Genomic DNA, 118071 nt, shown 5'->3' with positions numbered 1-118071 from the left:
TTTATTAATATTAATTTATAAATTATATAAAAATTATATATTTTTTACTTAATATTAATTATAATCTACTTATTATAAAACTTTAAAACTTTAAATTATTTATCTTTAAGTAAATCTTATTAGGGGAAATAATTTTTATATTATTTAAATTTATAAGTTTCAAGTTATTAAAGTTTAAAAGTTATAATTTTCGTATATTTTCGCTTATTTTCGCTTATTTTCTCGAAATTTAAGAATTAAATATCTAATAGCTTAATACTTTATTATTATTATTATTATATAATATTAATAGATTAGTTTATAAACTAGCTAAATATTAATATATATTAATCTTAAAAAAATAAAATTAATAAAATTAAGATAAGTAGGTATAAGGTACATAATAGCAGGGTAATATATAAGTAGTCAAGGTAAGTAAGCTACGGAGTAATACTTGCAAATATAACTAATTCCAAGAATTGATTCTAATAAGAGACTAATTAATGCCCCTTCCAAAGCTAGGAGCGTCTCCCTATATATTCCCTAGTACTTAGCCAAATATATAAAGCCCTTTACTTAATTAGGAAATCCCATATAATCTATATAATTCCGATTACAAGCTATACCCAAAATAGGAAACTAGATCTATAATATCTAATACCTATCTATATACCATTATATATACCTATTATATTAATCCCCCTTCTAGGCCCTTATTCTCAAGAGGCCTGGGAAAACTACAAATAGCTTTATAAATATCCTCCTAAAACTTTCCTGGCTACTAGCTTTCCCTAAAAACTTCCCATAATTGCCCTATTATTATATCAGATAATAGAGTTAAGGATATAGTTTACTAACTCTTCCTAGCTAGTTCGTAAATTGCCTCTAGTAATTCCCCCTTATAAAGGTAATATAAATATAGTATATACTATTGGATATAAAGCTTATCTAATCTCTTAATTAGTTCATAAATCCTAACTTAGCCTCTATTCGCAAATAAATTATTACTCTATAGGCCCAAGAGCTTAGAAAAGTTAATCCAATCTTCTAGTTTATTTATAAATCTCTTCTTTAGAATTTTCTGGGTATTCCTGGTATAGAGCCGGTTCCGAATTTGTAATTACTATTCGGAGAAAGGGTATTATAAAAAGGCCTCCTTTTTTCTACTAACTAATCTTCCTTTTCCTTAATTATAATACTATACCCAGCTCCTCCTTATTCCTTGCCTTCCTTCTTTAAGCCTTCTTTAAGCTTCTTTAAGCTCCTTTAAGTCTTATTTAAGCTTTATTTAAGTCCCCTTCTAATTCCCTCTTCTATTTCTTTATTTATTAAGATAAATACTTCTTTTAGTACTTATTAGCCTATTACTACCTATTTAGCTAATACTTCTATATCTTTAATTTGCCCTTATTATCTTTAATATTCCAAGAATATTACCAAGTTTCCCGACCTTACTTATATTAAGAGTAATAATTACTTAGTATATAATTACTACTACTTTAAGAACAAGAAATATAATCTTATAAATTATAAATTCCTTCTTTTATTCTTTATTCTAATATTATCTAAGGTTCCTCAAGTATATATAATATAATTAAACCGCCTTCTTTAAGCTATTAATATATATAAGTATCTTCCCTATCCTTTACCTAAAAAGAAGAAGGCTATTACTACTCTTCTTCTATACTAAACTATATATACTTCTTATATTAAAGCTATTATTTGAGGCTAATGAATTCCCCTAATAATCCAAGAAATAGATTAAGTAATTCTTACTAGCTTAGTATAAGTATAAAGTACTCTTAATAGTATAGTTAATATTCTTTAGTATTAAGTAAGCTTACTTCTTCCTTATTTCTTACTAATAGCTAATAGCTTTATAGGCTAATTTACTACTTATTTCTCAAAAGGATCCTAATAAGAATAATAATAAGGATAATAGAAAGTAATTATAAGAATAGGGTATTTATAGGATATAGAAATTAGAGTTTTTAATAATTTTTATATAGTTTTTCCAAGAATAAATATATGGTTTTTTAATAGTTTCCTAATAAAAGCATTTATCTTTTATACCTCTATTTAGCTAATAGTATTATAATATTACTCTTTTCTAAGTATTCTTATAATTCTTAAGCTATATTCTCTAGATTACTTAGTAGTTCCTATATATTATTTACTAGTAAGTAGCCTTTCTAATAAATAAGATACTTTCTTTCTTTTCTGTCCTTCTTATAGGCTATAATAAATTCTATCTCGAATTCCTCTTTGTCCTTAATCTCGACCGGCTCTAGTTCTATTATAGTACCAGCTTATAGGTACTATAGTTCTAAGAGAGAAATATAAAAAATATTATAGATCTAATATAATAATAGTAATTCCAAGTAATATACCTGTCTATATATTCCTATAACTTCCAGAACTTTAAAGAAACTAAGATATCTATTTACTAGCTTTATACTAGATTATAGCTATTAAATATTCTTTATATAAAGTATGACTTTATTATATATCTTAAACTTCTTATTAATATATTTCTTATTATAGTATTTTTTCTATATATTTATTACTTCTTATTATTATTTCTCTAGTATTTCCTATTCTATTTAAATCCTTTATATTCTTTCCTATACTACCAGTACTTCTTCTTCTGGAATATTATCCTTAATATATAGTTTAATACTAGAATGGAATTCGTATAAGATATAGAATAAGGATATTTCTATTATTAAATATATAAAATTATTATATATAAATTCTATAAGAATAAGCTTTACTACCTAGTTATCTTACTAGTAGCTAGTATAGTACCTTAAGTATTATTCTAGAGTTTAGTTCAGATTCTCTATTTATCTATTAGTTTATAGATAGAATACTATACTTAGTTATTATTAAACCTTTAAGTAGAAATATAGACTTAACTAGAACTTGCTTATAAAAACAGATCCTCTATTAGAAGTTATACCTATAGGCATACCAAAGTCTTTAATAATATAGTATATAAATAGCTCTACTAGCTCAGGAGCCGAGACCTTCTTAGTAATCAGAATATATTATATTATTTTTATATATCTATTAATAATAATAAGTATAGAATTATATACTTTATTATAAAACCTAAAAGGAAATAGTCCTATAATAAAGTCCATAGTAATTTCTTGCTATAGCTTAGAGAGAAGGGAAAACGAACTAAGTATATTATATAGCAAATATCTCTTTACCTTAGTCTATTAATATATAAGATAAGTTCTAATATAGTCTTTTATATTCTTTCTTATACTTTACTAGAAGTACTTTCTCTAGAGAATCTCTAGTATTTTACTAGTACCAAAATACCCACTTATAGGATTATTATAGTTAGCTTATAGTAATTCTTTTTTAAGAGCTAGCTTATTTAATATATAAATAGTACCCTAATATCTTAATAACCCAGATATATCAAGTTCCCAAGTCTTAATAGCTCTAGTAAAGGTCCCCTTTAAAAACTATTTATATTACCGGTATTATACTAATAGATCAAGCCTTTAGTATTATAATAGTAGTTTAAATAATATCTCTCTGCTTTTCTCATATACTATTTTGGACCTAGCTACTTATATAGCTAGAATCCGTAGTATATACTATTTATAATTAGCTATACTAATAATAGGCTCAAGTAATAGTATTTCCGGTACTATTCTATTACTAAAATAAACTTCTTTTTCGGAATTCCTTAATATCTTACTAATTGAGAAGTACTTACTTCCTCTTTCCTAGGCCTTATATTATAGTATTATAGGAATAGTATAATATCCTATTACTACTACCTATAGGGTTCTCTATTCTATATTTTATAGCTTATTATAAAGTATAAGTAATAAAGTATTTTTATCTATATCTACTATAAAGTCTGGCCTCTTTAATAGCCTATTAGCGGGATTACTATACCCTAGCTAGTATTCTAAGATAAAGTCAAAGGCAGCCAGCTTCTCTACCTATCTTATTTATTAACTATTTAGTTTTCTTTTAGTTATAAAGTATTTTAAGTTATTATAATCTATCTTAATAATAATAGTATACCGGATATATACTAGGTAATACTACTAAGTACGGAATACCAGAATAATAGCCAAGAGTTTAGAATTATATATCTTATACCTATTCTTAATTATAATTATCTTTTTTAAATAGAAAGTAATAGGGTACTACCTGGCTTCCGCTCTCTTACTAAAGAGCTAGGAAATCATACTTATAACTATAAATCCTAAAATATCTATTTCTATATAAATCTTTAAGGCTAGGTTAAAATAATAAAGGATTAGTACTATTATAAATATAATTTATAGCTCCTTAAAAGCCTTATCTGCCTTATCTATCTAGCTAAACTAATATAGTAGTTTTCTGCTAGTTTTTAGCAAATTAGTTAATTCTTTTACTATCCTAAAGTATTTATAGATAAACCTCTGGTAAAAGTTAGTAAAACCCAGGAATACTTAGACTTTTCGGATATTATTCTTTAGGGCCGGCTATTTCCTAATAGCTATAATCCGGCTAGCTTCTATTTCTATATTATCTAGGCTAATTATAAATTCCAGGAACTTTATTTTCTCTATATTAAACTTGCATTTTACTAAGTTTATAAAGAGCTAGTATTACTATAACTACTCGAGTATATATCGGACTACTATTATATACTATTCTGAATTCTCTAAATAAATTAAAATATTATTCAGATAGACTATATAAATAATATCTATAAGGCCTACTAATATATAGTTAATATATGCCTGGAATATTACCAGAGTATTAGATAGTCTAAAAGACATAATATAGTACTTAAAATATTTATAGTATATTCGGAATACCGTTTTTTACTTATTACCCTCCTGTATTTATAACTAATAGTAAGTATCTTTTAAATCTAGCTTTATATATATCTTTATTCTATAAAGCCTATCTATTATCTTACTAATAAGTAGTAATAGTATTCGGTTCTTAATAGTAATCCTATTTAGACCCCGGTAGTTAATATATAGATATAGGCTGCTTCCTTTCTTTGAAATAAATATAATTAGAGTACTAGCTAGGCTAGTAAAATAACGGATCCACTTCTTCTCTAAGCTAGTATTAAGATATTCCCGAAGGATTTCAAGCTCTCTCTCTAATAAAGTATATATAGGACTATATAGTAGTTAGGATCCTGGTTCCAGATCTATATAATACTCTATTATATAATAATCAGGTAGTATACCTATAGCCTCTATAGAAAATATTCGGAGAAGGTCCTAATACTTCCTGGGAAATATAGCTATCCCGTTTATAGTAATAGTAATAACCCTTTAGCTATCTATTATAGGATAAATAATTAATAGAAAAACATATACCTTATACTTTACTACTTTAGTAAACTTCCTGGTATTCAGAACTTTAATCTTCTATAATTAAATCTAATATCTCTATATTACTTCCCTAAAAGAAATTAAGGAATTAATCTAGTAAAGCTATAGGAATCCAAGTATTATATTAATATAGTTCAGATTAAAATCATATAATATAAAGTATATATTAGCCTTCCTTTAGTTCCCTAGTATATTCTCGGTAGTAACCCCAAGAATATAATCTCTATATAAATAAATCCTCCTTTCCTCTAGTAAGAATAAGGAAGTTACCCTTAATATTAATGGAATACCTATATCTAAGGCTAATCTCCTCTTTATATAATTAGCCTTTATACCCGAATTAACTAATACTCTAATTCTTTACCTACCTTTCCTTATCTTAATAGTAACCTTAATTACTATTCTCGTTTCAGGAGCCTTGCCCTCTATAGTATAAATAAGTATAACTACTATAAGATATACCCGTTTCCTGGCTTTTTTAGTTCTAGGTACTTATATATCTTATAGCCAGACTTATTATAATTATAGCAAGTCGGTTTTCCCCGATTTGGGCAAGTAATAGTATAGTAACCCTTCTTCTAGTAAGTAAAGCAAGTTATATCCGGTCTTATAAATCCTAATACAGGTACTATATTAGATCCCGTTACTATACTTTTACTACCCCGGTTATATAAACCTCGTAATAGGGATATACTTCTCTTCCGTTTCCCTTTATTATTCCCTCTCTCCTTTCTCTAATTTCCTTTCTTTTATTAATCCGTCGGCTTATTATTATATTCCTATTAAGCAAACTAGTTTAAGTTATTCTCGACTCTTATAGCCGCAGAAATAAGCTTCTCTCTTTCTTATAAAGTATTCCCTTAGTAATTAATCTTATTCCGAATCTCCTATCTCAAGCTACTAAATAAGTTATCCCGCTCTCGTAGCAAATCTATATATCCCAAGTTATCTAATAGGCTATCCAAGTAAAATATAAAGCTTTAGATACTCTAATCTAGCTACTATTTTGCATCCTTGAACTTGGCAAGGGCATTATTACTATAGTTCTCCAAATCCAAGATAGAATCCTTTATAAACTCGATAAAGGTCTCCTAATCCGTAGTATTAATACCTACTAATTACTTCCTATACTTCTAGATATTCCTGGCTATATCCTTAAAGCAGGAAGCATAATACGTAACCTTTACTATATCTATAGCCCAGGTAATCCCGCTATCTTTATACTATTTCAGCTCCGTCTAGTAAAAGAAGTCCTGGGCTTCCTTAATACTCTTCCCCTTATAGGTTAGTAATTCTCGGGTTTTTAGAGCCCTGCAAACCAAACGTACCGCCAGTAGCATAACAGGTTCTATAATAGGTATCCAAATATTCTCAAGATAGCAAATCTGAGCTTCCAAATCCTCCAGATCCTCCCTCTATTATATCTCTGCTTCTAACTCAGTAATGCAACGACGAGCCGCCGCCAGCTTCTCCGTTATTATTATCCTGCCAGCTAGTTCTGGGAATATCTGAGTTCTACTCCCTTCTCCTAATTAGACGGTAGCTAAAGTGGCTGACTAGGTACTCCCCTGGATACCCGACTGGGTCGCCCTAGCAATAGCAGAGGCGCTTCTTCTAGTTAATACTCCAGCCATTAGTGGTTTTATCTATCGACGGCTTAACTACCTCGCAACGAACTGCTTCCCGAAGATTAGATCGATTAGAATATAAGGTACGTAATAGCAGGGTAATATACAAGTAGTCAAGATAAGTAAGCTACAGAGTAACGCTTGCAAGTATAACTAATTCCAAGAATTAATTCCAATAAAAGACCAATTAATGCCCCTTCCAAAGCTAGGAGCGTCTCCCTATATATTCCCTAGTACTTAGCCAGGCATGCGAAGCCCTTTACTTAATTAGGAAATCCCATGCGATCCATACGATTCCGATTGCAAGCTGTACCCAAAATAGGAAACTAGATCCACGATATCTAATACCTGTCCATACGCCATCACGTGTGCCTATTACAGTAGGAGTTTTAAAGAAAGCTTTTAAATTTTTAAAAAACTTTTAAAAGCTATATAATTATATAATAATCTAAAAATAAATCTTAATTGTCCTTTTTTAAAATTAAAAATATTTAAAATTAGTTAAGGATTAGTAAAGTTATAAAGAAGAGAGTTAGTTGTCTCAAAATATCGTGTGACAATGACTAATCTGACCTGATTGTACCTTTCTGTTAAATATCATCTACGGAACTCTCTCCATCCTCTCAATATAGTCGACTCTCCACATTCCCAGCACGTTCCAACCCAAACTGGAGCAGTGAAAACCAGGACAAACAATGGAGCGATATCAAAACGTAAGGATTTTCCACTGTGGATGCGGCCATAACACCCAGAGACTGACCCAGCAAGGTTATCACGACCCGGGGCTGGTGTCTTCAAGAGAAAACAGCTCTGTTAGGTGTGTAATGTACGTTTAAAGAGGGAAGAAGAAGGAGCGGGGAGCTCGAGAACTAAGATACAGGGTGTTGTGAGGGGGAAAATTCGCTTGAGCCTCAGGCACACGTTTCGCTTAATTATGGCGCTAAGGAGTATTTAGCCTCGCTCCCAAGCTTCTACGAGCTTCACGCTTCTCTTCTAGAATTAATCAGAGTTCTAGAGATCTCCTTCGTATTACGTGACGTGTGTTTTACCCGGTAATTCGTTAACCTGGTACTTGGTTCACTTCTGCCTATTTCTTCTGTGGATCTTCAGTGTCGCGCGAAGCTAAGTCACGTGCGACACAACAAAGGTAAATTGCACTTGCGATGGAAATTCCAAATTCCATGAATTCCAGCATCAGGGTGGGGATACGGCTCTGCTCCCTTCGCACTGAATGTGAAGCCTTATTTAATTTTCGGAAAGTGTCGTGCATGTCTCCGAGTTGCAGAAAATCGAAACCCAAATATGAACGAGCCAACTTGGCACGTCAATCCCAGCGACGATGCAGGAGTTGGAACCCCGGAGTGTATTCGACAACAGACACTGCTACACAGGCTTTCTATTGGAGGTTGAAGATTGAAGAGTAGGAACGTCTGACAATCTTGCCTCTTGCCAAGGAACGAGAAGAGAAGGAGCACGATTCAAGGAGGTGGGAGAGGAGAATGCCATGACGCTGATTGGGCTGCTTAATGTGGTACCATCCACAAGCATCATGGGCAAAGATTCTGGACCTTACGGATGATTCTTAAAGCGTTGCTGCAAACTCCGCAGAGACTACTATCAAAGATTGCAAAATGTGTGTGTTGGATATGTGGAGAGAGGCTGGGTAGATATATGCTTGGCGAGAGGAATATAGATACGAGGACTATGCCTTTCGGGCAAAGCGGCATCATATTTGGTTTCTTTTACAAAGAATGTGTTGGGAAGGCACTCGTGAGCTACCGAGCTTATCCGAGTTGGTTCGACTTGCGCTCTGTCAATTTTGTGTTGAAGAGTTCGGCCAATGATTCCAAATAGAGGTGGGATGAGAGGAAGAAAAGGTGGTTTAAGGGTGGATGGGTACGTTGACTTCAAGACTTGTCTCGACGGTTCGGAATTCTTTGAGCTCTATGGGAAGGAGAATCGGTGGGGAAATGAAGTTCGAGGGCGAGGGGCAGTTGTTGTGGGAGGAGGTTAGTCGTTGAATCTGTGAGCTAGAGTTAGACTCGTCAATTAGAATGATAACCATTCTTGTTGGAATGCAGCTGGGCAGGTGCTTACTTTCTGTATGATGACCTGATTTCATAATCAAAGCTTTACATGCTATGCTGTTTCCCATTAGCAATGAACATATTTAGGAGAAACTTGACTCATTCGACCGCGCCAGCAAGGCGAGGTTCAGCACATGTCATGAAAGAGAAACGTCAGAAATTCAATGGTTCAATTCAGTTGAATTCGTCTCCCTAAGCAATCCTCTAAACGCCCGCCATATGCTCCTGAACTCCGTAGGTTGTCGAGGGTGTTGCTTGCAGAAGAGAGGCTGCTCAATTTTCTGGTATTGATGGTAATGGAAAATGTATGTCCACGTCCATGCCACGCTCCTCCAGGATCGGTCCCCAGACACGTCTCTGTACCTCCGGCTTCTCTACGAAAGCGCGCGGCATTGAAATCCGTCCGACTCGCTAAGCGAGGACAGGCGCGATTTTAATGCTGCATTACAAAAATTCTCATAATTCCGCCTTATATTCTATTATTATAAAACTTTCGCCCAAGTTAGATCTGCTTCTTTTTTATTATGTAAAGCACTTTTGAGGAGTTTCGGGCGTTCTATTGAGATTTGGTGTGATTTTCTAAATGTAACGATTTTGGTGTTCCTTGCATTTTGGCAGATGGACGGTTTTTAACGCCGCGCGCTTTCGTAGGTATCATCTGGCAAGTCTCATCTGCTCCAACCGGTAATTCCAAACCAGCCTCTGTTGACAGAATTAGCACTCGTAAAAATAAAAAAAGGTTCGAAGAAAATATACTCACACAAAGATTCCTTAACAAGACGGCAATGGTAACTTTTCCGATCGCGGGAACGTAGAAAGCGGCGTGATCTTTGACCGTCGCAGCATCGAAGTTCTTCTCGCTCGAAATATTGATGCATGTTGCGCCGTCCTTAATCAAGTCTGAGTCGATTTTGTAATCACCAGGTACACCACTGATGACTACGCTGCTGATTGGCAAGCAGTCCCGAACAGTCCAGCCCGGCTTCTCGAGAACTTCATGCTTATGGTTCTTGATACCCTTGCCTCGAGTAAACAACTGAACCCCATCAATGTCAACCGAGTAGACCTTTGCACCATCATTCGCGAGGAGGGCAGCCAATGGTCGACCAACGACTTCTGAGCGGTTGATAACTGTAATCGTTCGACCATAGAGGCGATTGCCGTAAGGAAGGGATGAGTGGTAGATTCTGAGGTGCTCGAGGACTTTAACTACAGCGAGTGAAGTACACGGAAGGATTGACTTTCGCTCGTTGTGCGGAGGATCAAGGAACCGGATGTTTTGGTACATGTTGAACGTGTACTTGTGAGTAAGACCCTCGACGTCCTTGTCCAAAGAGACTAGTTGTTGGATGTATTGATCTTGACGGGATGCTTTGGGGAAGATTGGATAGTAAACAATAATGCCATGGACAGACTTGTCGACGTTCGCAGCGAGGATTGCTTCTTCAATCTTTTCCTTTGTAACCTGACGGAGCTCAAATTCGAAACCGCTGTTGAAAATAATTAGCAACTTGAATAAGAGGGAGGCTCCCTCCATGAAGCATGCTTGAAACGCTAATAATGCGGTCTAAACTTACTTCTCAACACAAGTCTTCGCGCAGAAATCCGCGTAAACCTTCGCAGCGGGGTCGTCATTGGCAAGGAATCCAACCAACTTAAAGACGGGATTGTGGAAGTTAACGCCATATGGTCCGCCAAGTCTGGTATCACTCATCTCCAAAAGGGTGTGTTGGATCTCTGCCAGCAAGCCTTTGGCAACAGTTCCAGCCAATACCACCTTGCACGTTTGAGCCGCCTTTAGCAACTCAGTCGCGTTCTTGGGATCGATCTTGTTCTTGATGGCAATCTTGTCTTTGGTGTCAATCTGATCCTTGGACTCCATCTTTGGCAACTCGATCGCGTTCCTGGGGTCAACCTTGACTTTGGTGTCAATCTCGTCCTTGAAATCCATCTCGTCCTTGGAGACAGTCGCACATGGAGCTACCGAAAGGCAATTACTGTCTTGAAGAGGTGCAGGTCTGAAGAGAGTGGCAAAGCGAAGCTGTCTTGCAATAACAGATCGCGTTTTTGTTCATGCAAGGGGAAGGTTAAATTCCGAGAGGAAAATTCTGTTATCGCGATAAGATGGAGGGGTTCTTTTGAGGGGTCCCTTGCAGCACTCGCCGCTTTTGATCTATTGGTGTGCAAAGAGCCTGGACGGACACTTCACTAAAGCGGCGAGCAGCAATGCTTCCGACTCGACCTTCAGTGCTCAACCACATCTATGGCCGCAAAAGAAAATTGATGCACTAACTAAACTGGGTCTCTCAAGAGCTCCTGCCTTTAGTTCTTTTATTCTCATTACATGATCTCATTAACGGTAATCCATTCAGTGTTTGTTACCCTTTGTCCTAGCCGAAGTTTCCCCAACCATCGGGCGGTGAAGTTTACGGGTCCGTGCACAACGATTCTGCCAAAAAACCTCAAATAGGTCTTTGTCAACATAGTCTCTCTCCATTCTCTGCACATCTTCCCCTCCGACCCGATCACCACTGCACAACACCCCTGTGCACACTCTTCTTTGAAATTCTCCATTATCATTGCAGCCCTGGATCAGGTCTATGCTAGGAGGGAGCTACTACTACATCTGTTGCATGCCGCTTTGATTTCAAGAGAACCAGTGTCACTTTTCACAGTTGCGACGGCTTTTGCTCGGGATAGAGATAGCTGCTTTGCACAGCGAGACGGATTCGTCTAGTTACTGGGACATTTGCTTTATTAGTTGTGTGACGGCACCGTCTCGCTCTTACAGCAGTAAGATCACCCTTATTTGCAACGATTGCCTTTTCTGGTACCACACTTGCTTGCTTCACGAGTTGCTTCTCTTTAGAAGGTATGTTATAGTCAAGTATGCTTCTTGTTCTCCTTTGGTGGTTGCACCTAGGTTCTAATTGAGACTGTAAATGGTCTGTCTCTGCTTTTGGGAGCTTGGCGGTGACCGTTCGCTTTTCTCGTGGTGCAGGAGCGTCTCGGCCGATCCCTTCCCCTTTCTAACCGAGGCGATACCGACTCTATTCTTTGGCAGACCTGCTACTTCCACTTGGTTCATACCAATTATCTGCCGGATTTCTGACTCATCCCTTCTTTTCATATTTTGCACGCCATTTGGTTTTGTACCCACTCGACCAAACCTTTGACTAACTACTCCCAGGAACGATATACCCTCTTTGGTCCCGCCACCATTACAAGCCTACATTATGACCGATCACATATTCAAAGATTGGATGGATACTCCAACCGATAGTGGAGGACCTACCACCGAAGAGGCAGCCATAATTGCAGATTATGTTTCGTGTAGGAACACTATCGGACAGGGTATACATAGAAATGTTGGCTAATAAAATTATAGCCTTGGATCTTGGTGTTTACAAGTTGCCAAACCTTTTAATTGATATGGGCCACTATCTCAATCAGGATTCGGATCTCATTACTGTTGCACGAGGTATGTTGAAGTGACAACGGTCAACATATTTGCACTAACCACTTCTGCTAGCTCTCTCAATATTTCCACATATTCTCGAACGCATGGGGACTGAGTTCTCACGGCAAGAAAGTAAGACCCAACCCTGATATCAAATTTCATTCATTCCTTTCAGTGCCATCTCGCTAACCCGTGGTAGCGCACTCCCTGGTTGAGTATTTCTGCGCTCGATTGGAGAACAAGGACGACGTTCTGAACTATCGGGCCGGAATATACGAGGTAGCATTTTCCCTAAACATCCTCATCAAATGGAAGTGCTTCATCCCCAGCGATGCAGGAATCGTTGCAATGGCGGTGTTCGGACTTGCAAATAGGAGTACGTTCAAGGACCAAAAGCCTACCACGCGCGTCAAGCTCTATGAGGTTATCGATTTCTTGTTCAAGAAATACCAGGCACCTCTGATTAGGGACGTCAAAGTCACACCTCTGATTTTAGGGCTTGTTTCCATGGCGGAACTTGAGAAGAATCCATCCTGCTTGGGCATTCTTTTCCCGCTCTATACGCATATCGGCAGGAACTGGCGTGGTTACCCCCTCGGTGATTCGGATTATGATGCCATATGGGAGTCTTTTATTCGATATTTCCCAGTGACCCTTGGTGGCGCTCCGCAAGATCCATCTGTTCCATCAAAGGAACTGATTAAAGAGCTTCTTCTACAATGCGTCCTATCTAGTCACCATTACGCAAAAGGAGCTGTCCCAAGATTTATCGACATGTTGGACACGAACACAGACCTTTCAGCGAATCTCAAGGTAAGAATTCATGTCACCTAAATCCCGTAGCTAGTTCTAACGTTCATCAGATTGAAGTGTTGTCAACACTCGCCGCCTGTGTTGATTCATATCCAGTCCCCACCATCGCCGAGTGGTCATCCAAGATTTGGGACGCTCTGAAATTTGAGATTTGGAATGGTGAAAACGAGGATTTTATCCAAGGTGCCCTAGAAGTGCTGCGTGCAACAGCAGCATCACTTGGGAGAAGTCAAGACACTTGGTCAACTCAAACCCCCATGACGGAATTTGTTGTAGCTGCGGCTACCGAGTGCAAGAGCCGGTTTCGCGATTCCAAGAAGCTGTATCTGGTCTCAAGTGGTCGAATTCTGCATGCAGTTGCCTCAGGTTCATTGTACGCATTCCATCTGGTGGCCAAGACAGTCTTGCCCGCAATGCATGTTATGCGGCAGGATTTGAAGTTGCCATCCGAAAAGAAGATGCTGTTGACAGTTTACAATTACATCTTAGATGCACGTCTTGCGCAGCCGCAAGATGACCCGCAACGCGACCTTTTAGTCAGAAGTTTCGAAGGATTCCGAGATGGTATTGTTGAGGTGTACTTTGACGCGGTCTCGAATATCCAGCAGGAGTCGTCGTCCTCGGACCTACCATTTGGTGTACCTGCTGTTGAGGGTCTTGTACTTCTTTCCCAAATTCCATCTTATCTCTCTGCCGTCGAACAGGGCATGATCGTCCAAGAACTCAACACTATCTTATTCAGCCCTCCCCAGGACAACGACATTCGCAATGCCGTATTGTTGTCTTTGCAGAAGATATCGGCAATGGAGCCCGAGACTTTTCACGAGATCACCTTGACCAACTTCATCGAGAAGCTACCGGACACGTTGTCTCACAATGGAGTGGAGCTTAAGGCTAATCTTGAAATCATCGCTGGGCATTTACAAGATCTGGTTGAAATCGCTTGCTCCCGACCATGTCAGAGACAGTTACATAATGGGACCCCGATCAACACGGCAAGCAGCTACTGGCACCGCAATTTCGATGCAATGGAGAACAAGCTTTTGGAAAAGTTAGACGTCGTTCTTCAGGAGAAAGGTCAGCAGGAATATGCGAATATGATTCTAGCAGCAATCTGTGGCGGTCTTCAAGTCTTCGACACGAATCTGAATTCGATACGTATCAAATCTTCAGAGCCCAGTCCTCTCGATCCCAAAATCGGCCCATACTCATACATTGTTAAAGCTCTGTTTCAAAAAGTCGTCCAGCAGAAGCGTAGTACTAGCGCTACCTACATTGGCATTAAGGAGTCGTTTGATGAGAAATTTGTTCAAATGGTTGGCCGTACAGCTATGTGGGCACTCCGTTCAAACCTTACCACAGCGGCGAACAGCATGCCCTTGAATTGGAATGCCCTCCATCCCGATCAGCCAAGTGTAATTTGGACATTGTTCACACATGGACTGAAAGATGAGTCTCTCAATGACTCCCAACAGAATCTACAGAAGGGGCCAGCGGACAAATGTCTGGCAAATGTGTTGTCGATGTATCTACTTGCAGGCCATCGACTGAGCGAGCCTTTGACAGTAAGTCTTTGTCGTCTTCAACGCGTGTATTTTGACGAATTATACTAGGATGCACCATTGCGAATAGAACCTGCAAAGGTTGCCTCTTCGATGATCCGCAACGCAATTAGTTCAGAGAGCAGAAGCTCCCGATTTGGCCGCATGTGCATGCTCTGGTTCCTTCAACTTCTTGTCAGCAAGTACAGAGCCGCAAGCCAGCCATATGCCGCCAGCAGCTTTGACGCCACTTTGCACCAACCCCTACAGGTCATGACCTTTGAAGTCGACATCTGCAGAACCAAATCTGACCAGGAAATCAAAAACACCTACCAAACTCTCGCCTACTTCACCGCTGCCTCAATCGCCTCGTTCGATCACAGCATGGAGCCTCTGGTCAACATGATGATCAAAGCCCTCTCCGATCCCAAATACGGCCGAAGAGTCGGACAAAGCTTCCGCATCCTGCTCGCCAAATCAGAAGTCATGGACAAGTTGAACTTCTGCAAGATCCGCGCTCTACGATTTCAGAAAGTCATTTCTCTCGTTGTCATCCCCCTCCAAGGCGCCTATGCCTCCCCAATGACAAGTCGTATGGGAAAAGACAACATCGTTATCGCTCTCGCCGGTGTGCTCGCCTACATGGAGCCCGATCTAGTTGCCGATGCCTTCGGTTTCAGCTCCATCATGCTCGAGGGCTGCGACAGCAGCGACGACTTCACAAAGGAGACTTTTATCCACCTGCTGCAGGTGCTGATCCCATTCTGCCCCAAGGACGCCGAGTCTCATCTCGACACCGTGATCCGTCTGATGACCGATCGGACGCACAACACGTACGACTCGCCATCCGATGCTTCTGTCCGATGCCGTGCTAAGGCGTTGGACGTTCTGATGAGACTCACGGAGCATCTTCCGGTCGCTGGACTCCTTCAGAGGAGAGCGAGGCTCATGCCGGAGCTGGATTTGGCCCTGGATGATTGCTCGAGGGATGTGAGGGTCAAGGCGCAGGTGGCGAAGATGAAGTGGTTGCGGTTGGGGACGGTGGTTTGAGTTATTCAAACCTCATTTCCTGTAAGTTTTATCCATTTCTGTCACTGCTCGATTGCTAATATTCTTTAGTGCAACAATGTATGGGACCGTCTGGTGTGTTTAAGGCATAGCGAGGCGTTGGGATGGATACCCTAGATAGATGAATAAATGATTTCTTGAGATGGCTATGCCATTTTGTGCGATGTTGAAAAGTAGTGCAAGTGAGAATGTTCCTTTCATCTGAGCTAGGGACATTCGATTTGAGAGGAATACAATGTTCCAAATTGTGTGGTCCATGAACATTGGAATTGCGAGATTTCCGGGTTGGATTCCGCAAGGGTATATCGATAGATTCGAGTCCTGTGTAGCGGCAAAGCAGATTTGAAAGTGCCAGCTTTTTGAGGACAATCAAAAGGTAGAGTGTCCTATTGTGTAGGATATTGTACCCTCATCACTTGAACAGTTTGTAAATCGCAAATATGACAATCAAAGACTCTTGGTGTTGAATGCCTAAACTCCAGGCAATGCGACCCGTTACTTTTCCCACCCTCCCTTGCAATCAAGATACACCCGCCTGCCTCCCCTATCCATTTTACGCCTTCTTTCCCCTTTTCTTCCTCCCACCAGGCGTAGCAGCCGGACTCGCGGCCACATCATCCAAACTAACCCCCGAGCTCTCTGCCAATAGACTCGCCCATTTCTCATCCATACTCTGTGTCTCCCCATCCTCGACCTTCGCAACCTTTTTCTTGCCCTCGACCACCTTCGTCGGGTCTGCCTCGCCCACAACCTTCACCCCACTCGCCAACATCTGCTGAAACGGCAAGGCGACGAAATGCCCCGCCTTATCAAACCACGCATTAAACGGCTTCTTAATGCTGACCGTCTCCCTCTTGCCTCCCTTCCTCACGGTCGTAACACTCAGATTATAAATCGGCGTGTATTTCTCCGTCTTCGACGAAACCTCGATTCGTTCACCTGCTTTATTGGTCCCGATGTATACAGAGCCTCTCTCGACGCCCCAGATCCAGTAGGTGAGGATGCCGTTTAGGAGGGCGTATAAAGCGACCGCGATGGTGGTGTAGTGCTTTGTGCTCTCGAAGCCGAGCTTGTAGTCCCAGTAGAAGGTCGCGGCACAGATGACGAAGGCGGAGTAGCCAAGTGCCAAGCGAGTATCAGAGAGGGTGTGAGATTGTGTGAATTTGAGGGAGTTGAGGTACGCGGGGATGGCGTCGTCGGAGGTGTTTTTTAGGTCTGTGAAGAATGCAGTCAGTTTCTGGCTTCTGTGGAAAGAGGGGAGTGGGAATTGGAGTAGGAGGATGGGAGAACTTACCAGCCATCGAATGCACTGAGATTTTCTCTGTTGAGACTGCCATGTTTGCGGTTGTTGCGTGAGGAAAGGAAGAGGGTGAGGTGGAGCTTCAAGTCGCGTGGAGAAGGCTGAGGGAACGTGTCTTGAACAGCTCTCGGATCGAGCCGAGCTAGCTAAGCCTCTCCAATGTCAACTTTTTGACGAGACCTCCCTTTGTCGTCGCCATCGACGAGCTTCCATATCACCAGCAACGATGGCGCAAATTCCTGTTCAGACGATCCATAGGGATCCACAGCTCTTGTAAGCGTCCTTTTGATGCAGATGGTAGAGTTGAAGGGTGTGCTGACAAGAACAACAGCTACTGGATCCTGATCCCAATCACGGTTGTTATGGTACATTCGAGATCTGCCACCTTTCAGCAGCAGATAATTAACCCTTTCTAGATACTAACAGGAATCCTCCGCCACTACGCAACAGTCCTCATGGCCACAACCCCGAAAAAGCAAGAGCTCCCCGCAATCCGCGAACAGCGCTCCCTCCTCCGCGGCATCAATCTGCGCACAAACGCAAATGCCATCTCCCCGGTTTCCTTCCAAGCACGGAAAGACTACCTCGTAAACGCATACGAGAAAGGCGATTTTCTCAAAGAGCCGGATAAGAAGGGCCAAGCGGCACCGAACCCGATGACGGATCCGGCCGCTATGGAGGGCATGATGGGTATGATGAAGGGGAATATGGCGATGATGATCCCGCAGACTTTAATCATGGGGTGGATTAATGCGTTCTTTAGTGGTTTTGTGATGAGTATGTGATGTGGTATATTGGGAGTGAATGATACTGACGATGCATAGTCAAATTGCCGTTCCCGTTGACGATTAAGTTTAAGAGTATGTTGCAGGCAGGTGTTGCGACCAGGGATATGGACCCGCAGTGGATGTCGTCTATCTCGTGGTATGTATTGTGTATATTTGGACTGCAATCGGTGTTCAACTACCTATTGGGAAGTGATAATGGTAGGTTTCATCTGAACTCCTCTGGGTTTCGTCTGAAGTATTAATTCTCTACAGCTGCCAGTCAGATGGCGCAGCAGATGGGTCAGATGGGCCCAGGAGCTGGAGCGCAAATGTTTGGACCGGGTGTAGATCCCGACAAGCAGTTCCAGGCTGAGGCAGAGAATCTGTCTGTGTTGGCTCAGGAGTACACCTTGGTAGGTGTGGAGGAGAGGCTTTTGGAGACGGTGAGAGTGTGATCAGAGAATTCTGCCTGAACCATTGTATAATATGAGCTGGTATAATCCAGGAATTGACAGCAACAACGCTGAGTTGAACGTCCGGATTGCTAGGCAAGGCCGGCAGTGGTCCGGTCCAAGCCTGAAAAGTTGGTGTCGTTGATTCGAAGATGCTGAGCAGCTCCAATAGAATATTCGTGCTGCATTTCGAATCGTCGAGAATCTATTAAAGAGCCTAGAATAATTTCTGTTGATCTCTTTCGCTTGCACTTTTGGCCCGCTGGCTTGAGGCCAGGTTCCACTGCTGAATTTTATCAGAAACATCTGGAAGAATCCTTCCGTAAAGCTTTGATTGTTTAGCTCAAGTGAGCAAAACTGACGATAATATTTCTTTTAACTTAATCGCAACACCTGGAATGATCCATTAATCCAGTTCTTTCTTGTATGAGAAAGAACTAGAACTAAGCTTCTGTAGAATTCTGGAATTCTCTCATAGCTCATTGCTCTTTGTGTGTTGTTTCATCCAATCCTATTTAATCATGAACAGTTGGCACTTCTGTCATCATACCTTTACATTCAAACCGCAACCATGGCAAAACCAAGCAAAAGGGGCTTTGGATCAGCCCGTTCAGCGAAGGCCAAGTCGACTGAAAAGAAATCATCTAAAGTCAAGTCAGGCAAAGCAAAAGCAACTACCACTTCCCAGCCTGCAGATTCCGATTCTACTACTTCACCAAGAAGATCCTCTCCGGATCTTCTGAACTCAATGTCTAAAGCAGGTCAGACGAAGAAGTGTGATGCGAATGCTCGGCCTTCTAAGAGAGCGCGCTTGTTCGAGTAAGTCCTTCCAAAACATAACATTTCTCTTGTGGGATAAGAAACGTGCCAAAGGCCCTCAACATCCCAGATCAAGTTGGACAACTTGGACTATTTCAGGGGCTTTCCCTTTGAATCTTCACTCGATTTGGGCACATTCAGAAGCTACAACCTCCAGTTGGCCATGAGTTTCTAGAGCATTGAAATCGTCTCCCCTCAATGTTCACCTGGACCCCAGACATTGAAAATGAGACCCACTTTTCCGCCCACTAGGAGTTTCTCTCTTTTCACACTGACCGTCAATCTTAGCGCAACGTCTCGAATTATCACCTTGATCGTTGGCGAACAAGAAGTCCCATTCTTCATCCACGAAGGTATTCTGTGTGAAAATTGCCCCGTATTCGTCTCAGCCCGCATGCCGGAATGGATGAGGGATGATAATCCAAAGATTGAGCTGCCTGAGGATGACCACGAACTTATCGAAGTTATGGTGTATTGTAAGCATTCCCAAGGAAATATCTTTCTTTCTCTCCGAAAAATAGCTCATTCTTGCCTCAACTTCTCAAGCAGTTCTTGTCAACGCTTTACTGACTCTTCCGTTCGTTACTAGGGATGTACCGACGCATTCTCTTCTTCCCCTCTTCCTTCGAAAAAGGCCACGTCGATATCACCAGTTCTCTCTCCAGCGCTCCCGGCCTGCTAGCAAGACTCTTCATCCTCGCCGAGAAATATCAAATCACACCACTGCAAAACGACATCATAGACGCCTTCCTCATCTGGATGGACGATTTCTCGCTCCAGCACCGCATCCCTGCCTCCGTGATCCAATACGTCTGGGAGCACACGATTTCCGAGGAGTGTATGCTGAGAGTGTTCTTGGTTGATTATGTGAGGGCTGAGTATACGTATTGGCATTTGAAGACGGCGAGAGATTTGATTGTGGATAAGGGTTTTTGGTATGAGTTGAGTAGGGGAAGTGCGCTGACGGTGGATCTTCTGAGGGAGTGTTTGGATGAGGGCGGTCCCGAGGTGATTGGTGATATGAGGGAGCACCTCGAAGATGACTTGACGCTTGATGTTTGTGTGAATTGGCATACGCATGGGGCTAAGGAAGAACAGTGCAGGGTGTTGAAGAGGTATGTTTTGGATGGTGAGGAAGAGGAGGATGGGTGAAAGGATGGGTGAATGGCTGGGTTGGGGTTTTGATGTCCCTGGGAGATGTGGGACTTTGACGCCTTAATTTATCCCTTGTATTAAAGAAAATGTTCTACAGTAGTGAGGCGAATGTCCCAATCCCAGGTGCGTTGGTCATCAAGGAGAGATTTTCTTGCACTCGTTATACCCCCATTCTGAGGACAATGAATCCCTTGACGCTACTTGAGTATTGGAGTTTTGATTGCGCAGAATTGATGTGGTTATCGGAGCTTGTAACTTCTAGGACGTGTGACGTTCTCATGATATCCATTCTCTCAAGACTCTCTCGTACTTTAAAGTTGGCTAGAGCCTTGAAACTTTTCAAATTCTACATTGCTTTTTGTCTTCCCTACCTCTCATTCATAGTCCGTACTCTTGATCATTGGCTCCCACTTTTTCAGCAGCTCCAGGGTTTCCTCACACTTGGCCTTGACATCATTGTAGCAATCACTTCCCAGCGGAAGCCGGAACGGAATCTCCTTCCCTTCAGCAATACCTTCCTGCCTTACCAGATCTAACACCATTTCTACAAGCTTAATCGGATCGCCTGGCTGCATCTGATCCGCCTCAGCCAGTCCCTTAAGAAGCGTCCTCGAGAAATCCTTGTACTCTAGGATCTCGGTCGACACGGTCTTCATGTTACCGCTCGATAGAAGCTTGGTGCGGAATCGCCCTGGCTCGATCAAGAGAGTTTTGATACCCAAAGGCGAAGTTTCCCGCCAGAGGGATTCCACGATGCCTGTTCGAAAGGTCGCGGTTAGCGAGAGATTTCTGGTGGCAGGAGATAAAGAACGGAGGGCGGTACCTTCAAGTGCGAATTTCGAGCCAACGTAAGCGCTGATTCCTGGGTCTCCCATCCAGCCTGAGAGAGAACCGATGAATACCATGGTCCCGGCTCGGCGCTGCCGGAATTGAGGCAAAAGAGCCTGGGTTACCTTAATGGTTCCAAATATATTTGTTTCAAATTGAGCTAAGAAGTCTTCGTATCTGCCATTGTGTAAGTACTTCGCACCGAAGGAAAGCAATTTGGAGGTCTTACACAGTACGTACGCGAGATCTTCAAAAATGCCTGTTGAAACATAGCCCGCGTTGTTCAGCAACACGTCTACCTTTCCGTAGATAGAGATTGCTTGAGCTACTGTCTCGTTGATGGCTTGTTGGGTGGAAGTGATGTCGAGTTGAAGGATAGAAGCCCCTGCTTCCTTGAGATTCTGAAGCTTAATAATGTCACGCCCAGTGGCTATGACGTGGTCGCCGCGTGCGAGAATGCTGCTGACGAACTGTTCTCCGAATCCGGAGGAGCAGCCGGTGATGAGCCAAGTGAGCTGAGGCATGGCGAGTGAAATTTGGTTTGGATAAAAGGGAAGTTGTTGAATATGTTGTTCAGGTTTCTCAAGTTTGTTTGGAAATCGGTGTACTCAATTATGGACTCTCCTCGACGTTATATATCGAACAGCTGAGTACTCACTGCAAGATTTCGGCATCGGAGATAACTCCATGATATTAGGCATTTAAAATAAAGGCACCGGTATGCTATAAGACCCGCATGTTGCTGCAGATCTTCCGTGAGCACCGGTATCACAGATTTGGGATTGGAACCTCGCCGTGGGGACAGACAAGGGAGAAAACTGGATATCTTGAGGACGGTTCCCGCTCACGTGATTTACTTCCGCAAAACGTCGATCCTTTAAGTCCGATAAACCTGTTTCTCCGATCAGCCACATTGTTGTCTCCGACAAACCAATCGCTGCATCTGCGGGACACCCGAACATCCGGGTTGAATAATTGACAAGGGTTTCTATCTGCCAAACTTAGGTTTTGGTTCCTGTGAGCTGGTTTGGCTTGTAATCCGATTCGCTCAAACCCACTCCCTATTTAAGGCCTGTGTCGCTTGGCAAAACCGACCACTTAGTATCACGGAGTTATTTCTTCTTCTAAGCTCAATTAACAATGCATTAGGAGCTCAGGTTAGGGGTTTAACTTGCCGAAAAGTAGTCTTGACGAAAGTCTGCATGTTTAAATGACGAATAGGAGGAGTGAGGAGAAATGGGTACAGTGGCATCATCACGCAATCAAGTTACGAGATGAGTTCCTTCTCGAGATGGGGATATTTAATTGCAACTCGATCCTTTGGTGATTATGTCGAGATTCGTTTTCTGCATGGAAATGAAAGATCACAGTGGATGCATGTTTTCCACGTATGAGCCCTGAGTAGAGTGTGCCATCTTGCAGAGTTGTTAAAGTTCAATGATAGGAATTTCGTGGTAACAGGTCATCAATACACGAAACTTTCTCATTTCTTGCTCCGCCAAATTACTTGCCATGAGAATTTAGAAGTGCATCCTCCTTGAGCTTAGATACATCCCAGAAACAAAACAGTTATTCAAAGTAACCTGCCAACACCGATAAGATGCTAATATTAACACCGTATTTCTAACATCGCACTCGTTGCAAATCACAATATAGCCTCTTCATTGGTTCTGGAAACACCGCTGGATTCCGTGCCCTGGTTTGCCGTGCTTAGTCTTGCACACAGCCCCAGCAACACCACGGTTTCAGTAGCAGCATAATGGTTCAAGGCATCTAGCAGAATTTGAAGGTGTCTGTCAAAGTTGAATCCGTGCTTCCTTGAAACGCCTTGCATCTTCTCAAGTGGCGTCTCATCTCTCTTGCTGGTAGAAGTTGATGCAGTTGCATCTCCACGTCGATGTTTCTCACTCTGAAACCGCGCCCATTGTTGCTTATTCATGTTTGCTGGCCTTTCTGTACCAGAAAAGTCCGGGTCGTTGATTTCAAGTCCTCGTGAGAGCCCTGTTGTAGAATTTGCGAAAAGGAAGCATGTATGCACAAGTTTGGAGTGTATCTGTTGGGAGATTCATATCATAAGCAGCTTTCCATAACAATCCGCGGTCTAAAAACATACCATGAGGAGCTTACTATTTGTAAGCATGCACTCCTTCAAACAAGTGTCAAGAAAATCCACGTGGTCTCCCATAAGCTCGTCAACGGTGCTGACAACAAGCTTTGAACCACCGTTTTCGTCTTCTTTCCCATTGAGTTTCTCCATGTAAGCCTGCCAATTTGGCTCAATAACCTCTGAAGTACAAAAGTAAAACAGTTGCTGAACAAAATTAAGCATGCGAGCGCGTAACGTAAAGACACTTCTCTTCCAGATCTCGACTTCTCTGCTCGAACTTTGATGAGACCAAGTAGCTGCCCTATTCTGGATCTGCTAGCAAGCTACCAGCTGCTGTTCTTGGTAACGCAATGATAAAAGGTAGCGGAGTAACGCTTGATATCTCCAAATAGTCTTTCTACTAGTGACTAGAGACACTGGAAATGGTACCGAATAATCAAGCTGTAAGGATGTAAATCCAATAGCTACTTTCTCAGTTTCGGTAGATTGAGAAGTTGGGTTTGGAAATGCTTCATCCAGTTCCATGCCAGATATGTTAACTACTCGAGTCAATGATTCTATTAGACTGATTTTGTTCATCTCAACCTTAACGTCTTCTTTGAAAGGATCTCGAGCAGCCACACTTCCTGGTTGGCGAAGAACGAGGTCGAGCAACGATTGGAGTTTGCTGGTATTAACATTATCGACTGGTTTTCGAAGTCCAGCCGTTCCAAGCTCGAGGAAGCAAGAAAAGAAATCGGACCGATCAAGGAAGAAGTAATGCTTTAAGAAGCGTAATCTGGCAGGGAGAGCATAATTCGTAAGTAGTAGCTTTAACAAAGATTCGTTAGCGACTGCATATGCGTTGTAAATATTATCCAGAAATCGAATATCGTCAAAAGAGCGAGGTACGTCTTTGACTGCTCTCACGTCAACCCCGCCACACTGACGAACTACATTCAAGTATTTTCCTGCCAGTAAAACCTTGGATTTTACACTATCGAGTTGCGGAGGGATATTGAAATGCCTAAACCCCAAATTCTCGGATCAGTATTGCCGTTAAAGGATATAATGGGGAGTTGAGACAGCGTCTCATGAGTAATTTGCTCCCACACTAGCTAGGGAGTAAATAGCTCGCAAGACACGCGAGGAAAGAACGCTCCGAGAAATTGAGACCTACCGAAGAGTATAGCGCCTGCCCCAGTATTCGTCTGTGTAATCCTCTTCAAGCCTCTCCCGCCTAATACTTGTTTGCTCTCGGATTAGAAACTCAGCATGATGATCCTTAATACTCCCGTAGTGAAGCCATTCGCTTAACATCGTCATATATGGCCGGCTTGCGTCTCTTAAAAGCGAAGTGAGGAGTGATTTCGCAGTAGGATCCCCAGATATTGTCTCCAGGCGCTTCGTAATCAAGGCCAAAACAGTTCCACCTTTGCAAATCTTTTTTCCCGGTATATTTCACAAGAAGTTCTCAATATCGTCAAAATCTGGGTCCGAGTCTCTGTCCTCTTCTAACAAAGAGTTTCGTCTCAATATCTCATGAGCGAGAGAATGTATCTGGTACATCATATGGCCGGCTGAAATGGTATGGAGGTTCAAGGTATGTAAAGTGAATGCTGAATTCGTAAGGAACTGTGTTTCGAGTTGCACCATCAGAACGAGATAATTGTGTAATAGCTTCCCAATAGCAGCGCAGAGGGCGCGGCTCACGGATCCAAATTCCTCTCTACTTTGAACCTCAACAAATGCTTGTATGGCTCCATAAGAGGTAGCTATCTTCAGCATTGCAATGGTGAGATCTTGCAGAGCAGGATCTAGCCCAGGCAAAATCCTGAAACCGGGGCCAGCTAGGCGCTGTGTCTCCACAGCTGGGTTATAGTGTTTGGCAAACCGAATATACTGCCCTTCATAGCCCATGAGAATGATGAGCAGGTCTTCCAATATAGCTGCCTCTTGAACTTCAATAGAGAGCTCTTTTAGAGGTCTAGGTTGTAATGACTGGGGTGCTTGAGACGCTAAAGGTGGCATAGACATTCGGGATGCAAGAGGGGCAGTCGTATGGCTTGCAACGACGCTGCCGGATTCCATGGTTCTAAGAAAATATTATTAAACATCAGATTTTTGTGAATGAATGGGCTTACGCTGGGGAACATCTGCCTTGGCGGCTTGTGGACGAGGAACCCCTGGATATGCCCTCGTAGCTTCACTCGCCTTTGGCTGCTCTGGTTGTTGCACTGGTAACGGTTCAGGACGTCGTTCAGGACTTCCGGTCCTCGAAGTCATAGTTTCCCTCGTTGTGATCTGAATCCTTTCCGTTCTTCGCTCATCTACACTGGCACCCCGATTCATTCGATGTGAGCTTGAAGCAGTCCTTCGATGTTTGATCGCGGATGCAGAGGGTTTTGGGGAGTGTTGTCGCGATGAGTGGTCGCCTCTCCTTCCGTCTCGCTGCATCGATGGCGTGCTGCTATCATCGCTCGCGGTCTGCCGCTCAGTATGTGACGAAGGTTTGACATTAGATGAAGACGACAGCTTGTCAAATTGGCGCTTCGAGGATTCAATAACTGAGCTTGTATAATTGTTGTTTCGCGCCAACCCTCACTTTGTGGTGGCGCCAAGCCACCGCGCACGTGACACCTTACCGCTGAAGATCCACAGGACAAATAGGCAGAAGTGAACCATGTACCAGGTTGACGGTTTACCGGGTCAAATTCACGTTACGCACGAACACAAGAGATTTCTAGAATTCTGATTAATTCCAGAAGAGAAGCGTGAAGCTCGTAAAAGCTTGGGAGCGAGGCTAAATACTCCTTAGCGCCATAATTAAGCGAAGTGTGTGCCTGAGGCTTAAGCGAATTTTCCCCCTCACAGCGCTCCGCTCACCCTCGCTTCACCTCAACCTCACCCGTCCTCACCCATCCTCACCCATCCTCACCAGCCTCCATTTTGTGTTCTCCACCGCGTCACCTCTGCTCACCTGTCTTGCCTGGGATTTGCTTATCCCTGGTCGCGCGGCTGTCAAAAGCGTCAACTCCTGACGAGAAGGATTCAGAGGAGCTAGAACGGGCTCCAGGGAGTTTGCATTCATCTCGATTCTCAAGCGCCGAAGCCATAGCATCGGAAAATTACTGTAGCTGCTTCAGTTTTTGCTGTGGCTGAACTCTAGTTTCTTCGCCCCTTTTTTAGCTTTTTAGACTGCCCGAATAGAACTTGTCTATTTGTATAGTGTGTCAACCAATTAGACTCTGCAACCGGCTCTAGCGCTCGGCCCCCATTCCGACAGCTTTACAACGTTATACTTGTACGCTTGGTACTTTTGCTTGTTTGCCCATTTCCCTCGGTGGAGAGAAGTCCTTTCCAATTCGTTCTCAACCCAGCAATCACTCTCAAATCCTTCCAAGCTCATCCATCACCAAAGACACCAACCATGAAGACATTAGGCTTGCTCGGTGGCATGAGCTGGGAGTCCACCGTGACTTATTATCAGGAAACCAACCGTCGCGTGCGGCAAGTCAAGGGCGGCCTGCATTCCGCTCATTGTATCGTCTTCTCCTTCGACTTTGCTGAGATCGAGGCACTCCAGCATGCGGGAAAGTGGGATGAGGCCGGCCTGCTTCTGGACGAGGCGGCCGTGAAGCTGAAGCTGGCTGGCGCAGAGGGGATTGTGCTGTGCACCAACACCATGCACTTTGTCTCGCTTAGCATCGAGAGCGCTTCCCAACTCCCTCTCATTCACATCGTCGACCCCACGGCCCAGGCCATTTTGAAAAGGGGGTACAAATGTGTCGGCCTCTTGGGCACGCGTTTTACCATGGAGAAAGACTTCTACAAAACCCGACTCACGGAAGAATTCGGGCTACGCGTCATTGTCCCGGAGGAGGAAGGCCGAGCAACTGTACACGATGTGATATATACCGAGCTCTGCAACGGAATAATCAACGAAACCTCACGAGAAAACTATTGCAAGATTATTGCCGACCTCAAAAAGGCAGGCGCAGATTGTCTTATTCTAGGATGCACTGAGATAGGACTCTTGGTAGATGAGGCCAGGAGTGAGCTGCCAGTGTTTGACACCGCTCATATTCACGCGGTAGCTGCTGCTGACTGGGCAATGGGAATTGATGGTTGAAATGAAAACAAGTCACTTGTCCTGTGCTAATATGGCAAAATTCAGTCACCTCGAGTGCCAGCCGGGAACGACAGGTAGACAATGAATCTGATCTTTACCAAAGCGTGCTACGCTTCATTGGCTAATTAATTCAATCCTCAGCCTATGACTCCTATTAACTGTTTTCCATCATCGAACTGGAAAAGCGGGTCGTTTGAGGGGAGTTGAGGAAAGGTTGAAATGGCATTAAGCAAGGCCCCTTCTATTAAAAAGGGGGCCCAAATCGGCTCCCACAAAGACCTTTAATAAATGTGACAGGGGACCGAGAACGGCCACCATCACGATATCTTGATAGGCTCTGAGATGTAGCTATGCTATAGGCAATAGGATTTGCCAAAGTCTATATATAGATAATATAGAAACTATAACCAATTCTCGAGGGAGCCAGAAGGGGATCCACCTGAGCGTGATCTATCCACTCACCTTCGACTCACCCTTACTCGTTATAATTGATCCTTAATTGCCGGCAAAACAGCTCTGCTCACCTTTCCGAACAGAAAAAGATTTCCTTCATGCCAGGATTGACGTGTGATAACCAGATGTTGTAATGCAGGACCAGAGCTCGACGCGTTTGTTTGGGGATTTGTAAGCAAAGGCCTGATGGGTTTCCCCAGCCCCTCATCCTGTCAAAACTTTCTTTATGTCCTTATAGCGCTAATTATGTGCTATTTAAATATAATTGTTTTATAAATTCTGGATTAGTAATAGCTCTTTAAATTAAAGAAGTTAAAGATTTTCATATTTTATAGCCTAAAAGTAAGCTTAAGAAAGCCCAGAAATTTAGCGAATAAGTACCTAAAACTAGCTATAAGAGCTTTATAAGCCCCTAATTTGTAGGGCCTTATAAGGCTTAAAAACTAATTTTATTTAAAGAGCTATTACTAATCCAAATTTTATTAAAAAATTGTATTTAAATAGCGCATAATTAGCGCCATAAGGAAATAAAACAAGTATTAAATTAAAGAAACAGCCAGAGTTTTGGTATTCCTGTCCGAGCGCCTCTACTTTAGGTTAGTTCGGCCCCCAATCGACACCCCGGGGGGGGTGGGTCGTTTTACATTTTCCCCTTCGCCGAGGTGCTTCTTCTTTCGACGTCGTCTTTAACTCCTGCACTGTGCTTAACGCCTCACTTTTATTTATTTTTAAATAAACTACGTTTAGGTGCGCTACTTCTTTGGCTTTAGCGCACCCGCTCTAAGCATGATGTTTGCCCGAACCGCTGTTTTTTATGATCGACAAGATTGATACTATTGATCGTGGCGTGTTCGCAGATCACCCGGGGAACTTCCTTTTGTAGGGACAGAGATTTTTAGCGACTTTTTGTAAGCTTTTAGAGCCAAGCCTATCTTTCAACATGCTGCTAGTGGGCTTCAGGGTGTGCACGGATTAGTTGTAAGGCTTTTGGTTGCAGCACCTTCCGTAATTGGGTAACAGCTCCGAAGACTTGTCTCCTGAGTCCTGAGATATGTAGCAGGGTTGAGAAAACAGGGAAAGGTTAGGCAACTGCGCTGGCTCAGCCTGGCTGACGTTGGTCTCAGCGTATGCAGGAGTAGTTTCGCCGACGAAGCTAAAGCACGACCGATCAGAACATGGGATCGCAACCATTGAGCGAAGTCTAAAGGATACTTAAGGAAATATTTATTTCACTTACTACGAATTAAGGAGAAGGGGCCGAGTTTCACGAGATTCTCAAAGGACCATTTTCAGCAGCTCCCTAGTAAGCCCCCTGCGTTTCTCGGGCCAAGGGATTGTCCGCCCCTGTTTCATTCGGACCTGGCTCTGCGGTAAAGACTCATATCCATGTCTTGAACGTCACAGAGCTGGGCAGTGCTGCTCCGCCCACATTTCTAATGCAGTGGTGGTCCAAACAATTCTCTAGTCTTCTTCTTCTCATCACTCACGACTTCTCATATACGCTTGTCAGCATTTTCCCCAGGAACAGAACTGCCCAAAAGAAAGCATGTCAAATCCGTCAAACGGGCGATCGCTGCGACTCTTATCCCTTGATGGTGGAGGCGTAAAAGGCCTTGCAAGTCTCCTGATCCTGAAGCGCATCTTTCGCACCCTCCAGAAGGTTGATGGGCGCGACGAGATCCCTCGACCATGCGAATATTTTGATTTGATTGGAGGAACATCAACGGGAGGGTAACTTCTTGTCAAGAAGCGCAATTTTCGAGTCGTTACTGACGTCGAAGTAGTCTCGTAGCTATTATGCTTGGTCGGCTACGGATGACAATAGATGAATGCATCGAAGTATTCCAGCATGTCTCAGAGACCGTATTTGGGAATATCCCCGGCACATTTTCGAGACTAATCGGCGGACTCTCTGGCAAACCATTTTTCAAGGCCGAGAGGTTGGAAAAGGTAGTCAAAGAATTGCTCATATCTCGAGGAGTAGATCCTGATACGTTTTTGAAAGACTCAGAACATGCACGATGCAAAGTGTATGTTATTTTGCAATTCCCTTTTTGGATGCCACTTGTACGACATTTCGCGTTTTCAATCTACATGCTAACGAATGCCCTCGTTCTTTACAGATTTGTCTGCGCCACTCGAGCCCAAACCGTCCAACCTGTCCTGTTTCGCTCTTACACCACGTGGTCCGAAGGAGAAGAGAACTATGCTTGTCATATTTGGGAGGCAGCCAGAGCAACTGCGGCCGCTCCTCTCTTCTTCGAACCGATAAAATTGAAGATATCAGGAGCCACTTTTGTAGACGGCGCCATGAGACTGAATAACCCAATCTCCGCTGTCCTAAACGAAGCTGATGCTCTATTTCCAGATGCGACGTTCAAATCTATTATAAGCATTGGAACTGGTTGGACTGACGTTGCAGGTCTCGCAGTGGAACAGATCACGGCCCACAACGTTCTCAAGACTTGTATCGACATATCTATCAATGCCAATAATGAGGCACAGGCATTTGCGAAAGGAAAACGGGGGAGAGACTTCTTAGAGAATAAGACCTACTTTCGCTTCGACGTTGAGCGTGGACTTGACACAATTGCTCTGGAGGAATGGAAAAAACTTGACGCTATCGATGCCTTGACGGAAGCATATTTGGCTCGACCAGATAAGGGACGAGACCTGAGGGACTGTGCGCAAAGCCTATCCTACAAGGCTTCATCACACATAAGTTAGTCTTGATTCCAGAAACCAACCTGTACAGAGACTCATACATTCCACTGGTGTTCTCATGCTCTTAAAGGGACTTCACGTTACAATTATACCTTTTAAGAGTGAGATCTGTCGCTGAAACTCGACTGATAAGCCAGCAGCGAACTTACAGGAGAAGGGTTCTGATAACAGGTTCCCGTCGTCTTTACCCCACTATTCAAATCCGTATTTCTCCGGTAGAGAATTTGAGCTTGTGAAAATTGACAAAATATTCCAAAATTCGCCAGTTTTGCATCAGAGAGTAGTTCTATTTGGTCTAGGGGGCATTGGGTGAGAGAATCTGATCTTAATATAAAATAAGCGTAGCGCTAACCTTAGGGTTGCTTTCTTCAGGAAAAGTCAACTTGCACACGAATACGGTCAACGGCAATCGACAAAACGCTCTATTTTCTGGGTCCGGGCTAATACAGCAGAAAATCTCGCGCTCGGCTATGCGGCGATTGCCAGGCTTCTGCTTCTGGACTCGCAGCATGCAACACTGGCGGATTGTCTCACCGCCGTCAAAGGACATTTGGAGGATGCGAATACACTTCCTTGGCTTCTGGTTCTCGATGAAGTTGACGATAAGGAAACCTTTTTGGGCGGTCCGAACGGCATTAAACTTGCGGAATATATCCCTAGGGCAAGTCACGGCCGTGTATTAATCACAACAAGAGACTCTCGGGTCGCCGGCCTGGGTGGGGGGCAAGTGGTACCGGCCCAGAACGGTATTCGAATTGGCCCGATGGATTTCGAAGACTCATTCTGCCTATTTCAGAAATGTATGCGTCAAGATCTTATGCTCGATGTTTCAAAGGATCGTTGCTGGAGTTTCCTGAATATGCTCGGAGGGCTTCCACTAGCCATTGTACAAGCCGCCTCGTATATGCGTGAAGAGGAAACTTCTATTGAAGACTTTGTTGCGCTTTACAAAGATATTGAACTTCATGGAGAACTCTTCCAAGAGTCTGCCATAAGCACAGATATGGAGCAAAAGTCTGTGTTATATACGTGGGAACTGTCATACAGGCGGATTGCTGGTCCATTATACCCCGAATCAAAGTCTCATGCGGCAATGCTCCTTGATCTACTTGCTTTTCTTGACGCTGAGGAGTCGCCATTCAGATATCTCAATGAGATAGAATATAGGGTCAAGGATTACGCTGAGCCGATAATGGCCCCTTCGGACTGGGGAATGTTAAAGCCCCACTTCAAACCGCAACAAAGCCCTTCGAGCTTGCTCAAAGGTATTTACAATCGCCAATTCACGCCAAACGATACATTCAGGTCAGCGATAGGGAGACTCTGCAACTATTCCCTCATCGGTTCAAGAGAGTGCTGGGTTCATCCAGTAGTGCACAACTGGATCTATCGCAGGCTTCCTGAACCTGAAAGATGTAAATATATCAACTGGATGACTGGCGAGCTAATGAATCATGTGTCGTTAACGATACCTGATGGCTGGGAGAAATATGTGATGCCTACGGACTCATTCACTATACTTATACAAGAAGACTTGGGCATTCTTCGGCATGCTGATATCGTCTTGAAGTACGCTCTATCGCCTGTGATGAATGGATATATGGAGGCGAATCATGTCATAATTCCGGAGATTGGTGACCTACTTTACCACTTCGGGGTAATCTCTGTCTATTCTGGGAAAGTCAAAGAAGGCGTTGGATACATTCAGCAATCTATCGCCGCAACAGAACGTTCTGACCAGAATGAAGTATCATTGAATGAAAGAAAGCTCTATCTAGCACAAGCTAGGTCTCGTTTGTGCCCGGGGGAGCAGGCAGTTGCAGAGGCAAGGCTTTGCTACGACAAAACTTCGTCTCTGGAAGCTGAATACTGGGTTGCCCAGTGTCTCAGAAACAATGGGCAACTACAGGATGCGTTACCGGTATTGAAGAATATCATCAATAAGTATCCAATATCGTATCCACAACAATTCGAAGAAAACAAAGTTCGATTTATGGCAACCGTCAACGCTGCAGAGATTTTGGTCGATCTTGAGGATGATGAAAGCAAAAAACAAGCAAGGCACCTTATCGACAATCGGATACTACCTTTCCTCGAAAAGACACCCTTCGGCCATGTCCTGAACACAGTTACGTATCCACAAATATTGATATGTCGAATCGAGGCAGCTGCTGATCAAAAAGACCGGAAAGATGCATGTAAGGCGGTCGTAGATTTCGACGCAAGGCTTGGTATAGGCGCCAATCCACTCGAGTGGCTTCCCCATCTAGGATACCTTGAGCAGAAAGAGAAGCGCCAGGAAATCGTGACATGGATGAAGATGTTTACACGCAGGCGTCGCCCGATCCTTGATATTATGATATCACTAGTTAACCATCCAGACAAGTCCGATTTCATGGATAAAGAGATTATTGGTTGGTGCGACATGTATAACTCCCTTGGGACAGCCTATTTCGCACTGGGAAAGTTCCACAAGGCAGAGGAAGCCCACATGAATGCGCTAGGTCTGCATCTATGGCTCCATTCAGAAGGATCCAGATCTCATCTTTTCCGCACAAACGTTACAAACCTCAGAACGGCACTATTTTGTCAGGGAGATGCAAAAATGCGGGAGCTTGAAACGATCCAAACATCATTCTACGACCTTCTCGAAGAGACTGAATATGATCAGGCCTCTTCTGACCACAACCGCCGGGGCGGAAAACCAGATCACGATGCGTTTGGAGAATAATGAGGAGACTGAGCAGTTTAGCACGCTAGGAGGGATTGGCAGTGTGAATACTACTTAAATTAGTGCCAGATATCGAGAAGGTATGCGCCCATTAACATTACAACCCTTCATATTTGTCACTCATTCGACATGCAGATCTAGAAGCACCAAGCACGAGGTGGCTCAATGCTGTCTACGACGGCCAATCACTACCTGGGTCTACCAGCGCAAGGAAATGGACTAGGGGGGCTGTTGCCACTACCTCTAAAGGTTTGATAGACCCTGCAAATTTTTGATATAGAATTATAGATCGGCTCTGGTATCATCACCTGACATACATGTGCTGTGGAATGCGTTGTGATGCTGACATTCGTGCCACATTCGGAATTGGATTGAGGCTGTTGTGGCACCGAATAACGGAAGCAGTTCATGGCGCCCAGGAGAGAAAGGAAGAATACCTCATGCGAAGTCAAATCTGCTATCAAAAACATTGAGTGTATCAACGGCGGTCAAACTGAAAAGACGGACATTAAGACTACATGGTGCTGGGCAAGCTCTGAAATCTGTGTGTATTGTGAAGCTTGATTCATTCCTCTCTAGGCAAGAAGTTGCTATGAGCCTTATAAGCCCCTAATTTATAGGGCATTATAGGGCCTAAAAACTAAAACTTAATTAAATAGTATATAAAATCCCTTAAATTAAAATTCTATTTTAAGGAATCTTTTTATTATAAGCTAAGAAGCACGTGTTTACAATATAAGGGCTTTATTATTTTAGCTTATAGTAATATTGAAGAATCTAGCTTGAGGTTTTTTTATTAAAAAAGAGCTTAGGCAGCCAATTTTAATACTGGCAGACTTCCCAGCTGTCGTGTGCTTCGTCGTCGTCGAGGGGGGTGCTCGCAGCAGAAGACTCTCGACTAGCATGGGAGGCGATGGCATTGCCCGTAGCCTCTTGAAGAACCGAATTGTCGGTTGCTTCATTCTCCTCGGCGGTGCTGGTAGTAGTAGAAGACTCTCTGCTGGCATGGTTGCGGATTGCGTTGCTTGCAGTGACCTGGAGAGCCGAATTGTCTTCTAGCTTTTGGATTTATGCGCGGCATATGCGATACACGGGGGACTATGAAAATATTCAGAAGCTGTAGTGAACATTAAAGGTTGATGCATACCTTTGAAGCACCAACTTGCTCTCACTTTGAGGCAAGCTCCCATCACGACAAGGAGTGACGGCAGGTTTCGAGTAACAGTCGTGCAGCGGTGGTGGGATAGTTGGAGGAAGCACCAGAGCTGTATTGCCCAGAGCTCCCGAGGCCCCAAGAGGGTGGCGGGGAAGAGGGAACGGAGAGCGCGATCTGAGGCGGCCTCTGGTTGGTCAAATCCATGTGCTCCAGGCGTTAGTGTCCACCTGCAGGTCTAGGGCAACAAAGATGGCCGTTAAACTCACGCAGTTTAAAATGGAGCCAGCCAAGTCTAGCGAGGGCAGGCGACGCTGTGAAGTTGATGCCTTCTTTGTTTTAAAAAAGATGACAGCCCATTGGAAGAGAGCTCCTGTGTATTGCCAACCAAGCTCTTCCTTTCCCTCAATCACTCAATGGCGTGAGGAAGTTGGAACGATTAAATGTGTTTGAAGATGTAGAGAGGATCGAACTATGTAGCACACCTAACAAGCCGAGCAATGGTAATACTTCGAATTAAGTTGCTTCTTCCTACTTAACTAGTACTTCACTCTCCCGTAATAACAACTTGATTTATGTAAAACGTTGAAGCCTTCCTCGTTTGTAAGGACTTCATACGGGGCCCTGAATTTCCTCTTTTTGTGCTCGCTCGTACCCCTTTTCAACCGAATTGACTCGAATTCCGGGCCTAACTTTGGTCCATTAGAAAAGGGGGGGCTTTCGTTGGCTCGGCTTGGCCGGCCATCTGATCTCTAGAGAGCATAACTGCAACCTCCCCTGTCCCCCCAGAACACCTGTTCACAGAATGTTTATCCTAATCGCTTTCCTCCTCAACATCTGCGAATGTTTCGTCCAAAATCGAGCAAACTCGACGCACCATGCCTGGGATATGTTTCGGCCTCGATTGTATAAGCCACGCAACATCCATCTTGACTTTAAAAATTGGCCTGCCGTAGTCCACTAGTATCGAATCTTCCGAGATATCGCTAGCCACACCGAGGAGTGCGTAAATTCTATCGTGGGGGACACTAGACTTCGATGCCTTGCAGGTTTCTAGCAGTTCCAGAAGTGTCGGATGTCCTCCTTCCCAGCGAGCTCTTGAGATTCTCATACCTGGGCTCGCTTTTATCCTCTCTAGTACTTCTGGGAGGTACGGTGGAAGGCCAGGATGGTTTGACTTGATTCTGGCGATTCCACTCAAACCTTCATCGAATTTTCCGGGCCCCCGCCAATTGTCCGGGGAATGCCGGTTGTCGGAGGAATGTCGTCCATAATGTATCACAACTTCCCGAGCTGACAAGTATTCTTGGACGATCCATAGCCTAGTCCAGTAGGTACGCCCAAGCAAAAATGCCAAGGCCTCCCATTTCTTCTGAGCTGTCGCCTCCTTGGATACCAGTTTTTTAGCCCTTTCCTCTGACGGGGGAATACAATTTTCCACTAGATCAAAGGCATCCTTAACGTTGCTTTCGTGTTCATTTCGGCCATCGTCGCCCAGCCAAACCCTCACAGTATTGGCTTCGCGGAATATGTCGCCCATCATTGTGACTTGCTGATTTCGCTCACTGATGTTATCCTGATTGATACAAATAGCGTCAATCCAAAATTCTGCTGAGAGCGTCTTTGACGCTCTCAGGGAGTGCAATGCCATCCAAAGGTTTTCTCGTACACGGAAACGTTTCCCTTGAAGGATGATCTCGTGCATGGGACTATCGGTGTCTCCCCACTCATATGATAATGCTTCATATCCAACAGATGGGGCTCCTCTCAGAAGGCTGTCGATACGCAATGTGCATTCAATGGTGGAACGGCCCGGGAGGAGCTTGACGACACGGAACTGCTTTAATGTAGAGCTCAAGGTTGTGTAGATTTCTAGTGCCATGTTCGCCCTCTAACAGAGGTTTCGGATGGGATGCAGTGAGGTGCAAGGCAAGAAATGCAGCCTTCTGCTGAAGTCCGTTTGCTTGATGATGGCTATTTGGCGTCATACAAGTACGCAGTGGCAGGCCTTAATGTTTGTCACACCGCCTTTGGGCAGAACCCATTCACCTGCCACGTCAAAGCCGGCTGTCAGATGAAGTGCGAGAGGTTCAAGGACCATGCCATCATTGAGGACGAAGAGTGAGGCGACTTTGACTCAGATTTTAACATGATCTGATTGCCAGATTCTTCACCAAGGTTTTATGAAAGCTTCCTTTCTCAAGGTAGGTAACATTTGACCATATCAATTGGACATGTCGATACGGTGAGGCTGACTTTTGACACAAAAATATCCTTGCGGATCAAACAACAGCTTGCAAATTATCAATACAGAGAGAGAGAGAAGACATTTGAAGATTGCCACTGGGCGCGAAAAGAGGAGTCGAGTAGACATTCAAATACCTTCCCAAGTGATGGTATTGAACTGGGATCGATTTATCGGTGGAAAATCGATATATTGGAGATTGACAATCTGTAGAATGACTAGTTTTGACTAGATACAGGAGAGTGATTCCATAAAAAACAGAGGGAATGGGTTCCCTAGCTATATTCCTGATTTCCACCCCACCATGTGATTTACCCCGCACTTACTTGGTGGTGGGAACGATTTACCAATCTGATTCCTGAACGCACGTTTAAGGAACGTAATCGAATGGCGATACTAATAAACGATTGGTGTGTTCGTACGTAAGTAATACCCAATAATCGGACGAACTGAATTAGTGGTTGAACCTGGAGTGGAAGGAAAGGATGCTAGCCAAGCTAGCTAGTTCAACAGATGGGCCTGTTCATCCAGGGCCGCAATCCTCTCTATTGTCACTGGTTCATTCCGGACCATGGACTTTACTTAGTCTACTGAAATTTGCCAGGTGGCAGCTTCTACCTTCCCTTTCCATGCACACAGAAAAAAAGATTCATAGAGCATTTTCCTTGGCGAGAGCCAGCCTTAACTCCAAACACCGTGCTGATGCAATCCGTGATATATCTCAAGCCTTCTTTGGCTTCTTGACGGGCTCCTCATCACTCACAACATCCTCTTCATCCTCGTCCTCCTCATCAGCAACATCCCTGCTCCTCTTCAGCCCCTTCATCTTCCTGGTCTGCAACTCCTTCAAATCCTGCTTGCCAAGATGGATCCTTCCAATCTTATCACCCACAATATCCGTCGAGATATTCTTCTTTGGCCTCTCCTGACTGGTCTTTGCCCTCCTGAGTGCCTCCTTCATTGTCTCCTCATCAGCCTCCTTAACCCTACCAACTCTAAAGTCCATCCTCGGGCCCATCTCCTCAACCTCCACCCTTGGCAACTTCTGTCCACTTCTCTTTGTACGAATGAGATAAACCCTCAAATGCACACTCGGCTTGCTCTCCTCTCCATCCACACTATCCCTCGTGCTAATGCTCACAATATACTGCAGCCCCTCAACATCCACCTTATCCGCAGGCTCGCCCTTGAAGAAATCCGTAAAGAAGCTCTTAGCCATTGTATACTCATCACTAACCGGGTTCTCAAACGGCGTTCCTGCGAACAAGAGCATAGGCTTTAATCCGACCGCACACTTCTTGTTCTTAAATTGATTCAACCTCCTGAAGCTCTCGGGATCAAGATACAGCTCTAGCATATCTAACACCTTATACGCAAACGTTCGGACGAGAGTGATGGTATGTGGGCGTTTCTTGCTTGAAGAACCGAAGACCAGGATCGAGGCATCGTTCTTCTCGGAGAAGAACTCGAGAGAGGCAGAGTCTTCGAAGGGGTGGACGGCGTTCTTTTTTGTGAATTTCTTGGCAAGTGGAATGCGCAGTTGGTACAGGTCGGTGAGAGCGTCTTGGACTATTTGGGAGCAGGTTGTGCCGCGGAGGAAGAGGGCGGTTTTGGGGTTTTCGGTGGGCTTTGGGGCCTTTTTGTCGAGGGCGCGTTTGCTGCGTGCATTGCGAGGTTTGCTGGGAAGGTTAGCATCAAGTGTCAATTATATGACAGAAGATATTGCTTACATTTGTCGCAACATCTTGACGTTGTGGTGTGGAATTGAGAAGTGGTATTGATCTTGCTATCGAGAACTTTTTTCGCTATCAGAAAATCGACAATCGATAAAAGTTTTTAAGGCATCAACTCTGGCTGCCTGGTGCCTTCACATGCGAATGCAAGCCTGCTGATCCCTGTCTCCATTACTCTGGGGTAAACTTCTCAATCCCACCTGCCTCGTGCCGAACCCATTCCTCCGAACACACCAACTTCTCCCCACAACAACAACTCACCTTCATTCGGTACAACTTCTTACTGCGAATTCACGATATAAGGACAGATGCAGACACGACGATAGCAACAACTCTTTCCTAGTGCGCCTGCACGTTTAGAATTGCCCGCCGCAAGTTACCGAGGCTCGAATCGGCAGAATGTCAGGAATTGAAGGTCTCAAGGTAGGCAGATTCTACTACCACCAGACCAGCGCAAGGTTGCTGACTGTTAATATGTATAGAAAGTACTTGAGAGTATTATTCTAAATCCGAAATATGCTCCTTTCCTTGCTGTGCTGAAAGCAGCTCGCAATGGCGCTGTCTACGGCGCCAAAGTCAGATTTCCACACGCGCTGGTGTAAGAAGACCTATCACATAAGGGGGGATGTTACTGATGTTGGTAGCATGATATTCTTGTTTCGGTCAGGCACTGTGCAGGAGAAAATGAAGCTCATTTTCCGCGCGACGAGAACACATGCCCATAATCTGGCGAAATATGCATCGATATACAAGGCGACGATGTTACTTCTGAGATACATGGGCTCTGAGCCTGGGAAAGAGGGACCGTACGATACATTCTTTGCGGGACTACTTGGTGGGTATGTGGTGTTTGGACGGAGGTCGAAGAGAGGGCATATTTCGAGTGTGAGCAAGCAGATTGTTATTTTTGGTGAGCAGGATCTGCGCAAGCTCTCCTTTTCTATCTAATGATGTCTAGTGTTCGCACGAGTCGTTCTGTCGTTGGCGGAACTATCGATTCGACCAAGCGCGGGAATTATAAGAAATAACGAACTCTCGAAACGGATAGGCCATGATGCATGGCCTGTGTTTGCCGCAGTGAGCTGGGCGAGTGTTATGTGGCTATTTAGATGGTATCCCGATACACTGCAGAGCGGACTGAGAAGCAGTATGGACTACATTTATGTGCAGAGTGATCATTGGGATGGTTTGAGGAATTTCTTGGTTTACAACAAGTAGGGAGGGACCATGCTTTCCAAGCAAGGGGAGAGCTGCTCGATATTCTATGGAGCCAGGCATGGATGGGACGGATAGACAGGCTGGAGGCCTCTTGCATATCGGTGGGATGGAGGCTGCATTTGTAGACTAGAAGATCTCATGGCACAGGAAATTATAGTATATTCAACGAAACCTTCGAGTTGAGGGGTTCCTTTCTCTCTCTCTCGAATTTCATTGTTGGCGAACCGACCTTCCGGATTGACGAACCGAATTTGAAACTGTTGTCGAATTCCGAGGAATTTTGAGTCGCTCCCTTCCGACTTCAGGATGAAAGTCGATATCCTTATGTAACAATCTATAAAAGAACCCAGTCCTTTGAGTTCGGATTCGGATTCTAAGATCTAAAATCTAGTCGAGTTCTGGGAACTTTTGATTCGCCGGGTCAGATTGAGAAAGGAGGTCGTCATCCTCACGTGACAATATATAAGAGCACCGAGGTTCGTTTTTTAATTTGGATTTTCATTAACTGTTCCTATGTAACAAACCGCTAAAGGGCCAAGTCCTGCGGATTCGTTCCCTTATGTAATAATCAGAAATTGTCGCATATCGAGAGGAATTAGCAGATATCTTGGTATATATCCTGCCCTTTTCATTCATATCAAGTTAGGTTCTTCATCCAAAGACATCAACAAGCCTTCGCAAGTACATGGTAAGTCAAGCCATCATATGTGAGTCCTTTAACTAATGAAAATTGACTTTCACGATGCCTACTTGGCGACCCCAAGAGCTCCAATGGGAGCCACATCCTATGCTGCGACACCGAGTACTGCCTGAGCCACCTCTCAAGGCCTCATTAGAGAAGTTCCTGCCAGAGATTAGGAAGAGGATTTATGATTATGTGCTCTTCACTAGAACAATTGCTCTGCAGTCTCAGTATATCGTTCGGATTATTCGGGGCAGATTGCGCATCACCACTCTCCGTTGTTTCCCATATCTATATGCCGACAAAGAAATCATGGCCGGACTTCTTCCTTGGCTGTTCTCTTAATGCCGACTGGAAATCAACGTCGTCCCTGATCACGACTTCAGTCACATTGTCTAAGGTGCTCTCCCGATCCCTTCATCTCAACATTACAGGTACAAGCAATCAGTACATCCTCCGAAACTACATCAAGAGTGTCAAGATCTGTCTCATACCCGTCGAAACAGGATTCATTGTTCCCAAGCAAAAGAAAAGGACATTCCGACGAGGTTTTCAAAAATTGAGCAAGGAGCTGAAGGGACACAGAGTTCCGAGGGATGTGGAGATCCAGGTTGCGAGCATACTTCTAGCGACTTTCCTCGGGCATAAGTTCGGATTTTCAAAAACATGTAAAGAAGGGGGGACGGTTGTCATGAGGTCCGCTTGTACTCAATGCCTAGGAACGGCCGGATCTTCAACTCGAGAAGTTCCACCATGATGATGGGGTGACCAAGCGATACTACCCTGAAATCAAGGGAACCAACGATGGATAAATGGTAAAAATAAAAAAAAACGTGCTCTGATCTCCGGCAATGCTAACTTAAATACAGAATTCCGACTTTCTTCTTAATATGGGAAAAGTGGCAGGTTGAAGTGTTCAAGTCGGGTTGAGACTTTGTTCCCGATTTTCTCGATAAAGGTGATTGGACGGTGGGACGATACGATGGTGGAAGGAATAAACGAAGTCTGCGATTTGAGAAGACTCCGAAAAGTGGTCCGGCAGGCTTCATTTGTCGACGATTCGAACGGGATCTCTTCAACTCAGTTTCTCCTGCCTCGCGCAAACAAAATTCTTTGATCTTGCAGACTTTTTCTGACTCTGTCGATTGAACTGCCTTTCTCGATTGTATATCATCATTTCTTTCCTTCAAACCTTCAAACATTCTCGGATGCATAGAGCAGGGCATACAGTCATGTGACTTGTTCTTTGAAATAGGGGCTCGCTTATGATCGGGTTCAAGGCAACTAAGGTAACTATCGCGAGGCTTCACCTTCCTTTCTCTTTAACAACCTCTAGAATGTAGGAAGGCGGTTTCGACACTTTCGTCAAGCTAGAGTGCATCCGGAAGCCATGTTTTGGATGCGAAGAGTCTAAAGTTTAGGAAACGCCCAGAGCTTGGTCACTATAGAGGGGTATTTTCCGGAGGAAATATCTGAAATCGGACCTGCGTCACAAGGCGGTTCTATTCCAACCGACCGAGTGGGTGGAGATGGTTGGCTGGGTTTTGTTCTCAACGACCCCCCCCCCCCGAAGAGATTCGGCGGACGTTAGTAGGGGAATTAGGGCCACTCCCGATATATAATTTAGTCAAAGTTTGCTGAGTGACGCAGCCTGTCATATGAAAGTCGACAGTGTGCAAACCCGCCTTCGGTCTCACAGAAGTAGAAGACTCTTACTAAGGTTGTGGTCAGGCAGGGATAAGCAATAGAGGCCGTGGAATACACGACGTAAATGTCCCCAAGACTTAATCACTCAAATAAGAAAATCATTATTTATGATCCTGGTGGATTCGAAGGGGAGAGTCCCAAATCTTTATGAAGGCATTGGAGTTCGTAGGGCCGAAGTAGAAAGAGCAGAAACTCTCAGCGCAGTTGCATTTCTTTAAGACGACTTAACCCCAAAATCAACCACACAAATAATCTCATCAACCTTCGCCCGATCATCCGCAACTTTCCACGCAACACTCACGCTCTTCCCAAACACCACCGCCTTAGCCGGTAGCGTCGCCTTCCAAAACACTCCATCTGAATCCTTCGTCAACGCCAGCGCCTGCCCCGCAACCACAAGCACGACTCCATCCAAATCCTGCCCACTAGCAGGCACAGCACACCAAACCGTAACCCCCACATCCACGCCCCTCCCCTGCGCCGTCGCCCAATACGGTAGCTGCGCTGCCCCAGCTAATATCGGCTCCACCGCCCTCCCCGCCTTCAACGCGTTCCACTCAACCGGAAACGCCGTCCTCAACCCAATAGCCGCGACCCCCGCCGTCGGCGCCGTCTTCGCCGCCCCTTGAAGCGCACTCCCGCCATCGCGCGCCGTGTACGAGATAGTCAGTATCGCATCCGCCACAGCCGCATACGGGAACTGCTGCGTTGGCGAGAGGGACAAGGAATACGTGCCCAAAACCCCCGCGTGCTCGAACGGCAGATACCGCGGATCGTCGCTCCGCAGCTCGAAGACGCCGGCATCGTTGACAGCGCTAGACGTCGCGGCCATTGTCGGTGGCGGGACGACGTTGTAGATAAAGCGCGGGTCGTTGCCGCCTGCCGCCTCTGGATAGCCGGATGCAGTCGCATTCGCAGTCGCAGCGCGGTAGCGGCTCGAGAGCAGGCGGAGGGTGGCGGAGACGGAGGTGTAGGGGCCGACGACGCAGGGGATGGAGAGGGCGATGTTTTTGGTGCGGCGGAAGTAGTGGCCTGGGAAGTCGAGGTCGAAGAGCGTTTCTGGGAGCGAGAACATGCAGGTACCTGCTGTGCGGAGGTTGAGCAGGGCGGTGGGGTCGAGCTGCGCGAGGGAGATGGACTTGGTGAGTTCGAGCTCGCGCATGTGCCGGTCTATGTAGGCGGTACCTAGGCGGTCGAGAGCGAGTTGGAGGTCTCCTCCGGCGAGGAGGCCGCTCCGCAGGTTGTCCCAGTAGCCGTACTGTATGAAGGCTGACGAAGCGGAGAAGTCGCCGAGCTCGAAGGCCATGCAGCGTTCGGCTTTCTTGGCCATGCTGAATGCTAGCTGGAAGGCTTGGTAGTACACGCCTGAGACTCGCCGTACGGCCCAGTCGTACAGTTCTGTGTTGGTGAATTTGTTTTTCAGATAGGCGGCGGCAGATGCTGATTCCGTGGCCGTGGTGTCGTGGGCCACAAGTTCAGCTTGCAGAGTTGCTCCTGTTCCGTTTGCCGCTGCGATTTCGGCGTCGATATGGGCCATATCTCCCTGGGCGAGGGCCATCTGGAACTGCCATTCTGCAGTACGCCGAGTGTAACTGGCCTTTGTTGAATAAAGCCCCGCCTCCGTTGCGAGGATGCTACGAGCAGAAGCAGCAGCAGCCATCAAACTGGAGATGGAACCAGCGACGTTACTCCCGCCAAAGGAAACAGTCGCTGATGGGGATCCGCCAAAGCCTTCCACCCCGACACTGAACGAGGGAACCAAGTTGGCCTCGGCAGCGGCAACGTGGCCCAGCGCCATCACCCCATCGACGACAATCGCGTCCGCGTTCTTGGACAAGCTCAGCTGCTCCTCGGGGTTGATGGGCACGGTGAGCAGCCCAGCGTAGTACGCCTGCCGCTCCTGAGCAACCGCCTTTCCTGCCTGCAGCGCCTTGATCGCAAGTGCGTTCTGTGCAATGGCTGCAAGTTTCACGCCCCGGACGGACGCGAGGACAGTGAGTTCGCTCTGGGCACGGAGACGCGCCAGGCCTTCAGCATCGCGCTTCTCAAGCACGGCCAACAGCTGCTGGCCGAGCTCTACAACATGCTGTACGAGGGCTTGCGCTCGTTCAAGCACGTAGCCGAACCGGTAGTGTGGCAGAGGCGCGTTCAGTCCACCGATAATATCAGATAGGGAAGCGCCAGAGGCAAGGGCTTTGATCAAGGCGCCGGGGTCGATGGGGGGTGATGTCAGGGCGAGTTGGATGAAGTTTCCGTTGATGTCCTGGCTATGGCGGATCTTGTAAAGTCGGTCGGCTACCAGGTCCCAGAGCTGCAACATGTTGTCATTTGGCGGGATGCCGAAGTAGAGAGACGTGAGGGGTGGTGCTGGGGGCTGAGGGAGCTCTTTACCGCCATGGGGAAGGGAGCCAAGATCGGGAATTAGGTTCTCAATTCCGAGCAGGGCGTTGCCCAGAATATCAATGCTGCTACCAAGTTCGTTGTAAGTCCGCACTGGAACTGGGACGGCAGGTTGGACGGTTTGTGGCTTCGATCCTAGCAGTTTATCTGCAACCATATACAGCGTCGACGCCTGGGTGATCGTCTCCCTGGTCAACTGTGCGAACAGGTTATCGCCCCAGCCAAGCAGGTTCTGGACATACTTCATGAAAATACACATTTGGTACGCGACTGGTCGGGTCCGCGCAATAACGTGAGGTGAATAGGGGTTGGTCCTCCAAAGCCGAACTTGGGTCTTCAAGTCGTTGGCGAGCGAGAATCCATTTGGGTCCGCGGCGACAGCTCCCAGTATACTATCGATCCTCTCGCTGATGTAATCCTTGACCTGGGTTCTGAAGAACGGTTGCGTTTGCCAGTATTTCTTCTGGGGTGCAGTGGCTCGGTCTGGTCCTGTGTCTGGGTCTTCCAGATCCGCGCCCTCGGGGTTGAAGATGTAATGATACCAGTCCTGCGCCTTGTCGAACTGCTGGTCGTCGCTCAGGCTTGAGGCGATCTGGAATGGGAGGTGGAAGAATAACTCCCAGTTGTACCCGGCATACGGCCCGCTGAGGGAAAAGTCGAGCTCCTCGCGAGGGTACGGCTGTCTGACAATAGCTGTCGGCTGATATACAGTGTTAAAGTCGAAGTTAGTGACTTGCAGTTGTGTCGTTCGTGCCAGGAGCCCAGGGAGGCCGCTCGAGTACAGCTGTGAGCGAAGAAAGCATACCAGCGGGTGATAAAAGCTAGCCATATCTACCTTCAGTTGACGGAGCTTAGGTCCCCGGATATTTGTCGCATCGACGTAAACGGACAACAGTTCCTTCTTGAGGGTTTTGTATTCATCATCCTCATTGACCAACTTGCGCAGCTCCGTTATATTCTTGTTTATTTTGTTGAAGTACACATCGATATACTTCAGCACCAGCACCACCACTCTGTTGAAGAAATTGAGCGTAGCCGACGCCGTCCTGAAATTCGTGTCGTCTGTGTTGGAGCTCTCGTAGCCAGGCGTAATTACATATTCACGTGTGGACGAGTCGCTCACAAAGTACGGCAGGAATATCCCCTGCGGCACAATAAGTCTGCGATATCCCTCGCTCACCATCATTTCAGTCGTCTTACTCCCCGATGCAGACAAACCCAGCGCATACATTTCCCAAGCCACGAACGCGCGGTCGATAATCGTCGGCTGAGTAGGATACGTGACCACAAATTGTCCATACTCCTTCCCTAGTAATATGTCATACTCGCTCCCGCTGAGAACCGTCATGATCGCCAGGTCAGAAGGGGAATTCGTCGCGAGGTCCTGGCTTTTCACGAACCGTTCCGTCACGTAATCGGTATTTCGGAACGCAGGGAGCGTGTAGAAATAATAAGCCAGTTCTCTCTTTGTCGAAGAAAATGGGACGGGGTAGCCCTTACAGCCAGTCATATTGAAGGCCCCAAACACATTAACGGCGATGCGACCTACTTGCGTAGAGACATTTTCGCACACCATGATCGCCTGTCCTAAATTCCCGCCAAAATCCCAGTAGAACAGGCCGATCGAGTCTTCGAGCGAATCCGAAAAGTCAGTTGCGGGACTGTACGAATTATTTTGTGGCCAATAGACGCCGTCCTCGCCCACCACCCGTGCCGACCATTTGCCCGTGTCGGGGTTCTGCTCGCTGACCGCCAGCTGGACTTTGAGCCGCTGCTCGATCGGATCGGCGCTCTTTTGGCTGCCGTCTGAGTTTGTGAGGTTGTTTGGGTCCGGATATGGTGGTGGTTGGTTTACTTGGTTCGGGTTTTGTTCGTATGTGAAGACGGGCCACATCACTGTTAATCGGTTGCTGCGCAAGAAGCTGAGGAGATGGTTGCCGGTTATCTCCACGCCATCTAGCTTCTCCCATGGGCTCCAGACTGCTTCGAGGACCAGGGTCCGGTGATAGTACACCCTTGGGTTCCCTCCTTTCGTTCTTGCGAAAACATGGAGTGTGCTGGATGGAACGTCGTAGAAGCAACTCATAACCTCAAGTTCGGCGATGCTATCCAAACCACTCAGATACCCAGCGACAGCCAGCTCCGAAGTTGTGGTTGTAATTGGCTGCTTCTTCAACTCTTCTTCAAGTTGGACGTACAGCTCTGATTTATTATCACGCAACTCCGGCTCGATCCATGTTTCGGGATAGAGGAACACTTTCTTGTTTGCCTCCCAGAGACGGTATTGAGACATTTCAGCCCAGTGTGACCAAGTTGGATCGTCGACAAGCGGTGTGGGTTCCAAGCCCATCAACAGGCGCTGAGCAAACTGCTGCACCGACTGGTGTGCTTGAATGATACGAGATGTTAGAGTCTCGGTGCTCATCTCGACGTCTATTAGGAGGATCTCGGACAAGTCTGTAGCAGAAGTTAGGTTCGGCTTGTTGTACGCGAGCAGGTAATCGATAAGGGCATCGCGCTTTTGAAGACGCAACGGGTCCTGAATCGTTTTCAGAACATCGAGCCAGTCCGAGTTCACCAAGTAGCGCAACTTCAAGGCGTTGCGTGCAGCGGCAGTATCATCGAGGCTCGGTGTCTGTGCTTCTGCCAGAAAAATAGCATTCGCAGGTGGCATATTCAACTTCCGAATGATATTTGCCGCGCTGTCGAGTTTCCGCAAGGTATCCGCGCGCTTGAAACTGGGATTCTTGTATCCAAAGCTTGTAACGAGCGCCGATATGATCGTTGGATCGTTTGCCGTGAGGCTGCAGAAGTATGGTACTAGAGGGGTGGGGTCCGGCCCTTGTGGTTCGGTGGCAAGTACAAGGCTCAAAAAGCCGTTCAAAGTGAACGGCGAGTTTTTATCCGCGGAATTCTGCACGTCGGGGAATTCTGCGGCGTTGACAACCGCGATGTAATCTATTAGAGCTAACCACGAGTCCCAGCTGATAGGCGGCCTGGTGCTCAATGTAGGCAACGAGGACAGGGTTGCCCATCCCAAAGAGCCAGCATTCTGTAGTAACCAAGAAAGGTTTGTTGTGGAAAGGCCAAAATTAGGAAGAAGGAAGGATAGTCTGAATATCAGCAGTATGGCCTGAAACTGCTGGGGAAAGTTGGTATCTGTAATGGTTCCTGCAGCTAGCTTTTCATCCAAAAGCGATTGCAGCGAGGGAACTCCTTGGAGCAAAGCTGCCGTGACATCCGTATCGAAATTGAACGCGTCAGAGAGAACACCCTCGAGGGCGGTCTCTCGTTGCAGTTGGGCAAAATATGCGCTCAGCGTATCAGCAACAACCTGCACCAGCATATTTTGCAGACTTGTATCGCCTGGAGAAGCGGCAAACTGAGACTGGGCTGTCGCAATAGTTGCACACGCAACTGTGCCAATAGAAGCAAGTTTGTTGTTAATCAGCGCTTCACCGTCTGATGCATTTAAACCGCTGTCGAGCATTTGTCGGAAGAGAGACAAGTCGGTTTGACTCACTCCTTGGATCTGCGAGATCAAAGATAATGCGGCAGTCTCATTCTCGGTTGCCGTCAACGTGGCATCGTATGGAGATTGGTTAGCTCCCTGGATCGTAAAGTACTGGCCCTGGAGGTTGATGAGGATTTCAATAATCTGCGTGGTGGTGATATCTGCAGAAGAGGGTGGGGTTGTCGGTGGTTGTGTGATAAATTGGATATTTGGGGCTGATAGGTTTTGTGCTTGCAGTTTTGCTACTACTTCGGTGAAGCTCTCGAGGTGACCAAGATCTTGAAGCGGCGTGAGACTGCTCAACTGCGTGAACAGGAAGTAGTCCGATACTGACAGCCCTAGACGGCGGGAAAGCGAAACCACTGCATAGACTTTCGACAGGTTCGCAATAGTTAAGATGGAATTTGCCGGTTGCGTCGCTATCGATTGAATGATATTCGTAGCATCGGAAGATCCGATGCCAAGGCACCGAGCTATGTAATCTACGGAGTCAGAGAGTTTCGGGGGTGCGGCAGGAGGTGTCGTCGAGTCGTTTAGGCCAATAGTTCGAAGTTCAAACAACGGGTCAACTGGGCCATGTGCTGTGGCATTAAGGAATAAACTCGTGTAAGTAGTACCGAATTGTGTCAAGGCATCGCTTGGAGGTAAAATACGTAGCATAGCGAAGAGGTCAATTACGTCCTCGAGGGTGGTTGTAATTTGACTGCTGAGTAGCTTCGCGGCACGGGCAACAGCGGTGACAGTCGATACGCAGTCCGTGTTGAGCTTCATAGCGCCGAGAACTGGGGACGCGATAACTCTATCAAGGCTGCTGATAGTCCATCCGCTTTGAGCGTCCCCGGTCAAGGCCTTCCAAAGTCGAATAAATCTATGCATACGGTCTAGTGCTGGACTATCGAGAGTTTCGATTTCCTTGGCATTCAATGTACAGGTGCTGTCTAAATGCCTGACATACATAGCGCCGACCAATGTGACGGAAGAGTTTGTCGGAGGCATCGCCGGAGGATTCAACCAGCCGGTAGCAGCAAGCAGTGTTTGGAGATCGGTGTACTCGATCCTAGTGGTAGTTATGAACGTCTGGATATTTTTCAGGACCGTCTCGGGATTGGTGGGGTTGCCCGTATTCCAGTATTGGTCCTGATTGTTTTCATCACTGCTTGTTATAAGAGAACCCTCATCAAAGCTGAGGTTGAGTTCTTCGAGTGAAATATTGTAGGCCAGTGCTGGCTGGGCAATTTTCCTCATCAACTCGTCGCGTGGGACACCAAGCTGACTCAGATAGGCACGACACTCTTGGAGGGTTGCATTGAACGGTAGCGAGGGCAGGTATGTGCTTTTCGAGACTCTATCATATGCAACCGCATTTAGGTAGGCAGGGCTAGCGGCAAGGGTGGCAGCATCACCATATGTCTGTCGCAAGACACGAACACTTTGGGTTCCGGGACTCAGCGACACCACAGCTGACTGATCTCTCACTGTCCTATACCCCCCGTTGTAGGTATCAGAGACGAGGGCGTCCTCGGTGAACGGCAAGTTCAAGTCGTCTCTCAGGAATCCAAGAAGAGTAGTTGATATCTTGCCTTTTGTTACCGTCCCAGAGAACGATCCAGGGCTGAGCCCATCCGGCGCTACAAAGTCTTCCAACAACTCGCAAACGAGGTCAATATACGGTAGAGTGACATTTGTGTTGTTGCAGCTAAGATCAAGGTCTGCCAAATCTGGACGGCGCTTGAACAGCACGTCGCGAGCCATTTGCCCGTTGTTTGGACCGCCAACGGAGTCGAGTACACCGCGCCAGCTCAGGAACTCTAGCACATCAACTAGATAAGCTGAAGGGCTGTACACCGTCATGCAGTCTGAACATGCACACACATCGCCAATCTCAAACAAGGTGGCAATATTAGGGAAGTTCTTGGTCAAATCTTCAAGTTTCGCAGGTGGCAATGGTTCTGATATACCTGCGGGGAGCATTGCATTTGCCGCGCTGTGGAGATTCCCAGCCAAAAGCGAGGTGGCGAGGCGGATATTTGCTGCGCGATCGAATGTTTCTGCAGCTTCGGCAGTGGTAAACGAGGAGGAGTTGGATGCTATTTGAAGAAAATGCGCTCGGCTCATGCTAGATATATGTGTGGCTGAATGGACGCCAATGTCAAGGAGTGCCTTTGTCTTGTCGAAGGTTGGCGCAAGTTTGAAGACTCGTTGGACCATTGCGATGCTTCGTGCCTCTCCGCTGTCAGATGCAGGAGTCGACTTCGCAAGCTCTATCTTGCTCGTCTGCATGTCAAACTCGGAGTTTTCTTGTAAGAAACTTGCTATTGCGTGCGCATCTATGGCAAGAGACTCGTGCCCAAGAGTGACAGCTTTGGGCCTGTCTTCCGGCTTCGAATTTTCTCCTGTCGCACTTACTACCGTAGATATACTCTTACGACTGTTATCGATATAACGTCGTAACTTCGACGTGAATGCAGCTGTTGGGAATTCCTTCTCCAATTCCCGTGCTAGATCTTCTGTAGCTGCTGTGGATTCTTCGGGAGACAGTTTTTCATCACCATTCCCCATAGCAGTGCTTGCGACCAAACCTTCCAAACTACTCTGGTCCATTGCCGCAAGATCTCTGCTTGATTTCGAATGGGCAGCTTTTAACTTCTCAGCTACCGCCACGGAAGTCGGCCGCTGTCTTTCCTCCGTTATTGCCTGCGTAGCAGTTGCGGTCTTCGTTGCGATGAAAGCTTCTTGCAAAGTGACCAAAAACCCGCTCCAATCTCCCTCGATATTGTCTCCATTTAGTACTTGACGGACTGCCTCTTCCTTGCCAGATTGCAAGAAATCTGCAATCATGGTCCAGAGATTGTCTTCTGCAGTCGGCCTGGCTATTATCCACTTATCTGAGATTGGTCTCAGCTTCGTCCAGGCGGCTGAAAGATCTATATCGTTCACCTTCGAGGACACAAGGTCCTGGCTAAGTGCATCACTGACAGCCTGGGATATCAGCGAAACATCTAGCAGACCAAATTGATAGAGCAATGAATCAGGTGGTGTCTCTAAAGTGACATCTGCAAGTCCAAGATTGGAGGGATCCTGTGATGCAAGGTGTTGATTTGTGTTGGTTGCCAGCAGAGCGTAGAACACCTCTGCTGAAATGTTTATCTTTTGTTCGGTTGCTACCTGGGCGATACGATACGCCAAAATCGTTTGGCTGAGGTTTGTTGTAGTCAAGATTGCGGGTTTGACCCGAGTAAGGTAACTGATATCCTGAACCTGAGCATCCTCATGAAGTGGGCGGATTCGGTCACCAATACTGGAGTCTAGGGTAATCTTTACACCATCCTTCGGCGTTGTCTGCTTCTCAGCAGGAGGCAGCACCTGGTCGAGAGCCGTGACGACCTGTGTGAATTCGTCTGAGGTTGGGGCTGACGGTGCTTTCTGATCCAGCGTGATGTTGATCAATGCTAGTATAGGCGCGTCGTAAATAACCTCGTCGACGCTTGGCGTGTAGAGGACGGTTTTATGCAGCAAAACTCGAGGGACAAGATTTGGACGTCTTCCGCTGTCACCACGAAGGTAGTTTTCGCAGCAGTACTGCACCGCAAGGAATCCATCAGCCCGCACCCTTGGGCTGGCAATCAATTTCTCTCGATTCAGATCTCTGTCCGATATGGCTACGGACAGTTCAGAGCTGGTGGAGCCATCGGCGTAGTGAACACTGCCGGCCACGAAAAGGATCCTGGGGTGGTTCAAATCAACGTTGGAGCTGACTAACTGGGCATACAAAACTGCTGCAGTCTCTTGATCAACTGTCCCCGATGGTTGGCCAGCGAGGAGATTGTCATGTTCTTCCTGAAACTTCAAGACAGCGATACGTGTGCCCGGTCCGAACGTCGCCATCGCGAGCTCTGACGGTGGTAGATAACCGTCCAGCCCATCTTTTCCGCTCCTTGTTACTGTGCGCAGAAGGAGCAGATAGGAGTGAAGGAGTGTAACTGGAGGACCTACTGATCCTATTTTGAGGATTGCGAAAATTGCCCGTCCCGGCTGTAGATATGATGCCATTGTTGTTTTCCGCACGTGACGCCCGTGCGGCTTCCAGGTTGTGGCGCGAGAAGGGGTTCCCCCAAAACCAATGGAATTATGTTCACAGCGATGTATGAAGCAGATGTAACGAGAGTTAGTGATTTTGATTTTGACAGCTTGAAGTGCCAACGTAAATAGGAATAGACTTTTGATATGTCAATCGGGAAAGTTAAAGCGGCACTGACGCCCGAAATGTAAGTCTTCGGATCTATCAGCCTTCAGCCTTCAGGTGGCCACGCCACCCCCTCTTTAATATCACCATTCCCTTGACATCAGCCAAGCATGAGACATGGGAAAACGTTTTGGCCAACAATATGCTCGTCGCGCCATAGACTCTAAATTTACGTTCTACTCGCATGGATATCATGGGATATGAAAACATAAAATCGAATACGGAAAGATTAAATATAGAGACATTTCAATTCCAGTATCGTTAAAGTAAAAGAGGGGGAAACAAAACTGCTCCATAAGCGCATAAGTCACTAATCAGAGGAAGTATTCAGTGAAGTGCATGTATCGGCTTGCTTGAAACACCTTTTCCGTGAGGAAGAAGGTGAACTAAAAGTTTGAGGAATGTAGTGGTAGTTGATCACGTGACAACCCCAATGCCCCCGGTTTCACCAGCACGTTGATCTAAAGCTTGGCGAGTTAGAGCCATGATATCCGCAGTAACAAAAGAAAAGTGATACGAAAAGCTGCATAGAGCGAATGCCAAGTGGTAGCTTTGCGATATGAGGTGCTGAGCTGGCCCGACGGCTGAATCCGTCAAATTCTTGACGGTTCTTTCTGATTTGTTGTAGCTGAATCAGTCACGTTCAGCTGATCGGTTCGGTCCCAAAACCCAACTCCAAGCGGCGACGCGCATGCTCCATGGTGGACGCCTCATAAAAGCCACACAGCTCCGTGTGGTGCATGTGCCAAGATTCGGAACTCTGCGCGTTGCTGTTCTATTGAGGAGCATCGAAAACGGTACATGTTAACCACATTGCAGCATTTTCATTGCCAACAGCTAACATATCTTGTCTCTCTTTGTTTACTACGAGGCACTTTATACATTACCATTAAACCGTCTACCTTCAACAGCATCGATTTGATTATTTTGATATACTTGCGATTCCCTCTTTTGTGTTGTTGAAATTAGCTCTCGTGCGGAATTCGCTCATTGCTCGTCGTAGAATGAGCCGAGAATGGAAGAGGAACGACGAACTTCGCAAGCATATGCTCCACGGAAAGACACCTCCAAAACAGTGTCAGGTGTAGGAAATGGGGTCTCACCACTTCAGCAAACTCCTGTTCCAGGAGCGTCTCTTCCTAAAGGTGGCGGAGCTATTCGAGGGATGGGAGAAAAATTCGAGGCAAATCCTGTGACAGGGACAGCCAGTATGAGCGTTCCACTCATGGCAAGCCCCGGCCGCGGCGGTGTTCAACCTACCCTAGCTTTATCGTATGACTCGGCGTATGGAAACAGTCCCTTTGGTTTCGGCTGGTCTCTCGGTATCGACTCAATTACCAGAAAAACAAGCAAAGGATTGCCACGATACAGAGACGATCAGGAGTCAGACGTTTTCCTGCTGTCGGGTGTCGAAGATCTTGTTCCCATTCTGCGTAGTGATGGATCGAGGTACGGGGATATGACCACAGTGCCTGGCTATGCTATCCAGAGATACGGCCCACGAGTTGAAGGGTCGTTTCAGAGAATTGAGAGATGGTCCAACATTGCGGATGTATTGGAAAGTAATCGATTTATTGATGGAAAATCGATATATTGGAGTTTGACAATCTGTAGAATGACTAGATACAGGAGAGTGAAGAGTAAAAAAGGAGAGGAGGGAATCTAAAGTACAGTTCTTATATACCCACTAGTGGGTGGCGATTTCCTCCAGTATATTATAAATCAGATGACTCATATATATTAGTGAGCGTTCCCTGAGCTTCCATAGTGAGCTATTCCATAGGCTTCCATAGTAAACTATTATAAATGAGAGTGGCGAAGCTAATATTAGTAATTGAACCTGGTACTGGAAGGACTAGTAAGCTAGTACCAATTCAACAGGATGCCACAGATATTCATTGGCGTGTCTACAACCAAGAAGACTTGCTCAGCATTTACGGACGCTCCGATAACTCGCGGATCTCCAATTCAGAGGCACCAGAGCAGATATTCAGCTGGCTGCTAAGTGATCGCCGTGACTGGAAAGGCAACTCCATTCTCTTCACATACAAGCCTGATAATGGCCAGGGAGTTGATTTAACCATGCAGCACGAACAGAGCAGAGGCGGACTCGACGACAGTCGCCGAAAGGTGAACCGGTACGTGAAGTCTATTAAATATGGAAATCAGACATCACTTCTTGACAGCCAAGGGCAACGCCTGGTGTTTCCAAGTCAAGATTTCTTGGACAATGCGGGTTGGCTCTTCGAGCTGGTGTTTGATTATGGGGAGCATAATATACCCACACCGACTCCTGTAGAAGAGGTGAATTGGCCTCGTCGTGCCGATTCATTTTCAAGCTACAAATCTGGGTTTGAGATCCGGACTACTCGGCTTTGCCAGAGGGTCTTGATGTTCCACCACTTCGCAAATGAAGCAGAGCTGGGGATCAACACTCTCGTCAGCTCTACGGATCTTATTTATCGAGTCCCACAACCAGGTGGAGAAAACGGTGTTTATACATTCCTCGATGCCATTGAACACTCAGGCTATCGAAGAAGTAGCGATGAAAGTAGCGGCTACATCAGACGCTCGATGCCGCGTCTGGAATTCAAGTACTCCGAACCTGTCATCGACGACACATTGCGATCTATAGATCCTGCGACTCTACAAAATGTTCCTGTCGGGCTAGCGTCTTCAGACGTCCAGTGGATTGACCTATACGGAGAAGGCATTTCTGGAATGCTAACACGGACTGACCGAGCTTGGTACTACAAGCGCAATATCAGTCCATTAAACGAAAAGCTGCAAGCAAGCGGCTCCTTGATTCCCGAGCCACTTTTTGACAACCTAGAAGCAGTTCAAATCATGCCGAACTTGCCTTCAGGGCAGAATTTCACTTTTGCAGATCTCACGGGAGATGGTTGCTTGTCGATTATTACCGAAAATGGCTCCATGGGCTATTATGAGGAAGACGGTCTCGAAAGTTGGCTACCTTTTCAGCCTTTCGAGCATCCAATCAAGAATTATTTGGGAGATCCTAGTGTGAAATTAGTTGATCTTACCGGTGATGGTCTAATGGACTCGTTTATGACCAGCCAAGCGATCTGGTATCCATCGCTAGGCACTGCCGGCTTTTATGCACCAGAAGGATTCATGGTACCATTTGGCGATGACAACCTTCCCACCCAGGTATTCCGAAATGATATTCTTGGCACGGTTTACCTTGCAGATTTTACAGGAGATGGCTTAACAGATATCGTGCGGATTAGCAATGGCGAAATATACATTTTGCCGAACATGGGATATGGCAAGTTTGGGGGCAAGATTTCCATGGACAACGCCCCTGTATTCGATACCCCGGAGTTTTTTGACCCGAAACGTATTGTTCTGGCAGACATCGATGGATCTGGCACCGCGGACATCATCTATCTGCATGCCAACGGTGCTCAAGTCTACTTCAACGAATCGGGGAACAGTTGGAGCAGCGGTCAGCTCTTAACTTCAACCCAAAACTTTTCAAAACTGCTGAATGTCAAGGCGACCGATCTTCACGGGAATGGAACCACATGCCTGGTAATTTCCAGTCCTCTGCCGGCCGACCCATTTCCAATGCAGTACATTGATTTGATGGATTCTACCAAGCCACACCTTCTCATCCAAATCGACAATAATCTAGGAACGTCTACACAAGTCAAATATAGTACCTCCACGAAGTTTTATCTTCAAGACAAAATGAATGGCATGCCATGGATAAGTAAGCTGGCTTTCCCCGTTCATGTTGTCGAGACACTTACTACCTACGACTACATTAGCGAAAATAAATTCACCACCCGCTATTCCTATCACCATGGACACTATGACGGCGAAGAGCGAGAGTTTCGAGGTTTTGGCATGGTTGAAAAATGGGATGCTGAAGAACTTTCGGTAGTTGTTGCACAGGGGCCAAATGGAACGGACGCAACAGCGTCATTCACGGTGCTGCCAACACATACCAAGTCGTGGTTCCATCTCGGTATCTCTATTAGCGCCGATATAGTCTCTTTAATTTACGAGAAAGAGTATTTCAAAGATCCCGCAGCCTGGGCTCTCCCAGATACAGTCCTTCCGGATATTACCGCAGCCGATGAGCACGACGCTTTCCGGACCTTGAAAGGCCGAATACTGCATCAGGAAATCTTCATCGACGACGCACCGCTGGGGCCATCTGCAGAGGCGATAGCAAAGTCCTTATTACCCGTATCTATCACAGAAACGAATTTCACGTTGTCACAAGTACAACCCAAGGCAACCAACCGCAGCGCAATCTTTTTCGCTACTCCACGTGAGACCCTCTCTTACCACTACGAGCGAAACCTTGATGACCCACGCATAAATCACGAGATGGTGCTCGAGAGCAATAGTTACGGACAAGCCCTCCGCGAAGTTGCGGTAGCCTACGGACGGCTAACAGCAGATGCCACGCTGCCAACTCAGAGGGATAAAGATGTGCAGGCAAAGAAGTCCCTTAAATATTCGGAGAATCAAGTAACGAACGATATCAGGGACATTACCAAGTAGCCAAATTCTTACAGACTTCCTGTTAATAGTCAGCGGCGAGTATTTGAACTCACGGGGATGGATCCTGAAGTTATAGGACAGAGCTTTACGTACGACCAATTCTCTAGAAACAAGTTCGAACTTCTAGAACATGCTACGGAGATTGGCTACGAGGTCTCACCCGATCTCACAACGCCCCAGAAGCGACTTTTAAATATCTCCCGCATACTATTTCGGAGGGATGATTTGACTGGCCTGCTACCTCTTGGCCAGATAGGTGCATCGTGTATCCCCGGCCAAAACTACTCGCTCTCCTTCACAACATCTATGATCAACCAAACATATCAAAAGAACGGCGTCCCTCTCCTTTCTGACCCTGCTAGCTTACTCACTAGTCTTGCGGGTGATGGGGGAGGGTATGTTGCTAGCACAGATCTCAAGTCTTCGGGCCTATTTCCAAGCGCCGATCAGTACGATGGTTATTGGGTATCCAGCGGACTCAGCTTCTATTCTCTATCTAGCAATACTTTGACTGAATTATCTGAAGCCCGTGCTCACTTCTACACTAGTCGCAGATACCAAAATCCCTTTGGAGCTGAGACTTCTATTACCTACGACGACTATGACATCTTGATTCTGGAAACGCAGGATCCGGCAGGAAATATTGCGACCATTGGTGAAAGAGATTCTACTGGGAAGAAATTATCCAATGGAAATGACTATCGAGTCTTGCACCCACGCATAATTACGAACGCAAATGGCAACCGATCTGCAGTGGCTTACGATGCCCTGGGAGTCGTCGTTGGAACTGCAGTGATGGGAAAGCTAGAAGATGGCTTGAAATTTGGAGACAATCTAAGCGGGTTTGGACCCGATCTTCCTGAGCAGGTTGCGTTAGATCACCTAGCCAATCCCACCGTGAACGCAAAAGACGTCTTACAGGGTGCTACATCTCGAATTATCTACGATTTTTTCGCTTATGTACGGACTCAGAATACGAACAACATACAGCCAGTGGCAGCCTACTCCATCTCACGAAGCACACATGAGGCAGACCTAGAGGCAAATGAACTCCCCGAAATGCAACACTCGTACGCATACTCTGATGGCTTTGGGCGTATCATCCAGTCCAAGGTCCAAGTAAAAGCTGGGCCCGTGTCCAAACGTGGTCCCGATGGCCGAATTTTGCTGGGGGATGATGGCCAACCCATCTTGACTGACGAATCGGTGGATCCACGTTGGATATCGAGCAGCTGGGTCATTAATAACAACAAAGGCATGCCTGTCGCCAAATTCGAGCCATTTTTCACCGATCTTCACACATTCGAGTTCGACACCAAAACTGGCGTATCGCACATTGTGTTCTATGATCCACTGGGACGCATTGTAGCAGATCTGCACCCAAATAACAGCTATGCAAAGAATCTGTTTAGTCCTTGGTCCAGTGAGCAGTGGGACAACGACACTATCGAGCTTGATCCTGTGATTGACCCTGACGTTTCACAGTACACTTCGTCATACTTTGCGCAAAACCCCAACTTCCAAACATGGCTCCAGCAGCGAGTAAATAAACCACTAGGAGACCTGGACAAACAAGCTGCTGAGAAGACTAGGGCTCACGCCCGCACTCCTAAAGCGACCTATTTAGATCCTCGGGGGCGTGTTTACCTCATTGTTAACTGGGATAGGGTGGTATGTCCCGATCATGAACTGGATGAAACCGAGTGGAAGCAATATACTCGAATTGAACTCGACATTGAGGGACATAAGCTAGCTGTTAGAGATGCCAACACCGACGGTACTGACCTGCGTGGTCGCATCATCGAAACCTCTACTTACGATATGCTCGGACGAGAAATGAATCGCCAATCCATGGATACTGGAACAAGGATTTGGCTTTTAAACGCACTTGGCAACCAGCTGAAGCTATGGGATGATAGAGGGCATGAAGTGAAAACTGTGTACGACAAAGCATGTCGCCATCTCTACTCCTCCGTGATTGGCGATGTGGACGCCGTTGGTGGTCCCTCGTCAGAAGTCATCTTTAACTACACAATTTTCGGCGAGCATCACCCTCAGGCCACCGAGTTGAACCTGCGAGGCGAAATTTATTTGACTGCGGACCAGGCGGGTATTACGGTGAAAAAGAAGAGAGATTTCAAGGCAAACCTGCTGGAGAGTGCCAAACAGTTCAATGTCGAGTACAGGAACACGATCGATTGGTCTGGAATCACCTCTGTTATTCCAGTGGATATGGATCCACAGGCTGCTTATGATGTAACCAAGTTGCAGACAGTGTTAAACTCAATGCTGCAAATTGAGACATTTCAAGACACCGTCGACTACGATGCATTGAATAGAATGGTGAAAGTATCCTCGCCGAATTCCGATGGCAAACCAAGCACAACAAGATTTACGTACAAAATCACAAGTCTTGTCCAAATCAACGCCAATATGCGCAACGAACTCTCTCCCACAGGCGATCCAGTCTGGACCTCGTTCATCAGCGATCTCGATTATGACCCCCGTGGACTTAGGAGTTACATACGCTACGGTAATGGGGTAACTACGACCTATAATTACTCCAACATCGGCGAATTGACGCGGCTCCTGTCTACCCGAATCTCCAGTTCGGGCAACACCGAGGCCTTGCAAGATCTAAACTACACCTATGATGCTAGTCAGCACCACACGAATATTTCAGATAATGCTCTCCAGACAATATACTACAACAACCAAGTGGTAGAGCCAACGAACGACTACACGTATGATGCTCTCTACCAATTAATCCGTGCAACCGGTAGAGAACATTTGGGTCAGCCAGGCGGTTCGCCAATCCCCTACAGCAGCAATGATTCAGCAAGGAGCGGGCCGCAGCCAGGCGATGAGAAAGCCATGGACAGGTACACTGAGGATTATGTGTACGACCACACTGGAAATACGAAGAAAATGAAACACAGCGTGAGCGATCCCACAGCCTTAGGCCATATATGGACAAGGACCTTCGAGTACAACGAACCGAGTCAGTTGGAGCCAGCGAAGTTTGGAAACCGACTCACATCAGCAACTGTCGGGGCGGCGGCTGAGAATTTCAGCTATGATGCACACGGAAACATGGTTCGGATGCCTCATCTGGGGGGCGCAGCAAACGTACCAAATGTTACATGGAACTTCCTGGATATGACGAGGAAGTTGGACTTGGGCGGTGGAGGCACAGCATACTACGTCTATGATATATCTGGCGTGCGTGTTCGGAAAGTCATTGAGAGGTCTCCTAGTCTGGTTCAAGAACGGCTATATCTTCGACCAATGTTAGAAATTTTCCGCCTGTTCACGCCCGTTCATCAATACGAGCGGTTTACCAATCGGGCGCTACGATTGGTCAATCGGCCTTCCGATTAATCAATCGTAGCTCCCATTGATCAATAGGAAATGGAATACGATTCGCAAGCCATAGTAGGTCCTGATTAATTAATAAGGGGGCCGATTGATTAATCGAATGGCCGATTGATCAATCGTATAATATTGGGGTTTCGGGGCTAAAGAGACTGAAACCCTTTAGTTCTCAGTATATAATAATATATCCTTAAGACTAATGGCTGAAACCCTTTAGTTCTTAGTATGTAATAATATATCCTTAAGACTAATGGCTGAAACCCTTTAGTTCTTAGTATGTAATAGGGGTAAAAACACTTCTCTACAGCTTCTAGATATATATAGGGCCTCTGCTCCCTTTTTACTACCTAGACACAGTTCACAGTATATAGTTTATAGTATAAGTACCTACTTTCCAAGTACAATTACTGATTCTATATACCTCCCAATTAATTACCTTATTTCCAATATGTCTCTTTTAACCCTTTATTTATCTCCAGCCTTATATATACCTCGTCAATGTATCTATGGCCGAGTAGAGCAATATTTTGATATTACTGCACTAGGAGTACGTTCCTCTGGTACTCAGTTTTTGCCCTCCCCTATTACTAAAGACCCTACTAATAATTGGTCTGCTAAAGACAAAGCTATATGGGATCAAAGGCTTGCTAAGGGCGGTAGTAGGAAAATTCTTACTACTAGGAAGCGTATAGATATTAGATAGTAGTTGCAAAATTCTGATGTTTTACTCCCTAGTAGAACAAAAGTAGAGAAGTGCTACCAGGCTAATATTAAGTATAAATCCCAATTATACGAGCTTCAGGATAATCAGGTATATCGTAAGAAATACTACGATACCCGCTGTAATGAGATTATTCCAGTCCGGTATACCCTTTGCTATAACGATGCCTTTGAGGTTTTGACTACTATTTATAAGAAATTAATGCATATAGGTAAGTACCCCTTGAATTTACTAATTTTTATACTAATAACCTATATAATAGCCTTTAATACTATATTTGAGTATATAAGATGTATTTGGTATGGCCTATCCCGTAATGACTACGCTTGGATAAGTGCCCGCTATACTTACTATAATAAGAAAAAGGCTTAGAAGAATCCTAAGGGGATTACACCTATCCAATCTCATTATTCTGGCGAGTATATGGTTCTGGATTTAATAGATTTTCGTATAAGTATCCCTTAAGTTATGTAATTTACCCCTATATTCCTGTATTTCCTGCATTTCATATATTTCGTATGTTTTTAAGCTTTTCCTATGATTTTTGCAATTCCTACGATTTTTGTAATTCCTATGATTTTCGCAATTCCTACGATTTTCGCAATTCCTGCAATTTTCGTAAATTCCGAACCTTTTTATTCACACTTCATTAATACTATAGTATTACTATTATTAATACTATTATAGTATAATCGGGACGGAGAATATACGTGGATCTGGTAATTGAAATACCACTTTTCCAAGTTCGTATGGATCCGTAGGCTTAAGGCTAAGACTGCGGACGAAGCTGCGGACGAGCTTATTAAATGGCTAAATAATAATAGATATATTTCCATTTTAGCCTGTAATAATAGGGGTGAGTTTAAGGGGAAAGTAATTGAGATTTGCAAGAAGAGAGAGATAAAGATTATTTGCGGACGAGCTTATTATCCTCAATCTCAGGGCTCTATTAAAGTGGCTAATCGAATCTTCAAAAAACGACTACGGGCCGTACGAGCAGATACTAGTATCTAATCGTGGATATAGTTACTTCCTTTAATCGCATGGGTAATTAATACTATAGCTATACCAGCTCTTCCTAAGGGAAATATACTATATAAGGTCTGGTTTGGACGAAAGCCACCTACTGATTTCCTAGACCATAAGGAGAGTGCTTGCCGTATATATACGGCCCTAGGGGCTATAGGGCCTATAGAAGGTACTACTGAGAGTAGCGCTTCTGGAGAGGATAGAGAGGATAGAGAGAATGAAGAGAATAGAGAGGATGGAGAAGATAGAGAGGATAGCTTTTTCGTAGATAAGGAAGCAGAATAGGAGAAAGTAGCTAAGGAGATGATTTTATCTGAACTAACTAGGAGGGTTGCGGAGTATATGAGAAAACAGAAGGAGAATATAGTAAAGAGAGCGAATTCCAAAGCTCTTGAATATGATATTTAAGAGATTATAATCCTCCAGATCCCAAAGTAATACAGATTCGGTACGGAAATGGCTAGAATTCCGGTAAGAGTTCTGGAAAAGACTCCAAAGGTATGTGGTTTATAAGCCTTACTTTTAATAAAAGCTAATTAAAATAGGGCTACCGCTTAGCTACTAAGTATAGCGAGCTTACTACTCTCTGGCCGCATAGTGCCCTTAATAAAATCACCTCCTAATTAACTTATCCTGATTTACCTATTACTGGTGCAACCTATAAGAGGGATAAAATCACCCTCCCTAAAGCGGTAGTAAAGGAGAATAATCGTAGTTCAATTGTATTAGTTCAGAAGGCCGATTGACCAATCGTAGCGCCCGATTGGTAAACCGCTCGTATTGACGAACGGGCGTGAACACGCCGACACCAGTCTGGACAGGTGAAACTGGAGAGGGAGTCACTGCACGTCTTGGATGACCAGAACCGTGCCGCGATAGTCGAAACTCGTACCATTGATGTCGATGGTAGCGACAAAGCCCCGGAGCAAGTTCAGCGTTACCAGTTATCGAGTCATCTGAAGTCGGCGACCGTTGAGGTTGACAAGGACGCCAAGATCTTGACGTACGAAGAGTACTCACCTTATGGTAGCACCACTTACGTCGGTACTCTATCTACTCTCGATCTTCCCAAGCGCTACCGTTTCACTGGTAAGGAGCGGGATCACGAATCCGGGCTGTCGTATCATGGCGCTCGTTATTACGCCCCGTGGCTCGCTCGCTGGACGAGTGGTGACCCAGGAGGGCTTGTAGACGGCGTTAATTTGTACGCCTATGCCAGATTAAACCCAATTAGCTATATTGATCCCGGGGGTAAAGCAAGCGAGAGGCCGAAATTGGTAATTCCCGATGTTAAGCTCACATACCCAACCATGGCGGGTCCAAAACCGATGAAGCCCAACTTGGGTCCAACGCAGCAGCTCCAGCTTAAACCCTTGGAGCCATCGAAAAAAGCGGAAGCCGACCCTAGGTACCAACTTATAATGCCCAGCCTAGGGCCATCTGGAATCCAGCTCAAGCCATTTTTTGTGTACACGTTAAAGGGCGATAAACCTCAGCCGGAACCCGGGCCGCAACCCGATCTCAGCTACCATATTCAACCCCCGGAGAGAAATGATGGCCACAAGCAGGAAAGTACCTTTGGTTTCGACCCTAATCCACCCCAGAGCTCACAGCCAGCGAAGGCCGCGAAGACAGGAGAGCCCGAAGAGCAAAACAACCCCTTGCACCCCGAAGGGAAGTTATACGAAAATAAAGCGTCCAAAGGAGTATCAGGGGTCTCCGTGGCAGCAAACACTGACCCAGGCGTCGAAGCAAAAGTCTCCATCCGCGACACAGTCGACATACAAGCCAAGGCCAGCTACCCCAAACAACAAGGCACGTTCAACCTCACCTTCACGGTGCGACTCGGCGACGATCTCTCCACGAATGGCACCAAGCTTGACCGGGAAAGGGGGGAGGCTACCTTGTCACAGGAGGGCAGCAAGTTCCTCAATAACCCGAAGGACTTCGGGCAGGCGCAGAAGGCCGTGGACGCCGTAAGCAAGCTGATCGATGCGCAGCGTGACACGAACCACTCGCCCGTCGAGATACAGGCGGGGTTCACCTATGCACGGCAACCGGATTCATGGGCGCCAGATACGAACGTTGAGCGGGGAGTGGCCCAGACCCATGACTTGTCTGATTTCCTAGGGTCGGGCGTTTTTGTAGGCGTGGGGTTCTGGTTTTAAAGTGAGGGCTGGTAGATCGATATGGCAAGTACAATAATACGAGAGCTGGTTGATAAATAAAGTGCTTACAATCAGATAGGGTCAAACAAAAATGATTTGTTTTGAAGTTGATTTATAGTAGCTAGGTCTGAAGAGTACATTCTCAAGGGTTGTAACCTTAAGCGAGAGAAAGGAAGCGAGATCACCTGACGGCAATAAACAATAGTGAGATCAATATCATCTGCTAGGTTCTGCCTCTTTTCTATTCACGACAAGAAAATTACGGTCCCAAAAGCGCGCTAGGAAGGGCGGAGATAAGGTATTGTTTACCTGGCCAAGGGGCACGTCTTGCTTAAAGCGTACTTTCGTACTATACGTGCAAATCCGATTGTTTTTCCCGGTGCCTACAGTAGCCAATCTTTAATATAATTAAGTAAAAGCCGCATATCAAAATCACTACTAGCTTTTGTCCTTTCGGAATCTAAAGTCCTTTTATTTTTACGATTACTCCTGCTTAGAATTATGGCTACGCAATGAGGGCGTAAGTTAGAGGGGTGCAGCGCCCGCTACAGGGCTCGCTTAGCACCCTGAAGCCCCTGCCTTCGGGCGCTGTCCGCCAGCGCAATGTGCGCGCGCGAAAGCAGCAATTTTGGCCGCCCCCACAGGCCGTTTTGACTGATTTTGGTTCTAGAATCGCGAAACCGCGTGCGCGCTTTCAGAGTGTAAAATTTTTAGGCCCGTACGATATTTTTTGGGGTGGGCAGGGCGCGGAGGGGGGGGGAATTGCGCGGGCGGCCGGTTTGGTGAGGGAGCGGGGGGGTGGGGGGCGGGCCTCGCTTAGGGAATTGTAGTAAAAGCAGGTTAAGACTCAAAAAATTAGGCTTGAAGGAATGGAATCAAAAACGGCCAAAAAAAAAATTATCGACGCCGAAGAGATTCGAACTCTTCTGTTTACTATTAACAATGACCGGGTACGTTTGGACAGTGAAGACTTACGCTCTATAATTTTGTTAGTGACGAAACACAATGCAGAGTGACACCACATACCCCGAAGGAAATGCCTGAAACTGCTTGATCAATGATCTTAGCAGGGCATCCTGGATAAGTGTTAGTTACAAACTATTTGCAAGTTTTGGACGGCACATACGCGTTAACCACTCCGCCACAGCGCCTCGCTTAAATGTTGGAGAAAATCTCCTTATTTAGTTACATATAGTACCTAATTATAAATTAAAATATCAGCCAATCAAAACGCGCACTCCTGGCCCCGCCTCGTCAAGGTCCGCATCGAACATCCCAGCTTGCTCAGCTTATCTAAACGCATATCCATCTTCACGTACTTCCCCTCTTATTTATCTCTTAAATATATAACCCCTACTGCATCGGCGAATTTGTGTTGCTCGGCTTGGGATTGGTCGTCCACACGTCATTCAAGCGAGTAATGTCATGGGACTTTCAGATATAAATAGTTTCACACCAACTTCCCCTCATCTCGCACTTCCACCGACTCTGGTACCTTCCAACTTCTACGACTCGAAATGCTGTGGAGAACCATAACCACTCCGTTCTTCACCATCATTGCTCTCCAAGTTGCAGTAGGGCCTCAATCAGCCGCTGCCGCTGAGGCCGAAAACCCTGTCCAATATTCGCTGCACGAGCATCCAATTACCTGTGAAGCGCCTCTTCTCCCTCATAATGCAGACCTCGAGAAGTTCGTCCCAGGATTCTACGGCGTCTACCTTGTTCCTGGCCATACCCTCCAGCAGCATTTCGAGGCCGTCAAAACGGACCTGACTCCTCATATCTACAACGTCTTTGATAGGCTTTATCCGGATCGCGTTGTCTACGGTTGCCAGAACGTGGATGACGAGTTGTTAGCTGTGATTCGGTCGGATTCTGGTGTTGAAGCCGTGTGGCGCGACAGCAAGGTTGAAATAGAGTAGGTTGGTTGAGGGGAAGGAGGGGGAGGATCGTAGGAGTTCGTATGCCCCTCACCTTCTGGCTGAGCATCAGCTTGCCATCGCCAATTGCTGCTTTGCAATTCCTGATATTCTGCGTCTTTTCGCCACGTCTCAACACCGTCGCCGTCCACCAATGTCGGTGCTCTTTCCTTTGTGTTTTCAGCGCCTACAAACTCTCTTGGTCCCTGTCGACCACATCGTGATACCCCCCTCTTTGAGCGCGTTCGCCAAGCACGGCTATCGGCTTGTGCGCCTCGAAGTCGCCTAAAAGGGTCGAGTATCTAGAAGCTGCGGTTTGGGGGGAAGTTGGGGGGTGGCAGATCATTTCAATCCAAGATACCTTCAGACTCAGGATTAATTTTCCCTTTCACTGGTTCGGTTTTAGTCTGCGGACGTGGGCAAATACTGCTTTAACCTGAGCTGATGGTGAGCATGCCGGAGCAGCGTCTGAGCATGCCTATATACTTTGCCTTAAGAAATAATCGTTATACTACAATATTAATACAATTGAGCATGTCCTAAGCGTGCAACGACGCTGTCCATACAACCAATGGCTCCGTTGTATGTTACGCGCACACATGTACCAACAAGGGCTACCCAGATATCAAACTGCAGATTGCTGAAATACCAGATATAACGCCCTCAGCGATATCTGGGAGGGGGATAGCGCCTAGCGCGCTCTGGATAGAGCCGATGAAACTACTGCAATCAAAGCCTGATGGTTCTTCTGCGGAGCCCGATAAGCTCATCTGGGCCTTTACGTCCGAACTTGCGTCAAACAAAGTGACTTGTATAAAATTGGCAAGGGTACAGGTAACACTATTAAATAGATCAGCCAATAGGCTCTTTTTTAAATCGGAGATTCCGAATACTTACAATGAGACATCCGAGCAACTGAGAGCAATGGGAGCATCCTCACGCTTCGATGGATTTGATGGATGGGGGGTGTTGGCGCACTCTTCTCCATGAACTGTTGTGCACTGCTTTGACTGAAGCATCGCGGTATTGACGGCGTTCAAAAGTAGTTGTAACACATTGTTGTCGCCGTCGATAGTGCCGCTCATTTTAATAGTGGCAGTTCCGTCAGCGGTGGAGCCACCGCTCACAGTCACGAACGTGAAGCTCTGAGGGGATCCAGAGTCGCAACCTGTAGCGGAACAAACTGGTTGTATAAACTTCGATAGAAAAGTGCTAGCGTCTTGGTCTCCAATGTCAAACTGTGGGCCTGTGAGCGAAAGGATATTCATAAAAGAATTAGACAGAGATATCAGGACCAGCTTACCGAATTGCTTCCCAACTCAACTTGTAGGTGTAATGTTGAATTGTCTCTCTCGATAATACTCGTCGAAACAGGGCCGTCGTATGGCAGAGCGACGGATAAGGTGATAAGAGAGGCCAGCAATGCGTTCTTGAAGAGTGCCATGATGTTATTCGTTGATGTTTCTTTGTTCGGTGTAAGACTCGAGAGATTAGGAAATGCTCAGGTTGGTTTGGAGATGTTAAGTCGAGTAGCCTTGTAGAACCTGTTGTGATTCTAATCGAGGGCGGTCCAAATTATTTATACCTTTGATAAGGCTCATTTTTATTCGGCTCTCTTCTTGGTTAGTAATTTCCCGCATGTCCTGAAGTTCTTTGTGGCTATGTGTCAGCTGGAGTTATACTTAAAATAGCGGCAACGCCGAGACATCAGTCCGAAAATAGACTTAATTAAAGATAATAGGGGTGCAAATGCTTTTGCATACACATTGCAAATCTGACAGCAAGGACCATCTCATTCCCCTCGGAGTGTGTATTAAAAACGTAGCTAAATAAACTTGAAGATGGGCTTATGTCAGATTCCCTGAAACGAAGCGAAACGCCCATGCCCTGAAACAGTACCCACAATGCCTTCAAAATTCACGCTAGCTTCAGCCGCGGTGGGCCCGGTTGCCGCGTCCACCAGCAAAACGCTGTGAAGCATCGCCAATAAGAAGGGTTTGCTTTATTGCAAACGTATGTGTACGATTTCTGAGTGTTATCCTGTTTAAGGGCCTCGGTGTACGCAGTTTGTGTTACTAGTATATATATAATATTCGGCTTGTTAAAACAGGGCATGACTACTGTCAATAGGCACTAGCAATGTGGGAGGAGGGTAGCTATTTGGGCTGTACGTGAGGTACCAAGGCAGGGTGTAAAGTAGTTGTATTGCTGCGGATTAAGGAGTGAATACTACGAGCTCTTCTCTCCTTATATATTACCCAAAAACCCCTACGGAGTGTACTGATATCAGTGCCGTAGTATGACGTAGTTAACCCTTAGGCTTAACTGGATGTTACGAATACTCGGGTATCACATGACCGGAGCATATATCCCTCGGTCATGTGACCTTCTGTCGGCGCTCTCTTTCAGTACAGTTGAATTGAGGCAGTGCAAAATCACAAATGAATTAAGTGTTACTAGAGCTGCTCAAGCAACCCAGAAAGCCCCCGGCCTAGATAGGATAAACATCCGGGCCGTCCGACTTCCGTCATGGCATGAAGGTTGGACTGCGACCCTGGCAAGGCAATGTGTTCGTTCGGCTCGGCTGGTGATACATCTGCATACCCAGGAGGCCACCCGAGAGATTTTGATTCAAAAACCGGGCCAACCATCTTCAGAATATAGCCTTGTCAAAGCTTAACGAGCTATCGGCTTGCCGAACTACTAAAACATCAAGGTGTTCAGACCTATTCAATTGTGGGCACCAGATTCCTGGGAATACGCAACGTTTCCTGTCATAGGAGCACACCGTAACAGTACTGATTTTCTCTGATAATATTGCGAATTCTATATTCTAGAGTCTGAGATATTAAGCAGATGGGCGCATCACTTTCACTGCGGCTATCTTTTAAGTTTCACAGGATAGTGCACTTAGATCACCCCTTTCGAACGCTGCGTGGATGTATTCTCATGAGCAGCCATCCTCCCTCATCTTCAGAATCATCGCATCCTCTTTCAGCGTCCATCAAACACTCTTTATCCAAGGCCGCAAAGGATTCCGCAACGACTCCTTTGACCTTGTGCAAACATAATACGGCTGATACCTCTCCGAGCCGTGTGCGGGTATGCTCTACCGTAATAATACCCGAAAATATGTATCATAGCGGCGTTCAAATCGATATTTCTTAATTAAGCATATCCGGATACCTTCCCAGGCCTTAATGATCCTGGATTTGACAATCCGCGAACTGTTTCTTGAGTCCTGACAATTCCTTCCTCGACAGCCTGCACCGTAGTGGGTTTGAGCCTTGATATTCTGCAACATCTTCGAATAAGCCTCTCGATTCTTCGCGCACAGATAACTTGCGACGTCTTACCTCGGGTTCTGCTCCCCTTAATCTCTTCCGAGCATGGGGATAGCTTGCAACTGAATACCTTTGTGGCTTAGGGGAATACAAGGTCAAGCTATGAAAATAATTGAATTTTCTTTCAATGTGGCAGTCTTTGCTCGTTGCAAAACACGAGGAAAAAAGCTTTAGAGCCCAAGATTTTCTAGGCGTTACTCGGGTTCCCGGAACAACCACCTGGGAAAATGGGAAAAACTAAAACGACCCCCCCCCCCGGGTGTCGATTAGGGGTGTCGATTGGGGCAGGGGTGTTTAATTGGCTACCTGAGCTCTTTAAAATTCTGAAATTAGATTTTTCAATATAAGTGTAAGCTAGTATATTATAACCTAACCCTTGTATTATAATCACGTGCTTTCTAACTTATAATAAAAAGATTCCTTAAAACAGTACTTTAATTTTAGGGAGTTTATATACTAATTAATTAAGTTTTAGTTTTTGAGACCTATAAGGCCCTATAAATTATGGGCTTATAGGGCTCTCATATCTGGTTTTAGGGACTTTTTCGCTAAATTTCTAGGCTTTCTTAAGCTTACCTTCAGGTTATAAAATATAAAACTTTTAACTTCTTCAATTTAAAGAGTTATTACTAATCCAAATTTTATAGAAAGTTCGTATTTAAATAGCGCATAATTAGCGCTATAAGGAAATAAAACAAGTATTAAATTATATTAATTCATTATAAAATTAAATTAAAAAAAAGAAAAAGCCAGAGTTTTCACCACAAGCATGCACGCTTAGTCAGCCCTAACTCTCCTTAGCCAAGGTCGCTACATAAGGACCTGGCCCAATAAAGGTTTGAATTCTGGGTAACGACCATACCCTCTTCTTTACTAAATCACAGTAAAGAAATATTATTAATTAAGAAAATAAGAAGGGCAATTAATCGGCCGAAAAATTAGGGCAGTTAATCGGCCGAAAGGTTAGGGCAGTTAATTGGCCGAAAGCGCTTTACTAAGTCACAGTAAAGAAGAGCTAAGGGCAGTTAATCGGCCGAAAGATTAAGGGTAGTTAATCGGCCGAAAAATTAGGGGGCAGTTAATTGGGCCGAAGAATTAGGCAGTTAATCGGCCGAAGAATTAGGCAGTTAATCGGCCGAAAAATTAGGGGCAGTTAATTGGCCAAAGAATTAGGCAGTTAATTGGCCGAAGAATTAGAGCAGTTAATCGGCCGAAAGATTAGGGTAGTTAATTGGCCAAAAGATTAAGTTGGCCGAAAGCGCTTTACTAAGTCATAGTAAAGAAGAGCTAAGGGCAGTTAATTGGCCGAAAGCGCTTTACTAAGTTATAGTAAAAGGTAATTAATTAGCTAAAAAAAAAATAAGGATAATTAAATAATTAAAAGAACTTTAAATATATAATAATAAGAAAAATATATTAAATCTTTAAAATAAAAAGAATTAAAATAAATAATAAATAATAATTTAAAAATATTTATATAAAATAAATAATTCTTTTTAATAATTAATATATTTTTTATTATTTGAAATTAAAATAATTAAAAGAAGAAAAGAAGAAAAATATATTAAATAAAACTAAGGTTAAAAGATATTTTTTATTTTCTGAAATTATAATTTTCCTTTTTAGTATTTTAAGTTTCTTCTTCCAAATCTCCCATAAACTTTGCTTGTACCTCTAAGTCTATCTCGTTATTACTCTCGTCCCTAACTATATTATCTCCTTTTAGTTCCAGCGACTCTTTAATAGAAGCTCTAGCCCGGCCTATTACCAGATTATATATAGGAATTAGGTCTGCGAAATAGTCTTTTGTCTTATTTCTCGGCAAATATTGTAATATAAGCTAAGGCTCACAAAAAGATAGTAATGCCTCAAGAGCATTTGCTATATATTCTAACTAAGTTAGTAAGCTTCTCTTTATTATAAGATTATATACATACGTAAGAGGCTACTGCGAAGCTCCTGGTGTAACAAATCGATATGACATCCCAACGTATTTTCAGCCGTTAGAATTGTTTCTATAAGGAGAGTTTTGATATGATCCTGAGCCCAAGTAGTAGTATCATTCCGCTACAGAATATCGAGAGCCTCAAGTCGATCCCTTGTCTATCGCACTAAGCGGTACCATTCATGCTTCAAAAATTCTTGTTCCTCTTTCGCCCTTTCGTTACGAAAGTACGCATTAATGCCTTTCAAGATTACGAGATTATCCAGGAACGCATGTAACGGTACGCTTTCTAGCTTCTGTTCTAGTCCTAGGCCATGCGCCTGTGCCTTTTCGTAGTTCCAGAATCGAGATTGTGATTCTTCCTCGAGGTTCTCCGGGTGAAAGGTCTGAAGCGTAAATGTTTGGGGCCTGGAATCTCCGGCTGGTAGCTGGCTCATTAAAGCCTGGATTTTTTTCAGCCGCCTCTCTTATTGTGGAAAGGTCCTTTGAAGTTGTCTCCGAAGGAGTGCGGCCGCCTTTGTCCCTCTAGTATCGTTTTTCCGTGTAATATTGCGATACTGGTATACTTGGGCAGTAGCTTGCCTATGAAAGTGTTGGACTTCCTCCTCAATACAATGCCAGGTATATGACTTCGCATATTCCTTGCGAAGCTCCCTACTAACAGGCCAGTCACCTCTGTTTTGATTATGTTTTTCTAACTCCTGGTTACAATAATTAACGGCTTGATCTCTGATCTGACAGAATGACATTAATCCGTCTTTGTGCCATGTAGCTAGGGAATCCCCCCTTCCCTGGCGTTTCTTAACGGCAATAATGACCTCATTAATAGATCCAGGATCCTCTTTCTCCCGCAACTGGAATTTCCGTTCCAGAGCTTCTTCATGCATTAATAGTCGATGCAAATACTCAAAAGGTCGATCGATCTCCGACTATTTCTTCCCCTTAGCCTTCTTCCTAAACCATTCTAATTGCTCTTCGGCATATTTCTTTAGCTCCAACCCAATATCATTGGTGCCAGACATCTTCCCTATTAATATAAGGTAGTCCTTGACTTCACTGAATGTCACCTTGGCTTTACCGGCAACCTTAAGTGCACGCTCATACTTTTTATTGAGAACCTTTCCAAGCTATTGCCGCTGAAGTTGTCCGCGGTAGAGCGTCTGCTCGTGTAATAGCATCTCACGGTATAATGTATTACAGATGCGAGTTAGAATAACTAAGTGAGACTTGAAAGACCAGTCCCTCTCAACCCCTTCGCTATCTGACAGTGCTGCTAACTGTACGCGAAGCGGGGACCACTTTAACTAGTAACCAAGAGCATGCGCATATGCATGAAAGGCATTTATATAACACCGTACTCGTTCGGATAATGTAGGGTATTTGTAACGGAGATGAGGGCCGAATTTGCAAGCAATATTATACTATAGAATCAAGTGAGTATCTGCTAGAAGGCGGTCCAAGAGCGACTCTGTAATATGAATACCATAAAAGAACTTTTCCCCACGGTATAAGTTCAATAGTGAGATTGTCATGTTATGGCGGCAGTAATAATTTATGAGGCCAGTTTGGTCAAGTTTCTTGAAGCTTTTTAGGGTCCCTTTATTCTCTTCGGCCGCGTGGAAGTAATGTGGACAGCCGTCGTTATTATGCTGACCACTTGAGGTAATCTCTTCTGCAACTCCGTTTTTCAAGGCAGTGGAAGATTGGCTAGACATTCCCCCATAACTACCATGATTGAGATGAATACTACGCTCTGTCGGACTTGTTTGCACCGGAGACGATTCGTAACTAGACACTGTTTGAATGTCTTGGCGAACTTCACTTCGGGCTTGGTATTCCTTGGTTATTAGGATCGTATCTGGATCGACTGGATCCGAAATGAATAGTTTGCAGACTGGTGGTTATTTAAGGAGAAGCTCCCTTCCTTCTCGAAATTTTCTCCTTTTCAGCTGGAAATTTGCGTCTAGACCTCCAATAATTGGTCGATTGGGTCCATAGTTATCGGAGTTCCGATAAAAACAAGGAGGACATAGTTCGCTCAAGGCTTCCTTTGGCTTCCATGAGGGTACAATGTTACGAGCATGTTAATTGAATACTTCTTAACACTTCTCCCTGGATTTTAGCTAGTTAAAGTATACTGCTTGCCAAGGTTTCTGAAAATCTGGAAGTCGCTCGTGATATATCCGAACAAGTAAACGATAAAGAGCATGTGCCCAGGCAAATTTCGAAATCCTGCCTATCATAATAATATTATGAAAGAACTCTAAAGTTATGAACTCGAATGCGAGGGTTGGATTTTGAGGAGCTAAATAGAATTAATTATTTGAATATAAAAGAGGAAGAAAATGCTAACCTGTCGGGAAAAAGCCGTCTGAAATAATACTAGTTACTAGTGAGCCAGTGCACTGACATGACTCGATAGTTTGTTATCGAATACCTTTATGTATACGTTAATTATTGCTTTAAAAAAATCACAAAAATATACTTACTTGAAAACCTAATATATAGAATATTTATTAATAATCGAGTATATCTGGGCGAGGAACAAGTTATTAGTAACCCGGAGAATATAGTATACCCAAGTAAAGGGTTAACCTCCTCCCACAATCTACTACTAGCCTCTCGGTTATCCAGATTAATCCGAGTTCTCTTCTGATCCTTGCTTGCGCTTGCTTCTTGCGTCGTGTAATAAACCATTGTATTATCGGATTCGTATTTATTATTACCAAATCCATTGACTTGATTATAGTCCTCCTCTCCCCATAATTGAGTCTCGGAATCTTCCATATCTATATTATTCTCCCTAATAAATGGTTGGTCGTTTGCGCGTTTAAAGGCTTTTCTATATGCCATTAACGTTGGGTCAGGGGGTGGCTTCATGATTTTCCGTCGCGAGACTCGGCCATTAGCTCTACGACTGCCAATTTCTGTGTATCTGTTGAGGTGCCGGGTCGGCTTCACTCGTGCCATATTGTTAATGAGGTAAAAAGCCGTGGTGCCAATTGCTCGTGGAGTTTGGGGAAAACTGAAGCATGAAACGTGAGGTAGCTACCCCACATCACGTGTAGCGTAAAAGCTATACTAAAAATAGAACTGCAGTTTCTATCTCTCAGGTTTCAGATAGTCCCACTCTCATAAGCACCCTCATATGCCCTTTGACGGAGTCTGCTCTCTGAACTAATTCTGCCTTTACGCTTTTATACCGCAAATTTCCCAATGCCTCTAAAGAAACGACACCCTACTATCGGACGTGGTCTGGGCGAACTGTACTAACGTGACCCTGAAGCTCCCTCAGATAAGCGATCGCTAGACCGTCGTATCAAAGCTCTGGGCGTTGTTAGCCAAGGACACAAGGTAAATAAAGGGAAAGGAATCAAGGAGGCACGGTACGGCAATGGCACTACATTGGCGTTTTTGGTCCCTATCGAAGATGTTTCGCGCAGCATTGATTAAGTCAAGCGGGAGAAAAGGCGGTTGAAGGCGTTGGCAAGTGACGAAGAAGCAGAACAGGCCGATCCACAGGCCGACGAGCTAGTTGAGATAATGGCCAAGCAAACGAACCAGACACCTCGTATTAGCAAGACGCAGCTAAGCCGGCAATGAAGCAGTGGAGATGATGATCAACCCCACGACCGTCCCCACAAGAAGGCGCGCACCCAGTTAACAGGTGCTAGCCAGAAACGCTACCCTAATGATCGATGTGGTAATAATTAACCCAATAATAATGACCAAAGTAATATTGATTAGAGTAATGGTGAAAACGAGGAAGCCGATAATGCTCTCACTGGTAGCAAGGGCTGGGTGGGAATATTCTATCACCGTTTGAGTGCGAAACAATTACTCAAGTTGGACGCCGAAGACTTCTGCCTTCCAGATGACAAGCCCCTGCAAAAGCTTGGTGGCATATCTCTTCTAAGGCTCATGCAGTAACAGAATAATATCCAGTTTGACGAGCAGTAAAGGAGGTTCATTCGCACCTTTTAATACAAGAATGGAATTATAAACTTTTATAACTTTTCTGGCAACCTGGAGGCGTGGCATCGACTACTTAACGACCTCGGATTTCGAAATCCTCTCTTAACTAATGAGGTCTAGTACTAATTATCTAATTATACCAAGAAATATATGCATAATTCGCGGGCCGTTTATATTAAGGATGGTGCAATAACATGTGTTCCGCTTATAGATACGAGGCCAGGTAACCTGATAAAGGAGACGGTTATATTTGCACCCTGGTACTCGGAATAGGCAAATCCGTATAACGGCAATACTAGAAAATGTCCTGGCTCCGCCTCTACTAAATCGTATTGCAAGGTTATGTTGGAAATCACTGCTTGGGTAGATGACTACTCAAATGAAGAGAGGTATAATATCTTGCAAGCCATTCTCGACCATGCTCCGGAGTTTAAACTAATTACGGTCACTACCGAGAGCGCCCGCGAGAAACAAGCTGAGCACCCCAAGCTCTCAATCGGTATTGCATCCTTTCTCTCCTTCTTTGCGGCTACTAACCGTTTTCTAGAGCTATGCAAAACCCCCGCAGCCCTTCTTCCTAATATATCCCTAATACCGATTGCGAGTACACTATCCCGAATCAAGCTATTATCTCTAATACTTTCTTTAGTAAAGGAAGTTGCACTACCAGAGAATATTCAGAGAGCTGCTAATAGTAGCGCGAGATCAGGAGAACGCGACTTTGCCTACGAACCGGCTAATCCTATTAACTACTATAACCTTATGACTCAAGAAAATGAGGCTGTATTATTGGAAGATACACGTATATACCGAGCGGGATTGAGTGCGCCTCGGTGGGAAGAGATCGACGGGCATAATGATCTTATATAACTGTGCCATTAGAGCAAGATCCGACCGTTATTACCTATTAGAGTCATGCCATAACGAGAAGGCAAGAAATTATTTACAAGTTCCATAAAGCCTTCCCTGGATTAATGTTGGCAATATGTAAATATATCCTTCTTGTTTCTATGGGAGATACTAAATGGGCATATGATTTTGCCCTGGGTCGCGGCCTCAAACCTTCTATAACGAAAGCATAGTTAGCGGAGATTATACCTATAGCCAAACCATTCAAGGATAACGCTAAGTGATTACTAGCAGCCCCGAACCATGCTTCCGTATTATAGTCTCCCCTAGCACGCCTTTCGAAAGGTACAGATACCCTTAATAATATTAGTAATGCTCCGCGGGAGGAGGCGGGCGCTCTGGGCAAAGACCAGGGCTTAATTAATAGCACTGCGGGCATATCTGTGGCTAGTCAGATTCGTGCCAAAGTACTAGCCAGTCGGCATTATTAGAAAACCGGTTTTCAGGATAGTAAGGACAATGTTTCTAGGAAACAGAGTATGAGCCGGGGAGGATCCAGAATCAAGTCTATAAAAGAAGCTAATAAGACATACCGCAGACCAGGCAAGTTAATTATATCTCCGATTTATTTGTTTGTATTAGCGAGTATAAGCTAATCCATAAAGAATTTTATAGGAACTCGATAACGTCCCACTTCCCTCTTTTCTTTATCTTCTGGGGCTGGCCTTAGCCTGTTTATCTCGGATAATAATAAAGATTTTGATTTGAATTAATCGCAAGATACTAGAAGAGATAAGAGTGTATCTACTATAGTATCTCTAATTATAGTTAACTAGCTAATCTTTAGTTATAGTTAACCAGCTCGTAAAGCAAGCCTAGTGTGAGGGGAAGCCAGCTATAGCGAAGGCCAAGAAAGCTAGACCAGGGGCTAAGGTTAAGAAAGGAAAGGGATCTATATAGAAGAATAGCCGCTGAGTTGAATTGTGCTAGTTCCTTGCTTTCTGTTCTTATTATACTAATAAACTGGAACTCGGTTATTATTAAGCCCCACACCCTAGGATAGTTACCTGGATATTCTATCTAATAATAGTTTCCTAATTTTATAAGGTATTACATATTCATTTAATAGTAATAGATCAATAATTAAATTATATATTTAGAACCGATTAAGGGTAAGGACCATCTGGTTACTATAGATTCTGCACTACTTTATAATAGGCATTTCGCTAGACCCCTATTTGATTTCCACCGCGCCGCGAGAATACGTTACTACGTCACGCTTGCTCATCACGTCCGATTTATTTTAAGTACCCCTTGGAAATCTTTTATAAGTCTCTTCCAAATACGACACAAAAATCCAAACTTATACGGTCCAGAATCTTCGACTTACCTCAAGTCTAAGTACCAAAATCTACTATAGTACCCACTTGTAATATCCGACTTCCGAAAGGGACACGCCTCCCTTTCCCGCCATAATACTAGTCTTTAAGCTACCGAGAGGTCATTAGCCAGTATCCGTTACCTTTGCTCGCGACTACTTGCCCTCTTCTTTTAAGAATAATGGCCTCTTTAGCCAATATTCTACTCTCGGTCAGCCAGCTTACCCAAATGCCAAACATATCTATAGCCTGTGGTTCTGAGGGTAATATATTCGGTGGCCAAGGTCTCAAGCTCGCGGCCGAGCAAAAACGCACCGATATACAGGTAAGAACTTCATCGCTACTCATACGTTACTACTAATTACTAACAAGGGTAATAAGGAGGGGCTTATTCACGTAAAGCTGGATATCTTTATTAATGTGAATACAAATAGCTTATCCTTCCGTCTCTATTCCCTAGCCGGCCAGTATTAAGCACTAGTTCCTGCCGTCGAATGAGACATAGTACAATACTCGGAATTTAATTTATACTATCCCGTAACTCTAAGTATTAGAACACTGCCTAGCCACTATATCCGGTTTCACCCAGAGAAGAGTTCTATCTATATGGACCTAAAGACATTATATACTCTCCACCTCCTATTAAAGCGGGATCTAACTATACGCGGCTTTAAAGAAATTCGTTAACTCACTATATTACCGATTAACCTCGCTACCAAGTCGGGCCAGCTTACAATTTGGGGTTTAAATAACTATTTAATCAGACCAGAGGGACCACTCAAAAGTGTATATACTTTAATAGAGAAGAAGGGCATTCCGAGTATAGTTAAGATAGTTAAGGAGGTGTATAATTAGTTAGAGGGACTATAAATAGACAAATCCGAGTTAGAGAAGTTCTTTGGGCCTGCTTATATAAGGGGTTAACTAATTAAAGGAGATGCCCTATAGTTTGGCCATCTCGTATTACGTCCCTCGAACTACCTAATTGCCCGGCTTTGTTTATTATATGTGAGCCTAGACCAAATACATATCTCCTTCTAGGGTTATATTGCCTTTGAAACACATAACCCTTATTCCGTAGGCTCTTATGACTTTAGTAAAGCTTTTCCTAAAACCCGTATATTTGTATTCAGGAAGCGAGAGTAGTAGTGAATTTGGTACTTCACTAATATCTCAGCTTTGGCTCGATATATATTCTCAAGCTAACCCTGCTTCTTTCATACCCTATTCGTTCTTATTCCCTTTTTAACCTCTTGCTTTGTCCTTCATATTTGCTGTCCGTACTCCTCTGGAAAATATCTCCATCTTCGCTAATACTATTAATGCCAAGACCGCGGTCAAACGCATCCACAAGGCCATCTATCCACTCTAGTTATAAGTGCCCTTACCTTGGATCTCCTATAAAGCATGTTGTTATCTTTAAGCTACCTAACCGTTTTTGATTAGCTTTTGACCAGATATTACCCTTGATCCTTTTGACGAAATCTCCTCACCTTGCATTTCCTTGCCTTTGGCTGCCCTGCAGAGCTCGAGTTCTCCCGAGACTTTAATCATATTCGAATAACTTCTTACAAATCCTCACACGATAATTATTACTCGCCATACCTTCGGTCACCTTTGAAATCTGTTTCCTATAACTAATCTTAGGAAGATTGCAATGGCGCCGATTAAATCACGAGATGCAAAGGAGCAAGGTACGTGGCAAGATGCTATACAGGAACAAGTTGAGGAATAATCTGAGAAATCTGCTGGGGTTTATTAGGTCAAAGGCACTTCCAAACTCTATAAACTCCCACTTGACGTAATCCTATAGCATCTCCGTAATTAAGATTAATTTAAGGTCCAGAATTGGGTGGATGAAGATACTGACATAAAAGAATATGTCTATTCGCTCGAGAATGTCGACTTGACCAAGGAGGTTACCGGGCTCAAGGTTAATAAGATGGGTGGCCTGGCAGAGAGTTATGAGGACGAAGAGGAGAAGGAGCGGTTAAAGGCAGAAGAGGAAGCCCGACTCAGGAAGGAGGATATCTGCAAGTGCAAGGAAAAGGTATGAATCTTCCTATTTGCTATCTCAAAACCCTAAAGCTAATAATACCAAAGTTCAAGTCTATCTTTTGTAAGGCTAAAGAGCAGAGTATAGAGGACGTCCGCTGTCTCGAGGTCTGACTCCCCTAATCCTTTATATACCCTCTTGACTAACCTTGTTTAGGGGGAATTAAAGAACTTGAAGAGGAAGTATACTATTTACAAGGGCGACGAGCTGCAGGAGATTAATAAGGAGGAGTTCTTGGAGAAGAATAAGAAAGCTCGTTTGCTTTTAACTAGCGAACTTGTTATCAAGAATGAGAATACCGAGGAGGCTTAGGAAAAATAACGTAGTTATATTGGAAAGGGTGGGGATGGGCATGAATATATGAAATATTTATTTGGAGGAACGTGTTTTTAATTTGGGAGGAACAGGCAAATATCTTGTATCTCGGGGATCTTGAATTAGCAGAGATTTCTAGTGGGAGGGAATATAAGATGGCTTGCCATATGCAAGGTCGGCGGTAATCAAGGCATAACAAAGCATGCTGAGCTGGTGGACCAGGTTTGCCGGTATTTGCGGCATAGCATGGATAGTAGGATGGGATATCAAGGAAAGAAAGGAAAAGGAAAAGGTATAAGGAATAGCAAAATATATTCCGAATAAGATATTTGATAAATAATTTGATTTTGTGCCTCTTTGCATAATGGGTCTTCCGCTAGCCTCAACTTAGCGGGCATTTTTCAAGCACCTTACCGTAACCATACCGTTAACCTCCCCAGCGCCGCCATAACCTCTCGATTCTCTGTATTAGGATCGAGGAGTCTGCCCTCTATTCCTCTTAGCTCTCGGCGACTGCTTTAACTAATACTTGGTCAATTCTACTATCCCCATATTAACCTCAACCCCTACCAGACGCACCCCCCACACCAGGCTATACGAACCTTCCATTAATTATCTGCCTCTAGCAAATCTCCGAGAGACGGCGTCTTATTTGACCCTCTTGTCGGCAGCAATCACGATTCTCACGAAACCAGCAGGGGATCCTCCTATATCAGGCCGCTAATCCAACACGCCGAGCCCGACGCGTTAATTAGCTCTAGCTATTAGGAGAATCCCTTTAACGCCAATGTAATATTGATACTGAGAACGAAAGTATGGCTAGGCAAAGGACCAGGGAATATAAGAGGGACAAGAAGCGAAGGCAGAGAGAGCGGCAAAATGGGCCACAGTAGGCAAATTAGCTGACCATATATGGAAGTGAGAATGACTGACTATTTATTATAGAAGAACTGCAAAGGCTGCCAGGAAAGATGCCAAGGCCGCTTCAAAGGCCGTAAAGGTAGCTGCTAAGGCTCAGAGAAAGGCCAAGGTTACTGCGAAGGCAGCGGAGCAAAAGCGAATGTCTCGGGCAAATAAGAAGGAAGCCTTGAAGAAAGCCAAGAACCAAGAAATGCGAAGAAAAGCTAAAGAGGCATTCGATGCTATGCAACTGCGATTGTTTGGCCACCCAGCGCGGACAGAGCTAATAATTATGTTACAAGGGGACGGTGGACTTAAGTGGCGAACGCGGACTAATAATATTTACCAAGGAGCACCTGCCACATGTTCCGGTATTAAAAAGACCCTCAGACTTGTTAATGGCAAAGAGCTGCGAGGCGTACTCGAGAGAGATCCCTACCCCGGCATCCTCGTCCTGGTGGACGAAGAGTGGAGCAGCAGCCTTCCCGTAATCGCGATAGAAGATATGATTGAGTATTGCCAGACCGCTGGGACGCGAGAGATTAATATTCAGATACTAGACTTAGCAAAGTCCACGATCGATACTAAAGCTAGAATAGGACAAGAAATCGCTACCTATTTTAATACGTTAGCTGGTCAAATAGTTAATAACCCTTTTAATCTCCTGAATATTACGATTCCATTGATCGGTATCGATCTCTCGCCGCCCGGCTTTTCGACTTACTTTCCCCTCCTTCGCGATTCCTGTAATATACTCAGGGACGGCAAAATTCAGGAAATCCGAAGCAAGCAGGCTACTACCATAGTCCAGAGAAAAACCGGGTTTGAAGATTGTATATAATGGGCTTTATTAAGTCAAGCTGGATGTCTGACTGGATGGCATGTGGATTCGAGCGCTGTAACGACGTGGGTACGTTTGGAAACCGATAGTATATATAGCAAAGGCCAAGAATGGCCATTAATAATCAAGTATTAGGCTATTGTCATGCTCGATCACCTATAACCAGAAGAGAAGAAATCTGCTCTCGAAGAGTTTAGAACCCACGGACTAGATTGGAATCCTGATCCGAGCTGGATCCGCGTAATCTCGTTAGTACCTGGCCAAACCTTAATCATGCCTAGCGCTATAATTCACGCACCGATAATGCTTACTAATTGTTATATGAGAGGTGGGATGGGCTGGCCCAAAAGGACCTTTATTGAGCGAACTCTTCCAGATTGGCTCTTTATTGCTAGCCACCGAGACCAGATTACTAATAAAGAACCGTCTAACTAACTACGTAATATCTTTCATTATATTAAGACGGATATGGAGAGGCATCCCGAGGACTATAATGTTCGCACTGGGGATATTAACTGGGCAAAAGAAATCATGAGAAAAATCGAGCGGATTTCTTTTGCGTATGGATATAAAGGAAGATGCGGCGCTCGTTGCGGTTATAAGAAACGGGGATTCTAATATCGGCGGGAATGCAAGTGTAGTAATTGCGAAAATAAATCCCTGTAGTTTAATAAGAATTACGATTATGCAGAAAACAAGAAGTTATATGATAATATATATAAATATTTGTAATTATAACTAATAAGAATAAGCTAAGAATATCTCTAGCTCAATAACTCTAAAGGGCCTTAAGTGAGGGGAAGGGGGACATTTTTGCGCAGAGATAGCGTAACGGTATAGGTCACACTACAATTTCATAAAATTGTCCCTCGAGCTAGGAGGGGGGACAGTTTTATACAGAGATAGCGTGACGGTATAGGTCACACTGTAATTTCATAAAATTGTCCCTCGAGCTAGGAGGGGGGACAGTTTTACACAGAGATAGCGTGACGGTATAGGTTACACTGCAATTTCATAGAATTGTCCCCCGAGCTGGGAGGGACAGTTTTATATAGAGATAGCGTAACGGTACAGGTCATACTATAATTTCATAGAATTATCCCCTTAGATTTCTTATTAATTAGCCATCGAAATTAATAAATAATATATTAATTATTTTAATTCGGATTTATATATATATATTTAATTACTTTTATAATTTATTAATAATATTATAATAAAAGGCAAAATTAAACCAAGAACTAACTACTTTTTTGCTTTTTTTTTATATTTAAAATCTATTATATAATTTAAATACTAATAGAATTATTAATATTTATATTAATTATTTATTATTTATTATTAATAAATATTAATTTTTAAATTTATAACTTATATAATTTATAAAAAAGTTTTAAATATATTATTTAATAATTATTATATTAATTTTAAGATAATTAAATTAATTAAATTAAATTATTTTTTTAATATATATTTTATTTTATTACTTAATATATTATTAATAAGAATAGCTTATAATTCAGGCTATTTAATTATTAAATATTTCTTTAAAAATAGCTTGAAATTTCGGTTATTTAATTATTAAAATTAATATAAATAGCCTAGTATTTAAATAATTAAATAGCTAAAGCTTGAGTTCTAATAAATAAATAATTAAAGCTTAATTTTAATAGCTAAATAATTAAAGCTTGAATTTTAATAGCTAAATAGCTAAAGCTTGGGCTTAAATTTAAAACTATAAATAGTAAGATAACTATTATAATAATTAAGAAGTTGAAAAGAATTATAACTAAATAAAAGGGCTAAATAAAGAAATATATTTTGGCTTTTATAATAAATAAATAGAAACTTCTTTATTTGAATTAAGAAAATAACTAGAGGCCTAATTCTTTTATTAATTTATTATTTTTTTATCTAGTAAAATATAATATATATTAATAAAAGAATCTAGTTTAAAATAAAAAGATAATAAATAAAAATATATCTTTCTAGTCTAAGCCAGGCCTTTTTATTAATATAAATTATATTTTACTAAATAAAGAAATAATTTAATAATAATATATATAATTATATTAAAAACAGAAATATAATAGTTTAAAATAATTTTTAGCTTAAATCTAAAATAAATTAAATATATTAAATATATTAATAAGAAAATAATTAAATTAATTATTATATTTTAAGCTATTTTATATTTAATTTAAATTATATTTTAAATAAGTATATTTAAGTTTAATAAAGCTATTACTATTTCGCGAATTCTATTTATAAGCTAAATATAATATATTTTTATAAAACTATTTTAGGGAAAAACTTAATAAAAATAAATATTTACTAAATTAGAAGTTATTTAAATTAAAGTATTTTGTATTTTTATAAGTACTTTAAAATTATAGCTCTAATAATTTTTTAGGCTAAAATAATTATATTATTAATAAAATTATAGCTTTTTAGTTTATTTTTATAATAGTTTATATTATTATATTTATATATATATAAATATATAATTAGAAATATAAAAATTAGAATTAGTATAAAGAATTATTCTAATATTATTCTAATATTATTTAATTATTATTATTAATTTATAATAATAGTTATTATTTAAAAAAAAATTAGATATTAAAATAACTATTTAGATTTATAATAATATTTATAAGAATTTTAAAACCAGAAATTTATAAATTTGTATTTAAAATAATTATATTAATAATTATATTAATATAATAGCCTAATATAAATAATAAAACTAGTAATTAAAAGCCTTTATAAATATTTAAAATAATAGCCTAGTTTATATTATTAAATTAATAAAATTTAAAAAAGCCCTAATAATAATTAGGAAAGCCCTAAAAAAAAACTTTAAAAAAAGTATATATATTTATAAATAACTAATTCTTTATTTAGATAATATAATAATTAAAATACTAGTTTAATATTTATTAGAATTTAATAAAGTCAAATTATAAGAAATATTAAATGAATTAATATTTTACTAGAAAATATATTATCTAAAATACTTAAAAAATAATAAATAAACTAGCTTTTTAAATAAGTAATAAAATATAAGAGCTTTAAATATAGAATTATTCTAATACTAAATCCTAAAATAAAACCCTTTTATAAAAGAATTCTTAAACGAGCTAGCTTTAAAATATAAATATAAATAAAAATAATAAATATTATTATAAGTATTTATTAGTATAGCTATTTCTTTAGGAGTTATATATATAGTTACGAGATACGGGATACGGGATATAAGTAATAGAATATAAGTAATGAAATATAGAATACGGGATATAGTTATATAACCTCGTATTTTATTAGTAACTCAACTAGTAAACTAGACCCCTTTAGGCTTAGTAGATTTAGGGATTATATATTAATACTATAATATTATAATTCTTATTTCTAAATAATAATAACTTTACTAACCTTATATAAATAGTACTTTTATACTTATATAATAGTACTATGTATTACTAGTAAACTAATACTAATTAGTTTATATATATAGATTAGAGAATAGAATCTTTTAAGCTAAAGAAGTATCCGGTAGCCTATAGTAAAATTAAACTAGTTTATATTAAAGGAGGGAATTACCTATTAACTTTATAAAGTATCCGGTAGCCTAAGAAAGAAAATAGCTAGCTCTTACTAAGGACTAATAACTATTTTATTAAAGGAGGAAATTACTTATTAACTTTATAAAGTATCCGGTAGCCTAAAAAAGAAAACTCTAGTTCTTACTAATTAATAAGTAATTAGCTATTTAATTATTTATTTATTTAACTATCTATTATTCTTTAAAACTAATTTCTTTTGGCCCTAAGACTATTTTCTTGGAACCTATCTTTTCTATTTATATAATACCTATATTTATAAGATATTTTCTCCGGAATATATACTTTATATATACCCTTAAAGCTCTTTAATTATTATTTTGATTTTACTATTAAATTAAGTTCTTTAAGTTTTAGATTTTCCCGGAATTATAATATTTCATTTCCTAAATTTCTTATTATAAATAAAATATTTAAGGGCAAAATATTTACTTTAATACCTATAATATCCCTAGATATTTAGGGTATCTAGTATCTAAACCAGGTATCTGGATATTTTTACTACTAAACCCTTTCTATAAACTTACTATAAACTATCTTACTTTTAAATCTTTCTTATTATAAATTATATATATATTAAGAAGGGCTTAATTCTAGGGATTTAATATAGCGGAACTATAAGATAAATATATATAGGTAAAGAAGTAGAAAGGTAATATTAACCTAATTACCTATAGTAATAAGAAAGTTCTAGATTACCTTAATACTAGACTATTTTAGTATAAGATAGAGAAGTTAACTAATAATAATTTCTGGGAATTATTTAAAAAGGATTTTAGTAATTTTAATCTTAAAGTACTTAATTATCTAAATTAATATATATTATATAAATTATGAGCTACTTTATAATATAATAGTATTTATATTAAATAAAATAATAAGGGACTTGCTATTATATAACCCTTAGTTAATATTATTTAGGAAGAAAAGTAATATATCTGAATTATAGCTAATATTATTATTACTAGACTAGACCTTAATATAGGCCCTATTACCTTATTATATATATTCCTTAATAATAGTATTATAAGAAATTAATAAACTAAACTAATTATTACTTATATTTCTTTATTACCTATAATTATTCTTACTAGTACCGGATTATAGAAAGTTAGTAATAACGAATTTCTATTACTTTTACTATTTCTATTACTTTTAAATAGCCCTTTAGCTAGCTCTCTTATTATAAAGCTAATTAGAGAAGTAGTAAAAATATATACCGAGATATAGAAATATAATAGAACTAATAGTAGTTTTAACTAAAAACTTACTATTTTTCTTAATATTTACTAATATATAGAGCTTTTATAAGAAGTATTAGTAAGAGCTTTTCCTATTATATTAAAAAAACTAGTATAAGATTACTTTTATAATAACTAGCTCTTTTAATATATATATAAAGAGGCCTATATAAATATTTATAGCTTCTTTAAAGGCCCTGGTTTCTAATATTAAAACTTAGATAAATGAAATACTACTATAATAGTAATTATAATAGCTTAATATTCTAAAAAGATAATATTTGAGCTCGTCTAGTTACTAATTAATAACTTATATAAATTATAATATAAACTAGTACCTGTTCTATAAAATACTAAATTCCTATATAATAAGATTATTACTTCTTATTAAGATATACTAGTATACTAATATATAGTCTCGAATTCTTTTCCTAATCTCGGCTAACTTATTAATAAGCTCTAATTATTTATTATTACTTATAAGAAGAAATAATAGATTAATACCGAGATTTTTTTTACTAATTAATAATATTATTCTTAAAACTCTTTAAATTATTATTTGTTCGGAAATTATTAATATAGACCTAGCTATAATTTCGGAACCCGTAATAATTATTTTAAGCCCTATAATTATAATAAGTATATTCTAAAGTTATATTTTATATATAAGAGACCCGAATACTATTTATAGAAGTATATACTAGAGAAATAAGAGGCTAAGAAAGCTTAATTTAAGAATAGAAATATTTACTAATTTAGATCCCGAAATACCTATAACTTTAATAAATACTTTAGTAATACTTATATATAATATATTACTGAATTCAAAAAAGAAAAGAATAATAAGAGTAATAAGAATAAATTAGTAAATAATGCTTTTAAAGCCTTACTAGTAAAAATAAATAAAGAAGAGAAATATTACTCTAATTTCTATTTTATTTTTATTAAGAGCTTCCTAGCTACTCCTATAACCCCTATTTTTATTATTTCTATAACTAATATCTTTATAAATAACCTTATTTCTCTTTTCTTTATATACTAGATAATAAGTAAAAACTATATCTTAAAGCCTATTAAATAGATAAAAAATATTCAGATATTTATAATTAATAATATATTAAAATATAATACTTATTATTTTTATAAAATTATAATTAATACCGGAGCCTCTAGATTCTTAATTACTAGTTCTAACTAATTCCAAGCTTTATAATAAACTAATAATAGTATCTAATTTAATAAAATTACTAAAGATTAAGTTAATATCTAGTTTAGTATTAGATCTATATTCTTTATTAGATCTATAATAGTAAGAATACTAATTAGATAAGTATAATTCTATATTATATTTATAAAGATTCTATTTTTACTTAGCTTAGCTAATATAAATAAACTAGAAATCTATTTTAATAATCTTACTAATTATCTTATTATTTCTAATAAATACTTTATATTTATAATATAATGTTTTAGATACTTTTTCTTACTTTAAAATACTATTTTATAAAGCTTTATTTCTGAATTCTTTATTTATAATTCCTGCTTTTTTATAGAAATCAAATTATAATATTTATATTACTATTTTAGTTATTTATTTATTAGTAAGCTTTGAAATATACTAGAATAAGCAGGCTATAATATTAATATAAAAGCCTTTAAGTACTTTATAAAATACTATAAGTAATACCAGAAATTTAGATAATTACTAGAATAATTTAAGTTTAACCTAAGAGATAATATTAGCTTTAATTATTTTATTATTATTAATATTTTTTATATTTCTGGTAAGCTTATATTTTATATTATTAATAAAGGTACTAGATATTAAGCCGGCTAATAGCTTTAAAATATTAGTATATTATATACTTAAAATACCTTAAAGTAATATTAGATTAATACCTATTTAGGCCTTCCTAATTAGATTATAGTAGATATCGGAAAGTAGTTTACTAGTAAGAAGTTTGCTTAGCTTATAAATACTATAGGAATTAAGGTTAAAATTATTCTTATAAAAGCTTATAGTTTTATTAGAATTATAGAATATTATTATAGCCTAATTTAATATACTTATCTTATTATTATAGCTAAAATTAATAGAATTAATAAAAATACTATATTTTAAATAGCTTTTAAGGCTATTAATAATTCTATTAGACCTAATAGTATTATTCTAATTCTTTTGATTTATAGTACTTTATCTCAAATAACTAAATATAATATTCTATTACTAACTATATTATAGTAATTAGTAGTATTTAAGAAAGTAATAGTAGAAATTCAGAAGCTTTAAGCTAGATACTAGATTATAAATACCCTAAATACCTGAAATAGTTCTAGTATTACTAATATCTATAAACTTCTCTTAAATTTAGATATTCTTATATAATATAAAGGAAATACTAGTTAATCTAGTAATTAGAATAGGCTATATAAGCTAATAGCTATTAATAGAGAGAACTATATACTAGCTCTATTATATAATAATATTACTTTTTGCTTAATCTCTATAAAGCCCTTTTATATAGGAGATATTAAGGTTATTATTAATAGCCCCGAATTTGAATCTATTTTCGAACTTTATAATAAGGCTAAAGGTAATATAGGTATAATTTCTCTTGCTATTTCTGCTATTTCACTAAAGTATAATAGAGAATACTTTTATAAGAACCCGGATATTATAGTATTCCTATAAAATAATAACCTATATAAGAATTCCCGTTAAGTTAAAGTTACTAGTTTTTTAGAAAAGAATATATTTGAGATTATTTCTAGATCTTAGGTATTAAAAGAAATATATATCTTTAATTCCCGATTTATTAATAAAATTAAGAATAAGGGTATAAAGAGAGAGTTTAAGAAGTTAAGACTAGTTATCTAGGCTTATAATAATAGTAAAAAACATATAGTATTAATATAATTATTTATTATTTAATATATTAGCTAGAGAATTATTCTTAGTATTACTATTATAATAATAGATATTATAAAGCTATATTTATAAAATATCTCGCAAGCTTATATCTAATTAATAATTTTATTTAATTATAATTTTTATATTAATTTATCTTATAAGCTTACTAGAGAACTAAATCTAAATAATAATTTAGTTCTAAAGATTATAAAACTATTATATAATATACCGGAAGCTAGGAATTACTAGTTTAAGACTTATTATTCTTATTATATTAATAAGCTTTCTATAAAATAGTTAATTTATAATTCTTGCTTTCTTTATAATAAATAATTCTTCGGAATTATTAGCTTTTAAACTAATAATACTTTATTTATTAGAAATAATAATTTTATAAAGATAAAATAACTAAAGCTCTAAAAGGCTAAGTTCTTGGCTAAGAAATATAAATATCTTACTATTAACTATAATCTCAAGTTTAATAAAGGTATTATTTATATAGATATTACTAGAATTATTCTTATATAAGAATACTAGTATAAAAACCTCTAAACTATTTCTATGAAAAATATTACTATTTATTAAGATTTCTTTATTAAGGATTAATATATTACCTAATATACTAAAGAAGTATATATTATATTAGTTTATTAACTAGAAGCTTTATATAACTTATTAATTATTACTTAAGCTATTAAATTCTCGGAAACTAATATAAAGATATTTAATAAATATATTTAATAGTAAATTGAGAATATTATTAGAGAACTAAAATTCGTAAAGCTAGTAAAGAAGTTCTTATATTTAATTGTTTTTATAAATGCTTTATTTATAAATAATAGAGATCTCTTTTCCTAAATTAGATATATTATAGTTCTAGTAAATAGAACTAGATATACTAATATTATTTATTAGTTCTTTACTAAATATAAGAGAATTACTAGAAGTATTCTAGCTTTAGAACTTTATAGTATGGCTTATGGCTTTAATATGGGCGCTTTAGTTAAATCTATAATTAATAAAATACTAGAAATAGAACTATTACTAGTAGTCTATATGAATTTGAAATTATTATATAAATGCCTTATTAAATTAGGAACTACTTAAGAAAAGTATCTAATAATTAATATAATATGCCTTTATTAGGTATATAAATAATAAGAGATTATAGAAGTTAAATAAATTAAGGGAAAATTAAATCCTGCCGATTTTATAATAAAATTAAAGCTAATAAATACTCTTAAGTACCTAATTAATATAAATACTATATAATTAGATATAAAGAAATAGGTTAAGTATAAATAAAATAGGAAATAGATATATAAAATAGGAGAATATTATAGAAAGGGAAGTTATATATAAAAGGCTATGGCCTTTAGTATATAACTAAAACCTCGGAAGTAATATGGATATATAAAGTATTTAGGAAATCTGGTACTAGGCCGGGTTAGGAAATTTGTATGTAATTAGAGGGAAATACTATTTTTCGCGTTTTTAGAGAATTTCTAGTATTAGTATAATTATTTCTTTAGGAGTTATATATATAGTTACGGGATATGAGATACGGGATATAAGTAATAGGATATAAGTAATAGAATATAAGATACGGGATATAATTATATAACCTCGTATCTTATTAATAACTTAACTAGTAAACTAGATTTCTTTAGGCTTAGTAAATTTAGGGATTATATATTAATATTATAATACTATAATTCTTATTTCTAAATAATAATAACTTTACTAATTTTACGTAAATAGTACTTTTATACTTATATAATAGTACTATATATTACTAGTAAACTAATAATATTATTATTTATTATTAATTTAAATATAAATAAATAAGATTAGCCTAAATAATTATTTATTTAAAATTAAATAAATAAAGAAATTCTAATATAAATATAAAAGTACTTTTTATATAAATAATAAAAGTATTATTTTTTTATAAATATATTTTTATATTTATAATATATAATAAAAGTTATAAACTTTATATTATTAACTAGTTTTCTTAATTAATTCTAGTATTATTATAATAAAATAATAAAATATATAATTATAAGTTTTTAAAAGATTATTATTATTAAAATTATATAGAAATATAAAAAATATATATTATAATTAGAAATTAATATAATTATATTTAATTATAAGATTTTATTTATTTACTATTATTTTATATAAGGCTTTTAGCTTTATATATAAATAAGAAACCTGAATTTTATATTTGAGGTTTAAATTATAAATAGTATTTCCTATATAATACTTTAATAATAAATTTAGAATATTTTTTTTAAGACTTTAATTTATTAGATTATAATAAATAAGTAACTAAAGCTTGATTTTAATAATTAAGTAACTAAAGCTTGATTTTAATAGCTAAGTAGCTAAAGCTTGAGTTTTAATAGTTAAATAGCCAAAGCTTGAATTTTAATAATTAAATAGCTAAAGCTTGGGTTCTATAGCTATAAAGCTTAGGTTTTAATAATTAAATAGCCAAAGCTTGGTTTTAATAGCTAAGTGGCCGAAGCCTGGTTTTAATAATTAAGTAGCCAAAGCTTGTATTTTAATAGTTAAGCGGCTAAAGCTTATATTTTAATAGTTAAGTAGCTAAAGCTTGTATTTCAATAGTTAAGTAGCTAAAGTATTTTAATTCACTAGATTATAATAGCTAAGTAGCCGAAACTTAATTTTAATAGTTAAGTAGCCGAAGCTTGGGTTTCAATAGTTAAGCGGCCGAAGCTTATATTTCGATAATTAAGCGGCCGAAGCATTTTAATTCACTAGATTACAATGGCTAAGTAGCCGAAACTTGGTTTCAATAGTTAAGCGGCCAAAGCTTGTATTTCAATAGTTAAGCGGCCGAAACATTTTAATTCACTAGATTATAATAGCTAAGCGGCCAAAGCTTGGGTTTCGACAATTAAGTAGCCAAAGCTTGGTTTCGATAGCTAAGCAGCCGAAGCTTGGGTTTCGATAGTTAAGCAGCCAAAGCTTGGGCTTGCACTCAAGACTTAATTCACCAGATTGCAATAGCTAAGCAGCCAAAGATTGGGTTTCGATAGTTAAACAGCCGATATAAATACTCCACGATATATCTAAAGATCCTCCTCATCCAAGCTCGCATTATTATCCTCTTCTACAGGCCATAATGCTAGGCCTGGGCGTGCAATCAACCCATTTCTCCTTGCGTCATGCCAATGCTAAAACAGCCAATAAATATAAAACTCCAGCATTTGTATCTCTCGCGCCCAGAAAGCAGCTATAAAAAGAGGGTCCGGGTTTGAATAATTATCCTATATTACTAAAGGTATTAGATTATTTCAGATTCGGAATATTATTTCAAAAGAAAGGGGCTACCTACCTAGTACTCAGAACATCTAATTGCTCCATAATAAGAGCTCGTTATCTTAATCGTTATTACTAGCTAGTCGCACCTCATCTATTCAATCAATCCGCAATAGGGGCGCCCGAGATCAATTTATCGGGTGTAATAACTATAGAGGACGCAGACGAAAGTTCTAACACGGCACATATTAGTGTGAAATGCTCGTGTAGGTTTAGGAGGGGTATAAAAGCATTAATTAAAAAGTTGAGAAGCTTGAACTTTAGATTGAAAATTATGCCAGAGATCGGGTTTCTTACCCCGACTTATAGTTTCTGACCCGCTTTCCTAGAAGCCTGTCTTTAGAAGACGGGATTAATCATACCCTACCAAGCTGACCTTCCGTATATTAGTAGTATAAAGAAGACGTTTGCTGCTCTCGAGCTATAATGGCTTTCCCACTACTCAGGGATTCCTGACAGCCCATATTCCGCGAACTAATATGAATTTACTCTTATTTAAGCACGGCAAGGATCTACTAGTTACCAGAGAAGCAATTCAATTACCCTATACGTTGCCTTTTGCCCAGAGCACGTCCACAAAAGTCCACATTCACGTCTCCGGGCCATCTAGCTAGCTCCCCCGAGCCAATATTAGCCTTGTCTTATAATTGCCCGTTACGCCAGTAATGCACGCGAAAGCACCCCTAATAAGACTCTCCTATACTTGCTTGCCTTAGGCGGTTTTTATTAACTGCATTTCGTATTACACTTCCTTTAAGGGAGGCATATTAGTACTAGCTTGCCAGGATTATAAGATGATCAAAAGTCGAGCTATCGAGTTTTCCTGTACTTATTATAAAGTAGGCGGCGGAATGATACCCGATGCTACAGGTTCCATGCATGGGATCTTCGATTCCCAAGAGGAAATAAACAGAGATTACTCGGAGACGCAGCCCATTGAGCAAACGAAGTGTCCCCCGCTCTTTTGTGCCCGGGGCCCCAATTAACCCATGGCCTTCGAGGCCTGCTTCTCTAGTCTGGTAGGTCCCGTTTCCTCTCGCTAGGGGGGCGGAAAGGGGGGGGGGTAATAGGGGCGGAATCTGTGCCAGGCTCGCTTGTACTTGAAACTAGTATCGCGAAATTATTCGTTTTACTAAACTGCTTCTTTTATAACTTGCTTAAAATTAATATAGAGAGGAATCTCAGGCTCATTCACGAGTATATAATACTTTTATTCTCTATCTCCGAAGTTATTCCGTTAATTGGCAGAAACCTTGCAGAGAATCTTGTAAGGTACGAGATTAAAAAGAGAGGCCGTGCGCCAGGGCACGGAACAGAGGACGAACTATCTCTTATTAATCTTTGTTTTAAATTAGGGCTTATTAACCTTCGAGCAAGGAAGGCTCAGCAAGGTGTTAGCGACTTCCCAGTAAGGCGGCGGAAAAGATACTTTAATCTCTTACTTAAGAAACTCCCATCTTTTAATAAGGAAAGTCTATTAAGGAGACAAGAGTACCTTCGCTACCTTAATTTTGGGGCAGGTATTACAACCCCTAAACTCCAGGCACGTAACCTTCACGAGCTAGAGAAGCGCCTTGCGATTCCCGCTATGGAAGCTGCTTTATCCCAGCTACTCAAAGAGGATACACATTACGCCAGCTATATATTGAAGCGGAGGAGAAGCAGTAAAGAAAGGAATTCAAATAATGGCAACGAGACAGGGCTCGAAAAATGGGGCAACGGAGCAATATAAATCAACGCAGTATATAATTCACATTATGGCAGTAATATACCCGAGAAGGGTAAATGCAGTCAGGAAAGGGAATCCGACGGAGGAAACGAGGCAGGCTTCAAAGACTTAAATAACGAACTAGTACCTTTAGCTCCAGAGAACTATGAGAGCAATACTCTAGTAGCAGAACAACATACCCTCCTAGCCATCTAGCTTGAATGGCGAGCACAGCCGCCACGAAGCTCATACCCAGAATTTCCTTTTCCCAGGGAGAGACTAGTTACGGAGGACGAATTATGTCCGCCATTTGCCAAAAAGAGGCCTTGATTCACTACCTCCGAGAATGCGACCATAATTGCCTCTATGTAATAGACTAATTCGAACATTAATATGCAACTAGCTAAGCAGGGCAATAAGTAGAATATTCACAACTATATAAGGCTTAAGAAACGAGGTAGCAAGTCAAAGGCGAAAAAATAGACACGAGCACTAAGGCCAGGTCAGTATCAAGAAATTTCTCGTTTAGTAGGAACTTTACGTCTGAGTCTATTTACCCCAGAGACTAATTATAACTATAATACAAAAAGGATATTGGATTAAGCAGGTACTAGAAGTGAGGTACAGGACACCTCTTTCTCAAGTATTTATGTGAAGTAGTTATTAAGGAAACGGAGATATTCCCGCCTGGTTGATTTACATACAGATATTAATAAACTTTCATTATTAGCATAGAATTCAATATAGATATTAGCCAAATATAACTAATATTAATTAATATACTTCGTATATAAATCATGCCTACTTAACGGGAGCGAGTTGTAATATAAATAGACCAACTCACAAGGGCTCCCGCACCCTAGCGGACATTAATTATTAAGAACACTAATATGACGGTCTATATCGCACCACGATTTTCTTGCGAATTGCGTCCCGAGGCATATATGCCCAAACCCTCTATTAAGATTAATACTAAGATATATAGTCGTCTTTTAATAGAAGCCTGCTATCTCGACGAGAATACGCTACTTGGTTTCGAACTACAATATATATAGGACGACATGCCAACTATTAGTAACGCCAGCTACACTAGAGCCAACGGTCCTAAAGAGGACAAGGAACAGGAGCTCAATAATAAAACAGATCTTGGATCTGAGGGCGTGGCTGCAGCTTATAAGATTACTAATAAGCTCTAACGAATACTGGGCGAACTTGCCACAAGCCAGAGAGTTAATGTGCGGATAGTTACTCGGGTCGCATTAAAACGATATGCTTCCTATTACTTCACTTTGCCGAGAATACGTAGTATGTGGCAAATATTCCTTAGATATAATCACCAAAAAATACCGCCAGAGTTCAAGGATATTAATAAGAAGAAGAAGATTAAAGGGACCCTATAAGGCGGGCAAGGGGTTACATGGCTCGCAGACTAATATAAGAAGCTTTCAAAGACTAAAAGAGCTAGGTACTAGCATATGGCAGACAAGGAAAATCGCCCAGCGGTTAGGCCCCCACTGCCCATTCCTCGGGAGGAGGTCAATAGCGAGACAATAGAGTAGCTAGATTACTGGTAAAACTGTACTAAGAAGGTTAAGAATAAGGTTATTACGAGGGCTTTAAAGCAAACGGAACGGAGTATAAGAAATCCTCGAATCCAACTAGGTAAGGTATTAACTAAAGTATTTAAAGGTCCACGAAATTCAGTCCCTAGGGCTCGATATCTTAGTTATGGTAATTGATCCTAGTATAAAGATGGGAACCAACCTGTTATCGGTCCAGGGCAGTCCTAATGCCATGGCCTGGCACCGACTTGAAAATGCGAATGGCAATAGTCTCTCGGTAGCTATATTATATTATTAAACCGGGTCGTGAAGTCCCTCCAAGGCAAAGGCCGAAATTCGCAAAAGACAAGCTGCTATCCCCTGCTATCTGGTTCAGAATAATATCGGGCTTCTTCTCCCAATCTCGCCTCCCCTTAGATCCGATATACAGGAATTTCGAGAGCCTCAACTCGAGTCACTATTAGCGTCCAGTCCACATCCTGTACTCCAACCAGGAACCACTATTGGTATATATAATCTTAGGGAACGAATATATAAACTTTTAAAGAGAAGCTAGACAGGTCGGACACATTAGGAGCGGCTGCTAAAAGATTGTAACTGGGAGAAGACGCTAAACCGTCTCCAAGTCAGGCTTGTTTGCCAAGTAAAGGGTCTAACTCCAGAGGTTATTTAAAAACGGTATAAAGATTAATAGTCTTTGGAGGATCCTGCATTAATTAGTATTTATAGAACGATCTTATATGGGCTTGAATCAATTCCGCCAAAGATTTTCTTTACTCGAGTATCAGAGTAATAAGGGTTAGTTAGAATTAGATAGAGGGAACCTATTCAGTTTTAATAATAAATACATGAATTAAAAGGCCCGAGAATTATCTTCTCCAAAAAGTTCTTCTTATCCCAGCAAAGCCCTATCTTTTGAAATTGGGCGTGATATATGTGTCGCTTAATCGGGATATATGCTCATTAAGCACAAGTAACCCAAGATCATGCAAATTAATATAAATCAAGAAGTAAATAAAATTAATCTAATTAACTATAAATCGAGAAGAAGACTACTTTAAATATAATATAAAAACTTATAAGAATATATTATTCTTCTATTTAGGGCGTTATTCTTCTATTTAGGGAGTTATTCTTATATTTGGGGAATTATTCTTCTATTTAGGGAGTTATTCTTCTATTTGGGAAGTTATTTTTGAGAAGTAAAGAATGAATTATTATAGCTAGTAAGAGAAGAGCAAGAGGGGAATAGGTTAGTAATAGGCTTTTTATATTAATTTCGAATTATCTTTCTTAAATAAAAAAATTAGAGGAGGGTGGGGGTTAAATAGGGAAGGGTTATAAAAGCTTGCCAGATTATATAAATAAAACCCTTTAAAAGGCCTTAAGGTATTAATATAATAATTTATAATATCGAATAGTAAAGCAAAGAACATTGAAATATAATGGCAAGTAAGGTATAAGTTCTAAATTATTTTTAATTAGAAGTTATGCTCGAGGTATATTAAGTATTTTTTTATAAATTCTTTTATAAGACTCAATAATTTCTCATTTATTAATTAGCCTCCCTTTATTAAGGAAACCGCTAGCTATGGATTATTAAGCGCCCCCTCTTCTCTTCTTCTTTGCTCTCTGCCCTAATAGATCCCCAGAAATGCGCTTGTTTATAGTATTAAATTCTTCTAATAGTTCCTGAGGATTCTTGTTTCTACGAGCACTATGCCGGTTGCCCCGCATTTCATTCACGTTATCTTAATAATTCAGTAGTCTAATTACAGGCTTTGTCGCGACTTCGCTATTATAATCCTTCCCGCGAGAACTCGTACCTAGATATATATTAGCTTCTGAGATAAAGGTGCTCTCTCGAGCCTACCTTAGTCTATTGGCGGATTATGCCCCGCTAATAATCTGGCAACCACCGAACTATTACTTCCGACGCTCCCTGATCGTCGATCCGTGCGGTCAGCTCTGGTCTGAGGACTACCCAATAAATGCCTCTAATAGTTATTATTATTCTTCTCCTTCTCGCTAATAATACTTAAGAGTCTATTATATACTAGTGAAACTCTTACTGAATTATTACTAGAAGGGTTGTGGTTAGGAGATGCAATGTCTGCTACCGGAGTTGGACTTCGTGAATTATTGCCTGTTAGGCCCTAATGTGTTAGCCAATAATTAAAATCATCTCGAGGAAGACCTGCCTTTAATACTTGACACGAGAAATTGAGGGCCATTGCAAAGAAGGTCGGACAAGGACAGCCTCTATTCCGGCGAGAAGAGTGACCAATTTGCTTCGGCCAAGTTTTTAATCTTAGCAAAGGCAAGGTCTGCAGCTAGTATTATTACCGCCTTAATATCCGCCTCTTTAATATCTTCCCACTCTATTCCCGCTACCCACCGAGGCTTCTTTGGGTCCTGGGGATTTTTAGGATCGCTAATAAAGGCCAAGAGACCTTTTTTCATTAAGGACTCCTGGTTATTCTTTAATTATGCAGTCAACTTGTCCACTTGAGCTCTTCGAACTATTTCATTATATTCGGGACGGTCAATGCCGAGGTCTTTTAAGAGGGTGGTCCACGTTTCTGCATTAAGGTCTTTTCTGTAAAGGCCCGACATGTTCCAGCGCTATGCGTGAAGAATTCTTTTCTTGCCCTCCTCGTTATACCTGGTTCCTTCTCCCCGCATTAGCTATAGAAGGTTAATACCTCTGGGTTCGTATAGCTTCTCGTCCTTAGGCAAGTGGAAGTCTTCCGGCTTGTCTAACTTGGAAAGCTGGGTTAATAATAGCTAATAGTATGGAATAATTCCCCATTTGCCACGATTCATGGACTATGGAATCTCCTCCTCTCCTTTCTTGCTATTATTTGCTTCCCTAGTATCCTTCTACTCAGATTCTAATGGCTTTTTCTTCAAGGAAGTCTTCTCTTTATCCTGGTATTTGGCCTATCGAGGGTTCTTTTCAATGTCCTCTACCGGGACCTTGTATTAGAGTTCACTATTATTTATTTCCATGACTTTAATGCGCCTCTCTCGCATATTAGGATCGTTTGGTAGTGGCAGAGTCGCATTCTTTACAAGTGTGCGAAATCTGAACTGGGGTGCTTTCGGGAATGCTTTCGGGGGTACTTTCGGGGGTGCGGTTGGGGGTGAGGTCGGGGGTGAGGTCGTCGCACCTGTTTTCGTTGCCATATTACCGGAGCCTTCGCGATCGGAATTGTAATTGGACTCCTTGCCTTCCATAGCAATCACAGGTTCGATAGGATTCGCGGAATATGACACTTCTCAAAGAGAGCAAATGCAATGTGTGCTAATATTGGGATCGGACAAGTGGAGATCGTGAGATTAAATCTTTCGGTGGGGTTACGGGTGCGGGGATGGCGCTAGTCCCAAAATGACCAGGAATATTAATATTAATAATAGCGATTTGCACCATAGCTATTCAAAATCTTTGCGCTTTATTACTTCGTGTTCTTTGCACTTATACTATTACCATTCGGAGGTCTCTGCACCCACGCCTTACCCTGGAAGCGCTTGTGACTGCAATCTTTGCACCCGTATGGGAACACGCGACCCTTAGCTTCGTTAAGTTTGCCTCACTTTTCAACTTCAAACTTGGCTTTCCTCGCCATTCGTTATCACGGCCATAGCCTGATTGTGATTAGCCCCTAGCTCTCGACTAGGTAATAGATTAGTTAGTGGATAGTGGCTTCTGGCAGATATCTGATTTGCGTAAATCCGCCCTTCCATAGTCTTCTCAATTGGACGCAATGGTAAGTCCGGCTTATGAGCCTGGTGCCTTTTTAACCTTTAATAAGATTCCAGGCTTCTTCTCTTAATACTCGAATCGAAGAGCTCGTGTCTTATTTCGAAGCCCGCCACAGTCCGGCCCGTTTGTCTAATTCAAAGTTCCACGGCCAGCTTCTCCACAACAAGATTGCACTGGCTGATTTCACCAAATGGAAGAAGCTTCACGTAAGTGCCTATAATCTATGAAGTAAAGATAAATTGCAAAATATGACTAACTATTTGGAATAATAGCCTACTATAATGCCCACTCCGTTACTAATACCAATTATCCCAATAACTCCAACTATTGATTGCAGCCGGAATGTGGCGTTAACTCAAGTTCCGCCTGTCGCCCCCAGAACTGCCCTTAGTACTCTTTTAAAGCAAGTCGCGCCATATCGAAGCAGCACGCCCGAGTTAGACGAACCCTTTGATTTCCCCACGCCCACGCCAACATTAATGAGAGACACCTCCCTGCCCTTAGTCGACATTAGCCCGAATAAGTACTCTAATATAACTGCAGCCCTTGCTAGTTCCTGGTTTGCACAACGGCCTGTGGCGAAGTTCTTGCAATGGCTCAATAGACAACTAGACAAATTGGGTATTAATAAGGACTTGGTAAATGCTTGCATAGCGTTGGCATACGATAATATTAACGGGTACGGCAAATGCCTCTAGCTACGACAGAAATACGGAGCTTTGGTTAAGGAAGACAAGAGAGACTCACAACTATCTTTATTCGTTCTGCGGACTATAGCAAGGATCTCTAGATTATTTGATGCAATGGCAGAACAGAACGGTCAGATATAGCGTCTCGCGGAACACTATTCAGAAAAGCAATCGGCAGAGTATTGACGGAAGAAGAAGGAATCTGCCAGATGTCTGCGGCTATGAGTTATTAAAGATACCAAATTGGCCAAGGCATGGTACCTATAGCTTGCTATCCCTTCCTGCGAAGACGACTTCATTCTTGATAAGTAATGCTTTGCATATGGGGCAAGAAAGGATATACGAAACTATGGTAATTGGGACGGGGCCGGAGTTCTCATGTTTCTAGTATGCACTTTTATGGAGTATGGATTGAGTATAGGTAGAGTCTTATACGGAGTTCGGTTTCTTTCTCGGAGTATTCTCCAAAACGGAGTTAATTTACGCACAAGCAAAAAACTCGAGGAGTTTATAGTAGTATTTATATTTAGCTAATAGAGCCTATAGTATTGACCTTCCGTCTTTATATATTGTATTTATAAAATGGACCTCTAATTTATGAAATCTACTTACCTAAATACTCTAATATTCTAAATTGTAACAAATTGCAATAATAGACTAGGCATATTTAGTTATTACTATCTAGTATAACAAGTTACAAATATTATAATTACCAAATCTGTTTCTTCGAAATTTTAGCTCTTTTATATATTCTACTAGTCTCTCAAGATATTTTATATTATAATAATATTTTACTATATTTTAAATTATAGTTAGCTTATCTAAAACAAATATAATAAGAAATCACGATTATATACTAGTTGGCAACTTTTACGAGAGCTTGAATAGTGAATTTGGAGCCTCAAGGACGTCTAGTTCTTTACCTTTTTATAAGTCTAAAATAAAGAACTTCTCTTTAATACTATAATTCTATATGATCGCAGCAGGTACTTATTAATTAATCTACCATAATTAGTTAGCCATACCTTGCATTATAGCCTCTCTTACCATAAACTCTCCTCTTATAATAATTCGAACTTGCGCCTATATTGCCTATATCTTACTAGTACTTATTAGCCTATATCTCTGCATTACACGCTCTAGCTATAATCTGGTACTCTCTAGCCATTACCTAGTACTCGGTAGCTTGAGTCTCTGTATTATGCTCTTTAGCTATAATACTATTATCCTCGGTAATCTTATTGCTTCTATTAGTCGATCTTGTGTCCTTAATATCGAGAGATCTCAAGCTAATATTAGATTAATATAGGTCGAGCTCACATGTCCTTTAATATCTCCCCAAGTCTCTATTACTCTGGAATAGTATTCGTTGTCCTTAAAAAGCGCATTAAAGATCTTATCTTATACCTAAATACTCAAAAACCAAATAAATCAAAATACGTTACTTGCTCTATAGCTCCTTAATAAATGCTAGTTAATCTCGGCAAATTAGAACACAAGTATAATAAAGACACTTGGATTAATTATATTTATGGCATTTCCGGTAAACGGTATAAACTCACAATAAAGCGCCAGGACTATACTATAGAGTAATATAATCGACTTTAAGGTTATTATAAGGAGGTCTTAGAATAGGCTCAGGCAGAGGCGGAGATAGCTACCATAATAACGGATGCTTTACTTATACTAAGGGAGCTCCTGGACAAAGCAGATTTCGAGGGTTAGATGCGGATATATTAGAGATACTGTAGTATGGCAAGCCGCACTCTATAAAAATCGCGTTATTTTGGCAGTTTTGAGGTTTTGGTTACATAATAAACCCTGGGGCTATTTGCACGTGACTTGCGAGAATTATATAAGAAAGCTGGCTTTTTCTGTAATTCTAGATATCTATTCCTTCTTTATATTAATTAATTGAGCTTTTGTAATTATATACTATTTATGCTTTATTACGCATGCCCTTATTCTTGTTAATTTGCTATTAAGTCACGTTCTGTGCTCTAGTATACTTTATGTGGGTTTTTGTCTTATTATAGTTTCCCTCCCATAATACTTTAAGTTTAAGAAAAGTGCAATATATATAATTAATTAAGGGTTACTATAGTCTTCCGGATCAATTTTAATAAGTCGTGACTATAATGAATTATTTCTCCTTATAAATTTGCATAATTTCCCTACTCGATATTTACTTTTTTCTAACTTGCCCTAATTAATTTTAATAGCTAAGTAGCCAAAGCTAAGATTCCGGCTGCTTAGCTATCGAAATCTAAGCTTCGGCCGCTTAACTATCGAAATCAAGCTTTAGCTACTTAGCTATAGAACCCAAGCTTCGACTACTTAACTATCGAAATCAAGCTTTAGCTACTCAGCTATCGAAATCCAAGCTTTGGCCGCTTAACTATCGAAATCAAGCTTTAGCTGCTCAGCTATAGAACCCAAGCTTCGACTGCTTAACTGTCGAAATCAAGCTTTAGCTACTCAGCTATCGAAATCCAAGCTTCGGCCGCTTAACTATTGAAATCAAGCTCTAGCTACTCAGCTATAGAGCCCAAGCTTCGGCCGCTTAACTATCGAAATCCAAGCTTTGGCCGCTTAACTGTCGAAATCCAAGCTTCAGCCGCTTAATTGTCGAAATCCAAGCTTCGGCCGGTTAACTATCGAAATCTAAGCTTCGGCTGCTTAACTATCGAAATCTAAGCTTCGGCTACTTAACTATCGAAATCTGAGCTTTGGCTGCTTAACTGTCGAAATTGAGCTTTAGCTGCTCAGCTATTGAAATCCAAGCTTCGGCTGCTTAACTGTCGAAATCCAAGCTTCGGCCGCTTAACTGTCGAAATTAAGCTTTAGCTACTTAGCTATCGAAATCCAAGCTTCGGCCGCTTAACTATCGAAATTAAGCTTTAGCTACTCAGCTATCGAAATCCAAGCTTCGGCCGCTTAACTATCAAAATTAATAAGGGTAGCCTGAAATTCTGGCTACTTAATAATTGAAACTCGAGATCTAATTATTTAATTATTAAAATTAAGAGAAGTAACCTAAATTTCCGGCTTTTAATTATTAAAATTATAGCTTTAGCTATTTATTTATAATATATAATAAAATGAAATTTTAAATAAATTTTTTAAATAGAAATTTTAAATTTAATTATTTAATTTAATTATTAATTATTAAAATACTAGTTTTTATAATTAAAAATTAAAAGTTTTAGCTAATAGAATTATAATTTTAAATATAAATCCTAACTTTAATTAATTATTAAAATTAAAATATAAATTCTTTTAAAATATAAAATAAATAAAAAGAAAAATAAATAAGAATATATTTATATATTTAATTAATTATTAAATTTATATTAAAATTTCAAATATAAAATAAATATTAATTAATTACTTTATATTTATTAGTTTAATTAAATATAATTTAGTTTTATAATTTTAATATTTTAATATTTATTTTAATTTTAAATATATTAATAATATTTTTTATTATATAAAAAGTTATTATAAAGGAATTACTATTTATAAAACTTAAATATAATAATATATAGCTTATTAATTTAATATTAAAAGTTTTTAAAAGTAATTAATATAATTCCTATATTTATTTCTTTAATCTTTTAATAGAATTATATAGCTTTAAATATATATTTAATTAAAAAAGAAGTAATCTTTTTATAATATAATTTATAAATTTATTAAAAAAAACCTTTATAAAGCTAAGATTTTTTTTAAGAATTTTCTTTTGTTTTCTTTATTTTTTTTCGCTTTTAAAGAATTTAATTAAAATATATTATTATATAACTTAAAATAATACTTAATTAATTATTAAATACTTTTTAAAAAAAAGCTTAGAAAATATTTTTTTTAAAAAAAGTATATTTTATTTTATTTTTTCTTTAAAAGAAATTTAGGGAATTTCTTATAAAATTAAATACTTTATTTATTTTCTTTTATTATCTTCTTTTCTTAAAAGAGATTTTAATACTATTTTATTTTTTAAATCAAGTTTTATTATTAGAATAAAAAAGACTTTCTTTTATATAATTTTATTATTTAAATATATTTAAAAAAGCAAAATTACTTAAAATTAAAATATAATTTCTTAAAATAAAAAAATCTGGCCTTTTTTGCATTTATATTTACTTATATAGCCTTTAATAAAAATTATATAATTTAGTAAATAAGAATATATTAGTATATTTAAAGATATAATTAGTTATAAAATTAGTATTATTTCTAATAGTTATTAAGTAAAGTTTGGCTCGATAATTTCGAGCTTATTTATAGGATTTGTATGAATCGAGCGAGTTATTAAGGTAAAAGAATTCTTGGTTTAAAAAGTAGTAAGTAAAATACTATTTCAGAAAAAGCCTTTTATTATATTATTATATTTATGGTCACGTGATATCCAAACCAAGAGGGGTAACTTCGAAAATCGGATCGCGCATGGTTCCTTTAAATCTTAACCTTGATATAATTACCATAGATAATCTCGAGGTAGATCCTCTCTTTCCCTCCCTAATTAAATAATTGCTTTAACTATTACTAGTTTCCCTCTAGTGCCTCGAGACCAAGTTCCTAATAGTATACAGGATTACGAGAAGTTGCATCTTCTGCTTCTGATCCTATTATCCTCCATATTCATATTAGAAGATCAGTGGCCCGTAACGTGAACGTACTATTTGCGCAGCGCTATTCGCATTTAGCCTAATTAATCTTAATCCCAATCTAATCTAATTCCCGCCCTGGCTATCTCTGCTTCCTCCTCTCGCCTTCTTGCCAAATCCGTTATGCGAAGTACACAACCTTCGCTGGCCTTTGAATCGAGCGCATCTCAGAGTCTTATCTTAGGTACGGGCACTATTTGACTCACAATTTTATGCAAGCTAATCCCGCCTCTAGTTAATAGCGGAAATACACCACAATGACGACCTCCCCGCCCAGTCCCTCAATACTGCCCCCCGGCACTAATATATTGCAAAACCTTGATATTGCAGCCATAGAAGATCGCTTTGCCCGCCTCGAGTCACATATCGCAGATCTGAATACTAATTATACAAAGCAGCTCCAGGATTACGAAGTCCGGTTTGCGGAACATAATACTCGATATGCGGAACATGAAGCTCGAACTATAGTAACCGAACTCCTCTTGGCCGAAACTCAAGACCATCTTGCAAATATTACATAGCTTGTCGAGGTAATAGAGAAGGACTAGGTACTATTTGCAGAAGGGTACTTCTTGGAACTATATAGAGATCTCCATAGGGTCATGCTAGATAGTCGAGATGAAGAACTCTTCCTAGACTTTATGGGGTTAAAGCATACCGCCCAGGTCTATTAACATATCATATTGCTTCAACGTGCATCTTCTGGCAGGAGCAGACTACAAGCTGACCGGGTCCGAACAATATTCCTCGAAGTTTATGGCGTTGATCTCTCTTTCCTCAATTGCCTCGAGAATCCAGGTTGGCAAACCTCCCCTGATATTATTAATAATTACTAACTATTCCACGACTTTGCTTACGCGGATATTATTCTGTATATCATGAGGGCACGTTCAATTCTCCTTTCCTGCAAGTTCTTCAAAGTTTACAGGTGTATTCGGAATCCGCATCCTCCATATCCTCGGGTTCCCTGCAGCTCCTGCCAATGCCTAGAGCAACTTGCCTGGGTTCGAACCCAGTTCAAAAATGGATATTTATTCCTGGTGAATTATCTCCAGAACTTTGGCCCTAGTCACCTTTAACAAGCCATTCACGACCCTGCTGGCAACGCGGCGATCTCGGTTTAATATAATCGCGTCCGTATCTGCTCTTTGTTTAATTACCTTCGCGTTTGTTATTAGATGGGTCTGTTAAGGATGATTTTCCAGGGCCAATATGCCACTTTAAATGCTTTTCGAAGCGGCTTTATTGACTCTCCCGATTTGCCGGCCCTCAGTTATTATAATGGTACTATTTGCCGGGCCATTCGTAATATGACCGTACTCTTACCTGCAAGGTATAAAAATACCCTGATATTAATCCGGATGTTTAGCCAGTAATCCCCTTATCCCACAGACCTGAGTGGCATCGTATTAAGACCCCCCTGGTCCACTCTCCAGGCTAACCTGCAACTACTACCCAAGAGGATCGATGTCTGGCGAGACGGCAATGCTTGAATGTGGCGGGAACTTCGGCCTATTAAGGCTTGGGAACTATGGGACATGGAGGACGCCACTCCGACCTCTGCTTGGGGTTCAGTTAATGACGGCGACTCTGCATCTTCCCCTAACGAGGATTAACTAATGGATACGCTATTTCCCAGGACCTGAAGAAGAAGATATCTCGGAGTATCCGAAGCACCATTTTCCTAGAGAAACGCCCACTTGAGAATACTACTATATCTGAGTCTAGTAACTCCTGTCTGAGTCATCCATAATAAGATGCCAAGTATGAAACACTCGCAATAGCCAAAGGGCCGATGTTTGATATATTAGTAGCCTGAATCACTATATTGTCATCTCTTTCAATCTCGGTATATCGATTACTGGGACGGCAAGCACCTCACTCGATACTCATAAGGAATCAAGTAAGCAACTCAGGATTGGAATTACCGGTCGCGGGAGGTCCACTTTCGAGGGACTCTATAAAGGTCTTTTAGAAGGTATTTTGGCTAGTTACGCAGCTTGCAATTCAACTCCGTTTGCTCCTGTCTATGGTCTCGTTTTCCATAATCCCTTGCTATTATGAAGTTTTCTCAAACAAATATGCCTCTATTTGAAGTTCCCCTCGCCACCTCTATTTTCCGGCATTCGCGAGTTCACTCATGGTCGCTGACTAATATATTAAGTAATCGTCCAGGCACCGTAGTAGAACAATGACATTTATAATTAAACCACTTCTAATTAATTCCCACGTCCGTTACTATTCTCTCTATCTAATATTTTAATTAAACCACACCCTGGAAGTCGGTGGTTTCCAAATTCTTGATTCATTTGACAACTATACTCACGATAATAGTAACACGACAAGCTTTGATTGATCTTCGCAGAAGCATCGAGGCCTTTATTAAAAAGGGCGAAGCCAAGATACGGCGTGAGTTCCGTAGGAACTAGATAAAGATTATTACAGAGCTATATGCCTTTCACGATCGATGCTTGAATATTAATGGCTTGAAGTGGAATAATATGAATAAGGGCCCGGAGAAGAAATATAAACTGCCACCGCAGATACAGCTTGAGATTATTCGATTTATGCGACAGCACAACCTCGTTGAAAAACCTCGACTAGTACATGCAATCAATTTACAGAGGCTTTTTTAGTAACTCAAGATCGAGAATACAGTGTATATAAATCCAGACTTCCTCGAGTATTGCCGGAGCAGAGTCGAAAGTTTCATTCGGGATAAAGGGCGGTTATTCAAGAGCAAGGAAATCTGCAGATTCAATAAGCGAGGAGAACTTATATGGAAATCATGGACACATGCTTGGCTGCGATCCGATTGGGGTAGACAAACCAGCGAACCCAAACTAATAGAGGCTCCTCTTTCACGCCTTGTTCCATGGAGTCCGTTTAGTCCTCCGTATCTCGAGACCAAAGGACCAATATATAGCCCAGACGTTTCTTTCCCAAATATTAATAGGGAAGAAGCCCTTGGAGTGACTTGGAATGGGACATGGGACCAGTAATGGGGGCCTGAGGTAATGCGGATTCCCATTTCGGGTATCTTCAAATTGGTTACTAACCTCTAATTCTTTATAGAACCTAGAGCCCTCAATGATTTTTCCCTCAAGCTCGATCTTAGCGCTAACGGCTTCCGAATCTCCTCCTGCCGAGCCATTAATAGAAACACTTGTATAGTAACCTTTAACTCGAGCGATTCCCACAGACTTTCATACTTGAAGAGTAATCTGGGAACCACTTATGCCTGTGGCTAGCTAATTTAATAGCATATCCATTGGATATATAAGTAATACAGAGTACTGAGAACGTGCTTGCCTGGTAGTGAAATCTCTATAAAAGGGGGATATATTACTCTATGGCTTCCTACGGGAATCTCGGCCAAAGAGATAGCTTTACGGTTCGAACTTCTTCTATATCTTAACCGGGATATATTCTAATTATCTTAATATTTTCTAGACAATTTATGAACTCTATACTGCGAAACCTTATACTTCGTAGCCAATTCCCAATTTGGTAATGCAAATGAAAGGGCATTGGGCTAAGGCCAGGAAAGATTATGTCTGGCTATATAAGGACTCCGAAGATCTCTTGAAATCTAGAGAAGCAGCAAACAAAATATGTACCAAGATTTCGCTCAAGGCGTCTTTAACTTCTGTATTTCTATTACTTGTAGTAATACCTAACTCAAGGTCTTTAATCTCGAGTCCCTTATAAACTTCAATACAAAACACCTTCCATTACTAATAATAGCGGATTAGTAACTCGAAAATTAATACTATATCCCTTATAGCGATTCCTTAATACGATAATATTAATATTAGAGATAAGATAATCGAAATATAAAGGATATTATTTCTCCCAGAGTCTCAATAAAAGTACCTCGTATGGCTTGGCCTCTCTTAACGTATTCGAGTCGCTTTTATATAATGCTCCAGAAATAACTTAATCTATGCAAAGACAAGCCCTCAGGAATCTGTGTCTCTAATATGGCCTCGTATACTTACTCCCAAGGAGAAGAGACCCTTACTCTCTAATCTTATAAGGGTAATAATTTAGTTAGAGTAGTCTTGAGAGGTCTTGAGATCTCGGGAAAGAGATATAAGTTAAATGTCTTTTTTATATATATCTTTTATTCCTATATTTGCCTTGCTAGAGGCCTGAGCATCTGGCTCTAAGGGCAGGCAAAGAGAACCCTTAAGCTAGATGCGATCTTGTAAATACCCCATATAAACAAGCTTCTATAATACCGGTTTAACTGACTTTAAAAGCGGATATAAATAGCATTACTAATAATTCACGAGAACCTATGCTTTAACCTACTCGAGCCTCTAAGCCCTAACATATCCTTCCGTTATTAAAGCATCTGCCAAGCCCATCTAGCCCATCTAATACTACGCATGATCTCCCCTCCTTAATAGTGAGCGAGCTATAGATTAGTTCGAGTTCGATTTGGAATGGATTTGCGAGCATGTCCAAATAACAAACCTGGCAAGATAGTTATTGCATGAAGTTCGATCTTATCCGCGCTTACGAAGTCTGTTTCTGAGTCTGCTTGCTACCACCCTGGTTACTGGGGTTCCTTTGGACGGGGGCCGGTCGGGTGAGCTAGTTACGGGTGGTGGCGTTAAAGGCCCAGAGTTTTGTCGCGGTCTTAAGAAGTTCATTACTCTCGTGCTCACAGGGGGCAGATCCGAGGATTTGGTGTTATTCTCAACTACAAATCCAGATTGTATTATAGGAGTAGTTAGTTCGATTACCGGTTGCAGTTTGTGGGAAGATTTATTATTAATTCCAAATTGTATTCTGGGAGGAGGCGGTTCGATTATCGATTGCCTTTCGGGCAGCTGGGTAACGAAGGCGGCCTTGGTTTTAGCTAGGACTGGCGTCGTGACTTGAGATGTTATTAAATTCAGTTGATTTTGCTCTGAGGTAGCGGGCTCAATTAACGAGGCCAGGTCGACGGCAATCTGGGCATGCAGTTGATCGAGCTTTTCCATAACCGTAATTAGGCTTTTGATATCATTTGCGTGCTCGAGGCTAAAATTATATAGCTTTTGAAGGTTATAGAGAGTTATGTCGATATCTTGGCCCTTAACTGAATTTGTGCCTGACTTGGGCTCTATTATCCACACCTTAACGATACTGCCACATATGGTGAGGCCAAAGTTGTAGTCCGGCCGGGTAGGTTGCCTTTGTGAAGGCTAGCTTCTTCTTAGCCTTATTATCTCCACGTGTCTAATATATATTTGGGTCATTATCTGATGGCGAGCTTCTAACTGGCCTCTTTCGTTCTTCTTATATTCGAAGAATATGTTCGGTGCCTAGTAGTGCCCTTTCCCAATGACGCCCAATGTATGCCGAAGCCCTGCGTGGGACTTCTTGAAGAAACCTGTTGTTATAATACGGACTATATCCGTAACGCCGCGCAAGTCGGATTCATTTGGACGACTAGTGGTAGCTATCTTGGCCGTAGTATTGTCCTTTCGTTGTTTATGTTCGCGAGAGGTCTTGGCCACGTGTTTCGAATCTTGTGCTTCCTCCACAACGTCTTCTTTATTGCTAGCATGCTCGGGTTGATCTTCGTTAATAGAGTTGATACCGAATTGAGGGAGCGAGGTGAATTCCCTGGCAATAAACGGTGAGCGTGTCCGAATAAAAGTGTACTCAGGAACGTCGCTATTGGCGCCAAATCCTATAAACGTGGATGGTAGCTCATTGAGATCCGCCTGATGCAATTTGCCGTCTATATGTTCGCAGACGTATGGCGGAGGGAAGAGTATATTTTGGGCAAGTTGCTGAAGAGTTTTCTCCGAAGGATTTCGTGAAAGTAGGAGTTTGAACTGATTAGCGATGCTTGCCGGTTTGTCAGTAACCTGTCGGCGATTCGTAATAACAGGTTGTTTTCGGGCAGCCTTTCGTATTACGGTAGGTATTCTTGCCGGGTCGGGTATTGGAGAAATATCTATTCCCAAGGCCTCGAGTTTCGACTCGTGCTTTGAAGTACCGCGGTTTGTGTTAGTCCCGGTGTTGGCTTTATTCGGATCTTTAGCCATGATTCCAGGAGCCCAGTCGAAGGCCTGATTGATCACAACTGCTTGGGGCGTATCTTCATCTGTTCTTTCCACGAGTACGTGACAGGGTTTGCCCCTGAATTTGGCACAGGATTCGAGTTGAAGATTGTAGTAATTTTCGAGAGGGTACTGAATTCGCTCGGCGAGCGATTGCTTTACGGATTGGGTCGACGCGGGTTGGAAGTTCTCCTTGTCGGCAGTGCCTGTTGAAAAGCTACGCGGATGGTTGGTCGCGCTATTTCGTGATAGAGTTGTGGTGGGAGGTAGTCGTCGCGGACATGTGGATTGGTTCTTGTCGACCTCTTGAAGAGGACGTCGTTCGTAATACATAGTAATTTGTGCGTGCTATTATGGAAGATAATAGTGAATTGAATATTTCAATGACTTGAAAGTGAATCTGCGTTGTCATGCATAGGTCGTCAATCGCGGGGGTGTTTGATGTTGCTCGGCAGCCTTGCTCTCGCGGCTGACAACGCGATATCACGTGCACCTTAGTGCAAGACCACCTGGGCCTTATAATTGCTGGTACCAAAGCACAACTAGTATAGAATTCCCAGGTTTCCTAGCAAATACATTCACAAATATAAGTAATTAGTTTATAAGCTTCCAAGCCGAGATAAGCACTATCTGTTCGTCTAGTAAGACATTGCCACATTAGTGTAACGGCGGGATCGAGGCAATGGTACAAAGGCTCAAAGATCCAGGAAAATCCCATGTATTGAGAATACTAAGCTAAGGAGAAGAAGGAGAGAGAGAAGGAAAGGGGATAAAAGGAGGGAAATACTAGCTAAAACCACTAAAACGCCGGCTAGCTAGGTGAAACCAGTCATGTGATAGCCACCCCCCTTTGGCCCCCAGCCAGTGCCGTTATAATTAGTAGCCGCACATGAATATCCCTAATTTAAATTATATTCTGGCTAAATTAGGAATATTCATATACGGCTACTAATATAGTAATATCTTACCAGACAAAGGGATAAGTCAAGATTTCCGAGTTCTTAGAAATACGGTTAGTAATTATATAGCAAATTAGTGCGGCTTATACTATATTATTATTGATTTTTGGGTTCCAAGTACTTGATAAGCACTAGCCAAAGGGCTATAGCTACCGGAAGTAATATATTAGGAGTTAAACCTAATCTTTAAGCCACCCTATAATAAGTTATTTTAATCTTTTTATTATATAGGCCTATTTTTATAATATTAGATAAGGAAAGTACTATAAATTAACTATTAAATATATTTAGTTTTCTTTTTAAAATATAGGTTTATTATAATATATTTTTTTTATTTATTTTTTATAATTATTTTCTTTAGTATTTAAGGTTCTCGAATATTTTATAAAGCTTTCCTTAGCTTTTATTACTTTGTTTTTTTTCTTTATTAAGTTTAGTATTAAATCTCGGGAGTTTTTTTAATATAGCTTATAAAGGAATTTATTAACTAAATATTTAAATTACTTATATTTCTATTAAAATATTAAAAATATGAATTTTATAAAAGATTTAGAAAATTCTTAAAAGTTATTATAATATAAAAAATACTTTTAAAAGTCAAATTCTAATATTAGTTTTTTAAAATTATAATACTATTATAATTAAATAAATATATAAATATATAAAATTATAAAAGAAAATTATATAATTTTATTAAAATAAAAAAAGTAAAGAATAATAAGAATTATTTAAGTCTTATATTTAATTTAATTTAATAAATTATTTTTATTATTTTTATTTTATATTATCTTTTTAGGCTAATTATTTTATTTAATTATCTTATTTAACTATTTTTTTATTTTATTATAATAAAAGTTTAATAATATAAATTATTAATTTCTATTAATAAATATTTTTATTTATAAAATATTTTATATAATTTTATATTATTAGCTTAATTACTTTTTTAGTTTTAATTCTTTTTTTTAATTAATTTATTTTCTAATTATAGATTTAATATTTATAATAATATATTTAAAAAGATTTACTTTTTATATAGTTTTAGTTTAATAAATATAAAATTAATAGATTAGTAAAAAATAAAAGTTTTAATAAAATTTCTTAATAAAAATATTTATTTATATAATAAATTAAAATAAATAATTTCTTTTTATTAATTTTTTATTTTTAATAAAATATTTTTAGTTATTTAAATATTTTTATTTTCTAGTTATTTAATTATTCTAATTAATTTAGCTAGTTAATTACTTTTAGTTTTTATTTATTATAATTTAATAAAATGCTTTTTAGTTATTTAATTATTTTAATTTTCTAGCTAATTAATTATTTTTAGTATTTTTTTAGCTATTTAATTATTTTTATATTTTAGCTAATTAATTATCTTTAATTAATATATATTTTAAATTTAATTAATTAATTTACTAAAATTGAAAATATTAATATATTAAATTAGCTAAATAAAAATATTTAAAAAAATATTATAATAAAATAATTTCTTTTAAGTTTTTAAATTTAATAATATTAAAAACTTTATTTTTAATATTATTATATAAAAGAATTTAGCTTTTTTAATAATATTTCTAATTATAATAATTTTTTTTAGCTATTTTTTTAAAATTTAATTTAATTTATTTATTTTTATAATTTTTATATTTTTATATATATTTATAATTAATACTTTAGTTATTTTTAAAGAATTATATATTTTCTTATAATATATTTTATTTTATAATATCTTTTATTTTATAATATCTTTTATTTTATAATATCTTTTATTTTATAATATCTTTTATTTATAAAAAATAATATCTTTTATTTATAAAAAATAAAAAATAAATTTATAAAAAATAAATTTATAAAAAATAAATTTATAAAAAATAAATTTATAAAAAATAAATTTATAAAAAATAAATTTATAAAAAATAAATTTATATAAAATAAATTTATAAAAAATAAATTTATAAAAAATAAATTTATAAAAAATAAATTTAAAATAAATTCTTTTTATATATTTTCTAATATAAAGAATTAAAATTATATTAAAATAGGCTTTAAAAAAAGTTTATAATATTAATAAAATAATAATTAATAATATAATTTAATAACTAATAATACTATATATATTTTTTTTTTTAAATAAATAAGAAATAATATTATTTATATTTAAAAGCTTATTAATTTTAATAAAATAATATATTAAATATTAAAATAAAATAAAAAATAGAATTTTAAACTAATTATATATTTATATAAATTTTATATTAATATAATATAAAATAATTATTATAAATACAAGATCTAGAACCTAAAAGATATAGTTAGACTATCTCTATTTTAATAATTTAAAGCTAAAGAGAGAAGAGGATCCCGAAAAAGTCTCGGATCTAAATAATTGCAAGCTATATACGGGCCTATATACTAGCTTAAGCTCGGGGTTATATATAATAATTAGGTAATTATAGATATCTTACTCAAATACCAGATACCTTTCTAGCTCTAGTCTAACTTCTACTAGTACTATATATTATAATAACTATAATATTATTTCTCTTTCTCAAAATAAGCTTATTCTCGAGCTTTGAAAATCCCTATTAAATTTCCAAGTTACAGGTTATATATTAAAGGCCAGGGCCTTTTATATATAACTTTAAAGGATTTCCGTTTATATTATATGGTTCCGGTAATATATTATTCTTGGTATAGTCTAACTAATAGGAGAGATTCTGGGGCAGTCCTAGCTATTCGGGGTTTTTATTATAGAAGCTCTAAAGAGCTAGGATACTATTACTTAATAAGGAAGCAGGATACTACTCCGGATCTGGGTCCTATTCTTTCTATTAGACTTAGTACTTTAGCTTCTTATAAAGCAGTTTTACTACTTATATCTCTTAAACTTTATATTCTATTTCCCCGTCTTATAGTTCTAATAATAGAGGCTCCGGATTTGCTTATCCGGAAAGGGGATTACCTAGGTCTTTATATAGCTTCTCTATATAAAATACCAGATATATTCTTATTAATTCCGGAAGCTTAAGTCTAAAGAAATATCTTACTTATTTCAGGATTTCATATAGTTCTTTTATTTAGTAAGCCAGCTTATAGCTCGGATAATTATTCTTCTAGTACTTGGTAATAATTCATATCTTGTTTCCTATTCCGAAGTCTACTAGTTAGTAGTACTTATTAGCTTAAGTAATATAATATTCTTATATTTATATTATATTCTCCTATATCTTTTATTATAATTTATAGAACTATATTACTAGGGCCTTTGTCTCCTGTCTATTTAGCTTTTCCTTTAGGGTACCCGATTATACTTGGGTTTCCTAGTTAAATAATATCCGTAGTTTATAGCCCTTTTCTATAAGAAACGGGAATTGGCTTATAGTCTTATAAACCAGAGCTATTTACTAGTAGTTAATTATTACTACTTATTTATTCTAATTATTCTAGTAATAATTCATATAAGGATATAGCTATTAGTTAAAATACTAGTTAATAATCTTTATCTGGCTATTAGTTTGGGAATAATTAGTAATTAATAACTTGAGCTTTATACTAATATATTTATAAAACTCGTTCCAGAAATCTAATATAAACTAGAGGCCTTAATTAGATATTATAGTCTCCGGGATACTAACTTAGCAAATTATATAAGTAAGAAATAGGAATACTAACTCTTTAGCTATTACTATATCTTAAATAGGAATTATAATAGGGTACTTGCCTAGATAATTAATAAAGATTATTACTATATTATACTTATTCCTATTCTTTAGGTATTTCTTGAAATTTACTAATATATATTACTAGGAGTAATTAGGGACTAGTAATAAATATAAGAGCCCTGGCTTCTTATTTCTGGAAATATAGAATTATTAATAGATATAGTAGTTATTCCTATACTAATTAATATCTATACCTTGGCCTAGCTAGTAATAGCGGGCCTAAAGAAGCTATTAAAGCTTGGCTTATTCTAGGTATCTTATTAGGGGCTATATATATACCTCCTAAATAAGAGTAATATATAAGAGTATTTTGGGTATTATTATATTATTAGATATAAATAGTTTATTATATTATAAGAAGAGGCCGTTTTATAGTATCCAAGTGCCTTTCTTCTTATTTCTTGCCTTATCTTATAGCTTTTCTAGCTCCGGTAACTCCCGGTTTTTACTTAATAGCTTATTTACTAGCTAGATACTATTATACTAGGTTTCTTTCTAAGCTAGGCTTATAAAGGCCTTAATTAGGGCTAATTAGAAATCCTATATAATATTATTATTAATCTTTTATTATAAAAAGAGAATTTGGGTTTAATAGGTTACTATTATCTTATCCTAGATAGTTATATTCTTATATTTCCTATTTAGGGCATTTGCTTATTTATTTAACTTGCCTACCTAATATATAAGCTTAAAATAGTAGTAAGAAAAATACTTTATCTAGTAAGCTTATCTTACTAAAAGCTTTTTTATAATTATAAAATACTTAAGGGCTTAGTAATCTAAATAAATTATAAAAAGTACCTCTTATAGGCCTTCTAGCTCTACTTACTATTTAGTTAAAAAAAGAATAATAGCAAGTATCTCTTTATTATAAATATTATAGTTTAGTTCTACTAATTATATAGTCTTAGAGAAAAATACTACCGGATACTAGAGTTCTATTTAGGGATCTTACTATAAGAGAATACTAGCTATAATTCTATTTAATATATTTGTTTTAATTATAATAAGGAAATTCGGGTTATAGTAATATAGAATTAGTACTAAGAATATAGCTTACTTTAGCTTAGTAAAACTTTCTTAATACTAATCTATTTATTTAAATAGAACTCTTTTATATATTAGAGCTATTAAGAACTTTACTATATAGCTATATTCCGTAATAAAATACTAATAAAAGTTATAAAAACCCAGAAAGCCTTATATTTCTTTAATTATCTTTAGTAATTATTAGTTCTTAATAACTACTATTTTATTTAGGTTTATTTTAATATCTCTAGTAAAGATAATAAAGCCTAGATATTTTATATAAGTAATTTTAAACTCTAATTTCTTAATATTTATTTAGAGGTTAGTATCCTATAATTACTAAAAAACCTTTTATATATAGTCTTTATATTCTAGGGAATTATCCGAGTAAATTAGGATATTATTTAAGTAAATTATATAAAAGATATTAAGGTAATTAAAAAGAATATTATTTATATATCTCTAATATATAATAGGGCTATTAGTTAGGCCTTTCTAAAGAACCTTATACTTATAAGTCCTATATCTCATATAAAATATTATAAGTTCTTCTAATTCTAGGTCTATTTAGATCTAATAGAATACTTACTAAATATCTAGCTTTATATAGATCTTAGCTTAAGCTAGCTATATAAGAGTCTTATAAATAAGAGAAAGAAAATAATAGTTCTTCTATATTAAGTTATTTAGCTTATAATAATTAATATAGAATTAGAGAACTTTATTAGTCTTTTTTATAAAAAGAATTAGGAATATAAAAGGAAACTAGCTTGGCTTAATAAAGCCTTATTAGAGGTTCTTTTTAAGAAAGTACTTAATCTCCTATAGCTTATGAGTTAATTATTAATAGAACGGGAAATATTCTAGGCTCTTTAGGCCTTTGGGATTATTAATCTAAATCTTATAGTTATATAATTAATATAGAAATAAGATATTTAATATTTCTTTTAAGAAAATATCTGCGAAATCTTTAAATTCCTTTAGTAAAACTCTTACTAGCTACTATAGCTTTATTTTTTCTAGCTATTACTTACCCGGAATAAACTCGTTTTCTTATTATAATTCTAGCTTTTTATTAATCTCGAAAAATAATATTATAAAGAAAAGGTTCTTTTTCTTTT

The 118071-nt window shown here is 40.5% G+C and overlaps 24 protein-coding genes and 1 pseudogene across 25 annotated transcripts; 13 read left to right on the top strand and 12 right to left on the bottom strand.

Moving 5' to 3' along the window:
• Positions 1 to 9235: 9235 nt before the first annotated feature.
• On the bottom strand, positions 9236 to 11146 carry K444DRAFT_604943 (NAD(P)-binding protein). The gene is made up of 3 exons (XM_024878834.1): positions 10647 to 11146; positions 9830 to 10559; positions 9236 to 9771 (listed from the first exon to the last, which is right to left on the bottom strand). The coding sequence occupies exons 1-3, from the start codon at positions 11018 to 11020 to the stop codon at positions 9724 to 9726; spliced, it is 1152 nt and encodes a 383-aa protein (XP_024726858.1). The 5' UTR covers positions 11021 to 11146; the 3' UTR covers positions 9236 to 9723.
• Positions 11147 to 12305: 1159 nt separating this feature from the next.
• On the top strand, positions 12306 to 15933 carry K444DRAFT_638532 (uncharacterized protein; the record flags this gene model as incomplete). The annotated part of the gene is made up of 6 exons (XM_024884273.1): positions 12306 to 12423; positions 12458 to 12550; positions 12602 to 12661; positions 12729 to 13342; positions 13393 to 14907; positions 14956 to 15933. The coding sequence occupies 6 exons, from the start codon at positions 12306 to 12308 to the stop codon at positions 15931 to 15933; spliced, it is 3378 nt and encodes a 1125-aa protein (XP_024726857.1).
• A 571-nt stretch (positions 15934 to 16504) lies between these two features.
• K444DRAFT_648799 (putative signal peptidase complex subunit SPC2) lies at positions 16505 to 17288 on the bottom strand (the record flags this gene model as incomplete). Its single annotated transcript, XM_024885508.1, has 2 exons — positions 16505 to 17166; positions 17246 to 17288. 2 exons carry the CDS (start codon positions 17286 to 17288, stop codon positions 16505 to 16507), a joined length of 705 nt encoding a protein of 234 aa, XP_024726856.1.
• Positions 17289 to 17414: 126 nt separating this feature from the next.
• On the top strand, positions 17415 to 18759 carry K444DRAFT_577204 (uncharacterized protein). Its single transcript, XM_024877565.1, has 5 exons — positions 17415 to 17524; positions 17583 to 17616; positions 17668 to 18028; positions 18076 to 18237; positions 18292 to 18759. The coding sequence occupies exons 1-5, from the start codon at positions 17478 to 17480 to the stop codon at positions 18471 to 18473; spliced, it is 786 nt and encodes a 261-aa protein (XP_024726855.1). The 5' UTR covers positions 17415 to 17477; the 3' UTR covers positions 18474 to 18759.
• A 282-nt stretch (positions 18760 to 19041) lies between these two features.
• K444DRAFT_670734 (uncharacterized protein) lies at positions 19042 to 20604 on the top strand (the record flags this gene model as incomplete). The annotated part of the gene is made up of 3 exons (XM_024887661.1): positions 19042 to 19289; positions 19578 to 19765; positions 19879 to 20604. 3 exons carry the CDS (start codon positions 19042 to 19044, stop codon positions 20439 to 20441), a joined length of 999 nt encoding a protein of 332 aa, XP_024726854.1. The 3' UTR covers positions 20442 to 20604.
• Positions 20605 to 20804: 200 nt separating this feature from the next.
• K444DRAFT_604938 (NAD(P)-binding protein) lies at positions 20805 to 21847 on the bottom strand. Its single transcript, XM_024878833.1, has 3 exons — positions 21513 to 21847; positions 21268 to 21449; positions 20805 to 21201 (listed from the first exon to the last, which is right to left on the bottom strand). The coding sequence occupies exons 1-3, from the start codon at positions 21794 to 21796 to the stop codon at positions 20819 to 20821; spliced, it is 849 nt and encodes a 282-aa protein (XP_024726853.1). The 5' UTR covers positions 21797 to 21847; the 3' UTR covers positions 20805 to 20818.
• A 1070-nt stretch (positions 21848 to 22917) lies between these two features.
• Positions 22918 to 25449, bottom strand: K444DRAFT_648796 (uncharacterized protein; the record flags this gene model as incomplete). The annotated part of the gene is made up of 5 exons (XM_024885507.1): positions 22918 to 23325; positions 23386 to 23675; positions 23727 to 24385; positions 24539 to 24703; positions 24824 to 25449. The coding sequence occupies 5 exons, from the start codon at positions 25447 to 25449 to the stop codon at positions 22918 to 22920; spliced, it is 2148 nt and encodes a 715-aa protein (XP_024726852.1).
• Positions 25450 to 26788: 1339 nt separating this feature from the next.
• On the top strand, positions 26789 to 27490 carry K444DRAFT_638526 (aspartate racemase; the record flags this gene model as incomplete). Its single annotated transcript, XM_024884272.1, has 1 exon — positions 26789 to 27490. One exon carries the CDS (start codon positions 26789 to 26791, stop codon positions 27488 to 27490), a length of 702 nt encoding a protein of 233 aa, XP_024726851.1.
• Positions 27491 to 29489: 1999 nt separating this feature from the next.
• On the top strand, positions 29490 to 30670 carry K444DRAFT_648804 (FabD/lysophospholipase-like protein; the record flags this gene model as incomplete). Its single annotated transcript, XM_024885509.1, has 3 exons — positions 29490 to 29674; positions 29728 to 29973; positions 30067 to 30670. 3 exons carry the CDS (start codon positions 29490 to 29492, stop codon positions 30668 to 30670), a joined length of 1035 nt encoding a protein of 344 aa, XP_024726850.1.
• A 5169-nt stretch (positions 30671 to 35839) lies between these two features.
• K444DRAFT_513613 (heterokaryon incompatibility) lies at positions 35840 to 36388 on the bottom strand (the record flags this gene model as incomplete). The annotated part of the gene is made up of 1 exon (XM_024873518.1): positions 35840 to 36388. A coding segment is annotated over one exon (549 nt), but the record flags the coding sequence as incomplete, so codon positions are not given.
• Positions 36389 to 37035: 647 nt separating this feature from the next.
• Positions 37036 to 38622, bottom strand: K444DRAFT_622551 (putative ribosome production factor 2 like protein). Its single transcript, XM_024882124.1, has one exon. The coding sequence runs from the start codon at positions 38151 to 38153 to the stop codon at positions 37518 to 37520; it is 636 nt and encodes a 211-aa protein (XP_024726848.1). The 5' UTR covers positions 38154 to 38622; the 3' UTR covers positions 37036 to 37517.
• Positions 38623 to 38744: 122 nt separating this feature from the next.
• On the top strand, positions 38745 to 39971 carry K444DRAFT_622550 (peroxisomal membrane protein-like protein). Its single transcript, XM_024882123.1, has 4 exons — positions 38745 to 38952; positions 39012 to 39127; positions 39174 to 39439; positions 39488 to 39971. The coding sequence occupies exons 1-4, from the start codon at positions 38929 to 38931 to the stop codon at positions 39745 to 39747; spliced, it is 666 nt and encodes a 221-aa protein (XP_024726847.1). The 5' UTR covers positions 38745 to 38928; the 3' UTR covers positions 39748 to 39971.
• Positions 39972 to 42252: 2281 nt separating this feature from the next.
• Positions 42253 to 49016, bottom strand: K444DRAFT_622549 (uncharacterized protein). Its single transcript, XM_024882122.1, has one exon. The coding sequence runs from the start codon at positions 49005 to 49007 to the stop codon at positions 42351 to 42353; it is 6657 nt and encodes a 2218-aa protein (XP_024726846.1). The 5' UTR covers positions 49008 to 49016; the 3' UTR covers positions 42253 to 42350.
• A 4281-nt stretch (positions 49017 to 53297) lies between these two features.
• K444DRAFT_712030 (SpvB-domain-containing protein) lies at positions 53298 to 64125 on the top strand (the record flags this gene model as incomplete). Its single annotated transcript, XM_024888270.1, has 7 exons — positions 53298 to 53375; positions 53405 to 53845; positions 54175 to 56799; positions 56833 to 60122; positions 62106 to 62126; positions 62793 to 63161; positions 63192 to 64125. The coding sequence occupies 7 exons, from the start codon at positions 53298 to 53300 to the stop codon at positions 64123 to 64125; spliced, it is 7758 nt and encodes a 2585-aa protein (XP_024726845.1).
• A 901-nt stretch (positions 64126 to 65026) lies between these two features.
• Positions 65027 to 65276, bottom strand: K444DRAFT_t40 (annotated as a pseudogene). Its single transcript has one exon. The product of its transcript is annotated as a tRNA-OTHER (tRNA).
• Positions 65277 to 65642: 366 nt separating this feature from the next.
• K444DRAFT_638519 (uncharacterized protein) lies at positions 65643 to 66047 on the top strand (the record flags this gene model as incomplete). The annotated part of the gene is made up of 1 exon (XM_024884271.1): positions 65643 to 66047. The coding sequence occupies one exon, from the start codon at positions 65643 to 65645 to the stop codon at positions 66045 to 66047; it is 405 nt and encodes a 134-aa protein (XP_024726844.1).
• Positions 66048 to 66524: 477 nt separating this feature from the next.
• Positions 66525 to 67793, bottom strand: K444DRAFT_286495 (uncharacterized protein). The gene is made up of 3 exons (XM_024871622.1): positions 67348 to 67793; positions 66942 to 67282; positions 66525 to 66884 (listed from the first exon to the last, which is right to left on the bottom strand). Exons 1-3 carry the CDS (start codon positions 67486 to 67488, stop codon positions 66659 to 66661), a joined length of 708 nt encoding a protein of 235 aa, XP_024726843.1. The 5' UTR covers positions 67489 to 67793; the 3' UTR covers positions 66525 to 66658.
• A 3225-nt stretch (positions 67794 to 71018) lies between these two features.
• Positions 71019 to 72220, bottom strand: K444DRAFT_638517 (uncharacterized protein; the record flags this gene model as incomplete). Its single annotated transcript, XM_024884270.1, has 5 exons — positions 71019 to 71149; positions 71240 to 71278; positions 71326 to 71428; positions 71501 to 71776; positions 71900 to 72220. 5 exons carry the CDS (start codon positions 72218 to 72220, stop codon positions 71019 to 71021), a joined length of 870 nt encoding a protein of 289 aa, XP_024726842.1.
• A 1232-nt stretch (positions 72221 to 73452) lies between these two features.
• K444DRAFT_638516 (uncharacterized protein) lies at positions 73453 to 74303 on the bottom strand (the record flags this gene model as incomplete). Its single annotated transcript, XM_024884269.1, has 4 exons — positions 73453 to 73569; positions 73687 to 73715; positions 73823 to 73830; positions 73912 to 74303. 4 exons carry the CDS (start codon positions 74301 to 74303, stop codon positions 73453 to 73455), a joined length of 546 nt encoding a protein of 181 aa, XP_024726841.1.
• A 1347-nt stretch (positions 74304 to 75650) lies between these two features.
• Positions 75651 to 76178, top strand: K444DRAFT_638515 (uncharacterized protein; the record flags this gene model as incomplete). Its single annotated transcript, XM_024884268.1, has 2 exons — positions 75651 to 75807; positions 75856 to 76178. 2 exons carry the CDS (start codon positions 75651 to 75653, stop codon positions 76176 to 76178), a joined length of 480 nt encoding a protein of 159 aa, XP_024726840.1.
• Positions 76179 to 79215: 3037 nt separating this feature from the next.
• Positions 79216 to 79904, top strand: K444DRAFT_638514 (uncharacterized protein; the record flags this gene model as incomplete). The annotated part of the gene is made up of 4 exons (XM_024884267.1): positions 79216 to 79230; positions 79383 to 79586; positions 79640 to 79699; positions 79749 to 79904. 4 exons carry the CDS (start codon positions 79216 to 79218, stop codon positions 79902 to 79904), a joined length of 435 nt encoding a protein of 144 aa, XP_024726839.1.
• Positions 79905 to 80722: 818 nt separating this feature from the next.
• On the top strand, positions 80723 to 81648 carry K444DRAFT_712028 (uncharacterized protein; the record flags this gene model as incomplete). Its single annotated transcript, XM_024888269.1, has 2 exons — positions 80723 to 80796; positions 80853 to 81648. 2 exons carry the CDS (start codon positions 80723 to 80725, stop codon positions 81646 to 81648), a joined length of 870 nt encoding a protein of 289 aa, XP_024726838.1.
• A 12118-nt stretch (positions 81649 to 93766) lies between these two features.
• On the top strand, positions 93767 to 94509 carry K444DRAFT_638512 (uncharacterized protein; the record flags this gene model as incomplete). The annotated part of the gene is made up of 3 exons (XM_024884266.1): positions 93767 to 93796; positions 93950 to 93974; positions 94007 to 94509. The coding sequence occupies 3 exons, from the start codon at positions 93767 to 93769 to the stop codon at positions 94507 to 94509; spliced, it is 558 nt and encodes a 185-aa protein (XP_024726837.1).
• Positions 94510 to 99814: 5305 nt separating this feature from the next.
• On the top strand, positions 99815 to 100511 carry K444DRAFT_638511 (uncharacterized protein; the record flags this gene model as incomplete). Its single annotated transcript, XM_024884265.1, has 3 exons — positions 99815 to 99817; positions 99870 to 100019; positions 100086 to 100511. 3 exons carry the CDS (start codon positions 99815 to 99817, stop codon positions 100509 to 100511), a joined length of 579 nt encoding a protein of 192 aa, XP_024726836.1.
• Positions 100512 to 109683: 9172 nt separating this feature from the next.
• Positions 109684 to 111567, bottom strand: K444DRAFT_638510 (uncharacterized protein; the record flags this gene model as incomplete). Its single annotated transcript, XM_024884264.1, has 2 exons — positions 109684 to 110367; positions 110575 to 111567. The coding sequence occupies 2 exons, from the start codon at positions 111565 to 111567 to the stop codon at positions 109684 to 109686; spliced, it is 1677 nt and encodes a 558-aa protein (XP_024726835.1).
• Between the last annotated feature and the right edge of the window lie 6504 nt (positions 111568 to 118071).

This window comes from Hyaloscypha bicolor (genome assembly GCF_002865645.1).
Source record: "Hyaloscypha bicolor E unplaced genomic scaffold K444scaffold_189, whole genome shotgun sequence".
Classification (NCBI taxonomy): domain Eukaryota; kingdom Fungi; phylum Ascomycota; class Leotiomycetes; order Helotiales; family Hyaloscyphaceae; genus Hyaloscypha; species Hyaloscypha bicolor.
The sequence above is the reverse complement of the archived record's forward strand: the minus strand, read 5'-3'. Positions and strand labels throughout refer to the sequence as shown.

What these genes read in the sequence shown, in the direction of transcription:
- K444DRAFT_604943 (XM_024878834.1), bottom strand. Translation starts at nt 11,020, where the DNA reads ATGGATTTCAAGGACGAGATTGACACCAAAGTCAAGGTTGACCCCAGG. An exon ending in GCGAAGACTTGTGTTGAGAA is followed by an intron (nt 10,560 to 10,646) that starts GTAAGTTTAGAC and finishes TATTTTCAACAG; the next exon opens with CGGTTTCGAATTTGAGCTCC. An exon ending in TCTTGTTAAGGAATCTTTGT is followed by an intron (nt 9,772 to 9,829) that starts GTGAGTATATTT and finishes TTCTGTCAACAG; the next exon opens with AGGCTGGTTTGGAATTACCG.
- K444DRAFT_577204 (XM_024877565.1), top strand. Translation starts at nt 17,478, where the DNA reads ATGGCGCAAATTCCTGTTCAGACGATCCATAGGGATCCACAGCTCTT. An exon ending in TCCCAATCACGGTTGTTATG is followed by an intron (nt 17,617 to 17,667) that starts GTACATTCGAGA and finishes AACCCTTTCTAG; the next exon opens with ATACTAACAGGAATCCTCCG. An exon ending in CTTTAGTGGTTTTGTGATGA is followed by an intron (nt 18,029 to 18,075) that starts GTATGTGATGTG and finishes GACGATGCATAG; the next exon opens with TCAAATTGCCGTTCCCGTTG.
- K444DRAFT_604938 (XM_024878833.1), bottom strand. Translation starts at nt 21,796, where the DNA reads ATGCCTCAGCTCACTTGGCTCATCACCGGCTGCTCCTCCGGATTCGGA. An exon ending in GGCATTTTTGAAGATCTCGC is followed by an intron (nt 21,450 to 21,512) that starts GTACGTACTGTG and finishes ACACAATGGCAG; the next exon opens with ATACGAAGACTTCTTAGCTC. An exon ending in CTCGAAATTCGCACTTGAAG is followed by an intron (nt 21,202 to 21,267) that starts GTACCGCCCTCC and finishes CCTTTCGAACAG; the next exon opens with GCATCGTGGAATCCCTCTGG.
- K444DRAFT_622551 (XM_024882124.1), bottom strand. Translation starts at nt 38,153, where the DNA reads ATGCTAGAGCTGTATCTTGATCCCGAGAGCTTCAGGAGGTTGAATCAA.
- K444DRAFT_622550 (XM_024882123.1), top strand. Translation starts at nt 38,929, where the DNA reads ATGTCAGGAATTGAAGGTCTCAAG. An exon ending in CAGGAATTGAAGGTCTCAAG is followed by an intron (nt 38,953 to 39,011) that starts GTAGGCAGATTC and finishes TAATATGTATAG; the next exon opens with AAAGTACTTGAGAGTATTAT. An exon ending in AGATTTCCACACGCGCTGGT is followed by an intron (nt 39,128 to 39,173) that starts GTAAGAAGACCT and finishes TGATGTTGGTAG; the next exon opens with CATGATATTCTTGTTTCGGT.
- K444DRAFT_622549 (XM_024882122.1), bottom strand. Translation starts at nt 49,007, where the DNA reads ATGTATGTCAGGCATTTAGACAGCACCTGTACATTGAATGCCAAGGAA.
- K444DRAFT_286495 (XM_024871622.1), bottom strand. Translation starts at nt 67,488, where the DNA reads ATGGCACTCTTCAAGAACGCATTGCTGGCCTCTCTTATCACCTTATCC. An exon ending in TTGAGTTGGGAAGCAATTCG is followed by an intron (nt 67,283 to 67,347) that starts GTAAGCTGGTCC and finishes ACAGGCCCACAG; the next exon opens with TTTGACATTGGAGACCAAGA. An exon ending in AGTTGCTCGGATGTCTCATT is followed by an intron (nt 66,885 to 66,941) that starts GTAAGTATTCGG and finishes TCTATTTAATAG; the next exon opens with TGTTACCTGTACCCTTGCCA.